This window comes from Melitaea cinxia, chromosome 27 (assembly GCF_905220565.1).
Source record: "Melitaea cinxia chromosome 27, ilMelCinx1.1, whole genome shotgun sequence".
Taxonomy (NCBI): domain Eukaryota; kingdom Metazoa; phylum Arthropoda; class Insecta; order Lepidoptera; family Nymphalidae; genus Melitaea; species Melitaea cinxia.
This window is the reverse complement of record NC_059420.1, coordinates 3,922,064-4,066,242: the sequence shown is the minus strand read 5'-3', so window position 1 is coordinate 4,066,242 and position 144,179 is coordinate 3,922,064. Positions and strand designations below refer to the sequence as shown.

Genomic DNA, 144,179 nt, shown 5'->3' with positions numbered 1-144,179 from the left:
GGTCTAACTCAGTGGAAAGTGTGGTTTACGGTTCATACGGCAGGCCTGTATCCATACCACTACACGCCGGTACATGTAATTGAAGAAGGAGATCCCGCGAGACGCATGGACTTCTGCAGATTCATGCTCAATGCAGATATCGAGGACCCGAATTTCCTAAAATTAATATTGTGGACAGATGAATCCAAATTCGATAAGGACGGGATTACTAATTACCATAACGCACACTATTGGGCTCCTAAAGAACTAGGCAATCCAAATAAGAAAAGAGTAAAGGGGTCACAACGACGATTTAGTGTAAATGTGTGGATGGGCATCATGTCCCACCATTTGATTGGGCCTTACTTTCTTCCAGACAATCTGAATGGTGAAACTTATGAAAATTTCTTAAGAGGTGACTTAGGTGACCTACTAGATGATCTCCATCATGTGGTTTCAACGTGATGGCTGCCCTGCTCATTTCAGAAGAAGCCTTAGGGAATAGTTGGACACTAACTATCCTAACAAATGGATTTGACGAGGTGGGCCTTTGTCCCTGGCTGGCTAGCCAGATGTCCCGACCTGACCCCCATGGATTTTTATGTATGGGGGCACATGAAGAGAGCCTCGTTTACAGTGAGCCCAACCCCATATCGTCAGTGGAAGTTCTCAAAGAAAGGATAATTAATGCTGCTAACGACATAAGAAGAACATTATAACCACTGGTGTAGTGAAAAGTGGATTACGTGAAAGAATGAGAAAATGTGTGCGAAATAGAGGTGGACACGTAGAACATGAACTTCAAAAACATTAGGCGAATAAATGTTATATTTTGAACTGATTTATTGTTTCATTTAGCTTACTACAATCACCGACGATCTGTAATGATGATGATGCTGAACTTAAGTCAAATTAATTAGATTAAATAAGCGCTATTTATTCTGACTGCCATGTAGCCTTAGAAACTAAGTTTCACCTTTGAGGTTAATAAATACCCTAGAGTGTTATACCTCGTTGGATAGCTGATAAAATGTAGATGTTTTAAGCACATCTGCAGAGCAAGTGCCATAATAATTTTTTGAGATATCCAGAAAAGAAAAATATTTTTTTATAATTTGTACTTATTTTCTTAAGTTTCGATCGTCTACAACGACCTATTTAGTTAACTTACGTGCAATTTTAGTCATTGAGGTCATTAAGCATCTCATTCTTCATGTAAAAAACCAAAAAAATAATCATAAGAGTCAAAAACAATCAAAATATTCAATTCAATAGCCGAAAAATTGGGCATTTTCATAAAAAAAATTAAAACTCGAATATCTCGAAAACGGTTAAGTTTAGGATGGGGGGTTCCATAGTGAAATCATTCAGAAATGGTGTGTACTACACGCCCTTAACGGATCTAGGTCGACTTTTCCTGTAACCCTGTATATCCCCCAATCCGCTGTGAAGCAGCGTAGTGGATTAAGCTCCGATTCGCCTCATTCATGGAGATAGAGGCCTACGCCCAGCCATGGGATGTTACAGACTGTATCAATCAATCATCAAAATATATCAGACTAGCATCCCGCCTCGGCTTCACACGGATATTTAACAAAAATTTAAAAAAAATCACTGATTTTTTTTAAATATAATAAAGCCTATGGCACCCGCGAACAGTGTAGCTTCCCAACAGTAAAATAATTTTTCAAATCGGTTCAGTAGTTTCGGAGCCTATCCAATGCAAACCAACAAAAAAAAAAAACAATCAGCAACGTCTTAGGTGCGACAAATACGGTCACCTACCCGCCTGCCCAGCGTGGTGACTATGGGCAATACAAATGAGTTCGCGCCATTTAGGGCGTAAACTTGTGGAGTCCTATGTCCAGCAGTGGACTGCAATAGGCTGAAATGATGATGATGTATGATCAAATCTTTCCTCTTTATATAATTAGTATATAAGAAATTACAACCATAAATAAATCCCTAGTTTTGGCAACCCGATCTGATACACTGTTGTCCTCGTTCAGGGCCGATTTGTATATTATCTCCTATCACCGGAAGCGACTGTACTTCAGAAATATATGACCAAAATAATACGATCATTGTTGATAAAATTCAACAACAACAGATAAAGAGTGTCGTGTTAATCTTATTCACGAAGGTAACGGTAAACCTTTAGGTATACCAAAATAAAAAATGACCTTTAAGTAGGCTTATGGGTATAATAACCGCATATGAAAATGATTTTTTTTCTGGTTTTTAAGTTATAGCCGTACTTACACGTTCACGAAAGGTATCATCCGAAACAAGTCTATCAAAGTAACTCGTCCATTTCCACAAAATAAAATTTAAAAATGAACTAGGTTTTTTTTTCACGTGGAACGCGACCTATTACACCTACAGAGCCCCATATTTAAAGGAAAGCTGTTAGGAGTCGAACACTATATTTATCAAAATCAGTTGTTGATATATTAAATCCATTTCCGTAAACAAAACATTCAAAAGCTATATCTTATCCTGATAGGCTAAGAAATATCACATTATGACTCACAAGTACGAAGTAGAAGCCTACACCATCTCGAATATGATTTTTTTCATTCAAATACGAATCTTTATACTTTAGAAATTTCGCCTCTGTGCAACAAGTGTTCTGCAAACCGGTTTTCACTTGAAGAATAAATATTCATCAAGCGAGGGTCAGTGAGCACTCGCGTTGATATAACACGTGACAGACTTACAGCTGGTGTTAATCGGTCTTGGATAAGCCTATAAGGTATTTAAGCGAAAGCTTAAGGCATCCCGTCTAGCGGGGCACCAGAGACGACCGAGAAAAAAAAAAACGGGCCCACGAAAGTTAAAACAATTTCTTAATTCGCACGTTTTAAGCGATACGTATTTTTAAACTAGCTTCTACCCGCGACTTCGTCCGCGTGGAATAGTTACTTCGGGCTAACGCTAACTTTAACCCGTAATTAAACTGTTTACGCAGCGCACGCAGCGGAAGCTATCAAAAGGAAAAAAATACCCGATTTTGACACGTTCTTCATCAGTGCTTCTATTGATCTTAGTGTGATGTTATATAGCCTATAGCCTTCCTCGATAGACGGGCTATTTAACACTGAAACAATTTTTCAAATCGGATCAGTAGTTTCGGAGCCTATTCAATGCAAACAAACAAACAATCAAATCTTTCCTCTTTATAATATTAGTATACATTAGTAAAATTTTATATAGATTACAATTATATATAGATCATAGATCAAGTAAAAAAAGGTAGATAACGCACCTAGAACAGAAAACTGAAGCCACTTTTTTAAAGATGTGTGAGTGAGTGAAGTGTTGACACCTTTTAAAAAAAGTCCCTAAAATTTTTATTAAACAATTAATTTAATATAGGTAAAATGGGTATGTGAAAATAAAAACCTTTTTATAGTTTTAAATAAATTTACTAAAAATAAAACAAAAAATCGGTAGAATAATAAAAAAATATATTCGTAAGATAATCGTATGAATGGACACTTCCGATAGGAAGTGTCGGATGTGAGTGGGGATACCCACTGTTTATCTCTTTTCAGTTTGCAGTCGATTTTTTTTAACTATTTTTCTTAAACCTAGAATTCTTTATGTTGTATAAGTTTTTCAAATATTTGTCGCTTACAACTCAGAGTCATCGTCATTGTTTGCATTTTACTAATATGATGTAGTCTTATGTTCAAATATTTTTCAATCACTAATCGTATTAAATTGACTTTATGCGCACGGCCAGCATAATCGTGGTCATTTTCTCAGTCTTACAGCCGCTACCCATTCACCTCTTATTAAAATATTCGTTGGAAATCGAAAACCATGAAATTTGATAGTAAAATGTGTAATAAGTGGCTACGGCACTAAAGAATTTAGCCACCCCCTCTCTTCCCGTGGGTGTCGTAAGAGGCGACTAAGGGATAACAAGGTTCCACAACCACCTTGGAATTTAAGAAGCCGACCGATGGCGGGATAACCATCCAACTGCTGGCTTTGAAATACACAGGCTGAAGACGGGCAGCAGCGTCTTCGGTGCGACAAAGCCAGTACTGCGGTCACCAACCCGCCTGCCCAGCGTGGTGACTATGGGCAAAACACATTAGTTCACGTTATTTTTGGCGTGAACTTGTGGAGGCCTGTGTCCAGCAGTGGACTGTATAGGCTGTAATGATGATGATAATGATGATAGTAAAATATGGGTACCTAGTTTACTCAAAAATTGTAAAAAGTTAAAACATAAAACAAACGAGTTAATAATTCATAAATATATTTTGACTTTTTTATTTTCAATTTATGTAACATAAAATAACACGAGAAAAAAAAACAATAACTATGTCTACTTTTTACTTAATTATTTTTCTGATTGCGTACAATTTACTTACCCACATTTTGGGGTATTGAAAAAAAGAACTACTGGCAACACTCCCGTGGTACGTCATTTCGTGACATTGTAATTATAAGTTCCGAATAACCGCAATATTATTTTGGAATAACAATAAATTTAAAGTTTTATATGTACTTACGTGTGAAACGATATTCCTTCCGATTTTTTGTTTACTTTGGTATTGTTTTTGCACCATTTAATCACACAAAACGGCATTTTATAAGCAAAGTTACTGTATGAAGCCTCGTGACATACTAACGAAAATGAGCGTAGTTTGATGCATATGTGTGCGTGAGCGCGTGTATTTACTTGAAGGAGCCGAGTTTTGTGGCTTCACTAACAACAAAGGCCACGCATTATCTACTTTTTTTTACTATATCTATGATATAGATTAAGTCTTTGTTGTAGTTGCACTTTATTATTTTGTCAATGTAAATTAAGTTCTTATTTGAAAAAAAAAAAGAGTTATTATTAGTCCCATCTCCCTATCCAAAAAAAAGTTTAAAACCGGCCTTCAAAAGAACAACAAAGTTATGTCAAACGTATCTCATTGTATCGTGACTCACATACGGCCGTGGTCACCACAATGTCGTCCAGCGGTGAAAGGTGGCTCGACAACCGGAAACCGACTTCTAGTTGGACAACGTTTATGATATCCTTTCGCAAATATCAAGATCGTTTGAATCGATTGTAAGTATTAATCTGACAAAGATACAAACGAATCGTAAGTAATTTCAACATTATAGATTCTTCACGATCTTGCTATTGTTAGCATTTAAATTTGTAAATCTGACAATTATTAAAGCTAGTTGTCGCCCAGAAGTCGAAAATTGACCATAATTAAAAATTGAAATTAAAGAAAACCAAAAAATTATGAAAATAAAGAACCTTTTTTAATTTTTTTCAATTTGATTACAGACTGACAATCAACAAAGAGTAATATATATATATATATATATATATATATATATATATATATATATATTTTGATGTGTGTGTCAAATATATGGTAATATGTGTAATGTTATTTTTTTTTTATTTAATATTTTTGTACACGTAATTTGAAAAAAATATTAGCATTCTGCAATCCTTTTCTATATAAACTATAAGTGTACGAAATTTCATACTCCTCTGTGCGTGCAATTTTCGTAAAAAGGGGTGCAAAGTTTTTGCTTCACGTATTAATATATAGATATTGGATTTTGTATCGATATTAGGTACTCTTATTGTTTATTCGTTTAATACCGTAACAGAACATAGATGGTGACACCGCCTTCCGAATGGTTAATAGGGTAGTTACACATAAGTACTGTTATCATTTAAATGTATTCTAATAATTTTATAAGATTGTATTGTTCTTACTGTGATTATTATTTGTTGAAGTTACCGGAAGAGCATAAAAATTGAGACAACATCTTCCGAATAGTTCATACTAATTTTCCAATTGGTCAATCGCCATCTTTATCATCGTTGTCCTATATAAATATAATAATAATGTGCCGCTAACGTCGCTACTCGATAAGTGGCGTATAAGTGATTAGTGTGACAGCTCTTTCAACTAGCAATACCCGTGCGAATAATTCGCACTAAATAAGTAAAAAATTAGCAAGTTGAAGTGGGCTGGTCATCTGTGTCGCAGGACCGATGGCCGTTGGAGTAGACGGGTCCTGGAGTGGAGACCGCGTCTTGGCACACGCAGTGTGGGATGTCCTCCGGCCCGTTGGACTGACGATCTACGTAAGATTACCGGTGTAGGCTGGATGAGGATTGCGGAAAACCGGAATGTCTGGCGCAAACTTGGGGAGGCCTATGTCCAGCAGTGGACTGCCATAGGCTGAAGTGATGAAGTAAAAAAATTACCGACCGTCAATCATGTTGACGTTGTTTCAAAATTAAAGCCATCATATATATAACTAGCCGACTCGTGCCCACTTCGTTGGGGGTTAATTATTTATGTGATGCAAATATATACTCGTACCTAGTAGTTTTCATCTCGCTCGCATTTCTCCGACTTTATTTACGTATACTATTGTTTTTCACTGAATTTTTTGTTCAATAACAATAAAATATAGCCTATATCTGTTACGCTTCAACCTGTAATATCCTACTACTGGGCATAGGCCTCTTACCCCATGTAGAAGAAGGATCAGAGCTTAATCCACTACGCTGCTCCAATGCGGGTTGGCGGATATATTCCCTACTATGAGTAACGATTGTTATCAGGTGTAGATGATAACAACCGGGACCGACGGCTTAACGTGCTCTCCGAGGCACGGTGGGGAGACCCACAAGGACTGCACAAACACCCAGACCACGGCAAACACCTGTATTACCAATACAAATGTTTGTCACGTGCGGGGATCGAACCCGCAATCGCCAGCGCAACAGGTACAATCCGTGGCTGTGACCGTTGCGCTAACGCGGCGTTTCTTCATCATTACAGCCTATACAGTCCACTGCTGGACATAGGCCTCCACAAGTTTACGCCAAAAACAACGTGAACTCATGTGTTTTGCCAATACCACGCTGGGCAGGCGGGTTGGTGACCGCAGGGCTGGCTTTGTCGCACCGAAGACGCTGCTGCCCGTCTTCGGCCTGTGTATTTCAAAGCCAGCGTTTGGATGGTTATACCGCCACCGGTCGGCTTTTTAAGTTCCAAGGTGGTAGCGGAACTGTGTTATCCCTTAGTTGCCTCTTACGACACCCACGGGAAGAGAGGGGATGGCTATATTCTTTAGTACCGTAGCCACACAGTACACGGCCTTCTTAGTGAAAGAATTTTCATGATCGGGTCAGTCAGTATTTGCGAAGATTACCCACCCTACAAACAAACAAAGTTAAAAAATTTACCTCTTTATAATATTAGTATAGACTTTAATAATAATTCATTTACAAAAAAAAGCAATAATAATTGTGAGGTTAGGAAAATATAAACTGTATTTTAATACAAAATTGATAATATCTCGCATGAAATATTCAATAAACTGAGAACATTATCAATATAGTCGAAATCAATTAAATACGCATTATTATGGGTAACTCAAAACCTACTCGTTAGATCTCGCTCAAATTTAAATGAATGGTTCCGTACACCCAGTAAAACTTATGAGGTAACCGAAACCGTATAAAAAACCGACTTCAATTAAAAAATAGTCAAGTAAATACATGTGATCAAAGATTACTCAAAAATAGTGATCAGATTTCGATCAAATTTAAATAAAACTACAAGACAAGCATCGACTATCGATTAAAACAAGAATCATCAAAATCGGTAGACCCAGTGAAAAGTAATGCGGTATAATACAACGTTGGTCAACGAAAAAATAGTAAAGTAAATAGGTACGCAATATTAGATATAAAACTCGGAAAAGTACTTGTCTGATATCAATTAAATTTAAAGGCACATGACACGCACCACCTTTCGATAAAAAAAAAAGTCATCGAAATCGGTCAACCCAGTCGAAATTTCTGAGGTACATTTAAAAAACAAATTCAGACGAATTAAGAATTTTCTCCTTTTGCTGAAGTGCATGTGTATTGTGTTTCCGGACCCTGGACACAGGAGTAAATGCTACAAGGGTCGTTGATTAGGAGGAAAAAAAAATATGTTTGCTCGCAAAAGAAAAAAAATCGACTTCAATTAACATAAGTAATACAGCGCATGCAGTTGAAAACAAGTATATTAAATTAGGGATAAATCCATTAGCACTACTCAAATCTCGATATAAAAGGATCACACGATAAGCACCAGCTTGAGATATTTAAAAAAAGAATCATCAAAATCAGTACACCCCGTAAAAAGTTGTGAGGTAACACACAAAAAAAAATATTCGAATTAATAACCTTCTTTTTCTGTAGTCGGGTACGAATTATGTAAAAAAAATTCGCGTTAGTACGTACACAATTGCGTAACGTGATGTCCCATGCATATAAATAGTAAGGAATTCGATAATTACGCATGATAATTATATTCGTAGACGTAACTAAATTAATTTAAACGCATACCTTTTTATTCATTACTTCCCTAACATATAAATACTTCAAACGAACGAAGAACAAAATAAAATATCGACTGACTTGCTTATGAACATTTAATATTATTTTTATTTTATTTTTATTTCGCGTTATTCTATCTATATAAATAAAAAATGATTGTTGCTAAGTGCATAACTCGAGAATGTCTCGACCAATTCGGCTAATTTATTTTTTTGTATGATCTGTAAGGCCCACGGAAGGTTTTGATATAAAAAAAGTAGGTATTATATGTGCATTTATATATTTATAGCATTTTTTATGTATCTGGTTACGTATAAAATAAACAAATTTAATACATTAATACATTTTCAAAAATATTTATTACATTAGAAAAAAGCGCTATCAAATCATTAAACTTAAAAATATTATACATAATACTATAACTATATAACTATATTAGACCATTGGAAAACAATTGGAATAAGAGAATCGAAACGCAACAAAAGATTAACTTGGTGATAAAAAAACAAATGTAATATAGAAAAGAAAAACCGGAAAATTACAATAAAACGAAAATAAATTACCCTAACTCTAAGATAAAAAATAAACCTTACAAATATAACCTACACTTTAATTTTAAAAAAGAATTGTATAAAATTAATTATATGTGTAATTCTAAATATACTATTTAATTATATTAAGAATCCTTAAAACACAAATATATACCTATATATATCTTGAATGAAATGGAAACGAATGGAATTTTTATAGTATATACTATGAAAAAAAACTTTGTTAAAATAAACTGAATTAAAAAACATAACTTATTCTAAACCACGAACAATTAATCGTAATCGAATAAAAAAATAAATAAATCCATACACTAAAACTCCATCCATTATTTTATTTATATTTCTAGTAGAACATTACCAGTCTATAAATAAAGACGTAGTAAAAGATATTCTTTAAAATTAATTCTAAAACTTATTTTTGAAAGAAGAGAAGTTCCAAGAATATAATTTAATAGTAAAATCTATCTCATTAAATTAATTTAAAAGATAAATATTGAACTACCGTCATTTTAAAACAAAAAGATTAAAAGTATTTATTATTAAATTTATTAATTTAATATACTTAATATAACTGAAATAGTTTCAATGTTAAATATACCGTGACGAGTGAAAACACGCGAATCATCTACTTACATACACAGTTATATAAAATATTATGATTACGTTTTTCCTGTACGTGAACTTTGACGCGTTCAGAAATAATTAACAACCAAACATCATATTTGCCATATCACCTTCATAGTTGACATACTACATTGGCTATTTGAAATAAATATATTTATAAATCTTTTTATTATATAATTTTATTAATAATACAATAAAATTTATTTTTTCTTAATTATTTAATATCATTTAATCGTTTTTATATATAAAAGAAAATATATCGAAAATTGGTAGAAAAACGCATCGAATAAATACGTACGCTCGAATAAATTTACATTAATACACGTTATTGTAGCGTTTCAAGTTATTTAAAAGTAAAAACCAAGTTCAATGAAAGCTATGTACTACATTGAACGTGTAACTTTCCCTCAAACTAAAAAGATATACATATTAATAATCAAGAGACATAAAAAATTCAACTCACTTCGAAGCGACGTCGATCTCGACTGATTATCGCAAAAATCCAGTGATATAAATTTTTTAGCACGGTTTTTATCACACGCGTTTCGACAAACGACACAACCGACCTCGACGGCTGCCACCAGAAGACTGATTCGAAGTTTGAATTGAGCGCTCATACGAGTGTACGTCACACGTCGCTCGGGTTTACGTGTATTGTAATTGAATGGACGAGTCTTAACTTATTCATTGGGTATTGTTACTTGGTAAATTTAAGGCCAGTATCAAAAATATATATTTTTTGCTTACTGTAGATAGGATATTGACGAAAATTACATAGGAAATCTGTCAGAAAAACTATCAAAAACCTGTTTTTGAAAATTTGAGAAATCACGACGTTTGACGACGCGTTAGCGCAACGGTCACAGCACTGGTTTGATACGCTGGCGGTTGCGTATTCGATATAGCAAACGCCCGTACATTGCAAACATTTATATTGGTCATACAGATATTTGGCGTGATCTGAGCGTTTGTGTTTGCGGAATGTTAGCGAATACCCGAAACAGGAATAAAGCCGTTTAGTGTGATGCGCTTATTATTATTATTTTTAGTGCGTGCGTACAAAGTACACATGTCAAGAAGTGAAACTTCTTTGGCAAATTAATTTTTAAGACTCGTTTATATTTATACAAATCTGAAGCTTTATAGATTTCCGTTCCAGCGCCATAGACAAAAACGTTGCCGTTTCATCTGTAAAAATTTTAACCCTCATGCGCGCCGTTCCAGCGCCATCGACAAAAACGTTGCCGTTTCATCCGTAAAAAATTTACCCTCGTGCGCCTAGAGAAGTTGCACTTCATAAACTTTGACGTTTATTCTTTATTCCGTTACGTATTACAAATGTTTTGGCGGATTTTATTTATTGAAGTAAGAATATTAAATAAAAATATTGGAAATATCATTTTTATATTAATTTATTAATTTTCTTAATACATTCCATTGGAATTATTATTAAAGTGGATAGATTTGTTCGGTGGAGTAGAGTATTGACGAAAATCGCACACAAATTGTGTAAGAAATCCATAGATACTTAATCTACTGATTCTGGTTACTGGATATAGCATTATGACGAAATTTTCACCAGAATTGTATCAGAAACGCAGGAATTATTTTGTCTATTAAAAGTAGAACTTTGACCAAAAAGTACCAAAGTGTGTATAAAAAATGTAGGTATTTGTCGGTTTCAATTTGTTTAAGGTACTTCGACGACAATTCCGCACGAATTGGTTTTTGGTTAAAAGAGATAGTAAATTAACTAAAATTGCTTACGCATTGTATCACAAAATTATTTCTTTGATATTGCTTTGCCCAGTGTTGCCGGCCTCTATAGGCTACGGGTAACGCGCTTACGATCAGGATGGGCCGTTCGCTTGTTTGCCGACATAGTTGTATAAAAAACATTGTTAATTTACATAAGTAAATGATAATTACGTTAGTTGCGAATACTTTTTTAAAAATTACATAAAACTTTCCGTCGTGGTACTTCGCTTATATGAGATAGTAATAATGGTTTTATTATAAAAAGAGAAAATGTGAAACTAACATAAAATGATTACGCTACGTTTTATAAGCGATTTTTATATATATCACTTTAGTGGTAAACAAGTGTACGGTCCACGTGATGGTAAGCGACTACCGTAGCCTATAGACGCCTGCAACACCAGAAGCATTGCAAGCGCGTTGCTGACCCTACACCTTGATTTATAATTAACTAGTTTTTACCTGCGGCTTCACTCGGATTTTTTTTTTTTTTTTTTAATACAAAGTACCCTATATTAATTTTCATGCCTCCAAGAATATGTGTACAAAGTTTTTGCCATATATCTTAGAAACTAAATACTGTTAATGTGTTTATCTCATTGTAAGTGAATACTCGTTTCTTATCTATAATACGTGAAGCAAAAATTTTGTAACCCTTTTTACGAAAATTACGCGGACGGAGGAGTATGAAATTTCGCACACTTATATTTTATATAGAGAAGGAGTGCAGAATGCTAATATTTTTTCAAAATTATGCATAAAAAATACATTAAATAAATAAAAAAAAATCATTACACACACGACCATAAAATTGACACACACGCTTTTATACTATTTTTGTCAATGTCTATAGTCAAATTGAATTTTTTTAAAAAGGGTTCTTTATTTTTATTTATGGTCGAATTTCGACCTCTGGGCGATCTCTAGTACGGATAAATGTTTTAAAACCGGAAACCGAAATATGATATTTTAATTTATAGATAGATAGATAGATAGATACTCTTTATTGTACACAACAATGATCAAAACAATAAGATTTTACAAAAAAAAAAAAAAAACTGTACAAAGGCGGTCTTATCGCTAGAGTAGCGATCCTTGTAAGGTAATCAAATTATTTTTCATAACAAATAATTGCATGTTATACCACTCATATTGATTAACACCTGCAACATCCCACAGCTGGGCATTGCATCAATATCATATCATTCTGCAAAGTATCGAAATAAGAAGGGAAAACTCACCTCGATATAAATAAATAAATATCTACAACACACACACAGTCATCTGTTCCTAAAGTAAGCAACTTAATGCTTGTGTTATAGGGCTATAGTTAACAGCCGTCTGATTATATATATATTTCGACTACATATATATATCGCCTTTTGTACTTAACTCCTGTTTTTATTTTTGTATTTTTGCTCACTCTTGGTGTACAATAAAGAGGTTTTATTATTATTATTATTATTATTATATTTCGATAGACATACATATAAATAAATATCATATGCTACACCCAGACTTGGGGTGGAAATCGAACCGAAAACCCCCAGAGCTGAACGCAGGGCCACTACGATCTGCGCCAACGGGCTAGTCAAGTCTATCATTCTGCTAAGTATCGAAATAAGTGGCAAAAGCTCGCCTCAACATGACACAATTCTGTATCAAGGACGCGAGATCGATTCCTTCTATAAATAGATCACCTTCAACCCGGGATACACCTGCGCAGAATTATATAACCTTCTCTCTGAGTGGTTTTCAAAATCTTTATAAAGTTTTTTGTTTCGCCCCCATTTGGCTATTCGGTAATTCTTCCTATATTGTAGAAACTCCTTTACCTCATATCGTCAACCTCAGGAACGAGGTTTAAGTTTTTTCTTTTGATGCCCGACGTTTCAGATACTTTGCAGCAACCATGGTCACGGGAGGACATTGTAATAAGTGAAATTCGCGTAAACTTTAAAAAACAAATTCGTGTCTGTAAATGTGTGTAAATAATTCTATATGCATCTCGCGATTTCGCTCGCATAATTTCCGATCCTGTGGGAATATCAGAATAAAAAAAACCTATGTGTTATTCTATCTACCTACCAAGTTTAATTAATCCAACAAACAAGAATTATCCACTTTAGTATAGTACGTTCGGAACATACATTTTACGTACTTTCGGCGATTATTTTTATTATGGATTTTGGTATAAACGTTTATGCGGACAGTACCAACAAAAAGCTGTCTATAAGCTGTGTGGTTACGGCAGTAAAGAATATAACCCCTCTCTTCCTGTGGGTGTCGTAAGAGACGACTAAGGGATAACCCAGTTCCACTACCAACTTAAAAAGCCGACCGATGGCGGGATAACCATCCAACTGTTGGCTTTGAAATACGCAGACCGAAGACGAGCAGCAGCGTCTTCGGTGCGACAGCCAGCCCTGCGGTCACCAACCCTCCTGTCCAGGGTTGCGACTATGGGCAATAACACACGAGTTCAAGCCATTTTCGAACTTGTGGACTGTGGATTTTCAATAGTGGACTGCGATAGGCTGTAGTGAGTGACCTACGAAAAGTACACACTCCGACACAGTCAGTCGGAGACGCGGGTTCGAACCCCGCTGGAGCGGTCAATTTTTGATATGATATTCAAAAAATGTGTACAAAAAGTATTTATGGAAATGAGTTTGGTCGTGATTTATCATTGATTGTCTTCGCCTACTTTTTCGTTTTCTTAAGACTATATTTAATATACGCGTTCGTTTAATACATTGATTAACGTTAAATTAACAAATCACGCGCTTAAATAGAAAATGAAGAAAGAATATTGGTGTGGTAATTCAATTCCCTCTCCGAACAGATTTGTATTTGTACAGATGCGAATATTTACAATTTACAATGAGTTCAATTATTTTTGCGTGAAAGAGTAACTAACATACATCAATCCATTCACTCCAACTTTTGAATTTGTAATGGTAGATATATTTTTTTCTAGAAGTGAACGAGCCTTTGACTTGAATCTATCTTACACAACCTTGACCCTGCGCGATCAGTGTCGTACACATCGACGCAGGGTCTTGATTATTACGTCAGAACAGAAAAAGAAATCTACATTTTTTGTTTTTCGACACAATATAAATCAAGCATTTTGATACCTAGATTCATTTGGCAGTTCGCTAGATAGGGCAAGGTTTGTCGAGACAAGTAATTATATATTTACTAGCTGACCCCGCAAACGTTTTTTTTTCATATATGTTATCAACCCTCTTAATTAGCCCCCCTTATAACTTAGGAGTATGAAAAATAGATGTTGGCCGATTCTCGGACCTATACCCGATATGCACACAAAATTTCATAAAAATCGGTCCACTTATTTCGGAGGAATATTGTAACTAACATTGTGACACGATAATTTTTATATATATATATATATATATATATAACATAGGATTTATAAATGAGTGTCACAAAATAACAAAATAATAGATTCTTATTAGACGCCGCGTTGGCGCAACTATCACAACACTGGTTTGAGGCTATTGCGCTGGCGGTTGCAGGTTTGATCCCCGCACATGACAAACATTTGTATTGGCCATACAGATGTTTGCAGCGGTCTGGATGTTTGTGCAGTCCTTGTGGGTTTCCCCACCGTGCATCGAAGAGCACGTTAAGCCGTCGGTCCCGGTTGTTATCATGTACATCTAATAGCGATCGTTACTCATAGTAGGAAATTTATCAGCCAACCCGCATTGGAGCAACGTGGTGGATTAAACTCTGACCCTACTTCGACATTGAAAAAGAGACCTATGCCCAGCAGTGGTATCTTACAGGCTAAAGCTTAGATTCGCTTATTTGTTAGAAACAAAAATCCAAATATGTTGGCAACACTTATTCCATTCAGTCACATGTATTATACATTTAAATCAATCAGTCAGTCGTTCAATCTTTGCAGAATTTTAATATCTTTTCACATAATAAATTCGATCGTCGAATAGTGAAAACGTATTTTTCTTTTCCCCTGCATTATTTGCATTTCAGTTAAATAGTACATCGGAACAATAACATAATAATACAACAAAATTATTACTAAGTTATAAGAAGCCAAAATCGGCCATAATTAATTTAATTTATAAGTTTGAAGATTATTAAGGTTCTGTTGTCAAAGACTATACTATTATAATAATAAACAAAAGAGTAGATATGCGTGTGTGTGTGTGTGTGTCAAATACATGGTAGTGTGTGTGGCTGAGTAACATTTTGCACTCTTTCACTATATAAACTATAAGTGTACATACTCCTCCGTCCACGCAATTTTCGTAAAATGGGGAACAAAAATTTTGCTTCTCGTATTAAGATTGATGGCTGTCACAAAATAGCACAATTAATAGATTTTTCTTTCTAATTCGATGAGTTTTCTTTGTAACTTAGAAAGGTTTCATTACGCAAAAATGCTCGATCTCATCTATCAAAATGTATGAAGAAAATGGCGCTGAAATCTCATCGCATGTACTTGAGATGGCCTTCACTCTTAATAGCTTTTAACGACAATTATCCAGACGTCAATAATATTAGGCCACTACTATATTGGCATACTTTTTTTTTTCATCGTCATAATTTAATTCTGTCTATGTCATACTTTTTTTATAAAAATTACAGTAATACAGTTTAAACCAATTATCATCAATACAAATAAATCAAATTGAAGTGTCTGTTTGTAATTTTAAAAATTACCGCTTTTTACTAAATGCATATGGATGTATACACGGTACATATAGATACCAAATAACATTTTTACAATTTTTATCTGTCTGTCTGTCTGTTCCGGCTAATCTCTGAAACAGCTGGACCAATTTTGACGGGAGTTTCACTGGCAGATAACTGATGTAGTAAGGAGTAACTTAGGCTATTTTTATTTTAGAAATGTATTATTTATTTTGTTACTCAACGAATTGAACAACATATAATTTTTATAAATTCCACGCGGACGAAGTCGCGGGCACAGCCAGTTTATAATATATATTTTAAACTTACATAATTGAAATCAGATTGGTCGAATCAAAATTAAGTAACTGGAATACAATTAATTGCACACTAGAATACCTGGGGTCAACTTAGGTTACTTGTAATTTATTTGCCTAATTTATATTGTCATGTTTGTATTAGACCGTTGGCGCAGTTGATAACCTGTTAGTGGCCATACTTTCTGCTTCAGGGTAGTGGGTTAGATTCTTATCTCAAGTCTTGGTGTTAGAGATATTTAGTTATGTACGGTATTGTTTAATGACTTCAGGATCGTTTCTCATTGCATGAAAATTAACCCGTTCCAGTTTTATTATATGTATTTACTAGCGACCCGCCCCGGCTTCGCACGGTTGCAATGCTCTTATTGTCTGAATGTCTTTATTTATAGTGTGAAGTTAGCTATGGTTATTAACATAATAACAACAACATTTAAATCTGCGTCGTTAGATTACACGTTGTTACATAATGCGTTAAAGAAATAAAGGTTCACTGCTCGTTCCCCGTAGGTGATAGCGTGATACTTAATATATGCCCTATATGTTGACCTGACTTCTTAATAATATTCTGGCCAAATTTGAAGTAAACTCATGCGGTACTTTTTGAGTTTATCCCGGACATACATACAGACAAACAGACAAAAATTGTAAAAACTATATTGTTGGCTTCGGTATCGATTGTAAATCACCCCTCCCAAGTATTCTTTACGAAAAATATTCAATGTACAGTTTTGACTTTCCTACCATTTTATTATATGTATATAGATATACACATAATATGTATAAAACAATCCCATGAAATAAGTTGTTTACGCATTAATTCGACAATAAGTGTATTTATTTTATAAAAACATAAAAAGAATAACCATAATCAAAATTAATTTAATACGATTTACTAAAAATGAAATAAAAAATATAATTTAACATGACACGTAATTACCGACCCATAATTAAACGTGGCGGTACTTAGAAAAACAAGTTTAAAAATATTATTAATTTGTCCAATTCGGTTAATTTGTTTTAGTAGCAATTAAATCGGAATAGCTACGCTAGCACCGGAACTCATAAAAAAAGGAATGAATGAACTCAGGTTAGTTTAAGTTTCCAAAGAGTGTAGCAGTATAAGCACGGGTCAGATGCCCCTAGGGGAATTTATGTCAAAATTTTGATGACGAAATCACCGTGTTAAGAGGAACATTTCCCTAGGTTACCACACCTCTGAACGCGCTAGTTTTTCAAAAAAAAAATTTTTTCAAATTTTGAAAAAAATTTTTTTTTTCTCTTGCAATATAATATTTATTTGTAATTTTTCTACCAATCGCTAGATACACTAAAGAAGCATTAAATAAGGTACTTTTGAAGTCTTCGTAGCAATTGATATATCGGAATATCACAAATTCAAAATTTTAAAATTTTAAATCTCACGTATTTTAAGAGACACTATCACGAATTTTTTTTTATAAATAGCCCTTACTACGCTCTATAAAATATATTTTTTTCAAAATTTTCTCTAGGGTAGATCAGTGTTAAAAAAAATATTATTACTATCCTGATATGAATAATTGAGCATCTGAGTAATACTGCTTTTATTTTTTAAATGTAATTTTAATAATAAGAACAATAATAATAACAATAATAATAATAATAATAATAATAATAATAATAATATGTTGTATCGGTTAATGGTCTATTAGCGAAGAGTTTCGACCAACACCTTAAGAAACTCTCACTTGACTGTTGGATCAAGGGTCAGATACAAAAGGCAGTGTTGCTTGAAACGGCCCGCATTGTGAGGAGGTTCCTCAGCCTGGAACCTTAACTACCGGTGGCCTGGGCCTCAACCTGCCATCGGAGGACTACTATTTTTATATTTTTAAATATTTTTATTTGTCTTTTTTATAAATATATTTAAAAATGTAATCATAAGAAAATATACTGAATAAAAGAAATAATAATAATAATAATTAATCTTCGCCACTGTCTTCTTCAATCGTTACTGTGATATTGTCTTTTGAGAATAATCGACTGAGTGTAAAATATTTTTCACATCTTTCGCTGTAATTTTTGTGTCATAGGAATATATTTTAATTAACTGTAAATCGTCTTCATAAAACCGATTATTAATTATATGGGTTGAACAACAACGGTTCCCTGTAGGAATGAAAATAGACTTCTTTGAATAACAGTGTAAGCGTGCATTGTCAGGTACAGTAATTAAATCTCTAGTGCTTGAACAAATAAAACAATATCTATGTGTAGATATAGTTCTTGGTATGAAGAGTTCTAAATAATGTTCTGAAAATTCGTTAGAATCACTCCATACTTTATAAGTAACGGATGGGTCCGAATCTGAAATCGGCTCAATTTCTGTTTGATTGAAAGCTTCTGAAGCTTTGCGCTTATACATTTTTTATACGACAGGCTCCACATACTGCACTATTTGGAAAAATAGTTTTTGGTTTTTCTAGCACACTTTGACATAATTTGATATCTTCCGGGGTTGTTAAAATTTTTTTTTGACCTTTCACTTTAAACACAGATCTATCACACACAACACATTTGAGATTCTTGTCACTCTGCATTTTTATCAACGAAGATAAATAGCTAAGATCACATGAAATGTTACTATTTAAATACAATGTCACTATGTTACATTACTGCGTTTTCGCCTTTAAATGTTAGTTTTAAATAATTTATTTAAAATTATTTTTATTCAAAATCACAGTATAAAAATATTAGATTCACTATATCAGAATCACTAATATTGAACTATATGGCAGTCAACTTCGTAATAAGATGATTTCGTATCAGCAGACAAAAGAAACATACGTTTAGACCGCGAATTCAAGAAAACAACAAAGTAAACAAACACGCATCAACTTGTCGCGTATTGGGAGCGACGACTAGATGCTCGCTCGAAACAAATGTAACAATAAACCGAGAACTAAAATAGTAACAATATACATATAAATTAACCTCATATAAAACATTCCCAAATAAAACACAAACTAAAAGAATTTCTTTAGACGTAGCTAAAATAATCTTTTAATTTTCATGCCTCTTGAGTGGAAATACAACTTAATGCATAAAACAAGTAAAAGTTTATCATTAAGAATTATCGTATAATTAATAATTAAATTAATTAAATATCGTAAATATTAAAATTAAATTTAAAAATTATAGCAGTATTACTTGCTCAGATGCTTAATTATTCATATGAGGATAGTAATAATATTTTTTTTAACACTGATCTACCCTAGAGAAAATTTTGAAAAAAATATATTTTATAGAGCGTAGTAAGGGCTATTTATAAAAAAAAAATTCGTGATAGTGTCTCTTAAAATACGTGAGATTTAAAATTTTAAAATTTTGAATTTGTGATATTCCGATATATCAATTGCTGCGAAGACTTCAAAAGTACCTTATTTAATGCTTCTTTAGTGTATCTAGCGATTGGTAGAAAAATTACAAATAAATATTATATTGCAAGAGAAAAAAAAAATTTTTTTCATAATTTGAAAAAAATTTTTTTTTGAAAACCTAGCGCGTTCAGAGGTGTGGTAACCTAGGGAAATGTTCCTCTTAACACGGTGATTTCCTCATCAAAATTTTGACATAAATTCCCCCAGGGGCATCTGACCCGTGCTTATACTGCTACACTCTTTTTATATAATACTCCTACGGTGGTAAATAAGCGGTTGCTGTAGCCTCGCGTAGACGTCTATACGTCTACCCAGAAGCATCACTACCATCGATTCTCCCCAGGAGCTCTGGTCACCTTACTCACAACAGGAACACAACACTGCTTGAAAGCAGTATTGTTCAGCTGTGGTCTTCTGTAAGGTTGAGGTACCAAGCGGACTGCTCCAGACTTGAGCAAGATATATCCTACTGTGCCCTTCTCAATAAAATGCATTCCGCTCGAAACCGAAAAGAAATTACATAAAACTATGTTGTCATGTATTTTTAAGCGACTTCGAAAAAGGAGGAGGTGTCTCAATTCGACCGTGTATATTTTTGTGTGTTCGCGGATAACTTCGTCGTTTATAAACCGATTTTGATGATCCGATCCGATTTTGATTATGAGTTTTTTTTAGAAATAAGATATTCCAAGGGTGGTGCCAACGGTCGAAGAAGTCGGTTAAAAATTAACAAACTGTACATATCTTTGTACAAAACCTTTACTTAACATTAGATATTTATTTTTTTAGTTTCTAGGGTCTAAAATATCACGCTGTGCTTTATAGATGTGGAGCTAAAATGAAAAACAAAAGTAACGGTAAAACCATTAAGTATGTTTTAACCGACTTCAAAAAAAAAGAGTTATTAATTCGACTGTATTTTGTTTTCAGTCAGAACTTCTTACTTACTGTGTGGACTGATTTCAATTATTCTTTTTTTGGTATTGTATATCATGTGATCCCATTTTAATTTTATCGAGATCTGACAAGTACTTTTCGAGTTATATTTAATAATGCGTATTTATTTGACTATTTTTTCATCGATCTACATTGTATTATATCATATGATCACCTCATAACTTTTTACTGGCTTTACTGATTTCGATAATTCTTTTTCTAATTGAAAGCTGATGCTTGTTGTGTGGTCTGTTTTAAATTAACACAATTTTGAGGTTAAAAAATTTAAACACTTTTCTGTTCAGGTTTTACATATGTATGTCTGAATCTTACAATTAGTCAACACAACTTTTAAATAATAAATAAATAAATATCTTATAATATACACACAAGTTTGTTTGTTCCTACGGTAAGCAACATAATGCTTGTGTTATAGGTAACATCCGACTGTTGAAGCAATTTTTTTAAATATATTTACATAGAAACAATACATATATAAATACATATATTACACCAAGACTCGGGCGATAATCGAACCCGCAACCCGCGGAAAAAAAGCAGGGCCACTACAAACTGCGCCAACGGGCTAGTCATGTTAAAATGTTTGTTTTGAGTTTACATGTTTTAAAAGTTTTATGCAAAACAAAATAAACAAAATTTGAGGGTAGGTACATTAAGAAATGTATTGCCGAAACGGCCCTACATCAATAAGTTTTATTACTTTATTTGCAGGCTCGCTTCATCGAGATAGATTCCAAGAAATTATAAAATGACCAAGACAATATAGCCAAGACATATCCACACATAACTAATTTCAACATTTTGACTTCCCTTGCGGTTTTAGCTGTCATGTTTCGCCAGATTAAAAAACCCATACTATATACATAAAGACTTTTTAACACAAAAAAAAGTATAATAAATATACTTTAAGAAAATAATTTATTTAGGCACGGCAAGAAATATCTTGCTAATAATTTGGATTAGTCCGACTGGTAACGGACCTCAATGGTCCTGGTGTTGCTGGCGTCCATAAGCTATGGCATCCGCTTTCCATCAGGCGGAATGTAAGCTTGTTTGCAAACTTCGTAATTAAAAAAATATGTTTGTAATCTTAGAACTCCCTCGCTGAACAGAGGACTCTGTTAACACGTTGAACGCCATGGGGGACACTAGTTTGGCCTCTTACTTATTTAGTCCATGAAGCTAGATTAAAAGTGCATATTTACAAAAAATTTATGATAAGTTTTTATTGCACCACCATCGTTCATAAAGAATTTACTTATTTTTCCTTACATTATCTGACATATTTCTTAAGTTGACTCTGGCTCGCGGTCATGTAGTGTTCCCCGCGGCAGCAACGGAACAATTGTGTGTCGACTACATGGTGTCCCCCATGGCCCAAACCGAAAAACTAAAAAATCAAGGCGGCATTTTACGTGTAAAGTACATAAGTTAATTTCCAAAAGATAGACAATTTTTTAAATTAATGTCTTACTAACCTATGTAACCTGACAAGGCAAAATATCAAGAAGACAAAATGTATAAAAATAATAAAAACAGTTGATAAGTCACGAGATAACATTCGCTTATATCATCCGAATGCAACGGTAGTCAACATGACCCTAGCACTCTCTGTCCATTCACTGTACTTGTATCTCTTGAATCATTACAAATGCCTATCTCGTGCCTTCTTGAAATATCAAGGACTTATCCCATAAGTTAACGATATAACTATCTAACGAATATCAGTATCTAGTAGATAAAAGTTTTCGAACTATTTTTATTTATGACTATCGCACATAATTTTATTTGACACATATTCTGACTCCTAAGACTTTAGCTTATTAGTTGTGACGAAAACTAATGGGTTATTTTTCTCGTACTTATAATATATATTATATCAGTAAGTTATGATAACTTTATATTGCTAGAAGTGGACAGATTTAAAAGAGGTCTTCAGTGATCACCACGATTGGCTCTTAAGGAAAAAAAGAATATTTCAAAATTCAAAGTGGCAATAGTGTGTTTTACTGTTTTCAATCGAAGAAAATCAATAGAAAAATTATATTTATTTTAATTAATAATTAATTATATTTAAAAGAAATAACTAAAGTATTAATTAAAGTTAAATTAACTAAACATGGTTAAAAGTGAAGCTACCAAAAGAAGAATCGGCAAGAATATTGAAAAAAAAAGTAATATAATCGTGTAAATATATCAATATATAAATTATGCAAATGAGATTCGCCCAAGGTCCGAATGCATATGTAATTCCCATTACCATGGACCCCAAGCAAAAGTCGATGTAAGACGTTCTTCTTTACACATTTCTAAGGTTAAATTATCATCGTGTTACGACGTGAACCCGTGACCCTCGATAGCGGGCCGACCTCGCCAATGTCATTCCAATGACGACGCGTCCTCTGATATCACGGAAGAAGCATGGCAACATATCTTTAACCTTTACTAACATCGTATTATAAATTTTACTTTTGTTAGCTGTAATCAATAAATATATTTAAAGAAAAATAACTGTCCACGGGATTTTTTAAATCGTATATATGTAAATATAATTGATTGCTAAATGTGCTACTAATAGAAGGAGGGTACGACCGCTGCTGGCCGATGGGAATTCTAACTAATATATAATATTCTCTGGACCGCAAAGAAAAATGGTCGGTTATAAAATCTTCAATCTTCTAAAGTACCTTTTTTTTACGTGGGGAAAATCCATCATGGATATCTTCCGGCGCCGGGGCGCTAGAGGGTTATGTCGTCCACCTGTGTGGGGCGAGATGTGGTCGCGCTAGCGTTCGCCACCTCGCCCCGGATCATCAAAAGTACCTGACCTAGGCTTTACGAAATAAGGTGGCGAATGCTAGCGAGACCCCATCTCGCCCCACCAAGGCGGACTCTTTTAGTCAGTAGGAGTCTGACATAACCCACTGGCGCCCTGGCGCCGGAGGGTATCCATGATAGATATTTTCCCCACGTAAAAAAAGGCTTTATGAAATAAAGACTAAATTAAAGAATATTTTAATGTGATTAACTAAAAACAAAAATTGAAAATAATTCAAGCTTTTTATTTATAATAAATATAAAATAAATAAAAATGCGTAGTTTTAGTTTTTCCAGTATTTTCGTAAATGTAGATTGGTTACAGATATGCCGTTTTCACGCATTTTAGTACTTTTGTGTTGCCTCCGCGAGCTCACAATACTGCTATTATGCGATTTGGCCACGTCAAGTTTATATATATATATAAACTGGCCTTGAATATTTAAAATACATTTTCTTCGAAATTATTGAGCGTTGCGCTTTACGATTTTAAGGGGCGAACACTCCAACGGCGTACAATTATTACGCGGTCTTATCACAAAATAAAATTCCAAGGTCATGCCCTCCTCTTGTAAGCTCAAAGCTCGAGATCAATATAAACAATTCGACTATTCTTTCTTTAAAGTTTTCTAGGTGATTGTAGAATAATTTTCGGAACGAAAAATTAAGAAAGTGCGCAGAAAATTGGAAAATAGCGATGGTTCAAGCTCAACGCATTTAATAATTCGCAAGATAGGACAACGTCTAAATAAATAAAGAGAACCACTGTAATCTACACTAATATTATAAGAGTAAGATTTCATTATTTATTTGTTTGCATTGAATAGGATCCGAAACTACTGAACCGATTTGAAAAATTCTTTCACTGTTGGGAAGCTAAACTATCCGCGGGTGACATAAGCTATATTATCTGGCCATAAATACTGTTACATAAAAACTTTTTTTTTTTAAACTTTTTAATTACTTACTATTTGAAATTGGAACACGTACCTACATTATTTTAAAAACTTATTTCGATTTTGCGCCATTTCACATATTTTTTCGTGTTCATTATAAAATTACAATATGGAATGGAGTGTTAAAGAAAATAGGATTGTAGTGATCGCCTTGCACAAAGTGGGTATGGAGCCGTCGATCATATTCCAGACACTTCAAAAGCTTGGTATCAGCCGTATGTTCGTATATCGTACTATCAACAGATACAGCAACACTTCGTCTGTCGAAGACCAGAAAAGATCGTTATTGCTGTTAAAGCCAGAATTCGTCGAAACCCCATTAGGAAGCAAAAAATCTTATCGCGAGAGATGAAGATTCCCGCTAGGACTCTGTCGCGTATTATAAAACAAAACCTGAAGCTCGGTGCTTATCGCCGATATACAGGACATGCCCTAAATCAATCTTTACAATTAAAGAGAGTGAATCGATCAAAACTCCTTCTGTCACGACATGAAACTGAAACTAGCAGCTAGCAGCTAGCAGCCAAAATTAAATAACAATGGAACTAGAAGCCACGTTTTATATCTCTGTTTCTAAGCAACAGATTAAGTTGTAACTGTACACAAATTAGTAACGTTATATTATCTCGCTATGGAAAAGACCTAAAGGGTAAAATCTACCCCTTCTATTTTTTATTATTATTTAAAAACCCAAAAAAGGAGGTTAATACGATATAAAAGCTAAAAATCCTTGTCTCTAAGCATGAAATAAGGTTAAAAATTTAAATTAAAGGTCATTTATAATATTAAGAAAGATTAGTAAAAAACATAAAAATAAAATTAAACCACTTTGATTATTTTTTTAAAATTGGAATTTCCCTAAGGAGGCAATTATATTGTATTTGTTAAAGTAATCATATCTCTGCTAGTGGACACTACATTTTGTTGTAACTTCGCAGAAACCTTTCTTTTACTGTCTAGAAACGATGATAAAAATTTCAAAAGGGATACTCAATTCCTTCTATTTTTTTTTATTTTTTTTTTCTCTAAGACAATGCCTATGTACCATTTCTTCAAATGTCTATATCTCTGCTCGTGGACACTACATTTTATTGTAACTTCGCAGAAATCTTTCTATTACTATCTAGAAACGATAATAAAAATTTCAAAAGGGATACTCAATCCCTTCTACTTTTTTTATTTTTTTTTTCTCTAAAACAATGCCTATGTACTACTTCTTCAAATGCCTATATCTCTGTTCGTGGACACTACATTTTGTTGTAACTTCGTAGAAACCTTTCTATTACTGTCTAGAAACGATGATAAAAATTTCAAAAGGGATACTCAACCCTTTCTAATTTTTTTTAATTTTTTTTTTCTCTAAGACAATGCCTATGTACTACTTCTTCAAATGTCTATATCTCAGCTCGTGGACACTACATTTTGTTGTAACTTCGCAGAAACCTTTCTTTTACTGTCTAGAAACGATGATAAAAATTTCAAAAAGGATACTCAATTCCTTCTATTTTTTTTTATTTTTTTTTTCTCTAAGACAATGCCTATGTACCATTTCTTCAAATGTCTATATCTCTGCTCGTGGACACTACATTTTGTTGTAACTTCGCAGAAACCTTTCTGTTACTGTCTAGAAACGATGATAAAAATTTCAAAAGGGATACTCAATCCCTTCTATTTTTTTTTTTTTTTTCTCTAAGACATTGCCTATATACTACTTCTTCAAATGTCTATATCTCTGCTCGTGGACACTACATTTTGTTGTAACTTCGTAGGAACCTTTCTATTACTGTCTAGAAACGATGATAAAAATTTCAAAAGGGATACTCAACCCTTTCTAATTTTTTTTAATTTTTTTTTCTCTAAGACAATGCCTATGTACCATTTCTTCAAATGTCTATATCTCTGCTCGTGGACACTACATTTTGTTGTAACTTCGCAGAAACCTTTATATTACTATCTAGAAACGATGATAAAAATTTTAAAAGGGATACTCAACCCCTTCTATTTTTTTTTAATTTTTTTTTCTCTAAGACAATGCCTATATACTACTTCTTCAAATGTCTATATCTCTGCTCGTGGACACTACATTTTGTTGTAACTTCGCAGAAACCTTTCTATTACTATCTAGAAACGATGATAAAAATTTCAAAAGGGATACTCAATCCCTTCTATTTTTTTTATTTTTTTTTTCTCTAAGACAATGCCTATGTACTACTTCTTCAAATGCCTATATCTCTGCTCGTGGACACTACATTTTGTTGTAACTTCGTAGAAACCTTTCTATTACTGTCTAGAAACGATGATAAAAATTTCAAAAGGGATACTCAACCCTTTCTAATTTTTTTAAATTTTTTTTTCTCTAAGACAATGCCTATGTACTACTTCTTCAAATATCTATATCTCTGCTCGTGGACACTACATTTTGTTGTAACTTCGTAGAAACCTTTCTATTACTGTTTAGAAACGATGATAAAAATTTCAAAAGGGATAATCCACCCTTTCTAATTTTTTTTAAATTTTTTTTTCTCGAAGACAATGCCTATGTACTACTTCTTCAAATGCCTATATCTCTGCTCGTGGACACTACATTTTGTTGTAACTTCGCAGAAATCTTTCTTTTACTGTCTAGAAACGATGATAAAAATTTCAAAAGGGATACTCAATTCCTTCTATTTTTTTTTATTTTTTTTTCTCTAAGACTGCCTATATACTACTTCTTCAAATGTCTATATCTCTGCTCGTGGACACTACATTTTGTTGTAACTTCGTAGAAACCTTTCTATTACTGTCTAGAAACGATGATAAAAATTTCAAAAGGGATACTCAACCCTTTCTAATTTTTTTTTTTTTCTCTAAGACAATGCCTATGTACTACTTCTTCAAATGCCTATATCTCTGCTCGTGGACACTACATTTTGTTGTAACTTCGCAGAAACCTTTCTATTACTGTCTAGAAACGATGATAAAATTTTCAAAAGGGATACTCAATCCCTTCTATTTTTTTTTATTTTTTTTTTCTCTAAGACATTGCCTATATACTACTTCTTCAAATGTCTATATCTCTGCTCGTGGACACTACATTTTGTTGTAACTTCGCAGAAATCTTTCTGTTACTGTCTAAAAACGATGATAAAAATTTCAATAAGGATACTCAATCCCTTCTATTTTTTTTATTTATTTTTTTTCTCTAAGACAATGCCTACGTACTACTTCTTCAAATGCCTATATCTCTGCTCGTGGACACTACATTTTGTTGTAACTTCGTAGGAACCTTTCTATTACTGTCTAGAAACGATGATAAAAATTTCAAAAGGGATACTCAACCCTTTCTAATTTTTTTTAATTTTTTTTTTTCTCTAAGACAATGCCTATGTACTACTTCTTCAAATGTCTATATCTCTGCTCGTGGACACTACATTTTGTTGTAACTTCGTAGGAACCTTTCTATTACTGTCTAGAAACGATGATAAAAATTTCAAAAGGGATACTCAACCCTTTCTAATTTTTTTAATTTTTTTTTTCTCTAAGACAATGCCTATGTACTACTTCTTCAAATGCCTATATCTCTGCTCGTAGACACTACATTTTGTTGTAACTTCGCAGAAATCTTTCTGTTACTGTCTAAAAACGATGATAAAAATTTCAATAAGGATACTCAATCCCTTCTATTTTTTTTATTTATTTTTTTTCTCTAAGACAATGCCTACGTACTACTTCTTCAAATGCCTATATCTCTGCTCGTGGACACTACATTTTGTTGTAACTTCGTAGGAACCTTTCTATTACTGTCTAGAAACGATGATAAAAATTTCAAAAGGGATACTCAACCCTTTCTAATTTTTTTTAAATTTTTTTTTCTCTAAGACAATGCCTATGTACTACTTCTTCAAATGTCTATATCTCTGCTCGTGGACACTACATTTGGTTGTAACTTCGCAGAAACCTTTCTGTTACTGTCTAGAAACGATGATAAAAATTTCAAAAGGGATACTCAATCCCTTCTATTTTTTTTATTTTTTTTTTTCTCTAAGACAATGCCTATGTACTACTTCTTTAAATGTCTATATCTCTGCTCGTGGACACTACATTTTGTTGTAACTTCGCAGAAACCTTTCTGTTACTGTCTAGAAACGATGATAAAATTTTCAAAAGGGATACTCAATTCCTTCTATTTTTTTTTTATTTTTTTTTTTCTCTAAGACAATGCCTATGTACCATTTATTCAAATGTCTATATCTCTGCTCGTGGACACTACATTTTGTTGTAACTTCGCAGAAACCTTTCTATTACTATCTAGAAACGATGATAAAAATTTCAAAAGGGATACTCAACCCCTTCTATTTTTTTTTTTTAAATCTAATACAATGCCTATGTACTATTTTTTCAAATGTCCATATCTCTGCTCGTGGACACTACATTTTGTTGTAACTTCGCAGAAACCTTAATTTTGTAATTACCATGTTTTTTTTTATCATAATACTATTTAATTATAAAACAAACGCGTCTCGAAGCGTCAAAGCTTGACGAGAAAAAAAATTGCAAGTAGATTCATATATAAATACATGTATCATTTAAAATAATAATAAAAAAAAGTCATAGATACATTCAAAACAAAAACACCAATCGTCTTTCGCCGCAATCGACGCATCTTTCGTAGGTAAAAAGTAAATGCATGAACTATCGGCACGTGTTCGTAGGGTCAAGGTTACAATAACGACTCAAGTTTCAATAATAATATCACTGTCTAAACTAATGAAAGCGTGCGCTATTAAAAGTATGAATACGCTTTCTCTCGCAAATTCATTCATTATTATAATTCTAGTGAAATAAATTATGATAGTTTACTTATAGATATATAGGATTTCGTTAATTTTCGTCTGTTAATTGTAATTTATATCCTTTTTTTCCTTTTTTCAAGTTTATAATTTATTTTATTTACTCTCTAAATAAAATAAAATAAAACATTTTCGTTTTAAGTTTTCTTACTTAAACGATCTGAATTTTTAAACATATTTGTTAGAATAGTTTCTTTAGTTGTTATTGTTTTTGTTGTTTTTTGTTGTTATAAAGAGTAGGTTTTAATTAATTTTATTTGATTATTATTTATAATTCTAGTGAAATAAAATATGATAGTTGACTTATAGATATATAGGATTTCGTTAATTTTCGTTTGTTAATTGTAATTTATATCCTATTTTTCCTTTTTTCAAGTTTATAATTTATTTTATTTACTCTCTAAATAAAATAAAATAAAACATTTTCGTTTTAAGTTTTCTTACTTAAACGATCTGAATTTTTAAACATATTTGTTAGAATAGTTTCTTTAGTTGTTATTGTTTTTGTTGTTTTTTGTTGTTATAAAGAGGAGGTTTTAATTAATTTTATTTGATTATTATTTAAAGTGTATTATTTGCTATGTTAAACAATCGTTTAGATTCTAAGATTTAGTGTAAATTTGAATTTATTTTCATTTTTTTAACTTTAAATATTTATTGCATAGTTTATACTGGAAAATATTGCCTAACTTTTCTAGCTCTTTAAAACTGCAATAATAAAGCACATAAGCATAAAATTTGAAGTTTTAGATTATTTTTATTTTGAAATAATTACAAAAATATTTTGCTTTTTTTAATTAGATTACACGTCAAATATTGTTATTCATTTCAATTGTATATATATACCTTTATAATTATCTATTAAAGTTAATTGATTGGTTCTTGTTGTCTTCTAAAGCTAAATTAGCGATATAAAAATCTTTTTCGATTGTTACTTTAAATTTATAATTAACAATGTTTCCTAAAAATACTTTTACCAACGACATTTTTATAGAGGCAATCATTGCAGAAAATAACTTTAATAATGTCAATGATGTTAGTAGTATGTTAATGGAATTATTGAAAACGTCTTATAAAAGTAATGATGGTATTTGGGTAAAAATAGTAAAAAAAATGTTTCCTAAACTATGTGATGCGACGTCAATATCTAAAAGGAAAAGACAATGTTATTACCGACTACGGAAAAACTTTGAATTAATTAAAACTAGCATTTTTTCGCGAATTTCTTCGGGTCACAATGTCCCTCTGTTTGATGATCAAGAAACAAAGGATTTTAAAGAAATTACAGAAGTTCAAAAAAACCCCCTTATAACAGCTTTAACAGAAAGTCACGAGAAAGTTGCAATAGCTGACATTTCTTTGTTACTTCCTGAAAGTTTTTGGCGAAAAAATTGGTCTGGAAAAAAAACATTACTAAAAGGTTGGACTGATGATTTCAATGATGAATTTAATAAAGTTTACAAAAAATGTGTTTTAAGCATTAGATGGCATAAATGCAGTATAAAAGCATCGAAAAATAATAAACAATTTTTTCGAGCTGTCGGTTTTTGTAAACATTCGGCTTGTGTCAATAATTATACATTCATATCATATGAACCTATTCTACCATTTCGAGAAATAAGGATACAAGTTTTTCGTGATAAGCCAATTTATCACAAAAATGAAATACATCGTCGGTTTGTAACAGGTTCTCGACGGGAACTGATTAAAAAAGAATTAAAGACGTGTTGGCCTATAGAAAAAAAATTATCGATGTTAAATGAGGTCGAAGAAGACATGTTAAAATATGGTAACATGAATAACGCTTTATCATTAACGCTTCTTCACAAGATGTCATCTGAAGAACGTTGGAGCTGCAAGCTATCTAAAAACTGGACGGACGCTATTATTCAACTGGAAGAAAAATATGAGGAAATGTGGAACGGGCGATATTTTAATAATTTTATTCAGTGTGTATCATTAAAACCTTTTTATGTTATATTATTTACGGAACTACAATTAAAAGTACTTTTAGATGAAAAGAATTATACATTCTGTTATATTGATGCCACTGGATCTTTAATAAAGAAACCAGACAACAACTGTAAGTGCATTTATTATTATTCATTAATACTACGTGGTAGCGACAATAAAGAGTATAGCCCTTTTCCCGTAGCAGAATTCATAAGTGAAGCTCATTCTGTGCCTTACATCTCTTACTTTTTAAGTATAGTGTGTTTGGCATTAAAAAAAATGTCTACACGGATACCTCTGATAACAAAAATTGAAACAGATTTTAGTATGGCTATATTACAAGCTACATCACAAGCCATTAATAAAATGTCCTTAATAGAATACATCAATATTATTTATTATAATTACAATAGAATCAATAGTATGACCATCCTCCATATTTGTTCATCTCATATGATTAAAACATTTGCACGAAAAATACAGAAACTTGGAATATCAAGTAAATCAGAGGTATATGAAATGACCATGCGAATGGCTGCTAACTTAATTCACTGTCGGTCAGTAGGAGAAGCAGCAGAGTTGTTTAAAAATTGTATCGTTCTGTTTGCAACATTCCCTACTCAAGAAGAAATTAAGAAATGTCGCGAAAAACTAATGAATTATGAAATTGTTGATACATTTTTGAATAATATCAACAATAATGTGAAATTTAAATTTGACGATTTATTAATAAGTAACGAAAGTGATTATGAAAAAAGCAAAGACTTTGAAAGTAATTTTCAAAAAGATTCGCTATATTATAAATATTTTCACAACATTTACCATAGTGTCCTTGAAGTTAGTAGCATAAATAAAACACAAAACCTGTATTATTATCCTAAAATCATCGAATATTTAATAAATGTATGGTTTCCATTTTTCCCGCTATGGTCTGCAGTTTTAGTGCAGCAGTGCCAGATTCTTAGAGATAATAACGCTGCAATAGAAAACTGGCATAAGATAATGAAAACATATGTTTATGGCCGAGAACATAATATAGCTATTCAGCGATTTATTTACCGACAAGCAGAACTTCTTCCAGCAAAGATCCGCGACAGAAAATATTCTTTAAAAACGGAACGTCAAAAGAACAATGCAAATAAACAGATAGACGAAACAGCACAAGAAAAATGGCGACGTAACAAAATATGGAAGAAAGCTCGAAACCTACATTTTCATCAGCCTCGAAACCTTACTTTTGCTAAAGCAGCTAATTCTAACGTTATTGACAACAAGTCGTCAAATGAGGAAGATTACTATAGAGAAGTAAATACCACTAAAGTGTTTAATTACTTTTTTTCACCAGAAAATGAGTTCCCGAAAGGATTTCCCAATTTAAAAAATTGCGTAAATAGATATGTTATTGACACGGTAGATTTTCAGACATTAAATAAAGGAAGATGGTTAAGTGACAACATCATAAATAGTTTTTCTTCAATTTTTGCCAATAGAGCTATTACAGACGGCAAAAATATAATATTTATAGACACAATTTTAGCTTCTAGCATAATAAATAGACAAATAAGACGTAGCTTTAATAAGTGGCTCGTAGATCATGAATTTAATAAATATAATATATGGCTATTACCTTTAAACATAAAAAACGAACACTGGATTTTAATAATAGTAGATTTTGATAGACAGAATGTAGTTATAATAGATTCACTGCACCGCACACCATCTCGTGATAGATTAGACCCTATTCTCGATTGGTTTATGAGTACACGAAAAAGCGAGCATCTGTCTCGACAAAAATGGAAAATATATGCCCCTAAAGACATACCGCATCAAAATGATGGCAATAGTTGTGGAATTCATGTATGTTTATGGGTTTATATCATTTGTACGGGTTTACCTTTAAGTTTTAATTCGCTTGATGCCCAAAATGCTCGTGAGAGAATTGCAACGATTCTTGCGGAAGCCAATGAATTGGATCCAAAGATAAATCACGAAAAAATTACAGAAGAAATGTTGAAAAATCTCGTATACACAAATAATGAAAAAAAAAGATATGACATAACGTACATAAAAGATCAGCCTCCTGAAGGATATGATAGCACTCTAGATTATTGCTGTAAATTAGGCAAAAAATTAAACAAACAATCATAAACCGCATGTTCACTCGAAGTTATGGAATAATACAATTTTTCAAACTCTATTATTCATATATAAAACAGGATGTTCACCATGTAAGCATACGTAACTTGTATTCAATCTTCAGCGTAATTCTCATTTGTTATCCCTGACAATATACTGAGGTCCGCAGCATTTGCGGTTAAAATAGTTCGTTAACTGCCTGACGTTGATACCTCTCGATTACTATATTTTAGTTATTTCCACAGTGTTTTACGGGTTGTTGTATGGGGTAATGTCACAGATATTCAGAGTGCATTTATCTTACAAAAAATTATTATTTGCCACTTTTGTGATCTTGGCGTAAAGTTTCATTTTAGGATGTTTTGAAATGAGATAGGTTTACTTTTTATTGGATCATCATCATCATCATCCCCTATCCCTTTTGAAATTATTCCAGCCTTTTGCAGTCCCACTACTGGACATAGGCCTCCACAAATTCACGCTAAAAATGCGTGAACTCATGTGTGTTGCCCATAGTCACCACGCTGGGCAGGCGGATTGGTGACCACAGGGCTGGCTTTGTCGCACCTAAGATGCTGTTGCCCGTCTTCGGCCTGTGTGTTTCAAAGCCAGCGGTTAGATCGTTATCCCACCATCGGTCGGCATCTTCAGTTCCAAGGTGGTAGTGGAACCTTGTTATCCCTTAGTCGCCTCTTAAGACACCCACGGGAAGAGAGGGGGTGGCTATATTCTTTGGTGCCGTAGCCACACAGCACTATTCATTTTCTATTGGATCATGGTATATTAGAATCTAGACGTTCATAGACGACGAAGTTACAACAAAATGTAGTGTCCACGAGCAGAGATATAGGCATTTGAAGAAGTAGTATATAGGCATTGTCTTAGAGAAAAAAAATTAAAAATTAAAATAGAAGGGATTGAGTATCCCTTTTGAAATTTTTATCATCGTTTCTAGACAGTAATAGAAAGGTTTCTACGTAGTTACAACAAAATGTAGTGTCCACGAGCAGAGATATAGACATTTGAAGAAATGGTACATAGGCATTGTCTTAGAGAAAAAAAAAAAAATAAAAAAAATTAGAGAGGGTTGAGTATCCCTTTTGAAAATTTTTATCATCGTTTCTAGATAGTAATATAAAGGTTTCTGCGAAGTTACAACAAAATGTAGTGTCCACGAGCAGAGATATAGACATTTGAATAAGTAGTATATAGGCATTGTCTTAGAGAAAAAAAAAAAATAAAAAAAAATAGAAGGGATTGAGTATCCCTTTTGAAAATTTTATCATCGTTTCTAGACAGTAATAGAAAGGTTTCTGCGAAGTTACAATAAAATGTAGTGTCCACGAGCAGAGATATAGGCATTTGAAGAAGTAGTACATAGGCATTGTCTTAGAGAAAAAAAATTTAAAAAAAATTAGAAAGGGTTGAGTATCCCTTTTGAAATTTTTATCATCGTTTCTAGACAGTAATAGAAAGGTTTCTACGTAGTTACAACAAAATGTAGTGTCCACGAGCAGAGATATAGACATTTGAAGAAGTAGTACATAGGCCTTGTCTTAGAGAAAAAAAAAATAAAAAAAAAATAGAAGGAATTGAGTATCCCTTTTGAAAATTTTATCATCGTTTCTAGACAGTAACAGAAAGGTTTCTGCGAAGTTACAACAAAATGTAGTGTCCACGAGCAGAGATATAGACATTTGAATAAGTAGTATATAGGCATTGTCTTAGAGAAAAAAAAAAAATAAAAAAAAATAGAAGGGATTGAGTATCCCTTTTGAAAATTTTATCATCGTTTCTAGACAGTAATAGAAAGGTTTCTGCGAAGTTACAATAAAATGTAGTGTCCACGAGCAGAGATATAGGCATTTGAAGAAGTAGTACATAGGCATTGTCTTAGAGAAAAAAAATTTAAAAAAAATTAGAAAGGGTTGAGTATCCCTTTTGAAATTTTTATCATCGTTTCTAGACAGTAATAGAAAGGTTTCTACGAAGTTACAACAAAATGTAGTGTCCACGAGCAGAGATATAGACATTTGAAGAAGTAGTATATAGGCATTGTCTTAGAGAAAAAAAAATAAAAAAAAATAGAAGGGATTGAGTATCCTTTTTGAAATTTTTATCATCGTTTCTAGACAGTAACAGAAAGGTTTCTACGAAGTTACAACAAAATGTAGTGTCCACGAGCAGAGATATAGACATTTGAAGAAGTAGTATATAGGCATTGTCTTAGAGAAAAAAAAAAAATAAAAAAAAAATAGAAGGGGTTGAGTATCCCTTTTAAAATTTTTATCATCGTTTCTAGATAGTAATATAAAGGTTTCTACGAAGTTACAACAAAATGTAGTGTCCACGAGCAGAGATATAGACATTTGAAGAAGTAGTATATAGGCATTGTCTTAGAGAAAAAAAAATAAAAAAAAATAGAAGGGATTGAGTATCCTTTTTGAAATTTTTATCATCGTTTCTAGACAGTAACAGAAAGGTTTCTACGAAGTTACAACAAAATGTAGTGTCCACGAGCAGAGATATAGACATTTGAAGAAGTAGTATATAGGCATTGTCTTAGAGAAAAAAAAAAATAAAAAAAAAATAGAAGGGGTTGAGTATCCCTTTTAAAATTTTTATCATCGTTTCTAGATAGTAATATAAAGGTTTCTACGAAGTTACAACAAAATGTAGTGTCCACGAGCAGAGATATAGACATTTGAAAAAGTAGTATATAGGCATTGTCTTAGAGAGAAAAAAAAATAAAAAAAAAAATAGAAGGAATTGAGTATCCCTTTTGAAAATTTTATCATCGTTTCTAGACAGTAATAGAAAGGTTTATGCGAAGTTACAATAAAATGTAGTGTCCACGAGCAGAGATATAGGCATTTGAAGAAGTAGTACATAGGCATTGTCTTAGAGAAAAAAAATTTAAAAAAATTAGAAAGGGTTGAGTATCCCTTTTGAAATTTTTATCATCGTTTCTAGACAGTAATAGAAAGGTTTCTGCGAAGTTACAACAAAATGTAGTGTCCACGAGCAGAGATATAGACATTTGAATAAGTAGTATATAGGCATTGTCTTAGAGAAAAAAAAAAATAAAAAAAAAATAGAAGGGATTGAGTATCCCTTTTGAAAATTTTATCATCGTTTCTAGACAGTAATAGAAAGGTTTCTGCGAAGTTACAATAAAATGTAGTGTCCACGAGCAGAGATATAGGCATTTGAAGAAGTAGTACATAGGCATTGTCTTAGAGAAAAAAAATTTAAAAAAAATTAGAAAGGGTTGAGTATCCCTTTTGAAATTTTTATCATCGTTTCTAGACAGTAATAGAAAGGTTTCTACGTAGTTACAACAAAATGTAGTGTCCACGAGCAGAGATATAGACATTTGAAGAAGTAGTACATAGGCCTTGTCTTAGAGAAAAAAAAAATAAAAAAAAAATAGAAGGGATTGAGTATCCCTTTTGAAAATTTTATCATCGTTTCTAGACAGTAATAGAAAGGTTTCTGCGAAGTTACAATAAAATGTAGTGTCCACGAGCAGAGATATAGGCATTTGAAGAAGTAGTACATAGGCATTGTCTTAGAGAAAAAAAAATTTAAAAAAAATTAGAAAGGGTTGAGTATCCCTTTTGAAATTTTTATCATCGTTTCTAGACAGTAATAGAAAGGTTTCTACGTAGTTACAACAAAATGTAGTGTCCACGAGCAGAGATATAGACATTTGAAGAAATGGTACATAGGCATTGTCTTAGAGAAAAAAAAAAAATAAAAAAAATTAGAGAGGGTTGAGTATCCCTTTTGAAAATTTTATCATCGTTTCTAGACAGTAATAGAAAGGTTTATGCGAAGTTACAATAAAATGTAGTGTCCACGAGCAGAGATATAGGCATTTGAAGAAGTAGTACATAGGCATTGTCTTAGAGAAAAAAAATTTAAAAAAAATTAGAAAGGGTTGAGTATCCCTTTTGAAATTTTTATCATCGTTTCTAGACAGTAATAGAAAGGTTTCTACGAAGTTACAACAAAATGTAGTGTCCACGAGCAGAGATATAGACATTTGAAGAAGTAGTACATAGGCCTTGTCTTAGAGAAAAAAAAAATAAAAAAAAAAAATAGAAGGAATTGAGTATCCCTTTTGAAAATTTTATCATCGTTTCTAGACAGTAATAGAAAGGTTTCTGCGAAGTTACAATAAAATGTAGTGTCCACGAGCAGAGATATAGGCATTTGAAGAAGTAGTACATAGGCATTGTCTTAGAGAAAAAAAAATTTAAAAAAAATTAGAAAGGGTTGAGTATCCCTTTTGAAATTTTTATCATCGTTTCTAGACAGTAATAGAAAGGTTTATGCGAAGTTACAATAAAATGTAGTGTCCACGAGCAGAGATATAGGCATTTGAAGAAGTAGTACATAGGCATTGTCTTAGAGAAAAAAAAATTTAAAAAAAATTAGAAAGGGTTGAGTATCCCTTTTGAAAATTTTATCATCGTTTCTAGACAGTAATAGAAAGGTTTCTACGAAGTTACAACAAAATGTAGTGTCCACGAGCAGAGATATAGACATTTGAAGAAGTAGTATATAGGCATTGTCTTAGAGAAAAAAAAAATAAAAAAAATAGAAGGGATTGAGTATCCCTTTTGAAATTTTTATCATCGTTTCTACATAGTAACAGAAAGGTTTAACGAAGTTACAACAAAATGTAGTGTCCACGAGCAGAGATATAGACATTTAAAGAAGTAGTATATAGGCATTGTCTTAGAGAAAAAAAAATAAAAAAAAAATAGAAGGGATTGAGTATCCCTTTTGAAATTTTTATCATCGTTTCTAGATAGTAATATAAAGGTTTCTACGAAGTTACAACAAAATGTAGTGTCCACGAGCAGAGATATAGACATTTGAAGAAATGGTACATAGGCGTTGTCTTAGAGAAAAAAAAATAATAAAAAATAAATAGAAGGGGTTGAGTATCCGCTTTGAAAATTGTCTTATCTTTTCTTGATAGTAAAGAAAAGGTTTCTGCAAAGTTACAACAAAATGCAGTGTCTATGAGCCGAGATATGATAACTTTAATAAATTTTATTTAATCGTCTGCTTAGAAAAAATCCCAAATTAAAAAAAAATTAAAGTAATTTTTTTTTTTCTAATCTTTCTTGTTATTATCAATTACCTTTGTTTTCAAATTTTGACCCTATTTTATGCTTAGTAACATTAATTTTTTAGCTTTTATATCGAATTAACCTCCTTTTTTAGTTTTTAAATTTAAAAAAAAATAGAAGGGGTGGTATTTACCCTTTGGATTTTTTTCCATAGTTAGATGAACAAACGATACTAATTTGTGTAAAGTTACAAATCAATCTGTTGTTTAGAAGCAGAGATATAAAGAGTGGCTGCTAGTTTCAGCGTCATGTCACGACACGCAGGTGAAAGTCACCGAAATATTCTCTTTACCGATGAAAAAACGATTTCACGATTGTAGAACACTACAATAAGCAAAATGATAAAGTGTACGCTCACAGTTCTAAAGAAGCTGCTCAAGTTGTCGGAAAGGTACAACGTGGTCATCATCCTGCGTCAGTGATGGATTGGTGGGGCGTGTCTTATCAAGGAGTCACAAAACTACATTTTTGTGAAAAAGGAGTGAAAACTTCAGCCAAAGTGTATCAAGATACAGTCTTGGATCATGTTGTGTAACCTCTCAGCAATACACTTTTTAAAAATATACCGTGGACTTTCCAGCAGGACTCTGCACCTGGTCACAAGGCGCGAAATATCCGAGCCTGGCTTGAAACCAACGTTTCGGACTTTATAAGAGTTGAAGACTGGCCCTCATCTAGCCCAGACCTCAACCCTTTAGACTTCAAATTATGGTCAATTTTAGAGGACATGGCCTGCTCGAAACGACACGGCGACATTGAGTCTCTTAAAAATCTTTGGAGCAAGCATTGGCGATATTTCCCTTGGAAACAGTGCGTAAATCCATAGACTCGTGGCCAAACAGATTAAAGGCCTGTATAAAAGCTAAAGGTGGTCATTTCGAATAGAATATTTTTTTTATTTTTTGCTGAGACGTTAATAAATATGTAGGTATAAATTTTCAAAAAAAAAAATCATTTTCATTTGAAACAGAACTTATGGCTGGATTAAAAACCGGGGTGAGATGGCGAATGCTAACGCGACCCCATCTCGCCCCACCCAGACGGACGACTGCTCACACGTGGTGGTTTTTAGTCAGTAGGAGTCTGACATAACCCTCTGGCGCCCCCGTGCTGGAGGGTATCCATGATGGATTTTCCCCACGTAAAAAAATAAAAAAAAACAAGGTATTTTCAAAAAAATTAGGAAAAAAAAAACCCGTGCGAAGCTGGGGCGGGATGCTAGTGTATAATATGTACGTACACCTAGTTACTAGTTAACTACCAAACAACTGCGACGAATTGGCTAATTCTTGTTTTGTGTTCGTTATTGTCAGAATAGTTTATTTAAATGAAAATCTTAAAAACAGTTTGATAATAATTTATAGTCAGCACGAAATTTGTAACTTTTTTTTTGATTAATAAATACTAGTGGTTTTAGCCACAGACTTTAACAATAAACAAAAGAGTTTAGGCGGTATACGCGTGTATGTGTCAATTACATGTCAAATACAAAATACATAGCTTTTCTTTTTTTCATTAACTTTTTTGTAGGTATAATTTAAAAAAAAAATTAGCATTCTACACTCCTTCTTTATATAAATTATAAGTGTGCGAAATTTCATACTCCTCCGTCCGCGCAAATCGTAAAAAGGGGTTCAAAATTTTTGCTTCACGTATTAATATACCTATAGTAGAAGATAAATGTTAACCGACTTCAAAAAGGAGCAGGTTCTCAATTCAACTGTGTGTTTATTTTATTTATAAGTATTAAAGATTTATAATTAGTATGATATCTACAACATTGATGCAGACATTCGTCGTGAATTAAGCGTTTTTACATGTCTATTAAATAAATAAATCTATACTAATAAATGGTGTGCCGGTTTTTTTGTTCGGTTATATTGCTAGAACTACTGAACCGATCGGAATTAAACTAATACCATGAGATGCAACGTGTTTCGGAAAAGGTTTTAGTATATGATATGTTGGTGATTATTTATCGTGTAAAAATATGGACGGACATACATACATTTTTATATACATAGATACACAGTCGTCTGTTCCTAAAGTTTACCTTAATGCTTGTGTTATAGGTAACAGCCGACTGTTATAACTACATATATTTATTCGATAAATACATATATTATTATGTAAGTAGTGAGGGCTTTTGAACGTGAACCGCTTATTTATTATATTGTAAAATACAAGATTTATAGTTTCTTAATGAGTATCATAAAAATAAGATCTACATAAAAACATAATTACAATGATAACGTTTACTTTAGAGTAAATAGTATATTTTAATGACGATATTTAGAAGAACATTATAATTGTCTTTGGCGCTAGCTGTAGCTGATATATTGTAGCATAGGTCATATGTGTGTCTAAAAGCACTTTTTTGAATGTAAAGATACATTTGTATTGATTTTTTCATTTTATTTATTTAATTATACTAACAATATACATATATTGACATTGATATAAACACATTGTACAGAAAGGTCCTTAATACAAATATCAATAACAAACAATTTTTTTTTAGCTTACAATTAAGCACGAAAAAAAAGTCAAAAATGTTACGAAAAAAAGTCATTAATTATTAAAAAAATTATTACAAAAAGAGAAAACTTAAATTAATACTCAATTACCTATGTGAAAATATCTATACTAATATTATAAAACTGATTTTTTATTTATTTAGCAAACGCGCTAATATTATTAAAAATTATTTTGCGGAAAATATGCATTATCAGCTTACATGAGAATAAACCACATAACAAGTACAGGTTGAAGACGGGCAGAAGCGTCTTCGATGCGACAAACCTGCGGTCACCAACCCGCCTGCCCAGCGTGGTGACTATGGGCAACACACATGAGATCACGCCATTTTTGGCGCGAACTTCTGGAGGCCTATGTCCAGCAGTGGACTGCGATAGGCTGAAGTAATGATGATGATGACACATAGTAAAAAAAAAGCCGGCCAAGTGTGTGTAGGACCCGCGCACCGAGGGTTCCGTGCAAATCATTAAAAATATTTTTATCTGTGCTATAAGACGTTACTTCGTACCAAATTTCATGATTCTGAGTTCACGGGAAGTACTCTTGTAGGTTTTGATTCCCTTGCGAGTATCAAAAATTTTCAACATAAACGGGTGTATCTTTTGATTGCGTTGGCTTAGAATTTTGATTTTTTTCACAGCTCCAAGGGACAATGGTAGTTCTGAGTATTCGATATGAATTTCAGCTTGATACCTCCACGCGTTCCTGAGAAAAAGGGTCTTGACAGACAGACGGACAACAAAGTGATCCTATCATGGTTCCGTTTTTCAAAAATTGATGATATTAAGTGGGTTAAAAATAAAGATTCGCGAGTAGTTTTTTAGTTACAATTCAATTTTTATAAACAAAATTAAAACCTACGCAAAAAAAAAATAACGCTGTATTGTTGAATGTTACCTTCCGGGTTGTTTTTGAAGTATTCAATTAAGAGTTCTTTTTTTACTTTGTTTCACATGAGTGTGAGTGTTTTTGTTTTTGTTTAAACTAACGGAATCGTATTAAACTAATGGAAGGGACTGGACCCCACGACACAGGAAATCTTAGTGGGGTCCAGAGACATGCTGTTCTTTTTGTGACTAAATATAACTGATGTAATATGTGTTAATGTTATGTACTAACGTTTCAAGAAATAAAGATTTATTAAGTGTTTAAGTATTAAGTGTTAAAACGACTTCGTTACGATTTCATTACACGTGAGTAATAGATGTGATCTGTTAACAAATCCATTTTTAGTGAAACTTGGTACGTAGATGACTGGAGATCTATAATAACACATAGGCTACCTTTTATCCCGAAATTCCCACGAGATCGGAAATTACTGGGTTAAACTAGTGTTGTAAGTAGTGTAGTGTAGTGTACTAGTGGCGCAGCTAGTAGTACATATTATTAACTTATTATTAAAACACACCAGATTTAAAGTTTAAGTTTTTAACCGACTTCAATTTTTCTTTTCTTTTTTAGTTTTAAAAATTATCTCCTGAACCAAGACATCTATCTAACCATGTAAAGGACAAACTAAATGTTTAACTTAGGTGTATGTTGCTTTATATATTTAACGCTTCAGCCTGTAATATTCCACAACTGGGCATAGGCCTCTTTCCCCATGTAGGAGGAGGATCAGAACTTAATCCATCACGTTGCTCCGATGCGGATTGGCGGATATATTCCCTACTATGAGTAACGATCACTATAACTATCAGGTGTACACGATAATAGCCGGGACCGACGGCTTAACGTGCTCCGGGGCACGGTGGGGAAACCTACAAGGACTGCACAAACACCCAGACCACGGCAAACACCTGTATGGCCAACCATCGTAACCACCAGCGCAACAGGCACAATCCATGGTTGTGACCGCTGTGCCGACGCGGCGTATATTTTTAAACGACTACAAAAAAGGACGAGATTCTAAATTCGATTGTATTTTTTTTTGTGTGTCTTACATAAATGTTTACTGGTTATACCGATTTTGAAGTTTCTTTTTTTAATCCAAAGCACCATCGTGTGGTCCTATTTTTTAACCGACTTCCAAAAAAGGAGGAAATTCTAAATTCGATGGTATTTTTTTTAATGTATGTTACTTCTGAACTTTTAACTGGGTGGACCGATTTCGATAAAATAAAAAATTAATCGAAAGGTGGTGCGTGTTATTTGGTCCCATTTAAATTTATTTGAGATCTAACAACTACTTTTCGAGTTATATCTAATAATGCGTTTTTACTTGACGCTTTTTTTGTCGACCTACGATGTATTATACCGCATAAGTTTTTACTGGGTGTACCGATTTTGATGATTTTTATTTTAATCGAAGTAAATCGCTTTATTAGAGATATCTCAAAAAATACTCGACAGATCTCTCACTGTCTAAAGAAAAACAATTTTCAATAACCACTTAGATACAGCCCTATTTTGAACCGACTTCCAAAAAAGAGATTGTATTTTCATCTAATATATAAAATTCTCGTGTGGGTGTGTTTGTAGTTAAACTCCTCCGAAACGGCTTGACCGATTCTCATGAAATTTTGTGTGCATATTGGGTAGGTCTGAGAATCGAACAACATCTATTTTTCATGCCCCTAATTTATAAGGGGGGGGGGGGGGGATAAGGGGGTTAATAACATATATGGCAAAACAACGTTTGCGGGGTCAGCTAGTATACATATATGTATTACTACTACTACTACTATTTATTATAGTTTTTCCTCTGAACTTTTAACTGCGTAGACCGATTTCGATGATTTTTTTTAATCGTAAGATGACGTGGTCCCAATTCAGTTTGATCGATATCTGATGACTAGTTTTGGAGTACTCTTGATAATTCGTATTTACTTGACAATTTTTTCGTCAACCCAAGTTGTATTACTTGTCGATGCAATTGGAATCGGTGTGTTTCTTCGTTTTGCGAGCAAACACAATTATTCTTAAATACTTGTTGTTTTGTGATATTTATTAACACCATACAGGAAAGTATTGTTGTTATTAGCGGACACAATCTATGGGTATTTCACGGTACGTAATAATAATTACATAACAAGGAAATACGTTATTTGGCTTGTGAGATTTAGGTATATTTTATAAGAAACTAGTTCACACAACAAAATTTCAAATATTTTTCTCAATTTGATCGCAGCACCAACTGTCGGGACAAACTGAAATTAAAATACAATAATATTTAATATTTGATGCTGCGATGGTAGCGCAGTCGACCGGATCCAATGTAAAACATTCCAAAATTAACAACTACTTATAAATGAAAAATTAACATTTTCCAGTGGACCAAATTGTGAATCTAAACCATCTTCGAATTCCCTTGAACTCACACAAAAAATTTCATCAAAATCGGTCCACCCGTCTAGGAGGAGTTCATACGCACGCACACAAGAAATATATATATATATATATATATATATATATATATATATATATATATATATATATATAAAGATAAGTATGTGACGTTTCATGTTTATATTCAAAATCATTTTTGATTCGTCGTGAAAGGTAACAATGAAGCTAAGTAAGTTTTTTTATTCAATTTCTTTTTTCTTTAATTATTCTTTTTCTGACTAGACGCAGTGTATAGCGGGCCTTGCTTTCTGCTCTCTGCTTTTGTGATATAAGTATTATGGTTTTGAAGTTAGCATTTTCAGTCAGTAAGTAACACATTGAGAATGTAACGATTAACATTTATTTACTTTCAAATCAAATTCTTCTTGAAAACATCATTTATATTCACGAGCAACGAACTTAACGACCATTGTATCTATGACACGATACGTAGGCACGCGGTTTTGGAAATACTGTCGGATGACAGTTGCTTCCACGGTTTTGACTATTTATTATTTGATGAATTTCCATTAGATGAATCAATCTGCTAACCTCATGGGACAGATGCCAACTTCTTTAAGAGCCTCTGCGCACGGAATATCATTTTTTTTTTTTTTTTTGTAATTCTGTATTAGCGAGTGTTAATTACGCGGTATTGCAGTAGCAGCGATGAATAAATATCCAATAAGATACAGTCGTTCTAATATTATGCGAGTAATACGTTTCAATTGTTCACTTTAATTTATATAGATTAATGTAATACACACAAGTATACACAAGGCATATTTGAACGCACAAAATTGTAACGGTAGGGTCACAGACAACATCACAAGTTCACTAAACTATATGGAATTCCTATCAAAACCTAGGTATATATAAATAGAACATATAAAATGACAATTAAAAATTTTAATTTACTCATTGTAATCAAATTCTATTGCATAATTAGCCAAAATTTTCACTTTTTAAACTGAAGTATGACGCCGCGTTGGCGCAACGGTTACAGCTATGGATTGTATCTGTTGCGCTGGCGGTTGCAGGTTCGATCCCCGCACATGACAAACATTTGTACTGGCCATACAGGTGTTTGCCGTGGTCTGGGTGTTTGTGCGGTCCTTGTGGGTCTCCCCACCGTGCCTCGTAGAGCACGTTAAGCCGTCGGTCCCGGTTGTTATAATGTACACTATCTATCAATCTGGAATATATCCACCAACCCGCATTGGAGCAGCGTGGTGGATTAAGCTCTGATCCTTCTCCTACATGGGGAAAGAGGCCTATGCCCAGTAGTGGGATATTACAGGATGAAGCGAAACTGAAGTATTGTTAAAATCTCATATTTTATAGGAATTATTTAAGACAGTTGATGTTATATACTGTTGGGCCTGTACTGTCTTTTTTCCTTTCCCTCGGAAATGTTGCACTTTTCCAAAATGATAGTCCAGTTATATCCGTTCGGGGCCCATAACGTATGTGCATGCTAAATATCTTCAATAATGGATTATTGAAGTGAAATTACCTAAGATTCATTGTGATTTGAAACTTGATGAAACTAACATCTGTCACGATAAAGAAACAAACGCATAAATGTATAGGATTAAGTTGGTGAGAGAATGAGATAGAATAAATTAGGCAGTAGTTTATATTCTTGGTGAAAAAAAAATTCTCATAGGCTGCTTTTCAATAGTTCCACTTCTACCATGTGTCAATTGTACACACACACTTTTTTATTTATTGATTAACATTTTTCCCAATATTTAAATAAAATTTTAATAAAAAGAAAGTAATTAAAAAAAATAATTAAAAAATAATTAAAAAAAAATAATTAAAAAAAATTATATTCCATAAATTTAAATTTAAAATAATAAATACATACACTGATATTGCTTATTTCTTTTAATTTATGACATGCCAATATTTATTGGCCCAGGCTGCTGAATTTAAAATATGCCACAGATAATAATGTAATATATTGAGGTATGTAAAAATATAATAATAATGTAAAGTGGTATATGATTTTTAAGTCTGTAAAGACATAGGAAGTTCCTATAATTATAAAGTTCCTATTAGGAACCCTATAATTATACAGTTCCTATAAGGAACTTTATAATTATCGTAACTATGTGACTTTTCTTAAATATAATAATTAATAATAAATTTAATTTCTCAATACAAAATTATAAATATTTTATTATAAAAATGAACTTAATATAAATATTCAATATATAGTTTGACGTGTATTGTGTATAAAAGTGTGTATATTTTAGAGCATTGTTATAAAAATATAGAGGTTTGAGAGTAAGCGCTTTCCGGATTTTTTTTTTCACTTCGTGATAGTAAAGCACAGCAGGAGGCAAAATAGAATCAAACGTAAATACTAAAAGTATTTTATTTTTTAATTTAGTTTTTTTCATTTAAAAAAAAAATATATTTATCATTTTTCTTTCTTTGTTAGTAGTTTGTAATACTTTTTTTGTAATGTTTCTTTGTAGTGTACAATAAAGAATATTTATTATTAAAAGATGTACAAAGGCAGTACATTTTCCCTGTAACTGATCATAAGGAATTTCTTGCGATGTTCATTTAGTTGTTTTTTTTATACGGAAATAAAAAAATACAACTATTATTGTATGCAATGTAACAGAAGCAATGTACCTATGTACTATGGTTTAACAGGGCTCTGAGTATAAATAATAAATATGTAATGTCTATGTAAGTATGTATGTTATCTCAGTATTTACTGAAAAACAGTTTGAATTATCCACATTTTGAACATGTTTTTAATACGAAAATAAAACTGTAAGAATAGATCCAAATATACAACGTTCTGTTCATTAATACTATATATATTTCACCTAGGTATAGTCCGCGGCAATGACCGGTACTTAATCATAAATAACATTAATAATTACAAATCGTAACCGATTCTTTCAGATATGATCATGACATGCCGGCTAATACGATCAGCTTAATCAGTAATTAGTAAATATTGAAGCTATATACGTAGATAAAAAAGATGACAGACCAACCGCCCGATATAACCTAAAAAACAATTATAAATGACTTACCAAAGAAATGCCGAGCAGTAATTCAGACGTCGTATTCGCTGTAATAATTCAATTCGTCACTGAATAATGAATATAATTAAATGCGGTTGGTTTTTAGAAACATCACAATTAGTCAAATATGATTTTAATCAATTTCAATTTGATTTGACATTTGTTACTGAGAATCCTAAGTCGAACTACAGATGGTACGACTTTACTAATCCAATTGGTATCTAACAGAAATTGTATAAGACTCTATTGGAATTTTTTGGGTTGTGTGCAAATTCTTAACTAATCGTTTATTTATATATTTTATATCTAGTATACTAACTTTGATTAATAATATATAAAACTACAATTACAAATCGATGAATATCCATGTATATAATAATCTATACATATAATAAAATGGTAGGAAAGTCAAATCATTGAATATTTTTTTAAAAGAATACTTGGGGTGTGATCTACAATCGATACCGAAGCCAAAAATATAGTTTTTAGAATTTTTGTCTGTTTGTCTGTATGTATGTCCGGGATAAACTCAAAAAGTACCGCATGGATTTACTTCAAATTTGGCGCGAATATTATTAAGAAGTCGGGTCAACATAAAGGCTACATATTATCATGCTATCACCTACCGGGAACGAGCAGTGAACCTTTATTTCCTCAACGCATTCTGTAACAACGTGTAATCTAAAGACGCATATTTGAATGTTGTTGTTATTATGTAAATTGCCATGCTATATAAGCTAGCTTCACACTATAAAAATCACGCAATATAAGTAACTAAGCCGATAAACATAATTAAATGATATATAAGTAGACAAGACAATTTTAAAGCAGCGCCATCTATGAGATTTTTCTGTAGATATGAAATGTAAAGAAGAAACGGGTAAATGAATGTTATTTTAAAAGGTATAATCGTAGGTATTTTTGGTGCTGTATAGCGTTCACGCAGACGACGTCGCGGGCAGGAGCTAGTATAATCATATAATGTAACCAAGAAGCTTATATAAATGTAACCAATCATTGCAAAATATAGGAAAGATTTGCTTAATAAGAAAAGATTTTAAAAATTGTTTAATAAATTGTCAAGATCAATATAATTTCGATCATTTTTTATTTTCGGTTCAAATAATAGTAATCATAATGTCATCACTTCATCATCACTTCAGCCTAATACAGTCCACTGCTGGACATAGTGTGGACATATACTCATGTGTTTTGCTCATAGTCACCACGCTGGGCAGGCGGGTTGGTGACCGCAGGTTTGTCGCACCGAAGACGCTACTGCTCGTCTTCAGCCTGTGTATTTCAAAGCCAGCAGTTGGATGATTATCCCGCCATCAGTCGGCTTTTTAAGTTCCAAGGTAGAAGCGGAACTGAGTTATTCCTTAGTCGCTTCTTACGACACGCACGGGAAAGAGAGGGTGGCTATATTCTTTGACGCCGTAACCACACAGCAAATCATATGTAAACAATGGATATCTTTATCAACATTATTAATCTTAATATGTCGATTTGATTATAGTTTCAAGATTTCTTTTTGATTTCTTTGTAAAATTTTAACAAATCTAATCTTATCAATATTGATTACAAAAGCATACAAATATTTTAATTAAACATTAATTATTTATAATTTATTAACTTTAACCTCATTGTAATATAATAATTATAGAGCTGTCTGTAGTTCTGTATCTTTTCATATCTGTAGTAGTAGATACTAAAGGTTTTGTCTGTGCAAGTATGCAGTTATTAAGACGAACAACCACCAAAAATATATTATGAAAAATGGAACTCCGGACATATGCCGAGCATGTCATAAGCCTGAAGAATCCACCAGACATGTTGTTTTCGGTTGTGTTCGCCTTTGCTAACGGTGAGTATTTGCACAGACATAACTAAATAGCCAGGATTATCCACTAACAACTTGCTCGTCGATATGCCTCGTGAAAATTCGTTACCAAGCAGCAGGTACAATAAAATTCAACGCTGTTTCTTGAAAATTGTAACGCGTTGCTCTACTGAGATCGGTCTATTATCTCTGACAGATTTATTGCAGCCAATAAACCTGATGCTAGCTAACGTGCCGAGCTATTCTTGTTAACATTACAATTCCTTATTATTTAGCCTTGCCCATGAGATTACGGGCATGTGAAATATAGTCTAAAATAATTGTTCCCATTGTTGTATCAGTGGTGGCGGTATCTATCTCGCGACGTACAAACTAGAGAAAACTGATGTACCATACATCACGATATCAAAATTATCAGAGCGATTGAATATATAACTAAAAAACTTAAAAAACTTAAAAAAACGTAACATTAAAAAACAAACCTAAAACTTTTTTGCGCACGCTTGACTTGAAGAATAAGCTGGTGAATGCGTGACGAGAGCGTAACGAAAAGTGTGATCATGCGAGGCGAATGGAGCAAGAGAGAGAGGTGGGAGCCACACAATTTCTTTCTCTCTTTCTCTCATAGACAGTAACGTTGCGCATTTCTAAGAAAGAGTCGAGAAGCTTATAAAAAATATAAGCTTCTTGGAAACAGTGCAGACCTATTGCTAAAGAAGTTTTACTTCAGTCGTGTAGTCATACTCGTTGTTTTTACAAATATATTTAAAAATGTAGTAATAGGTTAAAATATTGAAATAAAAGAAATAGTTAAGTTTCTGTAAATGAAAGTATATAGGTTTCTATAATTTGGATTTTTATTTTTTGTAGCCTATTTTTTTTATACGAATTGTTAGCTAGTGAATACTCTGCTTTAATTTGCACAGGTTAAATATTAACATAGAACGAGTCAAAGAAAATTTCAATGTTTGTTGATAATCGAAATATCGATTTGTTAAAAAAAATCATAGAATTTTAATTCAAAGAAGATATTTTTTAAGCTATTGTTTAACAGTTCTATGCTGTAAAGTCAACCGCCCTAAATTTTAATAAAGCGATTTGCTATTGCATTTACATGCTTAAAATTAAATGTCATCAAACAAACTTATAATATCAACTAAAACTTATCCGTATTATCCTCGCCTTATTGCCTCCACTGGTGAAAAGAAGGCTGGTGCATTTTTTGCCTAGAGAATCGGCATAGCGATTCAACGGGGAAATTAATGCTGCCAGCATTCTTGGCACAATTCCACGCGGACATGATTTGTACCAAAACTATCTTTAAATATTTAGTTCTTAAGCTGTGAGTTGTAAATATGTATAATGTTTAATAAAAAAAATAAACTAAAACTTACATCTTAAAAGCTTCATAAATAAAATAACGAACTTCATTCAAGACGGAAATCAATTTTGAAAGTAGACTTATACTCGATTTTTACATAAATAAATTACTAATTAAACATAAATAAAATTTTAGACTTATAATGGGACTGCAATATATTTTATTCCCGCATTAAAGTACCGTGGTGGATTATGCTCTGAATCTCTGATCCTTCTGATACATGGGAAAATAGGCCTATACCTAGCAGTTGGATATTACAGGCTGAAGTGCGATATATTTTATGAATTAAATAAGTTAATTATAATACTCGAAAAATAAAGGAAATCTGTCTGTAATACAAATAATATCGATATTAAGTCGATGTTTCTACTGTTTTTAATAAAATTGAACTTGTCAGACTCAAGAACTCAATAAGTCATACGTCATCTTTAGATTATTTTTCTCTGTAGGTAGTTTTACCTTTTTTTAAAAGTAAGAACTAAGAAGTAATAAAAATTGTTGCACGGATTATGGATATGACCTTAAAAAAGGAAATAATTTATTATTAAGCTATGATTGTTGAGTATAAATATGAATTCAACAAGTGTTAGTGATTTCAGTAATATGGACAATTTAGACCTTATTGAAATTTGCCGTGTTTGTCTCTCGCACGGTATCAATATGAACTACTTATTTAAATACAATAATAATAAAGTAATTGATAAAATCGAATTTTGTTCTGGTGTGCAGGTATTTATGAAAAAATATTAAAAAAATACTTTTATTTTTTACTTTAGGGTTGTAATAGGTATTCGTCTTACCTTCTTGTTAATTTTTTTTGGTACCTCTTTTAGAAATATTATTAAAAATTTATTGACTATGTTGTTTTATCCTGTTTAATTTATTACAACCTGTACCCGCGATTTTGTTCGCGATCAACGGTGGGAATTTCAGAAAAAGTTATTATTTTCCCACCTCCTAGAATGAATTGAAACCATGCCAAGTAATGTTTGCAATGCTTTTTGTTGCTTACTCTATTGAAAAATTACATTAGGATAGGTGTCAAAAAAAGTTTTGACTTCAAAATCATCTACAGAATTTCCAGAACATTTTTTTATCATTATGGAATTGGTATTCTTGTTTCCATTGCTTTTTTTTTCTATGCTTAAAAAGCCTTAAAATATATACATTTTATTTTCAGTTAAAAGAAGAAAAAGGACTACCAAACCTTATATGTAAAAACTGTCTCAACAAGTTATCAATAGCATACAAATTCAAAACTATGTGTATTGTCTCCGAAGAAGTATTACATCAAATAATTTTAAAGAGGATAAAAGTAGAAACACCTGATGACACACCGACCAAAGAAAAAAGTTTTACCGTTGATGATTATGGTGCTGAGGACAAGGTTGATAGTCAAGAACTAAATGAAATTAAATGTGAAGATGGAGACCAGGATGGTATATTTCCAGAGGAATTAAATAGTAACATCCATTTAGAAGTAAGAAGTAGATGGCAAAAGTTAAAAGTTCCTGAAAGAGAAGTAAAGAGGTAGAATGTATTATTGGTTATTACCTAAATATAGTCATGGTCACCAACCCCAGGCAGGTTGACTATCATGCTCACCAACCCGCCTGCCCAGAGTGGTGACTATGAGCAAAAAACATCAGTTCACGCCGTTTTCGCCGGGGCTATGCCCAGCAGTGGTATGTTACAGGCTGAATTGTCATATCGTATACCATCTCTGTATTCTGCTGCATCGTTTTTATAACCAAAAGTATATGGAAAAGATATTTTCTTTGTAATTGGTAATATTGAATTGTGTGATTTGATTGTAATAATTCATCTTACAGCAAACCCGAAAATACAAAACCGAGTATATGCGGTCAGGATAAGAAGACTGGTCCTCGGCGGCTCAAAAAGTTCAAATTTGCCAGATTGAAATGTGAACTCTGTAATATTAAATTTACAAATAGGAAAGAATCCGATGACCACAAAAAAGAAATGCACTCGGAAAAATTTAACTGGATTTGTGAGGTGAGCATTAATTTCTTAAACCTCTTTGTTTAAATGATCAACATCTATAATAGTAATAATAATAAATAGCCTTTTATTATTGAAACAAGGTACATTCATAAAATTTGCATAATAAGATAAAAATAGTTTGAAAAAGGTTCAAATTACATATTATACCCCTCGTTTCAATGTGCCTTCGGGCATAGGCCTCAACTAACTGCTTCCAGTAGACTATCTCCAACACTTTTATCCAGTAAGGTCCCAGGGTCTGACGAATTTCGTCCTCCCATGTTCTGATTGGGTGTCCTTTTTTTCTTGCATATTCCCTTGGGTACCACAGGATGATCTGCTTGCTCTATTTTTCTATTGAGCTGCGCAGCATTTGTCCTGTCCATCACCATTTCAGATGGTCGATTTGTTCTAGAATGGTGACTACTTTGGATTCACTACGTATTGCTGAATTTCTAATTTTATCCTTAACTTTAAATCCCAGCATACTTCTCCCCGTAGCTCGTTGACACCTTGCCAATCGCTATCTATGATTAGTTGTAAGAGACTAGCTCTTTACACCATAGGTTAAGCATGGAAGAATACCAGTGTTGAATGTCATTTTTTACCACTGACTACAAAAAAAGGAGGATGTTACTCAATTCGACCGTATATATATATATATATATATATATATATATTTTATGTATGTTCGGGAATAATTTCGTCGTTTATGAACCGATTTTGATAATTCTTTTTTTTTTTGGAAAGAAGATTTCCCTAGTTTAGTACCATGATAAGGAAACCGGAATCTGATAAAGGGATCCCAGATAAATCGAGGAAAACTCAAACGACAATCTGCATAACTTTTTACTGGGTGTACCAATTTTGATGATTTTTAATTTAATCGAAAGCCAATGTTTATCATGTGGTCACATTTAAATTTCTTCGAGATCTCATTACAACTTTTGGAGTAATCTTTGATAATGCGTATTTACTAGACTATTTTTTATATTATTGTGCTGTGTGGCTACGGCACTAAAGAATTTAGCCACCCCCTCTCTTCCCGTGGGTGTCGTAAGAGGCGACTAAGGGATAACAAGGTTCCACAACCACCTTGGAACTTAAAAAGCCGACCGATGGCGGGATAACCATCCAACTGCTGGCTTTGAAATACACAGGCCGAAGACGGGCAGCAGCGTCTTCGGTGCGACAAAGCCAGTACTGCGGTCACCAACCCGCCTGTCCAGCGTGGTGACTATGGGCAAAACACACGAGTTCACGTTATTTTTGGCGTAAACTTGTGGAGGCCTATGTCCAGCAGTGGACTGTATAGGCTGTAATGATGATGATGATGATGATGATGATGATGATTTTTTATAATTGGAGTCGGTTTTTTTTCGTTTGCCTACAAAACACAATTATGATATATATATTTAGTACTTTGTTTTCCATTATCTCTTTTAAAGCCCAATATTTTTCCAGCCATTGGCTATTCTTCTAGAAACTTTCTTGGATTCATTAGGTCTTTTTGGGGAGATTTTTTATTTTTATAATTAGGCTTGCGTTTGACCACTATTTCACCTGATGTTAAGTGAGAATGTGGTCTAGGATGGAGCACGCTACCTAGAAGTAGCCTATTCACTCGCGACTTAAAGATTTTAGCTATCCGGAAACAGAACTTTATTTGGCCTAGATAAACATACTCTGATACATATTCTAGGGTATTGCCCTGCAGGTCAATACCTACATCTACAGTGTTTGTTTGGTTTTCTCTATGTTTACTTCGAGTCTGACTTCTTGCTTTTTTTGGCTTGGGCTTGTATCACGATATTTAACTTATTTGGGTTTTCTTCTAGGAGATTCTTTCTGGATATTTTTGGTTGGTATTTTATTCAACAGCAACGTACCATGCGATGGTTTGTATTGAAATTCAAATTCTGTATCACATGTGTATCCTTGAAACATTTTGTTTTGTTTGTTACAGTAAAGTCAAGTTCATTTTTGTATGTCCCATCCGGGGAGATCCAAGTCCATTTGTTGCTAGGTTTCTTTTTATAGACTGATTTAAGCAGGGTCAAATATTTTGCAGCAAAAATTTTATTACCTTTTTTCCATTTTCCATTTTTCCATGGCCATATTTTCCCATAATAGACTCTTCACCTACAACCCTGGTTCCCACTTTGACATTGATATCTCCCATTACTATGATGTATATATTGTAATAATTTCTTATTATATCTGACAAACTGTCATAGAAGCTTGTTCCGTTGTTGCATACATCTGCACAATCGTCCATGGTTTTTTGTAATTCGGTAATTTGATGTTTAGTATAGCGAGTCTATCATAGATTCCTATTATTTCTTGTATGTAGTGTTTGAGATATTTCTTTATCATAAAACCTACACCTCTATGTCCTACCGTTTGTCCGTTGTGGTATAATAATTATGTAGTCTGCATGTTCTTCTATTTTATTACCCAATCTTCTCATTTCGCTCAAGCCCAAAATATTGTAATTTATATTTTCAAGAGATATCTCTTATTTCCTGTAAACTTTCTTGAGTTCGTAAAGTTCTTGTATTTAATAATAATAATAATATTCTTTATTAAAGTGACCAGTGACTCATTTTGGTTAGTAAACAATAATTCTTACATACTATGTTAGTAGAAGTACGAGTATAACAATTTTCTTTTAAATAAATAATTGTTACAAATAAATGTTGTTGTTGTTGTTGTTGTACACGGGCCATTTTCCGCAACTCGACGTCTTGGTGCGCCTTTTTTGCGTGATCGGCTGGTGGGCACTATTCGTGCCAGCCAAGCTCCTTGAGGAAGCCTAGCAGACCCTTCACGTTGCCGACGACTTCCTGGAGCAACCTCGGTGTCCCAAGGTGTAGTGCCCTGTAGTTCGCCACACCACCGCATTCCAGCAGGATATGTGAGGCCGTTTCCTCTGCCTCCAGGCACGCTCTGCACAGGGGGCTGTCTGTAACACCTAGATTGTGTAAGTGCTTGTTAAGCAAGGCATGTCCGGTAAGCGCCCCGACCAGTAGTCGGAGCTGGGCTCTTTCATAACCGCGAAGTTTGCGGGACAATCCTGGGTTGATCGTCGGAAGAGCTTCCTTGGTCTGCCTGCAGGTAGTTAGGTTTGTCCAATATTCTTGGTGCATTACCTTGGTGTTGTGTCGCAGCTGGCTGCGCAGCCATCCGAAAGGCAGAGGCAGAATGGGTTCGGGTCCGTGGACCCTCATCTCCGATCCATTCCTCGCTAGTCGGTCGGCCGCGTCGTTGCCTCGCGATCCACTTTGTCCCTTTATCCATTGAAGGGTAATGGTGTTTGTTTCACTTACTGTCGTCAGAGCTCGATGGCACTCGTATATTAGCCCTGATGTCATAATGTCGCTCTGTAGGGCTTGCAAGACCTATCTGCTATCGGAAAGTATACGGATTGGAAAACCCTGTACCTCTCTAGATTTGATCGCTGTTGCTGCCATTATGATTCCCATGCATTCCGCCTGGAAGACGGTGTTGTGGATTCCTAATGGCGATGAGATGTGGATATTCAGGTCTTCTGAGTAGACCCCAGAACCTGTACCTGTTGATGTTTTCGACCCGTCTGTGAAGATTCTTAACTCTCTAGGGTTGAGGCCTTCACCTGGGTCTTCGTGTAATTGTATTCTGTATTTTTTGTCGAATACGTACTGTTTGGGTATCCTGTCGGTAACCGCTTCGACGAGCGGTTCCCTGTTTGCCAGTTCGCCAAGTATTCCTGTGTGTGCTACCTTTACGTTCCTCCACAGGTTTAGCTTCCTGAGTCTTACCGCAGCCGCTCCCACCTCCTGTTGGATAAACAGGTGCAGCGGCGGCAGGTTCAGTAGGGCTTCCAGGGCGGCTGTCGGAGTGGTCCTCATGCAGCCCGTAGTCGCCATGCAAGCTAGCCTTTGAAGTCGTTGTAATTTTGCTTCATCGGTGATTAGTCTGGTTCTCGGCCACCAAACCACGGCACCGTAGCTGATAATTGGCCTGATGATGGACTGGTACAGCCACAGAGTGATTTTTGGGGATAGACCCCATTTCTTACCTATCATTCTGCGGCACTGCCAGAAGGCTATTGTAGCCTTGTCAATTTTGCTGTTGAGATGTTTGCTCCAGTTCAGTTTGCTATCTAGAATAATTCCTAGATACTTTACCTCCGAGCTGAACTGTAGCTCCGTACCGAACAGTCTAGGGGGTTGGAGCTCCCCAATTGCCGTTTGTTAGTGAACATTACCTGTTCCGTCTTTCCAGGATTGACGGTGAGTTCGTTATCTATGCACCATCTCTCCACAATTCGTAGCGCCTGCTGTGTGACATTGCACACGGTACTGCTGACTCTGCCGCCGATTAAAATAGCGATATCATCAGCGTACCGATCGTGAAGTAGTTGTGCTGGTACAGTCTGGTTATAAGGTCGTTTACCACTAGGTTCCACAGTAGTGGGGAAAGCACCCCTCCTTGTGGACATCCTCTGGCTACCAGTGCATGTTGTGCCTCAGTTGATGTAAGTTTGATGACTCTTTTTCTGAGCATGTTACCTATCCAGTCAACCATTATCGGGTGTACCCCGTGCTTAACTAGGGCCGACGAGATGCTGTTGAAGTTGGTCTTGTCAAAAGCTCCTTCTATGTCGATGAAGGTGCCAAGACACATAGCCTTGTTTTTAATGGCCTCTTCTATTTTACTGACCACTGCATGTAGAGCTGACTCTGTTGATTTACCTTGGCTGTACGAGTGTTGGTTTGGGTGTAGGCGTACTGTAGCTAGGGCGTTTTCTCTCAGATCCCGTTCGCACAACCTTTCTAGAGTCTTCAGCAGAAACGATGTAAGACTTATAGGTCTGTGGGATTTGGGTTCAAATAAATGTTACAATACACACGAATCACCGCTGCACCGTTCCATTTGCAACGGCACAGCAATGATTCAGCAATATATCAAATATCAGCAATATATGCAAATATCAGCAATATAATCAGCAATATATGCAATCCAGTCTACTGGATATCATGCCCAGAATTCTGTTGGCACTACCCCGCACTCTACGTACCAGAGACCCACATCTTTTTCTCACGAGGGCGTAAAAACAATGCAGTATCCAGGCAGCCCCAACAACACCCTGAACGCGTTACTGTATTGAACGCGGAGAGCACTATAAGATTTTTGAGTATATCCCGCTCATAGGCTGCACGTGTAAAAAGATGTAAAATATGCTCTAAATAATGTTATCTTAACATTGGGTGAACTACGTGCAAACCTACGAGCAAGCATATTAGCTCTCACCGACATTGCTCCCCGCTCTCGTACAATGTCAGTATCATCTTTGAGATCGGAAGTCAGATAGTGCCCGACATATTTAAAATTATCCATCCTATCTAGAATACAATTGTTTAGAAATACCGGTGGTAGTTCCTTCGTTCACTTGCCTCGGACGTTGAACACCATTATTTGGCTCTGTTTTACATTATAATTTAAGCCGTGTGACTTAGCATACGACTCACATACTGACAATAAATTTCTTATACCACAGACGGACGCACTCAGCAGCACCATATCGTCAGCGTAGCTAATGTAGTTCACATATACACCATCTATGTAACAGCCAACTCTGGTACTGCTGAGCTCCGCTTCAACTCATTAATATAAATGTTAAAAAGCGTTGGCGAAGTCAAACCTCCTTGCCTCACGCCACACTCTAGGCCATATAGTCGAGACAATGCTCCTTCCCATCGTACATTATTGGCCTGGTTCCCATACCAATACTTAAGAATGTTAATGAGATCTACAGGTATCCCGCTCTTCTGTAGTTTCTTCCATAAAAAATAATATGAGACCAGGTCGATTTAGAGTTGAGATGTTGAAAGTCTCGCATCTCTTAGCTGGAGGGTTTTGGTCTAGCTCTCCCGCGGTGACCAGCCATGTTGGGAGACAATTTTGTACGGATTTTGTGTTTGCTTCTCCGACTTTTAGTTGTCTCGTAAGTCATAGTTTGTTATTTTCAAAGGTTGAGTTTGCGCTCAGTCGAGTTGAAGTTCTTGAGCGTTTGTGTTCTTTATTCTTGAAAGAGCTGTTGCCTCTTTTCCTCCCTTGCTGCTGTGTCGGCGAGTTGGTTGGAAGCCTTTTCCTCTTCTCTTTTTCCTTGATTGGGATTTTAGTGTTATTGTCCTTCACAATCAGCTTGTCGTAACGGATGTATGCTATTTTTCTTTTCATTCTTTCAGCTTGTTGTTTTATTTTTATTTCTTTCGTAGTATTGATAACATCTTTAGGATAATCCTCAGTAAAGTAGATATTCTCTGGTAGTTTTTTGCTGCTGCGAAGTAATTCTCTCTTTCTTCACGCCAAGGTGAGTGTTATAAGATTGGGCCTTGTTTTTTTGCCATCCTTTTTCCCTAGTGGTCGCACGTTGCTTATTTCCCATTCGTCCCAGTTTTCCAGACCCGTCGTTTCGTTTGTTTCATTTAGGAAATTAATGATTAGTTCCAGCAAATCAGTTCCATCCTTTTCTTTCTTCTTCATTCCGTGAATGATGACGTTATTTTTTCTGACCCGTTCTAGGTAATACATTTTTTTTTGTTTAAATTTTCGACTTGGTTCTTCAATTTTAGGTTCTCCCTCAACTGATGGTTTCAATTTATCATCAAACGAAGCCGATAGATTCAACATCTATCAATCGTTTATCATAAAGAAATTTTGAGCAATTTTGAGCAGGTTATGTTCTGCTATGCACTACCGCAATGTTCAAAAGGTTAGGATTTTCACAAAGACAGCCTCATTCCGACTCCTCAGCCGGCTCGATTAACTTATTCCTGTAAAATTATACTGAACAATAGTATTGTGTGTGACAAGTGGGTTGCGGAGGGATAAAGTTAAAGGCACATTAGTGTTCCGGACAACGCTCTTATTTATTCAGTTCACTACAATATGAATACTTACGTTATAAGCTAACTAGCGACCCGCCGCGGCTTCGTACGGTTGCAAAAACTATCAATGTTCCTCTACTATATTATGCGTATATTATACATATAAATCTTCCTCTGGAATCACTCTATTTACAAAGGAAACCGCATCAAATTCCGTTGCGTAGTTTTAAAGATCTAAGCATACAGATGTTACGATTACTCTGCACCCATGTACGACACTTGTGTAACGCAGGTGTGCGGCAAGAGGTTTCTGAGCCGCAGCTCGCACTGCACGCACGCGCGCTCGCACCGGCCGCGCCGCCTCGCCTGCGCGCACTGCGACTACCGCTGCGTCACCAAGAGCGACCTGGAGAAGCACCTGCGCACGCACTCCGGTGAGCGCTCGCTGTACAGCACCCTACGAACTGTCGCCATCTTCTATACATATAATAAAATGGTAGGAAAGTCAAAACACACACACATGTACATTGAATATTTCTTTAAAAGAATACTTGGTGTGTGATCTACAATCGATACCGAAGCCAAAAATATTGTTTTTAGAATTTTTGTCTGTTTGTCTGTTTGTCTGTATGTATGTCCGGGATAAACTCAAAAAGTACCGCATGGATTTACTTCGAATTTTACACGAATATTATTAAGCAGTACATCATAAACATCTATATTATTTTACTAGCGACCCGCCCCGGCTTCGCACGGGTGCAATGCTGATACTAAATATACTACAGAATATCTTTATTTATAGTGTGCAGCTAGCTTATAGCATGGTTATTAACATAATAACAACATTCAAGTATGCGTCGTTAGATTACACGTTGTTACAGAATGCGTTGAAGAAATAAAGGTTCACTGCTCGTTCTCCGTACGTGATAGCGTGATAATTTGTAGCTTATATGTTGACCCGACCTCTTAATAATATTCGTGCCAAATTTGAAGTAAATTCATGCAGTACTAGTAGTAGAGTACTAGTACTAGTAATAGTAGTAGTAGTAGTAGTACTAGTAGTAGTAGTACTAGTAGTAGTAGTACTAGTTGTAGTACTAGTAGTAGTAATACTAGTAGTAGTAGTACTAGTAGTAGTAGTACTAGTAGTAGTAGTACTAGTAGTAGTAGTACTAGTAGTAGTAGTACTAGTAGTATTAGTACTAGTAGTACTAGTACTAGTAGTACTAGTACTAGTAGTAGTAGAGTTTAGAGAGTAGAAACAGACAAAAATTCTAAAAACTATATTTTTGGCTTCGGTATCGATTGTAGATAACACACACCCCAAGTATTCTTTTAAAAATATATTCAATGTACAGTTTTGACTTTCCTACCATTTTATTATATGTATAGATTTAGGGCGAGATGTATGACTGTACTGTATTTTACTTCAAAGCACTGTACTACACTTTAGGTACTATACTATACCCGACTCACGTCTTAACGCGTTTTACCCGCAGGTATAAAGAAATTCAAGTGCGTTTCATGCAGTGCCGGCTTCCACGCGTCTTCGAACCTACGTGAACACGAGCGCCGGATACACTCCACGGCGGTGCGGAGGTTCGCTTGCCAGCTGTGTCCCAAGCGGTTCCACGACCGGACCAAGCTGAACCGGCATATCGACACGCACAACGACTGCAAACGGTCAGACATACCCTAATAATAACAGTTTTAATAATAAGGTGGTTAATGATGGATGGCATTTCCGACTTCTGTCGCCATCTCGCTGAGTCACTCAAACATGTGTTTTCGGGATGTTTCGCGCTTGCCAACTATGACTAGTTGCACAGCTAAGCAGTCAAGATTCTCCACAAAGAGCTTGCTCTTATGTACGGTATCTTGGAAAAGAGGATGCCGTACTATCGTGTGGGGTTCGTTGAAGGGGTTCGTTGAAGGGGTTCGTCCAAATTGAAATCAATTTTGATGAATCGTTTGAATCATCAAAAATTGTGTTTAGTATTAGAATAAGTATCTTAGTATAGTGTCTTACCCTGATACTTATTATGAATATTTCTACAACATTGTGTTATAGTAATTTATATAGTAAGTAGGGATTAACCCTTTCGTGAGTTCTTTCAAATCTGTTAAGAACACTTTATATTTATTATTTTTTATACTGATTGGGAATCGGGTTTGATAAAACACATGTGTTCACTATGAAGCCATAGACCAGAAGCGAGTCTATATTTTATATTTCTTAATTATAAACCATAGACAATAATGCGGCCTACACACTACCCAACAAAATCCTTCTTCTTATTTTCACTTAATGTTTGATTTCCTGTATACACTGGTTTTAGATCTATCTCACCCTCAGGCTTCTTTTTTTTATTTCTTACGTCTACTTCGATATAGGATTCATCCTCGTATGAATTTTTATAGTAAAATGTAAAAGGATTCCCTTTAATAATTTTTATTTGTTTGATTTCATTACAGTGTTCTTCCGTTTTTATTTTAATTTTAGTGTAGACAATTGTATCTCCAATCTTCTTGAAGTTCTTTAATATTGACAAATGAACCGTAGGTGAATTCGTATACATTTATGGAGGGCCTACTTTTTTTTTTGCAGAATTTATTAATGTTATATAATAATAATAATAATAATATCTTTATTCATGAAATTTGTTTACAATATAAGTTACACTGAGTCTTCCCAATAAGTTATCGTAGATACTTGTTGTGGGAATGACTCGCAACTACCCAAGTTTTTAACTAAGATTTCATACAAACGGCATCAATATTACACGATTTTATAAAAAACAGAATTTCGTTAAGATATATCGTTATATACTGATTAGGAGTATAGATTGGACCTCCTTTCAAATTTTTCTTTATTTCTTTCTCAATGAGGTGCACACTGTCTGCCTCATTCTCCGTGTGACCTCTTATGAGTATGGGTAATACTTTTAATGTTCAAATTTTGTACCGCAAATAATATATAGGTGCTATAAATTTGTTTTTATTCTGACCGCAACAGTTGTCTGAATAAAATATAATGTTCTTTTCTTCTTCACCACTGCCCGCTGTACTTACTGTACTGTACTACCGCATCTTTAAATAATCCCAAACACAAGAACCTATTTCTATGGCTCCCCGTTAGTCAATGATGAAAATGATGGTCTTCTGTGTCTTCGAAATTGAATTATATCTATGACTTTCGTTACGCAACCTCTTAGCCTGGTTTTGTTTCCATTTTGTAGGATTCTTTACCCTCTTTCTGCCACGTTGGTTGCCATGATCAACAGGAACATTATCACAACTAGAATTAATGTTGGAGTTTGACGGAAATAAGTAACTCCTACGCCTGTTACTATATACACCGGCTTGTTGGTCTTCAATGTCGTAGGTAGGGTCAACAACATCATCGTCTACGTCACTTTCATCGGTAAATCGAGGGGAAATTATGATTGGCTCATTTCTAACTCGATATATTCTTAGTTCTCGCGAACTAGATGCGTGTGTTTGACTTTTCAATTGATATCTGAAAACAAATGCGTTTACTTAATTACTGCACTAAAACTTAGATATGAAATAACTATTACAATGTCAGCGACATAAGTTTGCATAAAATACTCTGTCACGTTTATCAATATTCTCCTCACACTCGCCCAATCTTGATGATGATGATTGATGGACTGATATGAAGTTCCTGAGCTTGCTGGTCAGTATTGGATGAAGATGATAAGGTATCTGGCGTAGACGAATTAGCAGAAGAGATTGATGAGTTTAAAGGTGTTTGTCGTATTATGATCATACTATTGTTACTTTCATTTTCCTTTCAATTAAAGGCGAAAGGGAATCAGTTTCGTTGAGACACTCAGTTTCACCCATCATTTTGCAGCCGCATTCTTTGACGGGCCACCAAAGCTACATTTTCTAATAGACCAGGTAAATCATTTTGTAAAAGTGACTCGGTCCGTCTAGGTTTCCCGGCAGTTCGACTGGGCCAATAATTTGACCATTTAATATTCCAGTCCAATAATTAATTTTAAATTTGATTGGAATCTGTCTTCGCGCATAATGTGACGATTTTCTAGTTGCCAGCTATGAAGATTGTGTAGATTAAGGTATCCATTTCTTTTGACCGATGATTCATCGCTCTACAATATGTGGTCGAAAAACTCCGCATCTTCATTAATTTTGCTTAACATTTGGCGACAGCAATTTACTCTTGTATCATAGTCCCTTGGATCTAAAGTTTGCACACGGCTTACGTTTTTTAGTTGAGCTGTCCCAATAAAGGCCATTTCATCAATAACGAGAGTGCAAAGAATTGGTCTTGGACTGTTTTGGGCTTTTACTTTCAATGTTTTAAATACCTCAATAGTAAAGCCTGGTTCTGCATCTACACTTTGGTACCATTTTGTTAGTGTCCGAGCATGAGGTAAATCATTATAAGTTTTCCGTACAAATATGCTTTGGGTGATAAAAAGTTTAAGGTAAGCGCAAACTTCTGTATGTCTTCCCCATATGTTCGAGGGCAATGTTCGCCTCTATGTTTTAAAATTTGCTGAGAAAGAAACTCTGAAGAGCCGCCACATTCTTCAAATACTCGTATAATAAGCGCTTTCATGAGAAACGAAATTTTGTTACTTCAACTCGTCAATGATTCCTTGAAAATCATGCACCTTCTGCTTCAATCTTTGGAATTTTTAGCCCAAGCACTTTTATTCTATTCTGCTCTAGCTGAACTCGTTCCGATAATTTTTCATTTTTTTTTTGTGTCTTTATCTGCCAAGACCTGAAAAGCATTGTTGTATAAAATGAAGTGTTATCTGTACGTCCTATCCGATTCTACTAATATTATAAATGTGAATATAACCGTATGAGTGTGTGTATTTTGGCCACACCACATATCTCCATAAGTACTGAACCAATTTGAATGAAATTTAAAACGTAGATAATGTAGGCTTAGGATGTGGATAAAGCATAATCTTTTGTATTAAGCGTATTCTGAAAAGTCATTCCTTAATGGGCTTAAAAAGGGCGATGAAGTTTGTATGGAAAATTTTATTCGTACAGCTACCTCATTGGTCTATGGTCGCCCTATCAAATAACTATACATTATTTCACAGATTTTCAATTTACCAACGATTGGCAAAATAATTATTTGGCATGTTTCTTTGTCTCTTAAATTGTTATATTTAATGCAATAAATAATATTCATAATTACCGGAAGCAAAGCAGTCGAGAGTCTATGTTTCTAGCTTATTAAAAAAGGTTTCTTTTTTAATAAATGACAATACAGTTCACTACTACTATTTTGGGGATGCGATGGTATAGGGTATAAAGTTCCTCATCCACCCTCGCAAAGAAAGGATCCTCCGACCAGACGGATATTGTGTCTGGTGGGCTACCGCCCCAACGGTTCCCCAGTACAGAACCTTTTTATCAAATCTATATTTATTCCAGTAATCCGAGATGAGCATTCAGGATTGTCAAAAAATCTTCTCGACATATTTCGTTACTATTGCCGTAACCAACTTTGGGTATGTCAACAAGAAGGCCCATTTCTTCTTTGAAGCTTTTTTGTATTTTTTGTTTTGTTTCTTTTGAAACATGTTTGCATGGCGCTTTGTACGCCAGGTGCAACAATAGCTCCAAGAAACGAATTCTCGCTTGCAGAATGGAGAGTCCGAATTTCAGAGACTCTTCACAAAAATTACTTCTTTCAAGTTTGTTGAAGTCCTTAGATGTCTGTTCACATATACAGGATGTCCCAGAAATCAACGTCAAGCCGGCAATGGGCGATAGGCCAATTGATGGTGGTTATCAGAAAAATAAGAAAAAAATATTTATGAATAATTTAAAAAATAATGGCTTTTTAAAAAGAAATCGAGAAATTGACACCCTGATACAGTCTTTCAAGCTTTGTGACTAGAAACCTTGACTATGCTTTGTTTTTTTTTTTTGTAACAGGTCCCTGAATAACTGTTTCATAAATTGTAATCTAAAATTAATACAAAAATGCCTCAGCTTTAGAAAAACATCATTTTATTGCGCAACCATTACGCAAAAAAGATCATCAACATCTATCTTTATGTGACTGTCTTTTAAAAAACATGTACTACGCTCTTTTGCCAAGTGGCTTTAAAAGATGGCGCATTTAGTCTGGATTCTAAAATAGTACTACATTTAGTAGTTTACACCTATAATTCGGTAGGAAAAAAATGTAAACCAAATGAAAGTTAATTATTTTTATCACTTAAATTGCTATGGACCGCGTTTGAGTACAAATGCTATAATATTGTGCCGTGTATGAGCGAGACAGACAGTCATAGTATTGTGAAAAGATGGCGCATTTAGTCTGGATTCTAAAATGGTAGTACACTTAGTAGACTACACCTAACATTCGGTAGAAAAAAAATGTAAACCAAATGAAAGTTAATTATTTTTATATCACTCAAATTGCTATGGACCGCGTTTGAGTACGAATGATGAATAGTGACCCTATTGTGCCGTGTGTGAGCGAGACAAAAAAATAAAATTCAGTTATTGGAATCAAAGTTTATTCATTCATAACAAATGTTCAAATTGTTTGCCTTCGGCCGAAATGCAAGCCCTACATCTTCTTAAAAAAGAGCGGTTTACAAGACGAGCGTACCTTTTCGAGTTGATCTCTTCAACAGCTGCCGCAATTTTTTCTCGTAATTTGTTTAAATTTTGAAGTGGTTTAGAATATACTTTTTCTTTTAACGTTCCCTAGTAAAAGAAGTCGACTGGATTGTAAGTCCGGTAAACGGGCTGGCCACGAAATTGGACCAGACCGTCCTATCCATCTACCTCGGTATTCTAGATCGAGAAATTCTCTGACTGAGTGATTAGGGGAGACCGGGGATGGTTGACTAGTTTTTAACTAAATAGTACATATTTTTGATGTTTTAATATATACAGACAAGAAAACAATGTTAATTGATAGAAAATCTATTAACCCAATAAAATATGTAATATCTAGTTCTTAGTTTAGTATAATGGTGATGATTTAATGCATCTTACAAAACACTAAATCTTAGTCAATCTACCCCTGGCCCAGGGTAGGTAGATCATATGCCAGGGGTAAGTTGACTTATGTACTAATAAGAGTCAAATCATGAGAAGGAGCAAATAAACAAACATTGTTTGATATGATCGAGCCATTTATTACAAAAAACTTAATAATACAGACATTTGTTAATAAATGGTTTTAGAAGTGGTTTAAAACCACTTTAACAAAATTATGAACTATTATTTTTAATTAAACTCTTATTTTTAACATTTTTTCATTTAACTCTTATGATATTATTCACATTAGTAATCACAGTGTGTTACAATTTCTTTAACAAAAAAATATTAACCTCTTTTACACGTTTTTGTATTACAAAACTTAATAACTATATAGGTAACTTATTACTTGTTTTATCAAAACCAATAATGAGATCTCGTCTAATTAAACTAACGATCAGTCTCATTTTCATCTTTGTTCATAGGAAATTATAAATCAGACAATCAATCAGTCTTCAAGGTCAGAAGTACAATGTTTACATTCAAAAAACATTGGATTACTTCTTATACATTTGGAATGGGCCCATAACTTGCATTTTATACACTGAATCCATTTTTCGCCAGGAATACTATCAGCATAGGATTCAGTGCACTCTATGCAAATCGTGCTGTCGCTATCGCTGTAATCCGAATCGACTGCACAGTCACTATTTCTCTCATTAGTATCATCAACCATGCTCTTTTCTTTTCCTTTCCCTTTGGCCTTTGCTTTACCTCTACCCTTAGCTTTGCCTTCGCCCTCACCTTTTTTTTTTGCGTTGACCCTGTCTTTTCCTGAATTTTTCGATTTCTTTTTAGTCTTCTGTAGCGTCTGATTTTCTGTTTTCCTTTTCTTAATTTTTTTTTGTCGTGTTTGTTTCTGTTTCATTTCCATAAGATTTTCTTTTTCAGGAGTATCGGTGTATATGGTGCTTTTGCGTTTCCGGATATTTCTTCTATTATCTAAACGTGGCGCCGCTTTAGGAAAAAGTCTTATCTCGTCAGGTGTAGTAAATGAAGTAGAGGGAATGTTTAGGTTAGATGAAGGCGTCAAATTGAGAAGTGTCTCTGATTCCGGAGGACGTACGTTTTCCGGTGTTTTGAGGTTTTCTCTTAGTTCCTCTTGGTGTAGAAAATTTGATATTTCGTCAATAACAGATGGCGACTCACATACCGTACTAGAAGATCTTATTCGTGAGGGAAGAGCAGCAGTAATCTGATCGATAATTACAGTAGGACATTGCGACGCTAGAATTTGAGTTTCAGTCACAGTATGTAAATTAGGAATTGGAACCTCGTCGCCAAAAGACAAGCTGTCAGATGGTCTTGTATGTGAAGTCGATGGAACAGCAACTGCACCTTCAACAGCTGTTGAAGAATATGTAACGTCATGGGAGCTAAAAGTCGATGGAACAGCAACTGCACCTTCATCAGCTGTTGAAGAATCTGTAACATTATGGGAGCTGGGCATTGGCCTATCTGTCACTAAGATCCACTGAACTCGGAGTCAGGAAATATATTCTCATTTAGTGGTGAAATCCCGGTTACTCTGAATCCTGATTGAATATTGTCAATCGTAGCAGCCAATGGTAGTGATGTTTTAAGTAACGCCGGTATATCATAAATGGTTATTGTTTTTCCTGGATTACTAGCCAGCCAGTTGTCACCTGCTCTATTGAAATATTTTTTCAAAGGTCCGTAAACAGATCTATCAAGAGGTTGTGGCTACAGTGTGGGGGGAATGACAAAACTGTCACCCCATTAGCTTTGAAGTAATCCAGCACTTCGATGGATAAATGAGAGTCATGATTATCCAAGAGTAACAGGACAGGTTTTTCCTTACTGGGTTTAACATGTTGCACGAAATGTTTGGCATATTTTATGAAGTTTTCCTCTTTTATCCAGCCAGATGGATTAGCGTCACCGTCTGATCCTACGGGGCTGCCTCTAATAAAATGGGACTTATAATGTACTCGTGGAAATACAAAGAATGGTGGTACCATGTTTCCAAGAGCTGAGATGGCTACAGCAACTGTCACCAGTGTACCTCCTTCAGCAGATGTCATTTTACCCAGATTTTTAATACCACGTCGAGCTATTACTCTATTTGGTACATGTACGGTTGTAAGACCCGTCTCATCAACGTTCCAGATATCGCCAGGGCTTAGATTCAAACGTTGGTAAACAGCAGTCAAGTTCGCGAAGAATAAACTAACGTTGTTTTTGTTAAATGATGTAGCCCTCGATAGGCTTGTTGCTTGAGGTGATCGGATTGACAGAGAAGGATGACTTTTGAGAAAAGAGCCCAACCAATCTTCACCAGCTAATAATTTGTTTTCCAAGAATCAGGCATAGATTTTTTATTTTTTTTGCGAACTCATATGCTAATTTTCGAGTCTCATATGGCGTCAATCCATAATAAATGTCAGCTGCCTTCTTTAAATAATTGGCTAAAGCTTCCTCTTCTAGATTAGTAAAAACTTGCCTATTTTTAATATATCCCACTGTGTCCAGGATTGATTCTGCTCTCGTCAAGTTTGGATTACGTTTTAATTTTTTTTTTATTTGGCCACGTAACGATGTAATGTTTTATAAGGAATATTATACTGTTTTAACGTCGCATTAATGCTCTTGTTGTCAAAAATTATAGTATGACAAGCTCTTTCTAAAACATCTTTTGGTGTGTCAGCTCGTTCAGTAGTTCTTTTATAGGTCCTCATTGTTCTGTAACAATAAAATTGTTACAGTTCTTTAAAAGTGTAATAAGAGGTTAACTTACATGTAGTTTTCAACTCCATATTTTATTGGGGTTGGTTGAATAATTATTTAACCAGCCCCGAGAAAAATTAGTCTACCAACCCCAGACGCCATTTTACATTTTGATTGCATGTTTATAACTGAATCTTAAATATAAAGTTTATTAATTAATTATTAATAATAATAAGCTTACAACATACCTATTCCTTAAAAAAAAATACAATAATTGTATTTTTTTTGTAGTTTTAAACAAACAAAAGCTTCAATGAGAAACAAAGAAAATTAAAGTTTATAAATAATAATTACATTAGTATTTTTTTATATAAAATTGTGTCGGTACATAAGTTGATCAACTTATACCACTTATCTAAATAGGTACCAAGTAAAGTGAAGAAGTATAATCATATGCTTAATTATAAAACAACTGAGTGTTGTTTTTGTGTACAGTTTTTTTGCACCTTTGTATATAATTGCGAGGAGCGACGCTCTTCCTGCGAAGCCGCGCGACTGCATCATCGAGTTCGGACTCCCCGACCTCCGGTGCCTCGTCTCCGACGTCTTCCTCGTTATCTCGCGGTGCCATCGACGGGGGCTGGTGCTCTGCCGGCGCTGTCGGAAACAGGGCCGCGACCACCTCACGGACCATTCCGGCGTCCAGGGTCTCCGTGAGTGGAGGAGCCCAGGGACGGACTTTATTGCGCACCCGCTTATAGGGCATCCCCCAGGGGTCAGTCCGTCCAACATTTCCTCCCTGGCCGCGGCCTGCGACTCGCCGATAGCACGACGGAGGATGGCTTTGGCTACAGTGTAGAGGGCTTACAGCCGCCTCGCCCTCGGAGGAGGACCTCGTGCCGTGCCCTGTCTTGTTAAATCGGATTTTTTTTCTCTGCGACATTTTAGTCTGAATTGATTAAAAATAAAAATATAACTATATCACGATATTGTGGCCATTTACTCAACTTTGTCAAACTTCGCACCTAAATTTTTCATCATAGCGAAGTTAGAGGGGCAGCCATCGATGTAATCGATAAGCCATCGAATGTAACCGATACTATTTGTAATCCACATTCATTTAATAAATGCACGCAATTCTGCAATAGCCTGCTATGCTGCTCACCACTGACAACATTTGTAAGAAAATAACCTACGGGTATTTTCCAACTGCCGTTTAAACATGTCACCATAAATACTAAAGCGTCTTTCGCTACTGGTATATTATCTGAGTCTAAATTTTGCCCTATGTTTACGTATCCAACGGTTTCTTTGCCATGCCACTGAAGTTGTGGATAGACATTTCATCTAGACTAATACAGCAAAATTATTTTTTCGGTAGATTTACTAACTAATAGTTTTAGCGTATCAAGAGACTCGCGTTTGAACGCAGTCAATGCAAGTGTACCATTTGTGCAATGTCTTAGGGTAGGGCAAGTAAGTGTAAAATTGTTTGCGTACAAACACATAAGCCTTAGGACTTATAAAGTGCAGACAAATCGCAAATTTTCTTAAAGATGCCGAATATTTTTTTGGGCGGTTTTCTTTATCTAAATATCTTCTAAGGAAATCCACATTTTCGGTATCTATATTTAATGAAAAATCAATTTCCTCATAGCTCGCTAGCATCTTGCGCTTTAATTACGCTACAATATTTTCCAAACGAGCTGTTATTTTGTAGATTTCCTTTACTTTCACGCACAGCACGTAGTTTTTTGAGCCGACCAGCTGACTTTTTTTTCTTTTTCCAACATTTTTTCCAAATTAAGTTTCAAATGTATTTCACTACTGGGATTTGGTAGTCCTTGCAGAGGACGGTTATAAACGGTATCTGGTAATAGACTCCTGAAAATAATTTTACGAATGAGCATGTCTCTTAATTTAAATGTTTTGCACTTGTTGCAAAACATTATTTCTCCGTTTAGTTTCAGATTTTTGTAGATGCCTGTAGATTTTTTTGATGACTGGGTAGACAGCATGTATCAAGAAAAAATATCCATGTTTATGAATAATATCTTAAGACAAAGTATTTATTTATTTATTTATTTAGAAAACCAACAGCTTTACACAATGTATCTTACAGCTAGGTATATGCTATAGAGTATAGCCAATAACAGGTTTCCCTTAGAATATTTAGATCATGGAATGTCCGCTTACAACATCAAAATAACCGCCCCCAACCAAATGCGTAAAGATGCACACACGGCACATATAGCAAAATAACATCCCCTACAACCAGAGGCGAAGTTGATACAAGATTGTGGCTGATAAAAATTTGTGAGTAACCGACTACAAAAAAAAAAAAAAGAAAGGAGGAGGAGGCAACTCAACTTGACCGTAAATACATATATACATACACATACACATATACACATTAAAAACACATGTGCACACACACACACACACACACACACACACATACACACTCGCACTCATATACATACTAGCTTTTACCCGCGTCTTAGCTCGCACTGAATGATTATACCAAAAAGTATCATATGTTACTTCTATTACCTCCAAGAATATGTCTAAAAACTTTCATGATGATCGGTTAAGTAGTTTTGCGTGAAAACATAACAAAAAAACTTACATTTACATTTATAATATTAGTAGGAAATACACACAAACACATGCACGTATATATACATACACACAAACTCACACATGTATATATATATGTACAGGCAAATCGCAGTGGCGACTACTGCGCTTGCCAAATCTGTTCGTATAACTATGCTGCACTACCCGACGCTGCAACCAAAGCAGGCTCCGTTCTCGTTTGCTAGCAAACACTATTATTAATTATATCTATCACCTTTCCTTTAAAACACAACTTGCTTGAGCAAAATAAATCGACCTCGCTGAACTTTGCGTTATATGTTCGGGGCAACCTAGCCATAACTGTGTTAGATGCGTAGTTAGTGCGGCGAAGAGGCACGTTTAAAAGAGGAGTGTGACGTGTTCTACGCCTGGGAACGCAGAAAGCCACTTCATGCAGCAAACTTGAGCAATCTACTCTGCCCCGAACAATATCGAACAGGAAGCTGAAGCAGTTTACTATCGCGACAAGCCAGCTGGTATGATTCGCGTGGCTGACGACTCCGGTACGAAATGTGTCTTATAAAGATTTTTTGTATGCGCTCGAGGCGTTCGTTATAAACATTGTATTGAGGGGACCAAATTTGACTAGCGTATTCTAGCAGACTACGTACATATGCAAAATATACAACCTTCAGTGATCCTATATCCTTAAATGTCTTTCAGGCACGCAAGATGAATCCCAGATTTTTATATGCCTTTTTTGTGACTAAGTCAATATGATCAGCAAATGTCATTTTGCTATCGAAGTAAACTCCTAGATCACGAACCATATTGACTCTATCGATGTGAACACCATTAAAATTATACGTATGTATAATGGGGTTCTTTTTGCGAGTGAAAGATATGCACTGACATTTTTTGGCATTCACCGTTATTTTATTAGTTAAGTAATAATTATACAAAACGTCCAGTTCAGCCTGCATCGTGTAACAATCATTGATGTTATCGATTCTCAAAAAGACCTTTTTATCGTCCGCATACATCAGATGCTTAGCGTGCGACAGACAATTAGGCAAGTCGTAAATGTATGCATTGTAGAAAAGGGGTTCCAAGTGCGAACCTTGGGGGACGCCAGATGGTATTTCTATGTAATCTGACCTGAATCCGCCCACCACAACCGCCTGGGAACGCTTGCTTAGGTAAGATTCTGTCCATCTTAGAAGGTCCCCGTGTATGCCAAGTTTCTCTAGTTTGCTTAAGAGTATGGAGTGATCTAACCGGTCAAACGCCTTCTCAAAGTCCGTGTAGATCACATCCACCTGCCCACCATTTTCCATGTTACTGATTACATATTCTGAGAAACACGCCAGATTAGTAACTGTTGATCGCTTTTTAAGAAAACCGTGTTGGTTTTCGGGTATTTGTTGAGCTATTATGGGGTAAATATTGTTATAGACAATTTTTTCAAAAACCTTGCCTATTGTATTGAGTAACGAGATTCCTCTGTAATTTTCAACTTTAATTTTAGAGCCCTTTTTATGGATGGGTACGATAAGAGCTTTTTTCCATATATTAGGAAAGACGCCTTCCTTTAAAGAAGAATTGAAAATATAAGTAATAGGGACTGCGAGAACTTTTGCACATTTGACCCAGAATATAGGAGGGATCCCGTCACAGCCAGCGCCTTTATTAATGTCTAAAGATTTGAGACGATTTTCCACTACACTATCTGATACGGTGAAGTGAGATAATGAGTTCAAAGGGGCACTCTCAGTTGAATTTTGAAAATCAGGGTTGGATGGGGCACTGAATACGCTACGGAAAAAATCATTAAAGGCGGTACAGATTGAAGTTTCATCCGTATAACTTATATCTTTATACAACAATCGTCTAGGGTAATTGGACACGCGTCGCAAGGATTTCAGATATGACCAGAAGATTTTGGGACTCTTTTTAAGCGCACTTTCTGTATTTGCAACGTATGCATCGTAGCATGACCTTTGCACACGTTTTTGTCTATCGCGTAATAAACAGAATTCATCATAACCTAGCATATTGCGAAATTTTTTCCATCGCTTATGTGCTTTAAGCTTTTCTTTAATGATTTTGATCAAGGCTGGACTGTACCATACGGGGTATTTGTTATTTGAAGAATATTTTTTATTGAGTGGAATATGTTTCTGAATAATATTGTAAAGAGTTGTATAAAATATAGTAGTGGCGTTTTCTACAGTTTGTGAATGAAACAGTGCCTGCCAGTTGCAATCGCTAAGAGAATCAATTACACTCTTATAATCACTCTTTCTGAAGTTATATCTAGGTGGAACGATTTCTTTAAATGGTCGTATGGATATGTCAAGAATTTCAATATAGAATGGAGGATGAGCGATATCTACTTTACAAAGGGGATGTTTACAAGCGCTTATCTCCAAGGACAAGTCAGAAAATGCAAGATCAAGTGTGTTGCCAGCGTGATTTTTTTAAGATGTTATACAGATTTAGGTTCAAAAAACTTAAACTTTCCGTAAGAAAAATACCAGCGCTCTGTACGTCCGCGCTACCATATTTTGTATGATGCGGTCCATTTCGGTCCCATTTGATACAAGGTAAATTAAAATCCCCAATTACTAGAAAGTGACTATCGGAGTTGCCACTGCGCAAGTGTTCCATTAAATTAACCGTGTAGTGAATATCAATCGGAAATTTTAAAGAATCAGGAGGTATATAAACAGCCAACAAATAAAGGTCATTATGCGATGAGAGCTTGTGGGCAGGTATTTTTAATAAAATAATTTCTGTGGCATGGGAGTCAACAAGATCCATCTGCACAGCTTCTAGTTCACGGCGGACCAGTATCATTACCCCCCCACCCGATTCTTTCCCGCTCAGAATAAAATCACGGTCCACTCTAAATACGTCGTATCGGTCGTCACATAACTCACCATCGTAAATACCGTCGTGCAACCATGTTTCAGTTATAGTAATAACATCCAGGTCAGAACATAATAAGTTTTGTCTAAACTCGAGACTTTTTGTCCTAAGGCCACGAATATTCTGATAGTAAACGTTTAACCTAGAGTCAGCCATCACTAAAACAATCTCTCAAAAAACCTTTCACAATAAGTAAGGGAGATCCGCCATGAAACGGACATTTAACTTTCAAGTATTCTTACATACTGTAGTTAAAATAATAGGAGGTCTTTAACTGTCCTAAAGGAATTGGGGGTTAATATTGTATAAGTATTCACATGTATATATAGTGTATAACACAATTGAAGAAAAAAAAAATTTATTATAAAAAATACAGTGTTTTTTTTAAATCTTACTTATGTCCGTTTCATAAAACAGATAGCATTGAATAGGACAGTGGGTGTTTTGAAACGGCCTAACTATGAGTGCCATACTTTGAGCCACATGAATACTCAATATGTCACAAATTATATGTTTTAACATAACAAGTTCTCAGTAAATAAGTCAAACACTTTAGTTCTTACAACATAAACCGAGATATAAAAATAAACAATTACAGAAAAAACAACACAAAATTATTAATCTCTCAACTTCTTTGTCTTAGCTTTAATTTGTCAACATTAACAGTAATATCAAAAAATTAAATTAAAAAGTTTTACACACAATAACACTTATTCAGTAAGTCTAATACTGTGATACTACTCTGAGATCAAAAAATAATAACAAAAAACATAATTAGACTCAACTTCTTAGTCATGGTATCAAATAATTAATCTAGTATCAATAATATAGATTTTAAAATGTAAATCGCAAATTGTTAGTTTTCTTATTTTCTATAATTCTTATTCTACATTTTAAAATAATCAGTCTTCCGTTACATTATGTATTCCGTTACGTTATTGGAATACCTATTAATTGCAATTATGACAAAAATGATTATTTGTACCCTTCAAGCCACATGTCTCGTGTGCCCATTTTTTACAAATGGCACACACTAGCCAGTCAACACTGCTGCATAAATAAAATCCCTTACAAACAATGCAATAGTCATCCGTTTTATTATTATTATTTTTTTGAGTTTTTCGCTGCTTACGTTTGCCTTTAGCCTTGGATGTAGATGCTTTAGATGATGATGCCTTAGAGGAAGGTGGTAGATTATATGTTGATCCATCAGAATCGTCTGATTCTCGGAGTGAAAAATCGGAATCTGACGACTCAGAAGATGACTGCGCGAGTTATTTAATGTTTTTCGAAGTTTTCAGTTTATTATTTTTTTTATTAATTTTCTTTTTAGCTAAACGTTTTTCCATTAGTGCATCCTTCTCAGGCGTGTCAGTTATAACGGTGCTCTTCATCTTCTTGGATTGGTTCTGAGTATTCTTTCTAGGCAACGCCTTGGATATGGTCGGACACATTCAGGAGATAAAACCATGGTTGATGGATTCGATACTGAGCCTGTTGTTTGTGAAGGTGAGGTAGACAGGATATCAGCAGATGTTGGAGGAGCATCGACAGTTGATGGAATTTTAGCACCAAGTCCATGGGCGTCATCAGTTGTTACTTCAGCATCTCGAAGCTCAGGCATAGCTCTATCAGTGACAAATGCTGTCAAAAAATCATCCTCAGTGAATGTGTTTCTGTTAAATGGGTGTATCCCAGTTTTCTGAAACCCCGCAATAACATTTTCCATAGAAAATGCGGCGACATACGCGGTGTTGGCAAATTGAGCCACTTCATATATAGATACCGTTTTTCCGGGTTGAGATATCATCCATGCATTCATGGCCTCCCTGTATCGGGCTTTGAAAGGACCATATACCGAAACATCCAGCGGCTGAAGGTGATGGCTACAGTGAGGTGGAAACGTCAAAATTGTTATGTGATTGTCTCTAGCCAACGTGACAATGTCAATTGTTATGTGGCTAGAATGATTGTCACATAGTAATAAACGAGGGTTCTTCTCAGACGGCTTCACATACTTGATGAAGTGTATCATGCTCCTGTAGAAACTCTCTTCAGTTATCCAACCACTTGGATTGGCTAAACCTAATGCTCCTTTTGGACAACCTTGTAGCATGAATTCCTTGAAATGGACTCTAGGAAACACGAACACAGGAGAAACAGTGCCACCAGAAGCATTAATGAATCCAAGCATAGTGACTAACTGTCCTCTCTCTGTCGATGTCACCTGTCCAACTTGTTTATACCCTCTAGTTGCAATTACTTTTGGCGGGTTAGTCACTGTTAAACATCCAGTTTCGTCAAGGTTCCATATCATATGGGGTCCAATTTTCTTTTTATTTAATACGTTTGCTAGATTTTCGTAAAACTTACCAACATTTTCTTGGTTAAAAGATCTAGCCCTGGATAAAGACGTATTTTCTGGTTTGCGTACCGATAATGATGGATTTCTTTTCATGAACCCTCGAAACCAATCCTTTGTAGCCTTTTGTTGCTCAATCCACTTTTCAGGTGCGACATGATTCGCAGCTGCAAATTGGTAAGCGAGCTCTTTAACCTGGGTTGTTGTGAGTCCGTAGCACATCTTCGACGATCTTTTTAAATAATCTGTAAGTTGGGCCTCTTGTTCTTGGCTAAAAATTCGTCTATTGCCAATATTGGGATCATGAGTATACGTACTTAAAGGCTCTTTAACTTTCTTAACGATATCTGCTAAATATGATTTTGATATTTTATATGCTGTCGCAACAGAACGAATAGACTGTCCTTTTTTTAACACCTCTTCTACCGCAGATTCTATTGCAGCTTTTTCTGGATGAATTCTTTTCTTTGGCGGCATCTATATGAAAAAAAAAAAACAAATAAAACAACTTTTGAGAAACTACAGCATGCAGGAGTAATGAATCGAACAGGCATCGACGCATTGAATCGGACGTCCGTTTCAACGCGTCGTTACTTGTCCGATTCATTGCAAACATAACCTACAAGTATTATGCCCAAATCAAAATACTTCAAGTAATGTTGAAATTATAACTCACCATTCCGTATCTTTTTGACTTTATGTAGCAACATATACAACCATCACAATTGCACCTTTTGATATGATCAAAATGTAAATCAGTTCGCAAATAACAGTTTTTTTTTACTCCACACGTGCTCTTCAGCAACATGTGAAATAGCAGACAGAATAATGGCCGCCGGAACCTGTCATCACTGTGGGTTTATCTATGGACACCAGTGTTGCCAACAACCAAAAAACATAAATGGTTTCGTTCAGATATTTTAAAGATATCGATAGTGTCCGTTGCATAACGCGTCCGTTTCATTGCGTATCCCCCCTAAAATTAAGATAAAAGTCTCAGCGTAGTGTGACTTATACAACTTGTGGATGCGTATTAACAATGACATATTATATTTCATAAGTAAAAACACACACCTTCGGATCTCACATAATAGCAACATACAACGTAACATTGCCGTAACAATAAATATGTTTAAAATTAAAATTATGGTTATAATCATAATTAAGAGGGTACACTTAAAAAAAATTAATACCTTGACGAGGTTGATAACGCCGCGGGTACGAAGTCTCAGCTGTTTGAGTTCATTATAAATTGAAGTGAATAAAGGCTTCTCGCTAAAAAAGGGTGGAAGCTTTTGTGATTTGTTACATGGGTGTTTTATTAATATTCTGTTTGATAAATGGTAATTCAAACCTTTACTCAATGAGTTACTAAGTAAATTGGATATGAATAAGTAAATTCTCGCGTTGTAAATTAAAATAATTGATGTGTAATTGTTAATAGTATTTACGTCATAATAATTATCAGCCACAATAATGTAAAGAAATGGTAATAGTATAACACAAATGCGATTTATCTTCCTAAATAATAATATTTTTATCAAACGACTTGCGATAGTTATCCTCCGTCGACGCACAATAATTGCGCGAATGGAGTGCACATTAGCTACGAGCTCGCAGTTAGATGACACAGTAATATTGATCATAGAGGTAACAATAAAAATGTACATGAATCGTTATAATAACATCCTTGAATTTAAACTTAAAAAATTTAGGGTAATGGATAATTAAAATTTTAAAATGTTTGTTTTAAAAAAAAAAATAAAAAAAACTGAGCACGAAAATTAAAGTTAAAGCACTAATCACTATTTGAGCACTAATCTTCACACAATCCTCCTTAGATCCTCTTCTGTGGATATTAGTATTGGGGGTGATGTATCTCCTTTGCGGACAAAAATTCTTCCGTTTTTTGTCCAAGTGTAGAGGAATTCACGTTTTTTAGCAGTATCTTTAGCTTTCTTTAAAAGTTGTTTATTTTGCACAGTCAGGTGTTCATTTATATAAATAGGTCTACCCTCGCCTTTTAGGTTGATATCAGTAGTGGTAATGCGGCGTTTTCGTGATGCAGATAACAAGTTGTCTTTCAGCAATCTTGTTCTTAACTTAGCAACTATGACTCTGGGTCTGCCTAGAATTTTTATTTTCGGTGTTACTCTGTTTGCTTGAATAATATCGTTATACTCCAACACTACTCCAAATTGGTTCCCCATGGCTATAATTATATTTATTAGATTTTCGCCTTTATCCTCAGGGAGACCAACTATTTCTAAATTCAATATACGCTCCATTTGTTCTTTGTAGTTGATATCTGTTCTAAGCTCGGTGTTCTGCTTTTTCAATTCAATAATTTCTCGGCGCATTTCCTCAACATTTTTGGTTGTGCAGGATAATGTCTGTATCCTTTTTTTATAGCATCTTGATCATCTGATGTAAATTGTGTCGATTCCTTAAGAGATATCACCTCCTTTTCCAGAGTAACTTGTTTTTGTTGTAAATCGTGAATGTTTTTGTTTATCTTGCGGTAATCGTCTCGAATACAGTTAATATCTGTTTTCATCTCCATAACAGTATCACTGAGTTTTGATATATCCTGTTTCATTACGGTGTTGATGCTGTCATTGATTTGCGATATTTTATCGTCAAAGTCAATTTTCAAAGCGTCAAGTTTGGATAATATGGTATCTGTGTTGTCATAGTAACCGACATATCGTCATCGTGTTTACGCTTTCGAAGCGTTGCTCTCATTTCGTGTAGATCTGGATCACTATCATACCGTTTTGTTGGTGAGTGAAACATGGCTGTGTTGTCTAAGCTCGTAACTACTCTGTGCAGGACACGATGACACGGTAATCGGTATGCGTAAATGGGATGTGTAATGCAGCGGCACTGGTGTGTGAATGAGACAACTCACTGGATCTTAGGCGGAGTCTAGCAGCAAGTCTTGCGTACACTGAATACAAACTTATCCACAAGAAATCAAGGTTTAAATTTGTATGACAGACGGTAAAAAAATATATTAAATAATTATTACAGTTTGTACGCGTCCGACTAGCACGGACAGCAGCGGTCGAATATCGTATTAAACTTATTAATTGATAACTTACATGTACGTTTTATACTGGCACTGAATTTGGTTTTAAAAAAACATTTCTCTTTTATAACCAAATGAATTTGCTTCAAAGTGAATTGAGCAGATTTTAGAATACATCGTCTCGGTAGCCAGTTTTGGCGTCCAGTAGCATTCACCCACGTCGTCTTCATTTCATTGTTAGTAGTGTTGTACCTAGGATGCGAATTAGTTTTATATAATTTTTATATTATTTATTATATTTCATATAATTATTATTATGTTAATTAAATTACTGTATCTTAATTTAGGGTCAATAAAATTCTTATCATGGCAGCACCACACCTCGAACAATTTAAAGCTATGTTTTAAATAATTGCGAAAATTCTAGATGTAATCAATATTTAATGAGTTACAACGAGATTAAATTACATTAAAACACGACATTATAATCAATATATAATTACATAATTATATTTTCACATTAAACAACTTACGAGTGAAATGTTAATCCATTAATTTTTTTAGTTTACTGCGATTTTTACATCCTAAAATACTGCAACCCACCATTGCACAATTACTCAAGTCAAATAAATCACTGTTTAAAGGTATGTAAAACTCTTAAAATCGCTGAAAAACTAAAATGCGTGTATTTGTTTGTCAAGATCAACAGCTTGCTAAACAAACTATATCAGCCATTGTGACAGGGCAAAAAAAGTGTCCCGTCTCTGCTTCTTACACAAAAATTATAATTTGTAGTCTCACTCTAACTCGTGGTCGTCGGTTAGTTAATTCGGTCTTAAGTTTCTACAAGTCCACGGCGCGAACTCGTTGGTAGGTGAGGCCTAAATAAATGCTATTCCACGGTGGTGGCTAAACCGCCACCAATATGAGTCTCGTGAGTTCCGAGTTTGGGAATCCCCCCTAGTTAATACGTAGATTTTTTATTATTTTTAGTATACATATCTTTAAAAAATGCGTGTACATACATTTTGGCAATTCACGTTTATTTATTTCCGTTTTGTTACTCGTAGCTGGCCTTGGACTTGGAAATAATAATTATGATTTGTTTTCAACTTTATGCCATCTGAACGTTCGTAACAAAATGTAATTTTTTTTTAATCGAATAGCCTCTTTTGGAGTATATACTACACGGTATAACTTATATATATAATTTTTTTTTAAATATCTGCTATTGCGGTCGCTTTATGTGCTTTGCCGTATCGTGTTGGATCGTTACCCGTAAACGTTGAGTACAACATAGTTTCTGAAATGGACTTACAAGGCGGTAGAGTCTTTCATTTTACATATTTGACCAAATAGCGATGCAGTAATTCCTTTTTTTGCGCTCCACAATCCATATATCAGAATTAACGTCAATCGGGGTAACTTTGACTCACTTCCAAGAATTTTTTTAGTTTTATGGAGACAACGTTTTTTATTTTATTTAACAAATTATATTATCTGTGGGTTTCTAATCTCCTCTTTAAGAAAACAGTTGACATTTACTGATGATCTATAGACAAAAATTAAAAAAACACTGAATTTTAAGTGGGTCAAAGTAAGACGGATATTAGGGTAACATTGTACATAGAGGGAATTGGTCACGAATTTCTAATATTTAAAATCTTTTATTGTGTCTGTGTAACTTTAGACGCCTTTTTCTACAATTTTAATCTCTAAGATGGCGTCCTAAAACATTTTTTCATGTAAGAACCACAGTTCAGTGTTACCAGATCGATCAAATAAAACTGCCTAGGTTGAAATGAAACTTTATTTTTAAATAATCGTATTTTTTGTTCTAAAACAATTTTTTTCTCATTAAATATGTTAAACACAACTAAAACAATCTTAAATAATCAGTCAAACTTAAAAAAAATCACTTCTAACAAAACTTACTCATAAAAATAAATCTTGAACTTAAGTCTTAATCTCCCCATTCCATTGACAGAAAATCATTGTCTATAGTATAAAAATTACCTAATTTTGAAATTTTAGTATCCTCTAAGCGAGTAATGACACTATCAATGGAACAGGTTACCCTCTCTGGTTTGGATGGCCATTTCCAGCCATCTACGGTCTTCTGCATAACAGATATGGTAACGGTGTGGCCATCTTCCGTTAAGATCCTTCCAGGAAAAAGGATGCTTTCGTAAGTAAAAACACAATAGCCTAACTTCATGAGAGGAGCAGGTTTAGCTTTATCCGTCTTACATAAAACACTTTCACGTACTTCGTATTCCCCTACTAAGTCATCATTCAAAGTTTCCAATTCTATTTCAGAGTTATCATCAACGGGCGATGGATGAGACGGCATTGAAGAATCTGTTCTTGGAGCTGGAGATTGATTTGTTTCTTCTATCTCAATATCTTTGTCTATGGGTGAAGGAGGATTTGAAACGAGTAACAGGCTATCACCAACAGGCGATGGATGAGACGGCATCGAAGAATATTCTGTCCCTGGAGTTGGAGATTTTAAAGCATCGAGCAGCAATCTATGATTTAGGGAGGTTTCTGCAGGCGCTGAAGTAAGAGACTGTTCATTACAGACTTTGGGAGAAATAGCTGATGATGTAGTAGCAGAAGTGTCTAAAGTTTGCAATGACTGTAATTCCGATGGGCTAGCAACAGGCGAAGAAGGTTTGTGTTGTGATGTTTGTACTGTTTTACCTTTAGATTTTGATCCTAATGGACGTCCTCTTTTTTTGACAGGAGCAGTAGATTTATTCTGGATTTTTTCTTTTTGTTTCTTTTGACCTTTTTCAGATTTCTTCTTCTCTCTTTCTTCATAGTATTTTTCGACTTCTTCCACAGAAACACTTTTGCCTGCTACAACCGGGATTTGAAATTTTCTAGTCTGCTGCATTTGGAGGTCCTTATCACGAATTTCAGCTATGTAATTTTTAAAGCTCTCGCCAATCGACTCACGCACCTCGTCACACACTTCAGGTTTAGAATATTCTTTCAGTCTCTCCAGTACCATACTCCGATCTAGAGGATATATCCCACAGGCCTTGAAACCAGCAATCACGTTTTGACCAGCAGTTTGTTGACCTTTTTCCACAGTTTTAGAAAGCAATTTAGCAAATATTGGTTTCGGCAAAACATTTACTATTTTGCCCCTTTTAGTGTTTCGCCAGTCTCTTAAAATTGACCTCCAATCACTTTTCAGAGCACTAAAGTATGACACATCTAATGGTTGCAGTAGATGTGTCGAATTGGGAACAAGGCATATAAATTTAATGTTATTTTCCGCACAGAGCCTTAACGATTTTGGAGTGATATGCGAGCTTAAATTGTCTCCAAGTACAACTTTTTTCCCTTCCTTTTTTTTCAGTACAGGCAATAATGTGCTCTCACACCAATCATCAAACGTATTAGCGTCTATCCAACCTGTTGGTGTTACTGCCATTCGAGTGCCACGTGGAGCATCCAATATCCAGTCAGACCACTTTTGCTGTGCTTTATATATAACATATAATGGCACAAATTCACCAGCCGCATTACCGCAAAACATAACAGTGAAGCAGGACTTCGTAGAGTTTCTAATAATTTCTGGGTTCCGGCAAAGTCTTCGAAATAAAAGCTTTTGTTTTTTTGGGTCGTCATGAAATCCAGTTTCGTCGAAATTAAATATGTTTTCCGGGGGCACATTTTCGAGTTCAAGGCTTAAATTGTCGAAGAATTTTTCTATCATTTCCTTGTTTATTTGAGCCCTCTTTCTACTGATGTTATGTGCTACCTTTTGTCTTATGCATTTATGTCTTTCCAAGAAAAGTTTGCCCCACTCCCATCCCGGAAAGTTATTTTTAAACTGCTTTACTTTTTTTTTATTATCATCTAAATACTTTTTTACAATGACTCTTACATCTTGCATACCAATTGGAATTCCAAGATCTGATAATGCTATAATATGGGCGACTATCGATTCCTCTTCAACTTTAGAAAGAACTGTAGGTTTTCCAATCTGCCCTGTGTGTTGATCTTTTAGTTTATATTTTAATGTGCTGAGTGGAATATTATAATGTTCTGCGGCCTTTCTTTGGGAAATTTTGCAACATTTTACCTCTTCTAATGCCTTTTCTAATGTCTCTTCCGTGTAGCGAGATTTTTTCCCATATTTTCGGGTACCCGGTGCGGGACATACTCGTTTTCTAGGCATTTTTTTATTCTGAAATAAATAAATGGCAACAATTTCATACAAATAAGAACTATTCGGGTAACTTTAGCCCGGGCCAAAGTTACCCTAACTTGTCGTGAAATTTTCCTGGTTCGAAAAAACAACGAATTCTAACAATATCCATCGATTTTTACAATAGATTTTAGTTTTTTATAGTAAAAAAAGCTATAATTAATAAATTTAAGCATAACTTACCTCTAAATACACTCTTCTTTTTAAATTACAGACAACTTTATAACAACAATGTAACGAACGAACTTTTTTACTCCAATATTTGACGTAGATTAGATATAACTTTTTGACAGCAGACCAACATTTCGCGGCAAAAATAAATTCGGATACACGTAAACTTTTATTTAGTATGCATTATGTACACTAGGATGCGTTCAAATTATAGGAAAAAAATTTAAACCAAAAATTGTAGAAATGAGTCAATGTTATACTGAAAGCCAAAGTTACCCCGATTGACTGTACCTTATGCTACCGTTTTTTGTTTCTAAATCATTGATTTCGTCTACGGTCATAGAAAGTGACAGAATAAAATCGTCTTTTTTTTTCGAAAATCTTTTGCGGCATGTCAGGCTCCTCCGTAACATCACCGTTGTGTTTGTCAGTCGTTTTAAAGCGTTTAGACCATTTAGCACCGTGCGTTTTGTCACTGGTACATCGTTTACGTTGTGTTTTTAATATACGTATGTAACTTAATCTACGTTAGTAGCACAATGACTTAACCAACAAATCGCACCCTGAACCTGGCCGTGACTGGAGACGAAAGAAAAGAAGGAGCCACTAGCGCTTATAGAGTTTATTAGAATCAAAAACCGCAATGTTCATTTTCGTGTTCTAGGCAGAATAAGAATTTTTCGTATTACGAATTATTCCTGCACTAAGAGGTAATTGTATAGTTACAAAATATAAGTGGATATGTTTTCAAATGATGCCATATTAATCAAATTACTCAGATTCATGCGTGCGTGTCGGTGCGCGTCGGTGCGCGTCGGTGCCCGTCGGTGCGCGTCGGTGCGCACCGACGCGCACCGACGCGCGATTTAAAATGCCACGTACCTGGGGAGAGAAAACCGCTACTGCATTCTTTTTTAAAGTCATATACGGGGACTTCCTGCCTAAATTGAATGTTGTAACGTGGACTTGCAATATGTTGACAAACTGTTGAGGATCGGTTATTATTTCTGTTTTTCGTAGTATTTGCTAAAATTGAAAAGTATCTTTTAAAAGTATCTTTGAAAAGTATCTTTTCAATTTTAGCAAATACTACGAAAAACAGAAATAATAACCGATACCGATAAAATTGAAAAGTGTCTTTTCAAGTCAAAAGTGTCTTTTCAGTTTTAGCAAAAACCCGATCGGGGGGCAGGAAGGAATGCCCAACAATAGGAAAAATTATCTCTATTTTTTTTTTTTTAAATTTCGAAGAGCATACGTAAAGAGAAATTTACTACACCATCCGATCATAGTCGTGTTTTTGTTTTGCCCCCCGCATCCATATGCAAACAGCCTTACTGTGTCAACTGTTCTAGGTATAATAATATTTTGCAGACAATGAAACACAGCACTACTAGTATTTCATTCGAGCCTTAAGTAAGCTGCAGTAGTGTAACAAGTAAACGATCAGTAATAAAACTAAAAATCGGAATAACAAAAGCATAGGCATTTTAAGCCTGTGGACATAACTTTATTTATAAAAAAAAAGTATTTCATTCGAGCCTTTAGGTCTCTCTGTCTCGTTCCAGTAGTACATTCACACACATTCTCTTTCTCCAATTTACTTTTAGAAGTTCCCACAACAACCGTAAAATTATAAAAATTTATCTGTCGACTAAAGTACGCAGACTGATCCGACAACTTCGGTATCATCATATTTTTTTGGCAGTCGAAAAACATGGTGATTACATTGTCTTCATTGGTCTGCAATAAATTGTAGAATTGCCTTTGCTTTTAAAGCATGTATTTGTTTTTGAACGATGTATTCTTGTTTCAAATGAAGATCAGCTGTTGTTTTAACTTTTTTATTTAATTCTATACACCGTGAACAGGCGTCGTTTCTAGGCGAGCCAAAGCCGAGGTTATAAGTGCCATTAAAAACCTTTCTGAAAAATGACTCCTTCACTTTTTTTTTTGTGCAATCAGAACTATCATTATAAATTCGCCATAGTTTCTTAATATTAAGTTCACTTGAAAAATACATGCGACATTGCGATTTACTTTTACAATAATGAGGCTCGGTAGACTTTAATGATTCAATGAATGAATTTATAGCTAACCGCTTTTCTATATTTTTAGCCGATCTCTGATCACCTCCTCTGTTTTCAATTGCAGGAACCCCCGAAACATTAAAAGACCGCTGCAAAACTCCTGTAACCCTGTCCTTTTGAATGTTTAATATAGATAGAAAGGCAGCCTTAACACGTACAAAAAACACGTACTAGGCCTCCGACAGTATCACTAGGCAAATAGTATTGTACACTCATTTTCTTGGCAGCACGAGTCTCGTTTTTTGGTCTTTGTCGATATGTTTTGTTTTGCTTACAATTCTGCAAGATATAGTTGTCTTGATATATTTTGTTTTTATTTTTATAAAAATTTTCGTGAATTTTTAATATATCTGTCATGGTTAACTTGGCACCTTTTTTACTTTTTGTATTGTGTGTGCATGCAGGTTGGCAAATTAGTTGGATTGTACCTGATGAAAATATAATTTATTTAGTCATACTACTACTTTTCTACTAATAACGGTATAAATCCAATAGAATGAAGTTTGTTGAAGAAAGTTTGGTAATTGAAAGTGAAACTGAAATTGAAAAAATGCAACTCAATGTGATTACAGCTTTATGAAATGTAAAATACAACACAACATTAAAAAATATATATGTATACATAATATATACCTATACACATATACATTGAACAGAAAGTAAACATGTTGTATATACATAGCTGATAAACAAAGTTATTGTTATCATACAGAACATGACTTTTTCATTTACCTTTTTTGACGTTCTACATTCTTTCTCCATAAATGCGGTTGACTTTTACGCTTCCTGGTTTTATTAGCATCAGCTTTTTCAACATTTTTTTCCAAATCACACACGTTTTCACAGAGTAAAACAATAAAAAGACAAGAACACTTTTAATTTTGCCTTAACAACCACCATTACAATTTCTGTCAAATTTGACGCTTCTGATCGACCACGTGGGGCATGGCGGAATCGGGAACTAACTTGACTTGGGAGTTAGCGGGAATTGTAACGAAATGCACATTTTAGAGTCGATTTCTTCGGGATTTGGCGGAGATAGGAAGCAACAAATCAAAGATATTATTAGCATAATGGATTAGCTGTCAAATGAATCTAAAACCGCTAAAATTTTAAAATAGTGCAGTTAGCGGTTACTGGAAATATACGACTCATATTATACTTTCTTTTTTGTCTGTGTTCTTATGATCTGTGGTCTCCACCACGATTTTTTTTTGGGAAATCCCCTTATAAGTAATAATTTTTTAGCACGTTTTTTTATACGGCATTTTTTTATATGCAATATTTGCAGAAAACTTTTTTGGCAAACAAAAATCATCTTTTTTTTGGGATGCACAGTAAACTCTGTACATCATTTGCATAGCTCTAGGTTTGTAGTGGTTGGAATTATTCCTAGAACGTCGTCGTTTTGTTTTTACAGTTATTACATGTTTCAGTATGAATGCATCTTGTTTTAGTTTGTCATTAATGGCTTAAAATGATCTATGAAAGTTTCGTAAGTCAACCATAGTAATTGTAGAGCATTGCAGCTTTTTGTCTTTATGAGAACATGTCGGCTTAACCGGTAACTCTTTAGAAGCATATCTGGAACAAACAGTTTATATTTTTATAAATATTGATTCAATTTTATTACAAATAAGAAGGACATCAGCACTTGGAAGAATAAGACTACCACTGTTCCTTAAATGTATTAATTTGAAATTGTCTTCAAATGCACTATTATTTAAAAGAGATGATATGCACGTTTCACATTTAATTTTCTTTAGTAAAACATGTACAACATTTCCTGCTATGTAGCTTACAAACTCTAATCTAAATTCAGTCATTATATGTTCTTTTTTAACAAATCATCTATAGCGTCGTCTTTAATTTGACGATTTGTCTATTCCTCATTTGCATTGACCTCTTCATCATATAATGGTATTAAGGTAGATTAATTATTTTTTTCTTCTGGTGACGAACAACTTAAAATCGAAACATTTTCAAGCGCCACACAATTGCCACTTTCAAAATGACTAAGTTCCAGTTTAACTATTAGCTTTTTATAAATTGCTATAAATTGTCGCGCTGTTGGATTATCATTACATCCACCATGTGCTCTGATATTGCCAAATAACAATTCTAGGTGGTCTTGTGATAATTTATATGTGGGTAAATATTTTAATGTCTTTTCTTCTTCCTCGAGTCGCAAGTATATATTTTTCACGCTATTGATACATATCACAAGTCCCAAAAATCCAGTTTTTTTAGGAGAATTAATTATGAAAGTACCGTTAAACATTTGCAAATTTTTTTAAATATACTTCGATTATATCTAAGAAATCGAAGATTTTTTCTTTATTTTTAAAAAATATTGGCTTTTTCCAATGTAATTGGTTTATGTGACGTGAGTTTAATCATAACCGAATAAATCATTTAAATTTTGTAAAAAGTTGAGTGTTCCTTCAACATCTGTGAATCCCAATAGATTTAATTTTGATCAAAAATTAAAGCCTTAGCTACACTACTACTCATCAATTGTGTCGCTAGCTTTACTTTCATTTTTTGATTATGAAAATAAATGTGGCGACGTCTCAATTTATATGATAAATACTCCTTTTCTTGTAATTGGTTAAGCTAAACTAAATAAGACCACTTTACTAATTTTCCGGAATTGTCATTTAAAGTTGCGGTAGCTTGAAAAGCGTTTCTTACTAGCTTAACCATATGGCAAGCATCTAATAAAATGTTGACAGGTTTAAGGGTAGCAGGGTGGTTAAAACAAATCTTTAAATTGTCCAAATCAAACGAGTACCCAAGAAGTTTTGCCATTGCTAGGTTAGCAGGACAATCGTCAAAAGTCAAGGAAACTACTTCCACGCCGGTTATACTCAAAAGTTCCAGACACTGCTTAACTAGATGAGACTTTTGTTCACCTGTCATACCATCAATAAGAAAATACTCGACAGGGATTTTCCAAGCACCGTTAACTTGCACGCTTGAACGTGCCGTAAGAAGAAAAACGAAAGCTTCTTTTGCTTCACATAAATGATCACCACCACCATTTGTATTGTTTCCAAAGTTAACATATCCGTGCATACGTTTACCATCCCATTCAATTCGTTGTCGAATGGCCATCTCATCCAATGACCAAATTACATAAAAGCGGAAATTATGTTGATTGAACTTTAAATTTTATGGCACTAAGGGACTGGTAAACCTTGGTTCTGCGTCTACTGACTGATACCATTTTTTAATTGTTCTGGGGTGAGGTAAACAGGTCTCAAATTTTTGTCTTACATATAGATAACCTTTTGGCGAATAAAAATGTAATGTCATCGCAAAACTCCTCAGGCCAGGTGAGTATTTCTTGCGCGTCACTTTTCCTGATTTAAATTTTTTCGTGCATCTATCAAATAAATACTTCGTGCTAACATTCGTGTTTTCTAAAAACTTGGCTTGGTCGCTATTAATAAGTCTATTTGCTTGTAACTCTTTTAAAATTTCTTCTAGCTTAATTATTTTTTTCTTATATCTACGGTTTTTATTATTTAACATTTTAATTTTCGATTGTTGTGACTTTATTATTTTGTCTTTGTGGTTAATAATACGTCGCATTATTTTCTTTCTCGGAGTTTCCATTATATCATTTTCTAGAGGTTCTATCGATCGCTTAACAGAATTAGATGATAACAAAGGTGAATATGTTGATATTTATTAACTGAAATAAAAATAATAATAATAAGAAACACAAGACAAGGTGTCGATCAATCTATGCTCAAAACTGTCTCTCTACATAAATAAAATACTTACAATATTAGTAGTTACACAAACATTAACAGTCGGGTAAACATTATCCAAAAGAACTCGACGTTTTCTTGCTGGATTAAAATCCTTTTCTTGGAAATGTTCTGAACATATAACAGGGGGGGAGGTTTAATGATATATGTCGTTAGATAGAGGAAGTGATATGAAAGATTTACGTGAAAACCGTTTGAAAAAAGTTCAATTATTGCCAGAGCAGATAGATTTTAAAAGGTTTTTATCAAAAAACTGTAAATAATTACGTAACTTGAAAAATGGCTTTTTTCCCCCTGGGAAAAATGGTGAAAAAAGTAGTAGATATTGAGGAGTGGTTCGCAAAATGATTTGCAGTGAAAGGAGATTAAGATCGGGTTGAAGACGAGGAAGTTATGACGAAAAGAAGTTCGAAGAGGCTAAGTATCGTCCTCACAACTTTATGCGTGCGGGCGTGATGTGAAACACTTATTTTTGTAAGTGTTTGTGTGGCTTTTGGTTATATTGTGGACTTAGTGACGCTGTATTTCATGCAACATGTTTCTAATTTTGTACTAAAACACAGTTTATATTTATTTTCAAAAGAGTAACTGCGGAGTTTCTTGCCGATTCTTCTCTGCAGAATCTACATTCCGAATCGGTGGTAGCTTCACTTTTACAAAAATAATAATTTATTTTTAAAGTTTTGATTTGTAAAATGACGATTCGAAAGTGCTCTTAGAGCCTATTTGAATAAAGCTATTTAATAATAATAATAATAATTTACTCTTTATTGTACACATAAAAAGAAGTTTACAATTTATTAAACTATTCAATAAAAGAAATGTACAACAGGCGGTCTTATCGCTAAACAGCGATCTCTTCCAGACAACCAGCTTGGAGGAGATAATGTGAAACAAGCGGAAAGAGTGTACAGACTTAAGCTATTTTTGATTTTGATTTGATTTTGATTTATTATAAAATCTTGAATGATGTGGCGTTAGAAGAATATCACTTAAATAAGCAGTTTGTAACAAAAAAGTCATGTGTTGTCGCTTTAGTTTCTATTGTAGATGAATTATAAAGTTATGAGCACTCTCTTAAAAGTACGACGTTAACCTTGTAATCCTTGAAAAGGCAGTTGTTGCTTCAAAATTTTTTACTCTGAGTTCTGATTTATATATAGGGAGGTATACTGCGTCGATTGTTGTATACCAGACTACTGTAACACCAGTATTTTAGAAGTTAGAGCCAACGGTTATTTCACTAAGTTCGAGTAAAATTGTCTAAAAACCCACTTACACTTGCGGGAAAAATCCAAGATTTCACACGCGGTAGGGGGCACTGTACTGCACTTTTTAACACAAAAATATTGGGGGGTCGTCGCTTTAGATTTGGAGCCGCACGCACTTTAAGTTGAAAATTTGATAAAAACTCCCGCCTTCTCGAGGGAAGACGGGCGTAGCGCACACACGATCTTGATGATCAAATTAAAGATGAGGAAATAGCGAACACAACGGTATAATCATTTTGGGTGAGGGGTAAACACTGAATTTAACATGGATTTTCAAAGTTTTAGTTTGCTTCGAGAGGCACTTTTTCTATGCGGGAAATCACAAAATTGGTCTTTAAAAATCGAGTTTTGATCGTAGGCGCGAGGTGAAAGCACCAGCTGAAAGCTGGCGCTAGTGCGCTTTTGATGTATAACGATGAATTTTAGCACTTATAGAGCCGAATTTGGGGATTTTTCACTGTGAAGCGACGCGGAAACAGTGTTGACGGGGCGTAGGATTTTATATCGATGGACAATGCGTCAATAATTTAAGCTACGCTGACGACATAGTGCTACTGAGCCCATCAATTGGAGGGTTAAGAAAATTATTAGAGATTTGCGACTCGTATGCGCGGGCACATGTCTTGGTGTGCAATGCTAAGAAAAGTAAGATCCTCGTGTTTAAGGCTGTTAAGCGGTTGCTAGGTCATGTACCGGCAATTACTTTAAGCGGATCAGCTTTAAGTAGAGTCAACAAATGTGAATATTTAGGCCATATAGTCACTGCTGATTTGAATGATGATGACAATATAGAGAGAGCGTAGGGCGCTAGCGGTGAGAAGCAATATGCTCGCACGCAGGTTCGCACGTGGTACTGCGGCTGTCAAAATTACCCTATTCCGAGTTTTTTGTCAGTCCTTTTACTCGGGTGGTCTGTGGGTAAGTTACACGCGTCGGCCTACAGTGCACTATATGTTCAGTATAACAGTGCCTTCAGATGCTGTTGCGACTACCGCGGTTTTGCAGCACCTCCGGAATGTTCGCGAATGCATGGGTCGATGGATTTCACGCGATTAGATATATATAGACGTAAAAAGCATCGACTCTACTGCGGCGCATGAGGGCCAGTAACAACAGCATTCTAAGGACAATCACGGCTCGCCCTGAGTGTTGTATCCAAAAATACTGGATAAAAACAATGACGGGCCAAATAAAATGATTATATTGTTTTATTATCATGTTACTAACAATAACTAACATAGATTATAAGTAAATATTGTTACTAACACAAATTACGTTTACCACAGCCGATGGATCCAAAAAAAAAAACAGTTACTTTTATAATTTTTTATTAATATAGGGAAATTATAATAAAACTTATTCTAAGGACAATAGCGCTCGATGCTGATGCTGAATCTAAAAAGGTAAAATATGAGTATGCTAACCGGTTATCTTGATTGACGTCATACGTTGTAGCGGCGATTCATGGCGACGCGCGGTGTCAGCGATTCCTGTTTAGGCATTGCATGTAACACACACTAATACACTATGGATGTACACGTCTGAAATAAAAGCTTATTATTATTAGGAAATGTAAACCAAAGTATCACGACATGGTCGTTAGAGTATACTCACCGGTCTTGTTTGACCTTATTTTTTTTTCCAATTTGCACTATCGACCCGACGTTTTCGGGCATTTTTATTATCCGCAACTAGGCGATAACATTCCATTTTTGTTATTTCAATACTTTAAATCCTTTAAATCAGGGGTTACAAAACTTATAAGTATCACGTCTCCCTACTGCTTAAAAATAATATGCCTACGCCTCCCTTTCTTAAATTTTGATTCTGCAAATAAAAATACGTTCGGAGTGAAGCTTTAATTTTAAAAAAGAATGACCTTGTATTACTATACAAGGTCAGATATTACTGTCCTTAACATCCTCTAAGTACGAGTTGCTGGTTAGATGACCTTCAATAAAAATAGGTCCTATTAATTGGTCGTTAATAATACCGGCCTAAACGTTCACACTGAAACGAACCTGGTGAAGGTTTTGTCGTATCAAGAGGAGGTTAATTAGAGCCGTGTTCCTTTGCATTGTTAGACTTGCTTGAACTTATTATTTGTTGTTTGAAGAAAAAGATTGGAAATAAATAAAAGATGTAGACTTAATTATTCTGTATTTGCAAACACTTCACACGACGAGAAGAAAAATGGGAAAAGAGGGTTATAATGTCAAAATCACTGCCTTTTATAGTGAACGTTCTGTCACACCACTGTATTGTCTATTGCACTCACAGTTTATACAATCACTTCACATCGATGACCGACGAATTAGTTACGGACCACACGATGTGAACCGTTGCAGAGTTGCCACGCAATAAAAATGTGAGACGTTCCTTAACACCCAGTAATGCTCATTGTGCACATTGTATAGTCCCACCGAGTAAAACAGTGACTCGTCCGTCCAGAGTATGTTGTCGTTTGTGTTATTTAACATCCACTGGCAAAAGGCGATTCTTGCCGGTGCGTTGTTTATTACGTGAGCCTTACGAAAATGATACGGGTGTAATCCTTGTGTACGTAATATCTTCCATACGAAGTTTTGGCTAATATCGATTGCTCGAGCTGCCATACTTGTGCTCCGCCGGGGATCGCGCTCGAAGTACTCAAGAACATCTTCTTCAAACTCCGGCGAATAATAATTTAAACGCCATTGACCTTGCACATTTACTGTTATGGTATTATTGACCGACTGAAAGCTAGGGACGCGAGACGCCGACGATTACAGGTGAGCAATGCCGACATTGGTCGACTCCGGCCCAACTCGGTAGCTTTGTTTTTATTGGCTAATACGATTTTGTGACTCGATATTAAAACGTATAGTTTTTCTATTTTTAGAATGTACCTACCGCGTAGCGCTACTACTGGTAAACGATATGAATATCGACTTCGATGAAAAAAAATATATTATTAAATTGACGTTATATATAGCTTCTGTTATTGATAAATAATTCAAAATTTTCGGTTCCAAAACGGTTTCAAAATCACCCGGTATGCCGGCAGCTATGTATGCAGCGATTTCCACAGTTTTCGAACCGGCCGGAACAATTTTGGGAGAAATTTTCCAAATCAGTTGATTGTAGCTCTCGTTGTTGCTTTGGTTAACATTTCTGTCACAGATCTTACATTTCACACATTCAGATATTGCTGCAAACACTGTAATAAAGTTTAAAATACGATACTCAACAGACGGATCACGCGGAACCGAGATTTCGTCTTGTTCTTTAAATTTTTTCGCCGAGGCACTGAAACTACTTTCATCCGTTATAGCTGGTTTTAGATTAAAAACATGTTTGCGCTTTTTTGTTCTCGACTTAGGTATGTTACAAATTTTTCTCATTTCTCTGGAAGACTTTATTTTCACAAAAAAGAAAAATACAGAAGAAAATATGAACGAACTCACAAGCTTTCTGCTTGGCTTAGCTGCATAAACTAAGAAAAACAGAAACAGACAGATAAATAAAAATTTACCTTTCAGGTATTAAAAAAAAAACAATAAAACGCGGTTGCTTTACGCATCTAAATACATTAGAAGGGAACATTGCAATAGTCAGGTGTATAAAACTGTCTTCGTGGGTTCCATTTTTACCTGGCCATTATCCATACGTGTCTTTCTCATGAATCGTCGTATACATACTATATTTTTAGTGGTTTTCAGAGCTGCATAAATTTGTGAGTTTGATAATTCTAAAGGCATATGTGTTATTACACCAGTGACCTCACTAGCCGATGCTGGAAACGAAGCCTTTAGCTCATAAGACTCTAAAAATGATTTGTTTTTCAATGCTGCATTTGCCAAACCAGAACGTTCAAATACTACGCCAATCTTGTATTTATTTATACGTTGTAATTGTTTTATACCTTTGTTATATCTTTTTAAACAGTTTGCTAAAGACATCATATCCCGTGTACCAATGGTAATGAAATTAATGATGCGCAGTGAAAAACTCAGTTTATTAATCAGTATTCTTTATTTCACTTAAATAGACACACTATTAAAGACGGCATATTTTCTTAAGCAAAAGTGATAAAAGGAAACGGAAGACAATTAACTATTCTTAAGTTCTACAATGACAGTATATGTCAACCAGCCACAGACACATTTCCAACACCCCGGCTCAAATTCAAGTTCTATTTTTTGCTCTGTTAAATTAAAAAAAAAATAAACTTGGACTTGTTACAATCAAAATCTACTACTAAACTAATTTATAACATGGCAACACTTACTTGGAATGTCACGTCAGTTGACTGGCATTTCTACTTTGACATTCCAATTTTGACATTTTTCAAATCGACATTGACATTTGAAAGTAAACAAACTCGTAATACCTAACTTAAATTAATACTTTAACTAGCAAAACCAAAACAAACTTTATACTGTAACAGAAGACATATTTATTCTAAAACTAAATCACTTTTAAACTTAAAAGTATATACCAAGTATTTTACACAAATAATGATGTCTTGTTTTTGACAAAGACTTGGTAAGTAAATCTGCTTTATTCTCATGACTAGGTATATATTTTAACACTAACAATCCTTTATTTACAATGTCTTTAATGTTTGGACAGCGTTCCAGGTAAGCGCTGCCGCTCCGGCCTTGTACTTGTACACTCTGAAATGCCTTTTCAAATTTGCGTGTAGCATCGAAAATATTCACCGGAACAATATGAAATTTTCTGTGTGTATTCTTAAATATATGTATGTACATTAAGAAAATACAATAAAAAAATTGACGTTTTGAAAATTCTAACTGTATATAACCACTTAAACGAATCGTAGTTATTGAACTATTATTCATCATTATAAATACCGCTTACCAAGTTTTTGAGTGGTTTCATCGGGGATTCTTTTGCCTTAGTATGTCTGCAGATATCCATAACAAAACACAATTTCATTTGAGAAAGTACAACTTTGAGAAGCACTTACTCCTGCACTTGCGTCAGGAAAAAAATGTTGCCTAAATTTATTCTTCCTGGCAATATTTGCCGTATGTTTTGCAGTAGGCGATAAACAAGTTGAACCCCGCCTTGGTTTGTTACTTTTTTTTGTTTGGGCCATGGGGGACACCATGTAGTCGACACATAATTTTACCGTTGGTGTTGCGGGGGATTGATGGCTGGCGTCCCCCATGGCGTTCAACCTGTTAAAAAATGTTGCTCAGTAGAAATAGATTTTTCACAGGCATGATAATATAGTACTTTTTCGTCTGTACTTAGAGATTGGCTTGGAAAATCTTCGATGTATTTTTCCAATTGGAAATGCAAAGGTTGTTTATCCCGGGCATTTTAAAATTAAACTGATAGGTACCTAGACATTAGTAGTAGGTGACTTGAATACGTAAAAATAAAAAGACGCGCAAGCGAGACGGCAAGAACATCGCTCGTTATTGGTGATCGCCGGCTTACTGTCAGTGTCAGTGTCAGTGTGGCGTTGATAGGAGTTGAAGTAAGAATTTGACAATATCGCTTGCTTCCTTTCCCTCTACCTTTTTCCTGTATTTAACTCAGAGCATTTTTTTTCGGCAAGGATTTTGAACATTCACTTATTCACAGATCGAATTCTGCGGTTGCAAATCCATTTACTGCTTTTCTGGAGTGGCGGTTTTTGAAAATGCCTTATTAAAAAGAGGCACAATGTCATAAGGTCTCTACTTTTCTCCCGAGATGAACCTTAAGACTTTTGTAGGCTATTGAGCTTGACGATATAGGACCATTCTACATAATTGCCCTGATAATCAAACAACCTCTTTTTTTCTAAGGCGTTGTGCACAAGTTTTAGCATATGGCAAACATCGAGGAACATTGGTACTTCAATTCAGCTCTAGGATATGTAAAAGTCGTTTTCATAGCTTGTGGTTCTAACGAACATCCTAACTTTTTTAGCATAGCAATATTTGCGGCGCAACCATCCACTGTAAGTGAAACTACGTCTACACCATTTTTCTGGTATTTGTAAAGACACTTTTGAACTATTAAAGCCCCGTTGTTCTCCGGTCATAGAATTAATCAAAAAGTAACCCACAGTAATTTCCATCTTTCAGTTTGCGATACAAGTAACAGTACAGTTAAAGCTTGAGCCGCTTGTTCAGAGTTATCCTTTTGTACGTCATAGAAGACCAAGATTAACATAACCGTGATATTTATTTCCGTTCCATTCAATTGCTTTCTAATAGCAATCTTATCCATCATAAGACTACACAAGGCGCGTTTGCCTGAGATATTGTTTTTGTGCTTTAATATTTTAAAATCTTCAGCTATAAATTCAGCTTCACCGTCGACAGTTTCATACCATTTAGAAATAGTTCTAGGACGCGGTAAACATGTATCAAAAGTTTTATTTCCCATATGATTACGCAATTTTGCGAAAAATAATTAAGCGTTAATGCGAATGATCTCAAGGAAGGAAAATATTTCTTCTTTTTTTCGTTTCACTCTCAATGTGTTTGTTATTGGCACTGATTTGTTCTTCAGTTGGAAAGTTTTCGTTTGATTAACCGTGGTATTTGTCATATATGTCCTTTTTTGATACAAAAAATGATATATTATGTTTTTCATACTATCTTTATACTGGCGTAAAGTTTGCGCTTTATTATTATAAAGATAAAAATTTTCCCACTCATAGAAAGAAAACATTTTCATTGATAAGTTGTTATCTAAATAAAGCTTGCTAATATGGGATTCAACTAGTTGAAAAGAGCTACCTTATCAGATACACTTTTAATCATATCAGAATCTATCCTTATTAAATGGTTGCAATGCTTTTCTCTGTTATATGGCAAAGTGATACCTTCTTGATTTATTTTTTGATGAGCAGTGCGTACAAATAGATCCTAAAAGGCAGTATTCAAAAATGTTTTAACTCAAACATGCGTATATTCACAACGATAGTTTTGATTTTCGACTGGATCTGGTTAGAAATACTGGATGGTAAACTATCTTCTAGATGTACTTTCAGTGGTAAAACGGCGCTTTTTTTAACTTTTTGGTAAATTTGTTAATAAAATCCCATTGTTTACTTTGTGAATTCCTTGTAACCAACTCACGTGATTGCTTAGACTCAATGATGGTTACTATAAATTGAGTCGCTTCAGCCTGTAATATCCTACTACTGGGCACTACTCTTTCCTCATGTAGAAGGATCAGAGATTAATCCACTACGCTGCTGCAATGTGGGTTGGCGGATATATTCCCTACTATAAGTAACGATCGCTATCAGGTATACATGATAACAACTGGGACCGGCTTAACGTGCTCTCCGAGGCACGGTGGGGAGACCAACAATGACTGCACAAACACCCAGACCACGGCAAACACCTGTATGGCCAATACAAATGTTTGTCATGTGCGGGGATCGAACCCGCAACTGCCAGTGGTCACTTCTACCTATCTAATGGTCACTTATATTTCATTGGCTTACGTACGATATGTACCGTACGTAGGTATGTACCTGATTAACAAAACGGGAAAAACAATAAAACACTATATAAATGGTAAAGTTTATTAGGTATCATCATTTTCATAAAAATCTCTTATATATACATCATCCAAAAATTCTGCTGGAGCAGAGATATTTTCTTCATATCAAGCTCATCCAAGGTACCTAACCCACTAATGTCATAACATGAGCGCAACATCCAATGGTTCGTCGACTAACCAAACAATTACAAAACTTGCCAGACACATTATTTTCTATTAAAATGTAGACATAATATTGTTTTTTTTTAAATGTGTCTGGACTTAATTTTTCCTCTTATTAATGTTATGTCACCACCCAACAAACATTTTTGTTATACAGGGTGTCCCAAAAAGTAGTGATAAGCGGAATTCCAGAGATAGGGCACTCCTTGGGGTATCCGAATCACCCCTATGTATGTTCAGCGATTTTGCATAGTTTTCGAGTTATGAATTTTTTTTATATGTTTTTGAGAATTTTCCACCTGAACAACTTAAAAAATTTCTAAAAAAAAAAATTGAAGACTTTTTAGAATTTTTGTTTTTGTATCTAAATAGTCATGAGCTGTAGCTTCCCGCTTAAAAGATTCAGCTTCTTAACTTTGATGGAAATTGTGAAAATCTAAGTGTAAAGTGAAAATTTTACGTTTTGAGAACTATGACTTCAATTTTCAACTTAGAATTAAAAATCTAAACAGGCAATTTTACGGTTTTTATTTAGCTTAAAAACTTCTCCAGAGTCTCTGCTTTCATAATCATAAATAAAAAGTTGGCCTAATTAAAAAGCCTACTTAATTAACATTTCAATTTAGTCAAAATGTAACACTTATTTGAAATCTAAATTAAGCAAAGCTTTGAAATATTGCTAGATTTGGAAAAACTGAAATCGCTTTTTGATCCACAAATGTAAATTCACAAACTAATACCTTCATTTGGTTTGCGATATTGAAACATCTTATGTAGCTAATAATCTCACAATAGAATATACAAAATTACTATACAACAGGCAACTTATAAATATATTTCTTGAAAACTAATAATAAGACTTTGGTAAAAGTTTTAATCACGCTTAAACCCGTTAATGTGCGTTAATCGATACAAACCTTATTTTACGTATATTTTTTCTCTTTATTACTTTTCTTTTATATTATCTTAATTATCTAATAACATCATCAAAAATTACAAAAAATAAAATGTCACAAAAAGAACATAGGTACAAAATCGCAACATAACAAATAATAAAATTCAAATTTGTAATCTTTTTGCTTGCTAAATAAATATATAATTTACAAGTGGAAGGTTAGGTACACCTACCCACCTACCACATTATTGACTAATTACAATATTCACATTCGTCTTCTGGAAAATGATTATAGATAGCAAAATACTTGCAGTCGGGGCACCAAAATAAACCATAACGTAATAAATTATTTACATTTTTGTCTAAATTTCCACGGGCTATCTGGAAACTACATCCATCAACGAGAACAAAATATAAAATGAGTTAATGACCACGGCCATTTCAAATTTGTGCATATCATTTCGATGAAGTCCGTCTTCCATAAAAACTTGTCAACATCCGCATAAATATGGATCCTAATTGTGGGGTTTACATAAAAAAAAGCATTATTCAGACTTAACTAAGTTATATGTCTCGTAAATTCTTCTGTTCTGAAAATATAAATTATTTGAACTAAGTTAGCTAGGCGTTTTTATTATTTGATTATTGATACCTAAATCAACTGTCATGGCGTACACATTTACAATATGTACGCAGTATATACGTCGGGAAGTTATATAGTAGTCATATAACGCAGTCACTTAATAAATTATTAATAAAAATATATGAAAACATTAAAATTTTAAAAGCGCATAAAAAATTGTTACAAAGTTACCTCACATTAATCAGTAAAGATTGCACAATGGTTTCTAACTAATGAAATGGTTTTATCACCTCAACAAAGTAAAAAATACGTAAAAGTATAAATATTTTAACTTAGCTGTAAAAAAAACTGCCAAATTCAATTAATGTGTATTATGTATATAATCTGTTACAATTTTTAATTCGTTCAGTATAAGTACTATCTTTTTCTTTTTTTTCTTTATAACGAATACGTTAGATAAACGTCATATACGCCGCGACAGCTATCATTACATGACATGTAGTCAAATCGCCAACGTGTATATGACTCCTATGCGACTATATAGGTATTTATATGACTTACACGAAACTCTTAACGCCTTAAGTTGAATAAAATGGGCCCTAATGCCGTCGAGTAAACGTCCTGATGTCGTTTATACGATTATACTAACTAACATTAAGTTGCCACCAAAACGTCTACTCAACGTCGTAAATGTTTGTTGGTCACTTCCTTTCAGATTATACTGAGAAAAATCTTGTGTATCTACATATTTCTATTCTATATGATCCATGAAATCGAATATAATCCCCATAACACGATCTGGCTTGCCTTATCTGGTAAGTACCTAGAGCAAATAGTACTAAATCATTGTAACTTAATCTAGGAAACATAAATAAATTATCTCGGTCAGCTCTTATACTCTGAAAAACAGCAAACCTTCTATTGATATTTAATTCCTCAATCAAAAGGGCTAAATTATTTTCAAAATTAATTCTCTCTCTAATTATTGCGACTTTTTCATTAGAATCATCTCTATCACGAAGACTAACACCATATCGGTTAAGGAGACTGACAGCTATTTATTTATTTATTTACACTTTCGCACACTAATACAAGGTTTTAACAGCATAACAAATGAAATATAAAAATAAAATTTGCATCTGCTGCAACAGGCGGCCTTATCGCTAATACAGCGATCTCTTCCAGGCAACCTTTGGGCAGAGGACTAAATAAGAAGTGTGGGATGGGGCGCAAAAATGTTATGTAACATACATATGAACATACTCACAAATGTACATGTACACCAAATACATTTACTTACATATACATAATACTTACTTACATATACATACATTCAGATATATACATATACATATATACATACATACACATACATATACATACACATATACAAATACATATATATCAATAATAGTAAAAAAAAAAAAAAACCTGATAAATTTTAAATGACAGACAAAACATCATAGCATAAAGTAGCTATCTGAAAGTTCTGCATCATATTTGGCACAGATTTATTAAAATAGTCTTGCCTTAGGAGCTTAAAATCTCTTTTAAAATGTCCATTTACTGCCTCAATTACCCGACGGCATATTGTTACACAGCGACTCCGGTTGGCCTGCTGTGTTGTTAATTGGTGTTCGCCTTCTAATAGAGAATCAGGCACGTATGGCCGATAATTAGAACCTTCTAGCATTCTTATACAGTCTTTGAAACCCCTATCCAATATAAACACATCATTTTCTTGAAATAGAGGATAGATATTATAATCTAAGAGGAGAGTTTTCATTATCAAAAAGGGAAATCATTATGTCAGCATCGGATGTGGTAGCCTTGTATGGACCGAAACAATCTAAGATGTAACCATCACATGCCACAATCAAAAATGGTTTTAATAGATTTTAATATTTGTGCAAAGAATACGTATCTTTTTGGAAAGAGTAATTGGAACTTTCAGTTATATTTATGTATGTCCCATCGCAAATAATTCTAGCATTAGTATAGTTTTCATTGTATACACCATTTGGTATTGTAAGGTTATGATCCATTAGCTTTTTTGATATGTGATCTGTTGATCTGGTTTATAGGTACCTAATTTTGAACTAAGATTTTCCTGCATTTGTTCATTAGTCGCTCTAATGTGGTACGTGGTACATCTAACAATGTAGATAACCGAACGTCTGATTCACCAGTCTTCATTTTCATTAACAATGCAGCTAATCCCAAAATACCTTTGTGAATTCCTTGTATGCGTGGAACTTCATTAAGAAGGGTAAAAAAGTCTAGTTCTACATTTGTGAAATCAAGGTAGGGCTTGAAAGCATTAACAAATTCTACTTGTTGTGAAGTAAATGTACTAATGCTATTATTTGAATTATACAGGTTACTTCACTCATTACTCAGTCTTTGTTCTGTACATACACGGCTGTGCACAGGTAATAATATATATACTGAGTATCGTTGTTCGAAATGAATCTGCTGTATTGTGTAGATTAATATTAGTACATTGAGGGAAAAGGCAGTGAGAAGTAGTATTTGCTGCCCGTCTATAGTTTTCCAATGTTATGTCACTAGATACAACTTTAGTAAGCACATCTAGACTTTCATTAGCTGGTTCAGCAGTGTTTGGCTCAGAGTTACCTGTTCCAATTTCAACTTCTACGGTAGTAGTAGAAACTCCACAAGCTTCATAAACATGCTCAATATTTATGGCAGCACGCTTACAACTCATTTTTATTTTTATTTATTTGTGGCTAAAATTATTACAACATCAGTCAACCACTAACAGTATATAATCATTTCTGTAACAGTACGTAGTATTATACTGGCAAATAATGAACAATATAGAAACCCTGACATGGTGCAATTCTTGTTTGTATAACAGTATTTATCTGTCTTTGCTCTTCTGAAGGATTGTCAAAAACAATAGAATGGCTCTGACGCTTAAGTGTTGACCGTCCACAAAGACCACACTTGTCTTCGGCCTAGTTGAGATGATCCTGAAGCTTGAGCACCATCACAGCTTGTTGCTAATTGCTGGTTTCTGCTTCTCATGAGGAGCTCTTTACAAGGTTCACAAATGTAATCTTCCTCAGTAATCTGAAATAGGAAACTCAATATAATTTTGTTTACAATTGATACAAAAGCCTAATGCTAGCAGCACATCTTTAACAAATGGTTCTACATTAACAATAAACAAACAAAGATTTCAACAACAGTTCAAAACGAAACATGAAATAACAAGACAAAACTGTATTCGTTTAGTCAATGTATCTACATCTTTTTTACGTTTCTTTTAACATTGTAATACGTGTAATTAATAAACAATCAAATAAACTGAATTTTAAGTTTTATTTCATTTCTATACATAGTCAGGTAAAAAATGGGCATTCTTCTTTGTTAAGACTACCTGTAGACTGAAATCTGGGGTTAAAGCAAAAAAAATACAGTAATAAAGAAATATTTCAGTTTTTATTTCAAAGAAATCGTATAATCACATTAATCGGTCAGGTAATTGAAATGGGCCAATGAATTGTTCGTTGACAATTCCAGACCACAGATTTACGCTAAATTGTTCTTGGAAATTTCTCTGTCGCGCAAGATGAGGATTATCTATAGCCCAGGAATGGTAATTATGAGTGTTGAAAATCCCAGTTCGCTTAAAATGTGATTCGTCAGTCCATAAAATTGATTTAAAAAAGTTTGCATTGGCTGATTGATGGCGCAACATTTCCTCTTGCGTACCCGTAAAAGTAATGCATTTGTTCGTAGTCCTCACTTGTAAAAGGGGGATCACGACGTCTTGCCATGATGAAGTAAACACCACTTTTCACTTGCAACCAATAGATCAGTTTGCACTCAAAGTCCTTAGGGAAAGCCAATTCGTTGAGAGTTCCAATAACACGAGTCCAAATCGAAATGCAATCAAAGTCCGGTGTGAAAGCCAATTTTTATCGCGTTGATGAGTAACTGTCAGAGGAGAGAAATTGCTATCGTGCTGTAAGCGCAAGTAAAGAATCGGATCATATACATAGGGGTGATTCGGAATCCCCAAGGGGTGTTCTAGCTCTGGACTACCGCTTGACAGTCTTTCCTGGGACAACCTGTATAATTCGTACTTTTTGTTTGTTAGGAATTGTCTCCAATTAAATATTTTTTGTATCTTAATAGCACCAACGAGAAGGCATTTTTAAAAAATTAATCTATATGATTATTAGCGAATTAATGCTGTAATCGTCAAATTTGTTGGAGGGTGTGTGATGACCTCGCTTATCAGGGCAAGGAATATTACCCATTTCTCGGCGCGCTTTCTTCAAAGTAGTACGAACCATTTTGTCACTGATATCCAGTGTACGAAGAAAAGAAGTTTGACACACATTAATCGTTTCCGAATTAATCTTGAAACTGTAATTCAATGTGAATTTCTTTTTCAAGTTGATCACACGTGATCCTGTTGCTTCAGTTGAAAATGACTTGATATGTATGTTTCACCGCAATTTTTCTTCGTTTTTCTAATGGTTTTTGGGCTGGCCAAAAGTTCAAACAACGGTACTCCCAATAATTATTTATTTGCACACTTTATATAGGTTTTTCTTTTCCACAAAGCGGTATTTCACAGTATACAGGGTTCGGCACTCGAAGTGTTACTAATACAAAATGCTGTAATTTTGTTAATTATGAGCATATCTATTTTAAAACTTTAGTATCGAAAAGAAAACATAAAATAAATAAAAAATAAATTATTGTTCAATATCCACCACCACCTTTAGCGCGGATAGCAGCATCGAGTCTGACGGAGAAGGCTTCACACGCTGCACCAATGTGGTCTGCTGGTATTTTGTTCCATTCTCGGCGGAGAGCAATCTTTAAGGCGTCGACCGTCACATATTTTTTTGTTGACACTTTGGCTTCTAGAATTGACCATATAGAAAAATCCATTGGATTTAAGTCCGGGGAATATGGTGGCCATTGTTACGAAGAAATGAAGCTCGGAACATTTTCTTGTAAAAAAATTTGGGTTTCACGTGCTTTGTGGGATGGTGCCGAGTCTTGTTGAAAGGTCCAATGATTTCTACCAAATTGTTTACGTGCCCAAGGTAACAAAGTATCGTTTAAAATGTTTTTACGGTAGATCTGCTGGTTTATCTTTATACCCTGGTCAATGAAAACGAGAGGTGAGCGTCCCGTGGCTGTTACCGCAGCCCAAACCATCACAGATGCTGGTGCTTGCTTTCGCAAGGCAATTCGTTGGTCTAAATTGTCATTTGATTTACACTTTAACCATACGCGATCATTTTGTTTGTTCACATATTGCTGAACCGTAAAAAATTTTTCATCGGAAAATACCAAATTTTCAAGCATGCCACCAACGTGCAAGTGCTTTAAGTTCTTAGCTTTTTCTAGACGAGTTGCCTTTTGTGCAAGTGTTAGGTCTTGCACTTTTTGTAATTTGTAGGGCTTCAGTTGAAGTTTATTTTTCAATATGCGTCCTATGCTCCGGGCAGATACATTAAGACTTTTCGCCAATTTAACTGCGCTTGGTCGTGGATTTCGTTCAATTCTAGCCTTTACCTTTCGAACCATTTCTGATGATGTTGCTGTTGTGGGATGTCCACCTCCATGGCGTTTTTTGATGCTACCCGTATCATTGTAACGCGTGATGGTCCGATACACAAACATTTTGTTCAAATGGAAATGTCCTAGCTCATTAACGATGACTGACTGCGATTTTCCAGCCAAATACAAAGAAATGACACTGTTTCGTTTGACTTCCATCTGCAAAACTTTTTTAACAACAACGAAAAATAATAGGCTTTTGTAAGTTTATTAACAATACAATAGACTAAGGAATGTGAAAAAATGGGCGCCATACTGTAAACAGTTTAGTTGCTATGGCAACGTAAAGTTAGTAACACTTCGAGTGCTGAACCCTGTATATAAAGCATATAAATCTTCAGAAATCTGCTAGAAGCTTAACTCCCTGCGAGCTACCCAAAACAGATGCGGCCCCGCTCGAGTTTTTGACATTTCATTCATCAACAACACGTTGACCGGAATCAGACATTCGTGCAGTATTTATCGTGAAATATCAAAATATTACATTACAATTTAATAACATATTCTAAAATTCTTTAAATATATCAAATATAATTTACACACAAAGCAGCGGTTTTATTTAAGTTCAATTTACTAATTAGTTATGATTTGTCGAAGGAAGTTAATTAATTGAGCAACTAGTATCGTCAATTCACATATTTTAATTAAATTATTCTGATAAATAAGCTATAGTGATATAATGTGTAAAAATAACTCTTAACATGTTTTTCCCCCAATTTTCAGTTTCTTTTGTTTTACATCTTTTCACTTCTTGACAATCAAGGTTACTTTCAAGTGTGGGCGATTCTTCTATTCCTTGTGAATTAATAAGGCTGACTGGTAGTTCAATTTAAATCAAAGATGAGGATGTAATGGGTGACATTGGTGAGCATTGATTTTTCTCGAGTTTAGGTTGATAATTAGGGTCTGCTATAGAGTCATCGATGTCATTAATGAAAGTTGGCAGATTCTCATTTAGTGGATTTCCAGAAGTTTCTATAATGCTCCCTATTGATTGTATGGACTCTATTGGCTTAAAAAACTGTGTAAGTTGTTTTTCAATTGATGGAACCGAATTACCGGAAACCGGAAAAATATTCAAAGAAAAATAAGCAAAATATGGAGATGTACCCTTCGGTGACGACTGCTACGAGCCATAGTCGGCGGTTCGTAGCGCCAAGAGCTTCCGTACTGAGGGTTGCGCGACTCCAAACGGCGACGTTCCGCTAGAGGGGGAGACGGCAGTCGTACCGGACGTGCTTCACGGTAATCGTGATACATGACAGGAGGTGACCTTGACTGGCCACGTGGGTTCAGTGGGGGCGAGCGGAACACAAAGGTGCAGGATTGAACCCGAGGCCCGCTTTCATACCTGTCCGTGGGGCTGCGCGCCGAACCATGTCGGCGATCAACGGCAGCTTAATCTGCGTGGCGTGGGGGAGGTGAGCTGGACTCCAAACTGTGGGAGTGGGCCCGGCGTCCGCTCACATACCCGCCCGAAGGCGACCCCGGGTTGTCGCGACGGCCATTCACGTTGGCGCACAGCAAATTCAAATGCTACCCTCCACAAATAGGACACGGGTGCGTGTTGGGGCAGGCGCGCTGATAGTGATCCCCTAGACAGGAGTAACACCAGCCTCGGGCCTTGGCAATCCGCCTACGAGAGGCCACGTGCAGCGCTACAAAGTCCGGGCATTGCGTCGTTCGGTGCCCCTGGGACCTACAAAATCGGCAGTCCGGTCGCACGACAGTAATGCGGGGGGACGCCTTTCCATTTGGCGTGGTTTGGGTAGTGCGCCGTTGATTGGTGGGCCTGGGGCTTGATGGTCCCGCCGGCGCATCTGCGACCATAAAGTCACCAATGCGACACTCGTTCTCCAAGAATGTCAACAGCTGATCAAAAGTAGGGAGAGGAGATGCCTCATCCCTAGCGTGACCCTGTTCAAATCGTGCTCTCATGGACACCGGCAATCGCTTAAGCACAATGCGCAGCAACAAATAAGACCACTGGGCGACCGGCAGTCCCAAGCGGTTAAGAGCGGCAATTAGGAGGGGGTTGAGCAGCTCAGTCCTCAACTGGGCGGCATTGCTCACGACGGGAATGTCCATAATCTGATTTATATGGGCATCGGCCAGACAGCGCTGATTATGATAACGTTTGGTGAGCAATGACCGCGCGACTTCATAGCTCCCGTCACATATTGGGAGGTGCTGCACTAAGCCCTTCGCCTCTCCATCAAGCACGGAGAGCAGTAAGGCCAACTTTTGAGAGGGGCCCAAATCCTCCCTCGAGTCCACAAGGCTCTCAAATAGGCCAATGAACCCCATCCACAACGCAAGGAGCACCGCAAGCATAACCGAGATTGGTGAATCCTCTAGAAAATAAAAGACTTCGTTAAATATTAAGTCCGCGTTACAAGCCATGTGCAATAATTATTTGCACATTATTTACTTACACCATTTTAGTCGTTAGTCGTTAGCAGACGACCACACATGACGCGTGACAATTAATTACCTACAGGTTACACATATACTAGGAAACCCGTTCATGTTAATCTCGCGATAAAAGCCCTTTCAAGGTTAATAAATTTATTGTTGCTTTTGATTTTGTAAAGTAATTAATTATTACAATTATATATATATGACGACTTTAATTTTGAAACCATGTCAACCTGATTGACGGTCGGTAAATTTTTTCTTCAATTTCAAATCAACTTACGTATAAATACTTTTTTGTAATTTTTTAAAGTGATAATTACACTGGTTAACAAATTTTAAGGTTTTGTTAATCCGTGAAATGAGTTGTGCTAATTGCAAAAACATACCTCTAAACATACATTTTGATGTAAGTTTTAAGGTCGAGTTAGCTCGCGATTTTTGTGGAATCAAATAAAAATCTTTTGACTTAAGATAACATTATATTCATAAATCACATATTATAAAATTTAAAAATGAGTTAATATTTTGCTTTTTCGTTTATAAATAATATCTACAGTCTCTCTCTTCAACGTTCAGCAGTAGTCTGCTAACATAGCAGGACTCCATTTGCCCTGATATCGCTGTTCCATGCCTGAAATATCCTGGTGAAAACGTTCACCATGTTCGTCGCTAACATCTCTCATATTTTCAGGACAAAAATCCATATGTGAGTCGAGAATGTGTATTTTGAGGGACATTTTGCAACCGAGAGCGTACAATGCTCGGATCATATTCTTAACCAGGTTTCCATAGTCTTCAGATTTTTTTTACCCAAAAAATTTTGAAAAACTTTTATCATGGATGTCCAGGCCTGTTTTCAAAAGTCTTGTCATTCATTAATTCTTTTATTTGAGGTCCTATGAAAATTCCTACTTAGCATCTGTCATTTTTGTAAACTTTTTTTTTAAATATTGAAAAGATTGACCTTCGCGATTCAGTGCTTTTACGAAGTTTTTCATCAATCCTAATTTTATACGCAGAGGTGGTATAATAATATTTTCTTTTTGCACTAAAGGTGGATAAAAAACATTTTCAGTTTCTGGTGTTAAAGCTTTTCGTAACGGTCACACTTTTTTTATGTAATGGTTTTCCCTGTCGAGACTGTCCCAAAGACACAAGAAACAGCAATACTTTGTGTAACCCTGTTGCATGTTTAAAATGATTGCAATCACTTTAAAGTCTGCACATATTTTCCAAGAATATCTTTCATATTTTATCATTTGTAATAGATGTTTAATATTTTCATAGGTTTCTTTTAAAGATACAGCATAACCGACAGGAATAGAAGGATACGTGTTACCGTTGTGCAATAATACAGCTTTTAAACTGGTTTTAGACGAGTCTATGAATAATCTTCGAACATTTGGTACATGCTCCATTCCGAAAGCTTCGAACAGCGCATCAATATCGTTGCAGTAAACAAGATGATTCTTATCGTCCATACTAAAAAAAAGCTACAAGATCGTCGTGTCGGTTTCGAAAAACAGTAATTTTGTTCCCTTTGCCAAGAGATTCCATTGCTGGAGACGCGAACCAAGAAGTTCAGCTTGTGATTTTGATAAACTTAGGTCTCGTACTAAATCATTTAATTCTGTTTGAGTAATTAGATGGGGTTGCAGTACCTGGCTGTGAGGACTAAAATCAGGATCCGTAAGATCGTCTTCTTCAGTGTAAGCTGGTCAATTTCTTCAGAAGCATCCATTGGTGGCACCGGAACGGGGTGATTTTCATCATGCGGGCGAGGTCTTCGAGCAGATGGCGTTTCGATATAACTATGTTTTCTCTTTTTGCGTGTATTAAGCCCTTCTGTCTTATTTATGCAAAAATAACAATCTTCAATGTGATCCTTTTGTTCTTTGCACAGCATCGTTGTTGCGAAACGCAAACATGATCGGCGGCCGGATAGCCAATCTCGCAATTATTTACCACAACTTGAGCATATTACATGCGGAACCCAGGACTTGTCTTGATTTTTCACTGGTATTCCGAAATAAAGTTCGTAAGCACGACAGATTCTGGGACTGAAGTTTTCGCTCGTATTTTTTGTAGTGAATTTACCACACACGTAACAAAAATTGTTAGGATTGCTTTCACAGGAACGAGGCATATCAAAAATATAAATTCACAAAGTTTTAGTTCAAACTTCACAATAAAAACTAAAAACAAAATTTGTGTGATACACTTAAGACGTTGCTGTATGTTACAGTGCTATTACTACGTCATAAACTAATTGTATTTTCACGGTGTTTGATAGCGAACGCCAGCGCAATCTTAACGTTCTTTATGATGTATTAAATCTAGTAAAGTAAAGCCGTGTTATAATAACGAACAAGTCGAAACTTGCAAGAGTGCAGCGAACGCAATACATGCATCTTCACTTGCTATCAGGTGAGATCGCAGTCAAGCGCTAGTCTATATATTTAAAAAAAAACGTAAACATTATTTCTACCCACTTGTACAATAAGAACAAAGTTAGACACACCTAAAAATTTGTTATCGCATGTTATGAGTTTGGCTAAGATTCCGTCCGCTGAGTGTATATCAATCTATTGATTAGTTATTTAAAACCCATTATTGGCCATTTATTTTGTATGTATTGTTACAGCTTCAAATGTGAACATTGCCTGACCTGCTTCTCTCGTCGCTGCAATTGGAAGAAGCACCTGGAGAAACAGCACTCTGTGCTAGTTCCCCCACAGCGCCCCGGCCGGCGACCCACCATCCTCGAGCTTAGCGATAAATGATAAAATGTTACCAAAAAGATTATGATTTTTTATTATTTTCTGCATTGTTTTATAAGTGGACATTTGTGTATGTGCGCGTGAGTTTGTAATCGTGTGTTTGTGTGTGTGCGTGCGTGTGAACTAAGGTTGTATAATAATAAAATGCTATATTTTTTAAAGTATAATTACTTTGACTGTCGTTTCTTTGAGATATTATAATCAATAACATACAACATATTCAGTTTTTTATTAATGAACACTTTCTAACATTACTTGTATGCGAAATAAAAAATAAACTTTTTGCTAAAGTTAAAATTACCATTCATCCTGTAACAACCCACTGCTGGGCACAGGCTTCTTTCTCCGTGTAGAAGATGGCTTTGAGCGTAATCCACCATGCTGCTCTACCGCGGGTTGGTAGATATGTTCCCTACTCTCATAGTAGGTAGTCTTGGGTAGCACATGTACGTTGTACGGAGTTTACGTTACTTAGTAAGGTACGAAATGTAATAGTACCAAACGTCAATCGCTATTCGGACCTAATCGGACTAATCGTACACTGTGACAGTACTATCAACTGTATAATCCATGTCTATGTCTACTTGAACTACGTTCACCGCGGTCCGACGAGATTGTATTGTACGACTATGGGTCCGAGTATCACACTGTCCGACTGTCCGATTGTCCGACTGTTTTTGGTCCGACCGTCCTAGATGATGTTATTCGTACGACGTTCGTTAGCTCTAAAATGAAACAGAGCTATACAGCAGAACGGTACGAACGATTAATGTTGAATGTGTTAAGACCGTACGAGTTACATCGCGTCGAGCATTCTATTCATTTCGCCTTTTAATGTCTTCTTTTTAATCAAAGTTTTATGAACATAACGTAAACTAATTCCTTTTACGTAAAAGTAAAATTGTTTTGTTTAGCGTAGGTAAATAAAAATTGATAATGTTAGTGTTTAAAAAAAACTTTTAAATACACTTTTACGTAAAAGGAATTTACGTTATGTTTATAAAACTTTATTCTTTCTTAATTTAGGTTTGTTTGTGTGTGTGTGCGTGTGTGTGTGCGTGTGCGTGTGCGTGCGTGTGCGCTTGCGCGTGCGCTTGCGCGTGCGTGTGCGTGCGTGCGCGCGCGCGTGTGTGTGTGTGTGTTAATTTAAGTACTATTTATATAATATTGCGTATTAAGTACTAAGTTTATGCTTATTAATTTGACTAAAAATGTTGCCTGTAAGAGCTAAACGTAGCCGTCTTTGGTTATATTACAAAGAAGGAGTAGATCAAGCAACATGTAATTATTTTTCATCCAAATTAACTCCAAAAAATGGCTCCCTAGGTACGTTAAAAAGACATTTAACTATTTAATGCTTTTTTCTCTTATTTATTAGAAAACTATTAGATATGGTATCTACATGTCTCGAATACAACCTTCCCCCGAGAAAACACTCTTTCAAACACGCTCATTCCAAAATACTATACAGAGGGTGTTTAAAACTGTTCTTTGAAAGTAAAGGATTCGTTCGCCGTGTGTTTGTGCACCGATACTTGGACATCCAGCAATACGCAAAATTATATAGCAGTAACAGCGCATTATATAGATCACAATACGGAGATGCAGTGTATTCTCTTGGACTGTTTCAATTATAATGACAGACACACGAGTGAAAATTTAGTTGCCTTTGTATGCTAAATGATGCAAGACTGGTAAATCACGCACAACGTCACATGTGTTGTCAGTGACAATGCAGCGAATATCCAAGCGGCCATAGGATTAGGTGAGTAGCGTTCTGTTGTTGTTTTGCTCATGGCCTAAATTTATGTGTATAAAATGCAATAAAGTTCATTGCAGATGTACTCGAAAAAGTAAAAGCGATAGTAAAACATTTCAAACGAAGCTATACAGCCCAGAGTAAGCTAGAAGCTACTTTGAAGCGAATGGACTTGCCAGTTTTAAAATTAAAGCAATAACGTCCTACACGCTGGAATTCCTGCTACGGAATGTTGCTAAGAATGATTAAAATTAAAGATGCCATAATAAGCTCTTTGGCTCTAATTAGGAGTGATCTTAGTCTCTAAAATGCAGAATGGGATTTGATCGAAAAAGCGATTCCAATCTTAAAACCCTTTTACGAAATAACCCAAGAAATAAGCACAGAAACGCACGTCAGTCTTTCTAAAGTTTTAGATTTTACAAATTTAATGTGCAAACATTAAATTTGTAAAATCTAAAACTTGTTCTAAATCTAAAACGTTGTGTGCTGTGTGGCTACGGCACTAAAGAATTTAGCCACCCCCTCTCTTCCAGTGGGTGTCGTAAGAGGCGACTAAGGGATAACAAGGTTCCACAACCACCTTGGAACTTAAGAAGCCGACCGATGGCGGGATAACCATGGGGGATCCAACTGCTGGCTTTGAAATACACAGGCCGAAGACGTGCGCCTGCCCAGGGTGGTGACTATGGGCAAAACACATGAGTTCACGTTATTTTTGGCTTCAACTTGTGGAGGCCTATGTCCAGCAGTGGACTGTATAGGCTGTAATGATAATGATTGAATGTGCAAACGTGTAGCTAAAGAAATTTTTACGTCAAAATGACGCACAAATAAAGATATTACTAGAAGAACTTCAAAACCAATTAATGGCCAGATTCCATGACTTAGAATCGAATGTACTATATTCCGATTCCTGCATGCTTAATCCTCGGTTAAAAAAAGGGGATTTAGGACCCCAGAAGCCTTTGAACGTGCTTTGGGAGGATTAAGGCCCAGGATAGATGATGTAGGTATGTGATTAAAACCGCTTTGAAATTATTAAAAAACTTTAAAAAAGCAAAAGAAAAACAAAAACAAAAGGAAGTAAAAAAATAATAATAATAATAATAAAAATAAAAAATATTCAAAAAACTATTCAATAAGTCGTTGTACATATTTGATTTTTAAATACGCCATTCTTTTAATAATAGAATGACAGTCCTAAGCCTGTTGAAGTATGAAGGGAAATCAAATAAGGTGTATAATGAGGTTTGTTATTTTACAATCGTATCTTTAGTGCTCGTATATTATCAAAATGATGAAAAAAATAATTTAAAAAAATCTAGCTACTACTAAGTACTAATAGTACTAATAAGGTGTACTATATTTCATTTCACCTAAGATGGGTACGGTGACACATGTCAAATTAACTCTATAGTGAGGTGACCATACAGAATTAATTTATGTGATTCGATTATCGAGTACAATTGCGGTTAACCTTTAATCGATTATAAAAAATACTTTTAACTGCTTATTAAAAATTAATTTCGTCAATAAATTATTAATGTTTTAAGGGTGTAAAAATGAAACTCAATATTAAATTATTCAATTTATTCGCAATCTGTTTCAATCGACGAACAGGAAGACTCATCCGATTCCGATTCTACATTTAAAATAAAACTTTGGTCCAATATTGTGTCGACGTGGACGTCGCGTTCCCAGTCCTGGCGTATGACGCTTTTAACTTTTTCTATGACATTACTCCAGTTTTCAGCCGTTACGTTTTCACAAGCTTGCTGGAGTAATGACATCATCTTGTTTGCGGTAAAAGGCGGCGTTGTATTATTTCTTGCAGCGAAACCTGCAAAGAGACACAAAGAAATATTTATTAACACATACTTTAACCGTGGTCGTTTTCGTGACAGGACCATTATCATTTATCAATTCCTGTACAAAACAGATTTTTTCAGCTCTTTTGACGTGGTTGAGTAATTAACAAAAACACTCACATACTTACACCCACACTTTAATAACAGTTGGATTGCCTAACCTTTTATTTGAGCCCAAATTAGTTCAATTGCGTTGTACTGGCAATGATATGGTGTTAGGCGCAAAACTTGATGACCCCTTTTTTTAGCTATCTCGTTGAGTTCGTATGTCGGCTGCCTCGGCTTGTGAAGCTGCACCAATTGGACTAGCTTCGCCTTCAACATCGTCATGTCAGCGTCAATGTTAATAGTTTTAAGCCACTCGACATGTTGCGCTTTGTTGTGACACGATGTTGGTGCTTTATTTAGCTGAACTGAATGGTATGGCGCATTATCCATTATAATGGTGCTCGGTTCCTTTAAATTGTCCATCATTTTGATAAACCAATCTTTAAATTTTTCTGCATTCATTTCTTCATGATAATCTCCCGTCTTTTTGGACTTAAACGCGAGAAGTGCGTTATCGACAAACCCATTAACTGTACCCACGTGGCAAATTATTAGGCGTTCGCCTTTACCCTCCGGTACTTTAGTAGAAGCATGGGTAGTGCCGTCTGTCCATACTTTGCCAACAGTATGATTGGCGTTCAACCATGTCTCGTCAAGGAATACGACATTGTTCCAATCCGTAATGTTTTTCATCTTTTCTAAAAATGACATCCGTGCAATAGCGATATCCGTCCTTTCCATCAGCCTTTTCCGTTTGTTAATTTTTTGGTATCGAAATCCAATTTTATTTAGAAGTTGCCATCACGATGTCGCACTTCCGTTAAATAATTCGGTATCTTTTAAAGACTTCAATAATTTTAAAACAGTTGGCAACTCATTTCTCCGGTAATAATCATATATATGATTTCTTATGGCATCGGAATCAAAGCTATCAACTTCAATGACCGAAAATTGCCTTTGCCTCTTTTTTTGAGGACTCGATAACTTATTATTTTCCATATTGGTGTCACCGAACTTTTCTTTGGTTATTCTTGACACTGTATTACGCCCAATGTCAAGTGCCTGTGCAACTCGATCCACTATGAGGTTGACAGATAGTAATGGACCGCCATTTTCTCGCTCCCGCTCAAAGTATTCCCGCAAGCGGACAACCAACTCCCGGGCTTGACTGTTTAAAACGGTCTTCTTTGTTATTTTCGGCATTTTCACACACAAAATCAATAACTAAAAAAATAATAATAACAGAACTTAACAACAATAAAACAGCAACAAATACAACTATAACAACAGGCAAAACGAAAACACGGAAAGCATACAAGGCAGACGCACTCGTACTGATTGAGATATATCAAATCAGTGAGTTGACGCGATTCACAAGATGGCCGTTACGATTATTTGTTTTTTCCGATTACTACGTGTCAATCCCTATCATCAAACGTTTCGTTTCATGCCTGTAATTTTAGGTTGTTATTTTTTCTGTACCTTTTTTATTTTGTTTAAAATATAAAAACGCATATTTAAATACAATTTCAATCTAATCAAGCATTAGTATTTGCTTTGGAAACTAATTGGTGATTTTTAAAAATGTATATTTATCCGATTTGTTGAAAATAGTGAGCGTGTATTGGAACATATCAAATGTCACCGTACCCATCCTATGTGAAATGGATAGTAGTACATTTTTCAAATTGTACGAATAGAGTGAGCACCTAACAACGTCCGATTAAGCCCAAGACTAATAGTAGGGAACACATCTGTTACTCATAATGATCGCTATCGGGTATTTATGATAGCAATCGGGACCGACAGCTAAACATGCTCTGAGGCACGGTGGTTGTGGTTGCGCGATGCTATGAATACAATCGACGCTATATTTTGAATAAATTTGAACAATAGGTATATCCCATATAATTAATGTGTCACTTGGAAGTGCCGGCTCCACCATTGGTAACAGAAACGCTGCATATTTATCTTTCGTTACTCCTAGGACTTCAAGTGCTCTCAACTGACCATTAAATTGATCGACTAAATCTGACAATTGATTAAATTATTTTTTGTTTAAAATTTGACAAAAGCTCAATTATGTACATATACTTGTATAAGTAAATCCTCTTTAGCGTACCTTGATTTGAGGTCTGAAATACATAAATCATAACTTGAGAAAGTTAACGGGAAACTATTAACAAAGGATTTTACATAACTTCCCGCTTGCATTGCTTGAGTCAAGTATTGTAGCTTATCGACATTGTCTGTCTACGCTTTCATGTATTTTTTTAAATCAACCCAAAAAACCTAGCCAATTTTTTATATTTCCGTCAAATTTTGTTAACTTCAACGTTGGGAGTTTGTGGCTTTTCTTATTTTCGCCTAGGTACCTCACTGCCATTGTTCTTTATAATTGTTTCGAAAATCGTTTGGCATAAGGCCCACTTCGCCTCATATTTTTCGGCATCCTCGTACTCTCTATCAATTAAATTTTGGCTGTCTTCCCTTTCGGGTTCTTGGAATAAAAATGTTCTAACCTCCTGGTCAAGTACTTTTAACGTGTCATAACATGACTTTAGAAGCTTAAAAGACACTATAATATCGTTCTTATATATATTCTTATTTGTTGTGAGACTTTCGAAATTGTTGGTCGTGCGTGTGAATTGTCGCCCCTTGGCCGTGCGATCTTTCGATTTTGTATCCATAATTAATAATTCCAATCACTCACCTTTTTCTTTCTCCACGGTCGCTAAATGTGGTTGCGTGATGTTATGAATACAATCGGCGCTATATTTTAATCAATTTGAACTAATTGATTTTATTTCAGTCGCAGTTAAAAGAAACGCTCTTATATCTTCGATATTTTTATTAAGTCTGACCAAAAATATAATAATGACATTTTGACGACAGACCAAAGAATATAGTACTTTCTACCGAGAGAAGAACGACTTCTTCATTGTAAAAAAATGCAACCATAGATTTATTCACTTACATACACTAGCGCCACTGTGAATTAGCACCAATGAAAAATACGGGCGGGAATATTCAAATTTGCCTTGAATTTATTATTGTTTGGATTGCTAAGTAAATATTCTCTAAGCTGCGCACATAGAGAATATTTACTTAACAAACCATGTAAATGGTAACCGAAATGTATTAGCTAAATGCCAATGAAACAGCCAGAGTATATTTTATCAATTATTTATTTCTTAATATTTGAATTTTTCTTTGTAAGATTTATTTTTTTCTTCCTCCTCCATTTGTCGGTTTGTTATTATTGTATATCTCTTTATCACAATACAAAATGTGCTTATTTTAATGTAGTTTTTGTTTTCATCTGCATGAATCCCACATTTATTTAAGCAACTGTAATCTAAGCATTCTAAAAGTATCATTATGTTTTTTTATATCATTTACAAAACAATACAAATTTTCTTGAAGATAATTATTAATAATTGTCGCAATACTTTCGACACATATTACAATATCCTTATTTAAATAGTTTAAAGTATTTTGAGAAGTATTATACTCTCTAAAACTTGTGAACAGGTGTATGGCTTCAGGGTCATCTGTTAAAAATACCTTTCGGCAATTTTCACAGTCACTGTTCCTTAGTTTTTTAAAAATAAAGCCACACACATATGCACAAGCTTGTGCTTCTGGCGTCGCCTGTTCCACTGCTTCAACTGCATCAGTTAAAATGACTTCCAGGTCTAGATTAGCAGAATTTTCTGCAATCAGATTTTCAATAGCTGCATGTTGCTGTTGTTGAAAATCTGCCGTTAAAAACGTAGAAAGATTATTTTCTAAAATGGCAGTATCATCTTCACAATTTTTTTTATCCCCTGTATGCCGTAAATTGGTTATAATAGCCGTTTTTATCCCTGCCACAAATTGTTCTATTGTGGGATTATAATTGCACCCATAACTGTGGGAATCTGATGCAGCCGAAACAGTTTTCCAACGGAACTTGATTCAGGCGACGCGTGAAAAGGCTCTTAATGTTTTTGGCCTGTAAATTGTTCCACAACCTTTCTATGGCATTTAAGGTGTGTATCCATCCTTGTTGAGAAGGGGGAATTATTTTGCTCCCCAGGTATTTCATAGTAGAAATAAACCTTCTCATTTCATTGAAAAGGGCTATATGCGGACTCCGTGAAGTCAAGTTTGTGGAATGCCTTTTTCCTCTACGCAGGTCAGGGCTATCTGCATTGACAGCATCAAACAGCTCGTCAAATTTTGAGACAAAACTTGCAGTTGCATGTGCTTCATTTGGAAGTTCATCTGCAAAGAAATAGCATCTTAAGAAACATATAAATCACTATTTATACATATACACGGTGATTTTATAACCGTTTTGGAAACGAAATATTTTACTTTGGAATCATCTATAGTACAATATATAAAAATGGATAAATCAATTGTAATGTTGACTAAAAAAAAGTTTCAATTTTAATATTCATTTTTATTCGATCGACTTGGAAAGTAGTAAGGCACTGATCATTCATTCATTATTTTATATGAATGAAACACGTCCGTGCGCGTTTCGGTTGATAAAAGTATACCTATAGGCGCGAGCTAGCGAGTACTTACGTAGATAGACTCGTTTGTCCTTCATACTTTACACGGGCTTAGGACCGTCAGAAATACCTATTTTATTTAAACTTCTTTTCGATTATTAACCACGATTGTTCTTTTCACAACAAATCAATTTATAAACGGACTGTAGGTATAAACTTCAGGCGTATTTAAAAAATCGGAGTTTTCTACAGAATAATTAACTTACATACCTATTAACAGTTTATTTACACTATTTACACTTCTCTGTATCGAAGCAACTGCTCAAAATGGAGTCCGCTGCGTTCAATACACAAACGTACGCGTTTAATACAATTGTCTTTTAATTTTCTTAATGTGTCTTGATCACTTTTCACTTTATCAAAAGCGTCCACTATCGCAATGCGTAAATCATCACAGCTTTCATATTGACTGACGTGTATAACTTTTTATTTTCGATCACAAGAAAAAATCCAGGGGCGTTAAGTCAGGACTTCCAGGTGGCCAAGACACAGGCCCTCCTCGACCTATCCACCTATCACTAAACTCACTGTCCAGGTACATCGTCTACTAACTCAGATATTACTCTCCTTAACATCTCTAAGTACGAATTGCCGGTTAGATGACCTTCAATAAAAATAGGCCCTATTAGTTGGTCGTTAATAATACCGGCCTACACGTTTACACTGAAACAAACCTGGTGATGGTTTTCTCGTATCAAGTGGGGGTTAGTTAGAGCCCAGTAATGCTCATTGTGCACATTGTATAGTCCCACTCGAGTAAACAGTGACTCGTCCGTCCAGAGTATGTTGTCGTTTGTATTATTTAACAACCACTGGCAAAAGGCGATTCTTTCCAGTGCGTTGTTTATTACGTGAGCCTTACGAAAATGATACGGGTGTAATCCTTGTGTACGTAATATCTTCCATACGAAGTTTTGGCTAACATCGAATTCTCTTGCTGCCATCCTTGTCCTGCGCCAGGGATCGCGCTCGAAGTACTCAAGAACATTTTCAAACTCCGGCGAATAATAATTTAATCGTCCTTGACTTTGTTTACGCATGTACCGCTATGGTATTACTGACCGACTGAAAGCCAGGGACGCGGGACGCCGACGATTACAAGGACAAGTGAGCAACGTCGTCATTGGTCGACTCCGGCGCAACTCGGTAGCTTTGTTTTTATTGGCTAATACGATTTTGTGACTCGCTATTAAAACGTATAGTATTTCTATTTTTAGAATGTACCTACCGTGTAGCGCTACTACTGGTTCTCACTTTTTATCTGTAAACGATATGAATATCGACTTTGATGAAAAAAAAAATACATATATTATTAAATTAACGTTATATATAGGTTCTGTTATTGATAAATAATTCAAAATTTTCGTTTCCAAAACGCTTTCAAAATCACCCGGTATATTACAGTTATTAATAAAAATATTCATAATACAGGAGTATTATACTATTATACTTTTCAATATTTGTTTCATTTAAATTTTCACTTGGATTATATGTACATTTAAAAAGAAATTCCCAAAATGGTTCAGCCATTCTCAAGTGATGTACTGGTAAGAACTAAATTTTTATTTTTATAATATAGATTGAATTGGCTAACTCACTTTTGCCAGCTGCAACGGAGTGGCTAAATACTTGTGCTGCAAGTTTCACTCTCATCTGTTGCTTGACGTTGGGATGAATGTGTTGGTCTGTTAGTGCAGGCGCATAAACAAAGTTTGGGTTGTTTTTGTCCAGATTATAAAAATTTTTCAAAGTGACTCCATTTCATTATGCCTAAAACAAACAAAAACACATTCAAATGACACATGATCTACTTATAATAAAGATCGATTCAGTGTAGATAAATACACAATTTCTATAAGTAATCACTTTTTTTATGGTTGGTCACCCAAAGGGTGAAAACGGGACCCCATTACTAAGACTTCGCTGTCCATCTGTCTGTCTATCCATCGGTCACCAGGCTGTATCTCATGAATCGTGATAGCTAGACAGTTGAAATTTTCACAGGTGATCTATTTCTGTTGCTGCTATAACAAAATACTAAAAACCAGAATAAAATAAATATTTAAGGGGGCTCCCATATAACAAACGTGATTTTTTTCCCGTTTTTATAGATAATGGTACGGAACCCTTCGTGTGCGAGTCCGAGTCGCACTTGGCCAGTTTTTTTGATACACAGAGTCCGCAAAGTTCCTTAAAAATAATACAGTCTTGTTTTGGGAACTTTATATGCTAGTCATAAAATATGCCCCATAAAATAAAATAAGTTTTTATTACCTTTGATAATCTGGTCACTGCACTGAAAATCAGTTGTGCACTCAACATCATATTTCAATAAAAGATTTCTAGTACATTTCAGCAAATGTGGAGGATCTAAAATTGCCACAATTTCCTGTCCAGCATGTGAAAAATATGGTTCCTTAGTTGTTGCTCCCAGGTTTCTGAGCACTTTTATATTGACTGTCGAGAGATCACACACAGTAGCAACAACATTAATCCCTGAATTGAAGCATTCTATAAGTATCTGAAATTAATTGTAAGATACATTAGCATAACTAATTCAATCTTTCGTCAAGGCAACATTTTATGGAGACAATATTTACCTCTTTTAAAATCACAGTCATTCTATCAGCTATTAAAGCATGTGAAAAATAGAAAGCGATAGGCTGTTTCCACTTTTTTCGCAATCCAGTAAGCATAAATACTAGTGTCTTTGTCGCAATTTGCTTATTTCGGCCATGATTACCACGATCTTGGAAGCCCTGTATCTAGTCTAATTTACAGTTATAATGCAAATGTTTCCTTATAGACATTTCATCAAATAACAATAAAGAAATATTATCTTCATCCATTTGCTTCTGTGCCATTTTCTTTAAAGATTCAAACAACTGTTTGTTTATACCTGTGTCAGGGGCACACAATTCAGTAGTTTATTAAGACAACTTTGGCCTGGCAATGCAAACAGTCGCCTTAGTAGCCTGTAACAGGCTGGTGACTTTTTATAAATCACTAAAGACATTAGTTTTTGCTCTAATGTGTACCTTCTTCCTTTCGGCTTTCTAGGGCAATTTTTCATTTGACTTTGCAGTAATGCAACAAATGCATTTGAAATTTTTAAATTGCAAAGCTTCTGTATATTCTAATCCTCTGAAATTTTTTCAATTATATTCATCTTCTTTTTTTTTTTAATTGTTTCCTAAGTCTCATTATTTCCCTTAATCTTCTTTGGCACACATAGTATAATTTAACTTCTCTGGTAGTAATTTGACTAATTTTTGTAATATTCAGTGTTTGTAAAATGCCACGATTTTTCTTGGGTGTGAGATGAGATTGCAAAGCGTTATCTTCAGTGGCACTTCTTGATGCAGATACCAGTCTTGGTGCATACTGAAACTGTAAATACATTTATAACCATAGCTACCAATTCGGCACAAAATAAAATTCTTTATAGAACCTCATTATGTGTGTGGTTGTTTACCCTCCACCATTTGGGCCCTGTGGAGCTCAGAGATATAGTAGTTTGGTTTTAGTTGTGTACGATTTACTTTGAGTCCCTTTAGTGCATCGTCATTGTCACGACTAAAACTAATTGCTATAACATAGAAAATTATACTTACTCGTTCCTTGCTGGAAGTACTTGGAACTTCTACAAAACTTTTGTGCCTTGATGTAGAAGGTTCCATTGTATTTTCAATTTGTTTCAATGGTATTCTTGTCATTGATTGTCCTGTTGTAATAAAGGGTGTCTCAGCGTCGATTTTAAACTTTAAACACGAATTTCTCGGGAGTCTGCGGGGTTAGCGGGAGGGAAGGGGTAGCGTTCGATCGCAGACGAGCGTGGATTTGTTAGTCACTATGTCGCAGTGGTCTGGCGTGCACCGCGCGTACGCAGTGGAGTCGTACTTTTGCAATGAATTTTCTTTGAGTGAAGCACAGCGCAAGTTTTGTAACCGCTTTGAAATCCGTCGTTTAAGTGACGCACCGAGTATTCAGTTAATTAAGTCGTGGGTAGAAAAGTTTAGAGCGACAGGATGCTTACTGAATCATTTATTTCCCTCGAAATAGACCTGTGCGATCGATTGAAAACATCGACCGCGTCGCCGCTGCGGTCGCGGAGCATCCACGAAGATCAGTTAGAAAACATGCTGCCTCTTTGAGCCTCCACCGTTCAAGTCTTCAACGAATTTTGGCCTTAGACTTAAAATTACATCCTTACAAGATCCAAATAGTTCAAAAAATCAAATCGGAAGACTACAACAAGCGTAAAATTTTGTGTCGGAAGATGTTAGAGAAATTTTCAGAGGAAAATGGGATCAACAATGTTACTGATGAGTCACATTTTCACCTCGAAGGGTACGTCAATGGTCAAAATTGCCGTTACTGGTCATCAAGCAATTCAAAAGAAAAACATCAGAAAACATTACACAGCCCCAAAGTTACTGTATGGTGTGCAATATCGGCGAAGAAAATCATCGGGCCATTTTTCTTTGAGAATGACCAAGGTGCAACGGTTACAGTGACGAGCGAGCGGTATATTGATATGATTAATATTTTTTTTGTACCGCAACTGCAAGAAGAGGGTATTGACAAGTCAAGTGTGTGGTTTCAGCAAGACGGAGCCACAGCCCACACAGCTAGGGTCTCCATGGGTACACTAAAAGCGTTGTTTTCGGGTAAAATCATCAGCCGCTTTGGAGACATATTGTGGCCACCTAGATCTCCTGACTTAACTTCATCATATATATCTGACTTTTTCTTATGGGGTTATCTCAAAGGAAGAGTTTATGATACCCCCCTTTCGAGTTTGGAGCAGCTGAAGGCTAAAATAACGACAGAAGTGAGAGCCATATCAGTTGACGTTCTACGGCGTGTCTCTGCAAATTTGCTTGTCCGTTTTGAAGAGTGCATTCGCCGTGATGGAAGACATCTTGACGTTGTATAATATTCCGTACTTAAAATCCGCAACAATACATTATAATTTACAGCAATTAAAATATTTCAAATACAATTTGTTTTTTTTTTTTTTTATAAATATTTTAAGTTTAAAATCGGCGCTGAGACACTCTTTAGTTTGTCTTATACCCTGAAATTAACAACAAATATTTATATAGTTTTAGTTATTCTACATAAATATTTTGGAATTTAGTTGTATTAAGATTATGAGTATAGCACTTTGAAACGGGGTTATGTCTGGGTTGCAAATGATTCACGCATTAGTTCATTATTTTTAGTTTATTAAACACACACACACACACAGAGCCCTTTAAAACAAACAATGATAAAACTGTCTTTTACAGTAGATCACTCTTAAATGAGTTTAGATAATTCGTAAAAAAAAAACAGCATTGTAGCTGCTCAACATTAATTTCTCTAGCCCTTAATAGTTCTTCTACTTCAGAAGAATCAGGAACAGCAAATTTGTTAAGTTTTTGCCTTTCACTATCATAGAATTGAGAGGAGTTGAAGTGTCTTCCACATAATACTTTATTTTGAATATGTAATGACTTTAAAGAATCTAAAGAGGACCAGTCCTTATTTGGCCAACAATACTTGGTCCAAGCACGAGCCCTGAAAAAGAAAACAAAGATACATCAGACAAAGAAAACCAATGTATGGGTGGATAAACAAATAAACATATCATAACAAACAAATATTTCAGCTAAGACATGACATGCTCTCAGTTCAGCAGCTGTAAATAGAGTAAAAGATAGACAAACAACTGTCATACATTTCGAACTATTCGTTTGTCGATAGCCATTATTATTCCACAGATCGAGTTCTTGTTTTTAACGATAATGAAGACCTCGATCCCAAGTACCTAGTACTCAAAAGAAAGCCTCCTAAATCTGTTTTGATCGATTTCACATTTCTAACATTTGCTTACATTATAACCTCCTACACGCTTCTTACTAGAACCCTTAGAATTCCGCTAATTAACAAAATAAAATTCATTCTTCTGAATACTCACTTTGTAACATTTTCATAAGAATTTATAATTCCTGGTTTTGGGAACCTGTGGTAGGTCACTGACATATCTTCAGCGCGCGTTTTACCACACTTGGCACATTTTCTGTGATTGTTTCTGTTGTTTAATTTGTCCATATTGTCAAATAAGGTTGCACAACACACAGAAATACAAAAAAAAAAAAAAACCACTAACCTAAAAACACTGAACTAACCTAAAAACTTTCTGTCGTGAACTATGAACTAAAAATGTCCTTTCGTAAAACACAAAAACACTCAAATTATGTGGTTGATTATAATTATTGTCCAATACGATTAAACGTGGAGATAATAAACTGTATCAACTCAACACAAATATCATCGTCTTACCAAAATAAATAAATTTATATGTTAAGTACGGAACCGTCCTCTCTAACATATGGTACTAACATATGGTATAATTTAATTTATGTGGGATTGATGGCTCAGAGTAAAACACAAAAATACTTGTATTAATTTATTTAAAACAAAAGCTAACCGCACCGTCTGTCTACCGCTCGTAACACTCGCTCAAGTCCGTATGGCGCCACTTCCTTTTTCCATACCTCACTCGCTCATACTTACACTCTCTCTCTCTCTTTCACTCACCCTTACGTTCCGTTTCCCACATTCAGCCATCCTACTCACTCGTCTGCCCTCAGACTACCACATGCTACCATACGTCCTTCTGACCAGTCTAGCTAGTAACATTATTTGTTGTAGAAGTTACTATACATTATATGCCTACATTGTATCTAAATAATAACATCAGTAGTAGTAGTTAAATATTTTTTTTAAACAATAATATTAGACATACAATTAAAACTTAGCTTACTTTCTGTACATAATTCTTATTATGCATTTAGTTACAACTCTGAACTCTTATAAACTCCTAAATGAAACATTACATTAAATTGGTTTATTTCTTTTATCAACTTAAACTTATTACTTATACTATAAACGGTATATATATAAGATCAGTACCATCACAAAAAGTACAACCTAGGACTTAATTATACTATAAGATAAGACTTTCATACTTTCAAAACCTTACATTCTAAAGCGTCTGATATACCTAATACTTACTTACTTTTTCTTTTTTTTTTTACTAAACAGTGGTCTCTGGCCACTTCTTCATATGATCAGCAGCATTGGAAGTGCGTTTGGGACCTTCTGTCGCGCTATTGACCTTTTCCATGTCATAGCGGTCATTGTTATGAACCTTGGTAATTTTGTAAGGTCCTATATACTTAGGTCTCAGCTTTAGCCCCACTCCAAATGGAGTTCTTTTAATAGCAACTAGATCTCCTAAATTGTATGTGTGACTTTGCTTTCTTTTACTATTGAAATACTTTCTGTTCTCCTCCTGAACAGTAATTATTTGTTCCTTGGCCTTTTGTCGAAGATCTTCCCTGTCAGCATGGTATTGTCTAGCAGTCTCTTCCCGGAGCAGAGTTAAGATCTCAATATCTTCCTTACTTCTCATCTTTGTTCCTATTAACAGTTCATAAGGTGTGGTATTGATGCTGCGCTGGAATGAACCATTGAGTGCTCTTTGTACTCTACTCACATGCTTATACCATACTCCCGGAGTTTAAATACATAGTTTGGTCAGCATAGGGATAATAACTCTGTGGATTATCTCTACCTGTCCGTTACCCCTGGGTATCCCTGTAGTGATTTTAATGTGCTGAATATTCTCTTCTTTACAATACTCCTCAAAGTCATGGCTGGTGAACGCCCCGGTCAGTAATTATTCTTCGTGGGTTTCCAAATGTTTGTTGATGCAGATTTAATTTATTTAAGGTCTCAGCACTCGAGGTAGACTTTGTAGGATACAGCCACACAAACTTTGTGAAAGCATCTATCACCGTCAGAATATAATTATATTGCTTCTTAGTTTCTGTGAGGGGACCTACATGATCCACATGCAGTGTGTCTAATGGGACATTCTCCTTTTCAATTGGGTTTAAGAAGCCTTCCTGTTTGCCGTCTTTACGTGTTGCTAATAAACATGGTATGCAGGCTATTACAAAATCTTCTAATTTCCTGTCCAAATCTTTTATGTAATAATCTCGCACTATTATCTCTTTCATTTTTCTCTTTGAAAAATGCCCGTTACTATGAACTCTTTTTATAATTTCCTTTTCAAAGTGTTTAGGTATTACCAACAGTCGTTCAGGTCCTTTATACAGTATGTCGCCCTCCAGGGAATAATCTTTATATGGCTTGTCTCTTAGTATTTCCTTAACCGCTTTCAAACCGTCATCTTGCTCTTGGGCTTGCTTGATCTGGTCATGCAGTGATACTATTGTAGCTACATAGGGACTTCTGCTTAGTGCATCAACATGTGACATCTTTTTCCCAGCTCTATGTTCCACTTCAAAGTCATACTCACTTAGCATGAGCACCCAACTTGCCACCTTTGGTGTTAGATCCTTCTTCCTTAAAGTTTGCTGAAATGCTTTACAATCGGTTACTAGTTTGAAATGTTTCCCATACAAATAATGGCGAAATTTTTTAATACCACATTTAGATCACAGCAAAATAATACTGTTTTCAAGCAGTATTGTGTTCCTGTTGGTGAGTAAGGTGACCAGAGCTCCTGGGGGATTGGGGATTGGGGATTGGGTCGGCAACGCGCTTGCGATGCTTCTGGTGTTGCAAGTGTCTATAGGCTGCGGTAGTCGCTTACCATCAGGTGAGCCGTACGCTTGTTTGCCGACCTAGTGACATTAAAAAAAAAAAAAACCTATGATTGCTAGTGCTTCCAATTCATAGCTAGAATACTTGCTTTGTGCTTCATTAGTCATGTGACTCATGTAGTGCAACGGGTGCAAACCTGAGTTTGGATGATGTTGTAAGAGGACAGCAGATATTGCTCTGCTAGAGGCATCGGTATGCAATTCTGTCAATAAATTATGGTCAAATATCTTTAAAATGGGACTCGATGATAACTTATATTTCAAAATATTAAATGTTCTTCGTTGATAATTATCAAAATTGAATTTAATGTCTTTTTTTAGTAACTCATTTAGTGGTTTTGCAATAATAGCATAACTTTCTATATACTTCCGAAAATATGAAGTTAGCCCCACAAAGCTCTTAAGTTGCTTACCATTTGTTGGCTCAGGGAACTTCATTACCGCATCTACTTTCTCAGTTGTTGGTCGTACCTCTCCACCTTTGATAACATGTCCTAGATACTCGATCTCCGTCTGTAGTAATTTAGCTTTTTTTCAATTGATCTTCAAACCATACTGTGCAGCAACTTCGAGTACCTGCTTTAAATTTTGTAAAGCCTCTTTCTCATCTTGGGCTGGAATAATAATATCATCGATAAAAATCATCATTATTTTTGCAGCTCGGAGATCCCTAAAAATTACATTGACAAATCGGGTGAAATATTTTGGACTGTTGCATAAACCGAATGGTGCACGTAAAAATTGAAATTGACCATGGTGTGTCACAAATGATGTATATCTGATAGACTCCTCGCTCACCTTTGAATGAAAGAAACCATTTTTCAAATCTAAAACACTGAACACCTTTGCATGAGCCAATCTATCTATCAGGTCCTCGATAACCGGTAGGGGATATTCGTCTTTGACAATTTTGTTATTTAACTGCCTGTAATCTACACACACACGTGTTGAACCATCCTTTTTCTTAGTCAGCACAAGAGGACTGGAGTAGCCATTCATCAACTTGTTTTTCAACTATTACCTGTTCTGCGTAGGATAAACGCCGCGGTCGCTGAGTTACTGGCACTTCGTCTTTCAAAACAATTTTGAGCTCCAACGGTGCTTCCTTTATTTGAACTGGATGATAACTATCGATGCAGTCATAAGCCTCCTGCTTAACCCGTGGCAACTTGATATGCTCAACCAGAGATTCTGCCTCCCTGTAACACAATTAACATTGCATAACCATTCCCCCTGGTCCTTAAATATATTAACGTTTCCGTCACTCATAACCATCGTCACATCTTTCAAAAACTCATGACCTAATATTATATCATAAGCCATACATAGGTCTGTAGGTATAATATAGAACGCAACACTGTCGTAAGCCTGTCCATCTATAGTAATTTCTGTCGTAATCTTGCCTAAGGATTGCACTTGTGAACGTCCAAGTCCGGTTAACGTTAAACTGCTACTATCATTAAACTTATTTTTTGATAATTTGCCACACAATTCCACTGAAATAACTACCAGAGTCTATTAGCGCAAGGGAACTAAAACAACTCGCAATTTTTACAGTCTTTACCGGCTTTTGATTATTTTTAACACTCCGCGAATCATTGTTTACAATCTTCATAACCTCCATTTTTTTTATATTTTTTCCCAATCATAGGGAAAGGCAAAGGCAGAGCCATGCAGCCATCGTCTTCTTTTAGTTTCTTCTGTTCCGTATAGATAATAAAGGCCAAAGCCACTTCTTGAGCACATATTACAATAAACTTTCATAATCCATTTATTTATAAGGCATAAAGCCAATTCTTCAGTATTTAAATCCGTGTTGAATGTTCCAATCCAGTAATCGTCATTGCCATGAATACATTTTCTTTTCGTATAAAATGCTAGAAATCGTCAAATCTTTTTATACCTCCAATCCCGTTGATATAATAAAATTGTATATATCTTTATATGTTACAGGGTTTGTAAGTATGTCTTGGATGTCGCGCGGGATGCTATCAGATGTCTTATATATAATCAATAATCTGTCTGCCAAAACCAGTCTCTGAATATTATGTGCATGGCATTCAAAAAATATATGATTTAAAGTTTGTTCAACTCCTAGATTGCAATTGGTACATAAAGGAGATGAAATTATTTGCATTCTATGTAAATGTGAATTGAAACGACAATGTCTAAATCTTAAACGCATGATGGTATTATAAAATTTCCTGCTGAAATATTCTGATGAATTTGTAAACCATGGGCGACAAATATTGTTATTGATCTTGTTGTACCATTTTCCTTTGTCTCTAAGAGTTTCCTCCCAATCAGTGAGCCAATTTTGCTTTAACTGCAGCTAGAACTTCGGTATAAAATCAGTGAATGGGATGGCAACATTTCTGTTGTCAACAGTATCATTGTCAACATTTGAACTTGATGTTATAATTCTAGCCAATTGTGATTGTGGATGCACTGTGAATGTGGGTTACATTAAGATTATGTCGATGCCATTCTCTGTGAGCTTGAAGCACAGTTTCCGAATATCATACAGGATGTAATTGAACCCAGAATCAAACTTGTTGCTTTGTAAAGCTTTCAAACAACTCATACTGTCAGTTAGCACAATCCAATGTTTACATTCCTGAACTTTTTTCTCCACAAACTGTAATGCAGCAAAAATGGCAAGGCCCTCCGCAGAAAAAATGCTCATCTTTTCTGGAAGCTTAACTCCATGACCCGTTTTCAGATAAGGTATGTAAATAGCCATCGCAACATTATTGTCAGTTTTAGAGCCATCTGTATAAATTTGTTTATATTGTGAAAAATTGTCTAGCTTTTCATAAACATGCTCCTTGTGTTTTAAATTTAAATAAATCTGTATATTCATATTGCAAAATTCACATCATAAGGTGTAGTATAACATGTCCAATTATTATTACTTTTATGAATGTAATTCTGCTTTTTAAGGTCAATAAACTCTGAGAAGTTATGAAGTCTATAAGGAACTCTAGACACATTTAAAGGAAAATATATACTATGAAAATATTGTAGCTTTTTAAATAATGGATGAGGACTTATTGAAAGTAATTTTAAAATAAATTTTGATTTTAAATATTTAAATCTCAATTTAAGTGGGGGTATATTGCATTCAACCTGTAAGGAGTTTATGGGAGTGGTTTTCATGTAACCAGTGATACATCTTATGTTATGATTTTGCAGAACATCTAATTTTTTGACTAACTTAGGATCAGACCCAAAACATAAAAAGCCATATTGAAAATGACTTCTAACTATTGACTTGTATAACATTAACAAAATTTTAGGATCAATTTTTGACAAGCTTTTTATAACATTAAATGCTCTAAAGGCTCTGCCCAACAAATAGTCCACATATTTGTTCCAGGAAAGATTACTAGAGAAAATAACACCAAGAAACTTTACCTCACTTTCTATTGGCAGACAAATGTTGTTGTAAACAATATTAACATCTGAATCACATTCACCAAACACAACAACTTTTGATTTCTCAGGACTTATATCCAAATTTAAATAACAAAAATAATCATTCAATTTTAAAAGAGTAGAATTAATTACAGAGGATACCTGTTGAATATCAGAGCCGGAAAAATAGATTACCAAATCATCAGCAAACTGCAAACTTTTAACTTGTGATACCAATATATAATTTAATTTGTGTACATACAAGATGTGTATCAAGTGAGACAATATGGCCCTGGCAGACACCTCTATAAGAGTAACGAGGTCCTATTAATCCATTATTTGATTTGACATAAACCTCACGACCATGCAAAAAATTAAAAATCCATTTAACAAACTTTACAGGAACACCAAGAGAAAAAAGTTCTTGGGCAAGAACATGATGGTTAACATTATTGAAAGCACCGACAACATCAAAGAAAACTCCTACCAATACATTGTCCTGTTTAAGGGCATCAAAGATTTCCAATTGTAAATGTGCTATACTTTCCCTTGAAGATCTACCTCTGCGAAATCCAAATTGATTAGAAGGTAACAGAAAATTACTCTCAATAAAAAACTCTAGCCTTTGCTTTAGAAGCTGTTCAAAATTTTTTCCCATACATGAAGTTAGAGCTATTGGACGATATGATCTCTGCCTTGGTCTTATATTCATAACCTCCATATTATCACAGTTTGACGTTGACGTTCCGCTGTCATGGCCGCTATGGCTACATACATTATCATTGGTAGATGTCATTTCCGTCTTTGTCCCGAACATGGCCGATCGCTGTTTTACCGATCGCGCTGCACCTCTGCCATAGACTCGCGCCGTCGCCGGATTTGACGCCGACTGTTTTACCGTCTCAGCGGAAATACTCTGTACTAATTCCGACTTCGTTTCGTAGCCACGTTGACCAATCACAGGGCACCGAGCACCAATATGGCTGAACTCGTTGCAACGAAAGCATTTTAAGCCGTTCGGACACTGCGCATATACATGAGTATTTTCACCACAATTATAACAACGCCGCTTTGATGTTGATGCTTCGAACTTTTTTCTTCCAGCTACTTCAACTATCGCTTCTTTCTTAGCTTCGCCTTTAATCTTTTCATAGCTTCTCTCTAGCTAGCTTCTCTTTTAACACGCTATAGGAATTAACGCCGTACAAAATCATTTTGTTCATGTTCGAGTCCTCAATGCCATCTATAATATATTGTATAGCTACGTAATCAGGGAATTTCGCTCTCTTACCTAGCTCTTTCATAATTAGCATGTACTGAAAATAGCTTTCGCTTTTTCTTTTCTTTCTCGCCGCCATTATCTCGTGCTTTGGAATTTATTGATTCTGGGAATTCTTTTATAACTGCATTTTTGAGTTCTTCGTATGACTTGAATACCTTCTCGGTTTTTACCCACAGGCCTGCCGTACCACATAGGGATCTACGGGCGATGACCAGCTTTTGCCGCTCCGTCCAACCGAAAACGTCCGCGTTGTCCTCGATGTCCTGCGCCCATTTCACTGAGGAGTACGTCTTGTCCTCACCGTTAAATGTGCAGCTGCCATCGAAATAAAATTGACTCACTGCCGCGCCAGTTTCGCCGTAGTTTTCTGCCATCTTGATTCGTCTTTGTTTCACAGGTTAGCCACGCCACGTCGCCGGTCCGTCGTCGTCGTCGTTGTTCGTCTTTTCACGTCGTCTATTTCTATAACTCTGAGCTTATCCCGGACGAGCCGCAAAAAATATGTGGGATTGATGGCTCAGAGTAAAACACAAAAATACTTGTATTAATTTATTTAAAACAAAAGCTAACCGCACCGTCTGTCTACCGCTCGTAACACTCGCTCAAGTCCGTATGGCGCCACTTCCTTTTTCCATACCTCACTCGCTCATACTTACACTCTCTCTCTCTCTTTCACTTACGCTTACGTTCCGTTTCCCACATTTATGTATTAATTTTTGATATAAAATTGCTATTCTTAATTCTAACATCGAATAGGTTTCACCTCTCATAATTTGTAATTTTAAGTAATAAAATTATTTTTTAAGTCATTCTGTTTTTTTTTTTTTTTGTTGAATTTGATGGTTAACCCGATAAAATTGTTTTACAATATGCGAGTGCCGAGCCAGGTAGTGAGTTAAGTAATTTATGTCTCTTAAACGGTTAATAATTAAAATAACAGGGTCCTGTAAGGTCCAGTCCTGTAAATATTGGTGCATTTTTTTTTAAAGTGTAGAAAGTACCGCGTCGTGTTACACTACCGTGTCGTGTTTTAAATCATCTGATATCATCACGATACTTCCATGTTTTAATTTTCCATCTTTTTTATAGTAATAAACAGATGTCAAGAGAGTGGCTTGGTTGTTGTTCAAGTGGAATGATTGGATTGGATTGCAATTTTCGGAGAAATCACATTAGATATTACATAATAACAGCTGCTTTTGTAAATGAACTCTTTTTCCGTCATCTAATTTTATAGATATAAAATCTTTTTTTCCAGGCATCATCCGAGTGTTATCCTTTCTAAGATAAAACGTTTTTACTAACTCTATTACATCCACTGTTAACTGTCCTCCCGATCTTGGATTAGGTAACGATAAAATTCCATTCTCCTCTACCAGTTTCTTTGCCTTTTTTGCTTGTCTTCGAGACGTGTGAAACTCAGCTGCAAGCCTATTTTCGGTCCATGATTTAGGCGCTGAAGTGAGAATCATTGTTTTCATGGTAACAGATGTTGACAGGTCATTGAACTTCTCTTTTAATGTCGTTAAATATTATATTACTATTGTCTGTCTGTGTTGATTTCGTCAGTGTTTTTTCTTCCGGAATAAAACATAAATCTTGGGATAGCTGTGAAAACTGGTTTGGTGATTCAGTTAATTTTCTGTTATTGTTATTGGTTTTTGGCGGCAAATCATTAGCGAGACGTTTTCTATATTTATTACATGTGCATAAGTTGCTACTTGTAAATGACCACTTCTTCGCTAACATTTTTTGTTAATTTTCTTAAAGTGTTTATATTTTTTACGTCTTGCTGAATTGAATGGATTAAAACAACGATCACGATAAAGCGCCATTATATTGCGTTTTTTTCCGCTCATAAACAAACAGCCAAATAAGAAAAATGAAAATAGTTTTCCTTTTGTTGTCAAATAGGCTTTAAGGCATTTTGAATTTCTATTTTAGAGGGTATATGACATTTTTAAATAAATAATTACAGTTAGTATGAAGCTCTGATCGGTTCGGAATGTATGTTCTGCTCATTGATTCATGTCTTGCATAAAATCGCGCGCTAATAAACCCACGCCATATCTTTGTTTTAAATATACCTATGTACTAAAAAATATGCTATGTTATTGAAATTCTATTTAATACAAATTGAAATTATTTACCTTACGAGTAATTAGCCTATAAAGTAGTATAAAAGACACTGGTACGGTTACTTTTGGTTCTGGTGCTTACACTGCGTTTTATATTGTTTTTATCAACGTTGTGTGATATTTTTACGAATATGTTATGCATATTCACAAATAATTTTAATTTAACTGCAGAGCTTCATCGCTCTGACTCATTTACAGATAGAAATAAATTGGGTTAGTGAAGAAAAATGGCGCTAGCATTTTGTATTACCTATACAGGGTGATCCAAAATTCGTGGATCAAACGAAACAGGGAGATAAAGGAGGTAATTTCCAACAAAAAATCTTTCTAAATCATGGCCATAACTTCATTGCACGAAAAGTTATAAATATTTTTGTTTTTGCAATGAAAAAAATAAAAGGTGTTGTGAGCGCTGAGGGCGGTCACATGCAGCGTAGGGGCTAATGAGCAGGAGAGAGAAGGTTATAGGGAATGGGACTGAATAAGGGAGGCTTACCTATGATGCAGACTGGCTGAGGGCAGGAATGCGTTGGCAATTTGCTGTAGTGTGTATATTGTCTATTAGTCTAAGTCAGCATTTAAACCGATGCAGCGAGCATCATAAAATAATAAAGTGGGGAAACTCGAGCGCAACAGACGTGTTCTCTTTTCCTACTATAATATACTGTACTAACACTACACAATACATGGCGACCCTGCCACCCGACACATTGACGGAAAAAGTTGCCCGGCTATTTCGGAATACAATGTGCCGTTGACAAAGAAAATAGTGATATAACTTTAGGGCTAGGACCAAATACAAATTTTAAGTAGGTAGGAAAAAAAAGATTTAAATAATAAACCAACTAGATATTCAACATTAAGGTAGTTTAATTTCCATTTTTTACACTTACCCTCATGTAACAAAATATAATAAATAAGCCTACCTAGCTAACCCCAAAACCATCACTTCAGAAATTACAATTTACACAAATACTAAGGTTGCTCAGTCGTAGAGAGAAGGTTCTTAATATATTTACTACATTAAAAAAAAAAAAAAAATACGTGATGAGTATAATTGCTTAACGAGTATAATGAGCTTAACGAGTATACCACCAGAAATCAAATAACCTTGTAAATAAGCATAGATCAACTAAATAATGTGAAAGTCTGTACCTCTTCTGCTTTAATTCATACCAATTACTTGAATTGTCAATTTGCTCTGGACATCCACCGGGTGTTAAGGTTTCAACAGGAAGTTTCGATGAGCAGGATCTCCAGCCCAAAGGTTCTACTTTAATACGGACAGATGTTTCATTGCTCTGGTGATCCACGGTAGACTCAGCTTTCAAAATATTGAAAAGATACCTTTTAGTGTTTTATTTAAATTCCAAATTCAAATATCCAGGCCTCGATGATTGAAGTTTAACGAAAATGACAGAATGAAATCGAAATATAATTTTAAGTTTGAGTTCTGTTTGTAACTCATTTAAATTCCATCTTAATTTCAAATTATAAATTTTTCATATTTAAATTTTTCCTACATCATGGTAACGCAAGTGTATTTTCTTCTAAAGTCATATCTCCATTAATTAGTTACGTAATATAATAAAATAAAACAATAAAATACTAAGGAAATATAAAAATGAAAGAATGAAAAAAAAAACCCTGAAACAAAGAAAACACGTTGTCAAAATGGCGGAATCGAACCGATGCAAAATTTAAAAGAATGGTTTGAAATCTTACCAGAGTAGATTGCATATGTGTAATCTCTCGTTCCCACCATCCCCGAAATCAGATAAAAATATCCATTTCAAAATGAACAAAATAAGGAAGCTGTAACAAAAGTAAATTACGAGTTAATATGACACCTAAAGGTTATCACAAACACAAAGGGAAAAAGGTCCCACCAAAATATCGAAATTAACTCACCATTATTGTTGAGATAATTAAAATTATTATTCTCTACTTCAGAGACATAATTTTCAATATGCAGGCGAACCTGGCCAACAAAACACGAAAACGTGAAATCTTTCCCTCGCCGTTCCCAATCATGGTCGAAGCGAAAGTCCTTTAATCTGGCAGTGTTGCCACTCAAAATTAAAAATTTATCCAATACAGCAAACCGAAATAAATCTATATATTTTATTTTTTTTTTAATATTATTTATAAAAACAATTTAGACAAAAATCCTAAGCAATTAAATAAATATTTAAATATGAAACAATGTAAAAACAAAACCGTGCAAATACATAGCAACTCTCCAAGCACGCCATCTAGTGAGCCCGCAAGCTTCGCTAGATAAACCTCAATACCAGGATCAATAGTAATACCGCGGCTATAACTAGATGTCGCTATGCACCACAATTTTACTACGTTACAACCCTACCATAGAACTGGCGGCTTCTTGACCTACATAATTTTTTATTTTATTTTTCTTCAATCTCTCTTCAATAGATATCCTAATCCGGACATGGGTGTTTACGCTACAACGTTTCGATCGACGGTCTGCGGTCTGCGGAGTGCGGGGCGGGGAGCGAGCCCAGCGACGCAGGCGGCGGCCACGGCGAGACACTCCCAATCTGACACCGCGGCGAGGAACAACACGAGATATTTACTCTTCTCCCAATCTATTATTACGGCGAGGAGCAACAGTGGTCCTTCGAGCCGGATAACCTAAACGAAGCCAATTAATTTACAACAGCTAGTAAGAATACACAAAGGACAACGGACTTTGAGCCCGTCTCGTTTAAATATGCAAATCATCGCTGTCTACGGTTGACGATTGAAAGTCTACACTGGATCTGTGGATTAGGATAAGGGTATTTGTGAGTTGTTCCAATTTTTCCTTTCCTTAGGCCTTTTAATTCCTTTTTCCAGTGTATTTATACATTATTTAAAATCTATTATTTCTGCCATTCTATCGAGTTCAAAGTGCGTAGCTTAGCGGAGTGTTTTACCTTCACTTTTTTTATCGCTGTAGTGCTTGGCTAATTTGAACTTTAAGTGCTTAATCATAACGTCGCTAATTATTATTAAGATCATAAAAATCGTCCTTGACCGTCATATCGAGTCACACGTGTGCTTGAACACCTGCATTAATTATTTATTGCTTTCTATAGAACATATTGTTACTAAGTCATTCAATTCCTTTTAAGCGATTTATTTAGCTTATATTGCTTCCTCTTATTTTCGTTGCTAAGTGTTAATATTTATTTGCATGTACCAGTGAAATTAGTTCCTTCACAAAATGGCTGACAAATTAATTAAGAGACGTAGCTCAATGAAGGCTAAGCTTACTAGCTTTAGTAATTATTTAGAAGTAGTAAAAAGTTGCGAAATTCTTTCCGAATTGCAAATTATTGAATTAGAAAGCCGTTTTGACAAATATAATGCCTTGTACTCGGAGTATGACGAATTACAGACCGAGATCGAGACTTTGGCGGATAAACCGGAGGAGGCCTACGCCATGAGGACACAGTTCGAAGAGCAGTATTATGCGTTGCTTGCGGTGGCTCGGAGCTTGCTGAATAAGGGTAGCAAGCGTCGTGACTCTGCAGGTTCTGTAACCGGTTCCGAAGCATCAATGACAGGTAGGACTAAAAACAATTTTATTAGATTACCTAAAATTAATTTGCCTCACTTTGACGGCAGTTATCAGTGCTGGCTAGAGTATAGAGACACGTTTAATTCTCTTATTCATGAAAATACTTGTATTGACGATATTAATAAGTTCCACTATTTGCGAGCCTCTCTAAAGGGTACAGCTGCAGAAATAATAAAAAATACAGATTTTAAAGGCGATAATTACATCATCGCTTGGAATTTAATTTGCGAACGGTACAACAATAACCGTTTACTTATAAACAACCATGTCCAAGCTTTACTTAATGTAGAACCGTTATCAACGGAATCTAGTGTTTCTTTACGAAGTCTAGTTGACGTCACTAATAAAAATATAAGAGCCCTTAAAACATTAAATGAACCCACGGAGCATTGGGATACTCTCATCATTTATATGATGTCTATAAAACTGGATTTACATACCAGTAGAAAGTGGGAGGAGTACCGCAATACTTTGGCCGATAATTCACCTACTTTATCACAATTTTGTACATTTATAAATAACACAGCTGATTTACTCGAAACATTACAGGATAATATTAAACACAATAAAACACTTTATACAAATAAATTAGAGAAAAATAATAACACAAAAAGCTTCATTGTTACATCAGAAAATTCAAAAGGCAAGAATACTTCTGCTAATAACTCTAAATTTAAATGTCCCATGTGTTCCGGTAAACATTTTTTATATAGCTGTGAATCTTATAGAAAACTACCTATAGAATCACTTATTCAAAAGGCTAAAGATTTTAAAGTTTGCATGAACTGTTTACGTATCGGTCATGTTGAAAAACGATGCAAGTTTTCACATTGCAGATATTGTTCAATTAAACACAATACCTTATTGCACATAGAGCGGACAGACATACCAGCTGTTTTGGAACCATTGCCTAGTACATCTGAAAGTGTTTCGCTTTCAGCAAACACCTTAAATTTACAGCCTACTACTCGTACAAATGTTTTGCTTTCCACAGCGCTGGTGAGGGTGGTCAACAGTGCAGGCGAGAAGTGCGATGCCCGTATCCTGTTGGACAATGGTAGCACCGCCAATTTCATAAGCGAGAGCCTTTGTAATAAGCTGCGTTTACCCCGAAGCGATGCATACTCAAAGGTTACAGGTATTAATAATCAAACCAGCACTAGTGTACAATCTTGCAATTTAAAAATCGAGTCACTTTATGACGATTACACCGTCGATATTGACTGTTTTATCTTACCCGAGATCACGCGACTATTACCGTCATCTCGTATTAATATTAAAGACGTGGTAATCCCAGAGGGTTTAAAATTAGCTGATCCCTCTTTTCACATTCCATCAGTTGTGGATATTTTGGTGGGTGCAGACGTCTTCTGGAGTGCTATCAAGCCTAATCATATAAATTTAGGCAAAAATCAACCGAAGTTATGTGAAAGTAAGTTGGGCTGGTTAATATCTGGCTCTGTAGCTTACAATTCACGCTCATCCCGTTCGCATTCTTGCAATCTGCTCAATATTGAATGTAATAATGCTTTGTCTAAATTTTGGGAGCTAGACTCCATTAATGAAAAGCATTCTCTTTCATTAGAAGAACGAGCATGCGAAGATTGTTTTTATAAAAATACTACACGAAAAGACGATGGTCGCTTCGTAGTTACAATACCTCTGAAGGCGGAACCTTCTACATTGGGTAATTCTTTTGTGACTGCAAAACGTCGTTTTTTGTCGTTAGAAAAACGTTTTGAACGTGATACTAAGTTCAAAAATATGTATTTAGATTTTATGTCTGAATACGAGCGGTTAGGTCACATGACCGAAGATAATAATATGTTACGGTATAAAAATAAAATTAGTTATTTTTTACCCCATCACGGTATCATTCGTGATTCTAGTACCACGACTAAGTTGCGTGTCGTGTTTGACGCCTCTGCTAAAACTACGTCGGGCCTGTCGTTTAATGACATACAGATGGTAGGGCCCACTATTCAAGACGACCTAATTTCTATTTTATTAAGGTTTCGTCAACATAAATACGTGGTTTCGGCAGACATTGAAAAAATGTATAGAGCCATCGAGGTAAATCCCTCGCAGAGGCCGTTGCAACGCATAGTTTTTCGTAAAGATACCATGGAACCATTAAAAACATATACATTAAATACTGTGACATATGGCACAGCATCAGCTCCATATTTAGCGACTAAATGTCTTGTTACGTTATCAGATTTAGCCAGTCAAGATAACGTTAAAGAATCCATAAGGCATGATTTTTATGTCGATGACTATTTAAGCGGTTCTAGCAGTATTTCGGGTGCTGTAGAGCTATGTAAAACAGTTAAGACGATTTTGAAGTCGGCTAAATTTAATCTGCGAAAGTGGCAATCGAATAATTCACAAATTTTGAAGGAATTAGGTTGTGTAGAATTTAATAATAATATGTTAGATTTGTCACGTACTGCTTCCGACAACAACTGTAAAACCTTAGGTTTGAATTGGCTATGTACATCGGATAGTCTATCATTTTTTATTAATGTTGAGTCCCAGTCAAAGGTGACAAAACGACATATTTTGTCAACTATTAGTCAGATCTTTGATCCACTAGGTTTAGTAAGTCCATGCATAATTGAAGCAAAAATTATAATGCAAACCTTATGGATAAATAAATGTGAATGGGATGATGAACTGTCGCCAGAAATTACCAATTTGTGGCTTTCATTTGCAAACACTTTGTCATTTTTAAACAACATTAGTATCCCGAGATGGATATTATGTGATGACTCAGTGAAGCATGAGATACATATATTTACAGATGCCTCAGAAAAAGCTTATGGTGCTTGCGTTTACATCAGATCAATAAGTAATTTAGGGGCTGTCACTGTACGCTTATTAACTTCAAAAAGTCGTATAGCACCAATTAAGCCTACTACCATTCCCCGGCTTGAGCTTTGTGGAGCTCTATTGGGTTCAAGATTGTGCGCAAAGGTTAAAGGTTCATTTACCTTACCAATACACAAATTTCAATTTTGGTGTGACTCTACTATAGTGCTGGGTTGGTTAGCGATACCGAAACAAAACCTCAAAGCCTTTGTACGAAATCGAGTAAACGAGATACAAGAAAGTACGTCGAATGCGACATGGGGTTATGTGCCGACTAAGGATAACCCGGCGGATCTTGTTTCTCGAGGGTTGAAGGCCAGCATTATTAGCGAGTCTAAATTGTGGTGGTCAGGTCCGTCATTTTTGCAATCTGATTGCAATTGGCCAAAACAACCAAACGAACATATAAAATCTCAATTACCAGAGGTAGTTTCTAATCCCAATAAATGTAAAAATAACTATTCTTACACTAGTACCTTATCACCTAATAACAATAACATAATAATCCAATTAATTAATCATCATTCAAATTTTAATCGTTTACAACGCGTTCGTAGCTTATATTTAAAGATTTATTTCCAACCTAAAATTATTTAAAAATAAGGATTTAAAATTATCAGCTTTTATTACGTGTCAAGAATTAAAAAATGCTTTAAACTGCATAATTCGTGCAGCTCAGCGTGAAATGTTTCCAGAGGAGTACGCTGTACTAAAATCGGGGAAGGCACTATCTCATAAAAACAGGTTAATAGCACTTACTCCCTTCATTGACGGTGAAGATATTATTCGCGTGGGGGGCAGGCTCGTCAATTCCCACTACGAGTTCGATGTTAAACACCCGATCTTGCTTTGTGGTAAGCATCATTTAACGATAATTTTATTTGAAAATGTACATACCAAACTTTTACACACAGGCCCACAGTTACTTTTGGCCAGCATTCGTCAAACTTACTGGCCATTAGGTGGGAGAAATTTGGCTAGATCAACTGTCAGTAAGTGTATTAAATGTCGTCGCTTTCGTGCCCAAAGTATCCAGCCTATTATGGGACAGTTACCTGCGACTCGAAGTGAACTAGAGTTTCCATTTTTTAACACTAGTGTCGACTATGCTGGGCCGGTACTGATATCTGATCGAAAGGGTCGAGGGTCTAAGCTCATAAAGTCCTACCTGTGCATTTTTGTGTGTATGGCCACTAAAGCCGTACATTTGGAACTCACTACAGACCTCACTAAGGAGGCGTATAGGGCCGCCTTGAATCGTTTCATGGCACGACGTGGTAAACCGCGTAAAATTCTTTCCGATAACGGAACTAGTTTCGTTGGTGCATGTAATGAATTTAAAAAATGTTTACAGGACAAAATGTTGCAGCTGGATTGGCTCAGAAGGGCATTGAATTTTCATTTGTACCAGCCTATTCCCCCCATTTCAATGGATTAGCAGAGGCTGCCGTCCGTTCTACAAAATACCATCTAAAAAGGTTGCTCACACTCACTCACTTAACTTACGAGGAACTAGCTACGTGCCTAACTCAGATAGAGGCTATATTAAATTCTCGTCCTTTGACTCCACTTTCTACTAATCCCCTTGATCTCTGTGCCCTTACTCCTGCTCACTTCCTGATTGGACGCTCACTAATGTCTGTTCCAACTCCACAGGTTACACATATTAACATCTGTCGCCTGGAGCGATATCAACGAGTGGAATACCTCAAACAGCACTTTTGGAGGAGATTTAATTTAGAATATCTTTCCATTCTTCAGCAGAAGACCAAGTGGGCTACATCATCCGACAGTCTTGCAATCGGAACGCTTGTTCTTATAAAGGATAAAGCGCTCCCACCTTTATGCTGGTCATTGGGGCGCGTCGTGCAAGTCTATCCAGGCAGCGATGGAATCAACAGGGTCGCCGAGTTGAGGACCAAGCGTGGCACCATCCGGCGTGCTTACAACAATATTTGTCCTTTACCTATTTCTTGAAGATTCCACTTCAACCCGGGGAGTTTGTTTACGCTACAACGTTTCGATCGACGGTCTGCGGTCTGCGGAGTGCGGGGCGGGGAGCGAGCCCAGCGACGCAGGCGGCGGCCACGGCGAGACACTCCCAATCTGACACCGCGGCGAGGAACAACACGAGATATTTACTCTTCTCCCAATCTATTATTACGGCGAGGAGCAACAGGGAAATGTCAAAGTAAGTAGGATGTAAAAGAGGAAGTTATCATCGCGCAAA

The 144,179-nt window shown here is 35.1% G+C and overlaps 2 protein-coding genes and 2 long non-coding RNA genes across 4 annotated transcripts; 2 read left to right on the top strand and 2 right to left on the bottom strand.

The window, feature by feature from the left end:
* Positions 1-51,061: 51,061 nt before the first annotated feature.
* LOC123667210 (zinc finger protein 39-like) lies at positions 51,062-111,947 on the top strand. The gene is made up of 6 exons (XM_045601168.1): positions 51,062-51,395; positions 51,847-52,196; positions 52,499-52,682; positions 59,838-59,979; positions 61,045-61,228; positions 111,593-111,947. Exons 1-6 carry the CDS (start codon positions 51,237-51,239, stop codon positions 111,729-111,731), a joined length of 1,158 nt encoding a protein of 385 aa, XP_045457124.1. The 5' UTR covers positions 51,062-51,236; the 3' UTR covers positions 111,732-111,947.
* Positions 99,017-115,388, bottom strand: LOC123667211. Its single transcript, XR_006745413.1, has 3 exons — positions 114,852-115,388; positions 112,735-112,740; positions 99,017-99,033 (listed from the first exon to the last, which is right to left on the bottom strand). It is a non-coding gene; the product is annotated as an uncharacterized LOC123667211 (long non-coding RNA).
* An 8,862-nt stretch (positions 115,389-124,250) lies between these two features.
* LOC123667306 lies at positions 124,251-124,910 on the top strand. The gene has a single exon (XM_045601258.1). It carries the CDS (start codon positions 124,251-124,253, stop codon positions 124,908-124,910), a length of 660 nt encoding a protein of 219 aa, XP_045457214.1.
* A 12,312-nt stretch (positions 124,911-137,222) lies between these two features.
* LOC123667212 lies at positions 137,223-137,572 on the bottom strand. The gene is made up of 2 exons (XR_006745414.1): positions 137,404-137,572; positions 137,223-137,307 (listed from the first exon to the last, which is right to left on the bottom strand). It is a non-coding gene; the product is annotated as an uncharacterized LOC123667212 (long non-coding RNA).
* Positions 137,573-144,179: the final 6,607 nt, after the last annotated feature.

Bases quoted from the DNA above. Each gene is read 5' to 3' on its own strand.
- LOC123667210 (XM_045601168.1), top strand. From the start codon at position 51,237: ATGAATTCAACAAGTGTTAGTGATTTCAGTAATATGGACAATTTAGAC. The intron at 59,980-61,044 runs GTGAGCGCTCGC...TTTTACCCGCAG, and splicing joins GCACCTGCGCACGCACTCCG to GTATAAAGAAATTCAAGTGC. The intron at 61,229-111,592 runs GTCAGACATACC...GTATTGTTACAG, and splicing joins ACGCACAACGACTGCAAACG to CTTCAAATGTGAACATTGCC.
- LOC123667306 (XM_045601258.1), top strand. From the start codon at position 124,251: ATGTTAGAGAAATTTTCAGAGGAAAATGGGATCAACAATGTTACTGAT.